This window comes from Diadema setosum, chromosome 7 (assembly GCF_964275005.1).
Source record: "Diadema setosum chromosome 7, eeDiaSeto1, whole genome shotgun sequence".
NCBI lineage: Eukaryota > Metazoa > Echinodermata > Echinoidea > Diadematoida > Diadematidae > Diadema > Diadema setosum.
Genome location: NC_092691.1, coordinates 42,400,024 through 42,544,202, shown reverse-complemented (window position 1 = coordinate 42,544,202; position 144,179 = coordinate 42,400,024). Strand labels below are relative to the sequence as shown.

The window sequence follows — 144,179 nt, the reverse complement described above, 5'->3', positions numbered from 1 at the left end:
AAGGAATTAAAGGGACATTCCAGACGATTTTCATAATTTCACATCATGTAGTATATAAATCGACAACTCCATGTATAGATTTGTGGAATTTATTGTGGTTCTTGAGCAGAGAAACAATACCTTGAAAAACCTCAAACAAATTACACTGAACAAGGATGATGACATAGGAGGTTCACATATTTCAGAAATGTAGCAGTGTAATTCCACTGCAATACCGCTTGCTTGCGAGTTTACCTGTGTATAATCTATGCATGCCTTCTTCTTTTGTTCTGCTTCCTTGAGCCCCAACTCATGCATTATGGTGACTCTGCCATGTCATCATCCTTGTTCAGTGCAATTTGTTCTAAATTTTGAAAATATTCTTATTCTTCATCCCAGTTATCACAAATTCTGAAACTCTGTCCTCAGCATAAATGATTTATAGTTCTTCAAATGTAAAAATCTGAAAATCATCCGGAGGTCTCCTTTAACATCAGGTGCGAGTTTCGTCACTTTGTCTTCCTCTACAAATTAAATTTGTTAAGATCGCAACTGCTGATCAGCAGTTGCGATCTCAACAAATTTAAATTTGTAGAGGGAGACAAAGTGAAGAAACTCGCACCTTCACCTTCACCCCTCTGAATAATATCTTTCTTTCTTTCAAGGAGTTAACATTATGACAAATAATTTTTATTAATTTAAAAAAAAATCTCAAAATGTATATGAGTGAACTTTTAAATGACGTATAGTCACATCTTTACGGGGGGGGGGAGATACCTTTCAGATCACCGACTCCATCGCCGTTTGAGTCCATGAAAGATCTAGGGTAGATCTGGTAAATGATCGTGTCTTTCCACCACTCATTCCAACCGAATGTGCGAGCCTCAACTAGACTCACTTTCCCCGGTGTGAGATCGAGTCCACCAAACAAGAGGAGACAAAGAATAGCCAGGCTTGTTTCTTTTACACATAGAGCCATACTTAATCTCTTTCAGAGTCCGTCTGTAAGAAATGAATGGAGCAGCATCGGCTGAGAAGATGTGAAGGTCTATCTATATTGAAGGACACGGGTAACACTAAATGATTCCTGCTACTGGCAGCCGTTCAAACCATTACATCCCGACGATATTACAGCAAGGCAAATGAATACCCTGGGAGACGTATTTAGATAGAAGGAGCTGTGTCTGGGTCACGTACGGTGTGTTTGCTTGTTTCTGCTTTTTCCCCAAGTTTATTGCGTATGAGTAAATGTTTGACGGTCGACAGGTCCAAAGTATACCCATGATGTTTGCAGGCGAGCTGATCGTTCATTGCATTTCATATCTACCAAGAATAAAATTGATACCGGTAAAACGCGGACTGGAAGACCGATAAGATATAATATAACACGTTTATATCATAGATTTCCACCTTTTCTCTGATCCTGTAGACCATATTTAGTATTTGATTATATATATGTAATATTTACAAATTTAGTTTGTCTAGCGCGTGGACTGTATAGCTCCTGGGCATATAGTTCACTTAAAGGGGATGGCTAGTGACTGATCAGTGGGAATCAATGGGAATGCTGTGGGATGATTGTTCCAATCCTTGTGGGATTCATTTAAGAGTACATTATATATCTATTGTTGTGTGGAAATTATTTGCTTTATTGTGTCTTCAAGTTTTACCTTCAGGTGACGTCTTATTAGTAATCAATGCTATTTGCACCGACATTCACGGCAACTAAATCTCTATTTAAAAAAAAAAAAAATCAATGTTTATACTGTTGGAAATGATCATTTCTATAATTAAATGCTTACACAAGTATCAAATTGGACGATAAATCAAATATCAAAGTATGCCCTTTACCCTTTCAAATCAATGATATGATTGAATAAAGGTCTAGTGTTCTTTATTGTACGATAGAAGAAGTGGATAATCTGCATACAAAGGTTGCAAATATTTGTGAAATGGAATCCTGGGATCAGTCTGCCAGCTAATGTAGTGTTTAAGACGTGTAAGAGTATATTATGGTAACAATGTGAGGAAAAAAGAGGTGTATATGCCAACAATCAATTAATGAACCTTGTAGCGAGGACCGATAGTCTCGGTCTCTAAAGAAACGGAAGGGTGCTGAATGCGTGAAAACTGACCGGAGAGAGAATCTATCAAATAATCTATACCACAACTGGAACGGTATTTGAACTTTCAGCAACAAAGGACACGTTGCTGAAGACATGATCGAAATACGGGTGGCCTCTCATACGATATCCTGGCCTATCGAGAAATAAAGCATAAGGATCACCTTATAAGCAATGTGTATGTAAAATTGGAGCACAAAACGTGCATCTGAAAGACTGTGCTCACTACTTTCATAAATCAAAATTCAAAACACATACAACGAGGCACAGTAGATGGATGTAATATACTGACAGTCATGAATTTCGCATCATTTATTAATTTTGTGACGGTGCATCACAAAACCAACAACAAGTCGTACCATTTTATTTTTATGTGAGGACTAAAAAAAAGGTAAAGTGGGTTAACGAAGTAAATTTTAAGTTGTAGTTTTTTTTTTCTGAAAAAAACACTGTTCTTTCTCTACATAACTTTTAATTTTGGGATCATTAAAAGGGGGAAAAGTGTGTTTTCAGCAGTTTTTCTACAACCTTCTTTGTAGAATACAGTGTGATTAGGTATGTCTTAAAATCCTTTACACTCTCTCATTTTCAACTGTAATAACTTTTGAAAGGATAATGCTACTGCTTTAAAAATTTGCATAAATCATAGTCAGCATGTATTGATAGAGTATGCTTAATATCAGCCTTATGTTATAATCTTTTCATTGTTGTTGGTATGGTGGTCCACATCCTGTTTTTGTCCCATTCACTGCACAGCTACCGATGGCTACAACAGCTTGGGAAAGATTAAGCGCTTGATATGATGGACTCTATACTTCAGAGCCTCTTTTCTCTGTTCACACTTTTTCAGAGTGTGTGCTTTCTTTCTAATATCTAGACAGGTCAGGAGAGTCCATTTGAATTGAGTTATTAGGCCTACTTTATCTTAAAGCTTAGAGTCTACTTTTTCAGAATCTGCCCTTAAGACCTTGACTAAAAATCCATGTCTGGCGACTTTTGTTGGTTTTGTGATGCAGTGTCACATTTGACTTATAGTTATACAGCTCCAAAAGAGAGTGAAACCATAATTCACGTACAAACAAAACAAACAAACAAAACACAAAACAGCCATTGAGTGGGTGGGAGGTGTCTGTCATTATTTTCTGCAGTTTAGATAGTACACGCTTGGCATACAAGGATTGCGTAGATTGGAGCTCTGATAGCCTATCACCCTCTGTGCCACTTTCCGTGTTCGATCAATTTTGCCCCTTTGTTCATTTGTCAGATTAACGAAAATATAAAATAATGATGCCAAAGGTGACCACACTTTCAATGACAGATTGATAGAACAGGGTTAAGATGGTCCTGTCAACTTGCAACTTCTTAAGAAGTTTCCGGAGAAAAAACATCCTCTGATTTGATCTCTTTTGAATAGGCAAACAATTTTGTCTCCAGCAGAGTTTGTCGTCAACAACTGTTCCTAAATACCTATACTCGTGAACTTGTTCAATGACATCCCTATGAATCCGTAGAGGTTCGTGTCGTGCACTGTCTTTCTTGAAATCGATGATCATTTCTTTGGTCTTCTTTGAATTTAGAGAGAGGTGATGATCTTCACACCAACTGACAAAATCATTAACCTGGGATACATAGTCATCGGGTTCATTGAACAAGTACCCCGTTATCACGGGGTCATCAGCATATATCAGAATACTGCATGATGGTTTTGTGGCCGTACATTTTGTATTGTATAGTGAGAACAGAACGGGTGATAGAACACAACCCTGGGGTGCTCCTATGTTGGTTACAATCGTTTGAGACCGATGGCTTCCAGCTGTAACGGATTGAAACCTAAAGCTGAGAAAATTCTTGATACAAAGAATGAGTCTAGGATTTACGGTCATGTCTATCAGCGTGTGAACTAAACAATTCGGCGCAAACGTGTTGAATGCACTCGAGAAGTTTATAAAAACAGACCGAATGTACGACTTGCCGCGATCAAGATGTGCGTATATCTTATGGAGACAAACGAGGGTATCATCTTCGACGATTCTGTTTGAACGATATGCGAACTGATAAGGGTCTATGCATCCATGTGTCTCCTTTAACAACTCAGCGAGAAGATACCTTTCCAGACATTTCATAGTATTGGATGTTAGTGCAATAGGGCGGAAATCATTGAGCTCTTGTGCTTTATTGCCCTTAGGAATGGGAATAACAATGGATGTTTTCCATAGTTTGAGGATATTGCCAAACAGTATCCAAACAGATCTGAAATATATTACTCAGTAATAGAGCATGCTGTTGATTATAGACCTTTAACACTCTGTTGCTTATTCTGTCTGGACCAGAGGCCTTGTTTACTTTAACCCTTCCTACAATTTTTCTAACATCTTCTTCACTTACACACACCCTCATACTCTCATCAGACTGCGTGATTAATTGTTGTAGATGATGTTGCAAGTCATCATTCTCTTTCTGAATGTTATGCACTTCAAATCTACCAGAGAAGTTATTAAGTTCATCAACGAATTCCGCAGAAAAATCAAATGTTTTGTTCTTGCATTTGTATCCCATAATCATTTCCATGGCCCGCCATGCTGCACGAGTGTTGTGTTGAGAAAAGTGACATTCAAGTTTACGCTTGTAAGCCAATTAATCTCTCGGTCAATCCGTTTTTGTACTTATTCATTAAACCCCGGTCGCCAGCTGCAAATGATTGCCTCTTGAGGGTGCTGCTCTAGCGACCGCCATTGGCATTTTCTCTCCGAGTTTGACGCTTATTTTGAATCTTTTACCACAATTTCGTGTGCGTCAATATTTGTAAGTCTGTCATCATGTCTGGCTAAACTTGTGTATTCCGTGTCTTCTCGGTAGTATTCGTTTTGTGTCTTATGTCCTGTCATTTCGTGGAAAATGTTGCAAGTCCCATACTAACGGACTCAACGTGTACAACCGGTTGGAACTACTGGAACTCCGCCCGCAAGTACCGATACCACGACCCAATGGATATGAAAACTTTCCCAGTGAGATCAAACCACGAAAGCGCGGGAAACGAGGAGGGATTCGAAACCGCGTAAGGAGTCGTAAGGCAAAACCACCACTTCCTTCAATTCTTCTGGGAAATGTTCGGTCTATATGTAATAAAATGGATGAACTTCGCACCGGTGCTCGTTACCTCTATGAATACCGAGAATCGTGTCTGTTATGTTTTTAAGAAACTTGGTTAAATCAAACTATCCTGATGGCGAGGTAGACTTACCGAATTTTCATCTGACAAGATGTTTGTTTGTTTGTTTGTTTGTTTGTTTGCTTGTTTGTTTTTGTAGGCCGGCCAACACCTGTTTATACATTGGACCCACCCCGGGCCCTTAACAAGACGACATATCTGAACATACTTAAATAGATTAGAAGGAATTAGGCTTCTAGAACAACTGAACTCTGGACGATACACTCCGAACTTTATTATAGAGCCTATTATTTCCGGGATAATTTGATATCTCTACAAATATTCTTCTCCTGTTTCCTCTGTCTCACCAAAGAATTAACATGCAAGAAAATGAAAATTTTCCCAGCTAATAATCAAGTAACATGTGGGTCATCTGGAAAGCTACACAGACAAGAGAGCCTGACCTTACTTTGGGGTCAAGTGTGATCAAGCATAAACACGAGGTTTAAGATTGAATCCACCTTGATTTAGCACATTTTTTTTTTTGGAAAAAAAAGAAAGAAATAGATTTAGCGCGTCCTGCGTGGAATGAAGTTTTTTATCCATAAGCTGATTTCTTAATTTTCCCACGAGAATTTCAACACTTTGGTGAGTTTAGTACAATTATGAGACTTTTAACTATGGATAACTTCCTGTCAAAAACTTCAGTTTGATGAAAAAGAAAAGCATTTAGCAGCTTTTTGAAAGAAATTCTTCATTTATCAGTACAAGAGCTTGGGTCTAGAGAAAGTGTTTCGACACAAGCGATATTCGATTTCTGGTGGAGTCAAAGTTTTTTTCGACTCACGCGATTTTCGACTTGTTTTCGTCGCAAGTATCGATACGTGTGAATTGGCATTTCTAATAGTCCGTCCTGCTGGACTAGCATGCAGGACTAGTTTTATAAGCTAGTCCACCATATTGTGACAGACTAGCTAAAGTTTTTAGTAGTCTTGCAGATAATGTTTAAGACACGATTTGGATCTTTTTTATACTTATATATGTAACCTAACATACAAGTATATTTACAAAGAGTGGTTGGCGTAATCACAGGTAACGCGCGATGTTAACAAAAAACAAACAGACAAACAAAAGAACAAACAAAAACGAAATGTAACAATTAATAATCAAGTACACATGCAAGAATATTATAGCTACGCAGAATGCTTTAGTAATCAATATTGATATCTTAAAATGGTTCTGGATGCAGCCAACTGTAATGACGTAATCAGAATATGTGACAACTTTGATTATATAAGCAAATGAGAGGAAATTCAAAAGGTGTAAGAATATCAGGCAAGTTTCGACACCTATTGAAGCATGCTTCACTATTTACAGCAGCCAAAATGGAGTAACTTGACATCTCTCCAGCCATATTTGGCGGCATTTGTACTTCTATTTTGGCAAAATGAAATTTTCATTGATATCTTGTTTTCGAAAGATTTAGTATAAAGTTCATATCAAGCTTTGCAATACGCGTATACAGTGTATAAACTCACCATGAGGCCATTTTTTATACCATTGTGTTTTGGGTGATATGGCCTACTAGCTCAACTGACTAAATAAAGATATGAATTATTGCTTTCCGGCCTGGGGTTAATTCCCTGTTTCACTTTAGATCACAATATTTCACCATTTAAAAAAAAATGTAAAAGAATTTGTGTTGATAAAGAATACATGTGAATATCTTAAAACTTTCAAAGATGCAAGAGTTGCATCAACCAGGTTTGGCTTTAGCACCCTTGAAATAGAATAAGACAATCAATTCATTTCCAATTCTTCGTCATTTTGTAAGGAAATGTTCAGATTGGAATTTCAATTTTTGTACTTGTAATTTGTGTTTTGTACTTGGCTACCAAAAAAAAAACACAAAAAAACACGAAAATGACTCAAAACCCTAAAGAATGCAAAATTTGCATCAGGCAGTTTCGGCTTCACCTCTCTCGAAATATAGGTTAAAAGCACCAAATAAGAAGAAGGTGCGTACCCACGTTTTTCGTGTGTGTGTTTTTGTTTTGTTTTTTTGTTTGTTTTTTTTTTTTCGTTTTTTTTTCGTTTTTTGGGGGTTTTTTTTTTTCTTTTCCTGTTTTTGTTGATTAATGAATTAATCTCCGGAATTACGCTCTTTTTCCATCCTTTTCTAATTGACGAACCTTCGAAATATAAACGACCTCATTTCATTTTCGGGTTAGCAATTTTTTTAAAATAAAGCACTTGTTTCACTTTTTTATCAAAAAAAAAAAAAACACCTTCGAAATAGCGAGCTCGTTTCATTTTCGGATTACAAAACTGTGAACGTTCCTTCAAGACAGACAATTTTAGCAACCTTTTAAAATTTTCCAGTAGCTGTTATAATCTGTTTCCATTTGATAAGAAAAATAAATTTCCTGAAAACAAGAGAAACCAAATCATCCATAATCACACGTAACTCTCTTTGTTTTGTTTATGGATTACTTGACAGAGCAGCGCTTTGACCTAGAATACAGTGAAGAAATCAATTATGGTCAATAATGTTTTGTTTCGTTTATGTTTCATCAATATAACGTATATTGTTTGCATTTATTATATCATGAACAGTGTTCTTCTTTCTCATTTTGCTGTAGACAGCTGGACCCTTCGGTTTAGCAGAGAGGAGGAGCAGTCATATTTGGTAATACCAGTATTTCTTCCCTGCAGTTTACAAATCTACAGATCAGGTAAGCTCTTGTAATGTGACAACGTTCATATCACGGTAATGAATAATTTTTGGATCTTGTCTCAATGAAAATATTAAAGAAGGAAGATATAAAACACTAGGATCTTTTTTTCAAATGAGAGCAATATTTCTCCCAAGCCGTTAATGAATTTTCCACAGCAGTTTGGTTTCCTTTAAAAAAAATAGCCTCAATGGATTGTCAGAAATCACTGCGTATTAATCCCTGCAATAATGTTTCTAGTTTATAAAACAAGTTAACAAGAATTAAAAACAAACAGTTATCTCGAAAATGGGTAGGTACGGAAGCTTTAAAGTGCCATTCGACTTGGAGACTTGGCGAGATAATTTATCTTGTCAAGTCAAAATAATAGCTCTATCATGTCGACTTATCAACTTTATAAGTTGACATGGAGACAAAAATTATCATGTCAAGTCGACATCTAAAAAGTTACATGTCGTTATGGTGACATAATGTATCTTGCTAAGTCGACATCTAAAAAGTTACATGTCATCATGGTGCATAAGGTATCTTGCCAAGTCGACATCTGAAAAAGTTACATGTCGTCATGCCTACATAACGTATCTTGCCAAGTCGACATCTGGAAAGTTACATGTCATCATGGCGACATAAGTTATCTATCCAAGCTGATATCTAAAATACGGAAGCTTTGATACGGAAGCTTTAAAGTGCCATTCGACTTGGAGACTTGGCGAGATAATCTATCTTGTCAAGTCAACATAATAGCTCTATCATGTCGACTTATCAACTTTATAAGTTGACATAGAGACAAAAATTATCATGTCAAGTCGACATCTAAAAATTTACATGTCGTCATGGTGAGATAAGGTATTTTGCCAAGTCAACATCTGCAAAAGTTACATGTCGTCATAGTGACATAATGTATCTTGCCAAGTCGATATCTAAAAAGTTACATGTCATCATGGTGCATAAGGTATCTTGCCAAGTCGACATCTCAAAAAGTTACATGTCGTCATGCCTACATAACGTATCTTGCCAAGTCGACATCTGAAATGTTACATGTCATCATGGCGACATAAGTTATCTATCCAAGCTGATATCTAAAAAGTTACATGTCCTCATGGTGCATAAGGTATCTTGCCAAGTCGACATCTCAAAAAGTTACATGTCGTCATGCCTACATAACGTATCTTGCCAAGTCGACGTCTGAAATGTTACATGTCATCATGGCGACATAAGTTATCTATCCAAGCTGATATCTAAAAAGTTACATGTCGTCATGATGACATAAGGTATCTTGCCAAGTCGACATCTAAAAACTTACATGTCGTCATGGTGACATAAGGTATCTTGCCAAGTTGACTTACAAAAAATTACATGTCGTCATAGTGCATGGGTCATCAAGTCTCCATTGCATTCTCTGAACATAAGAATTTCCCATTTTCTAAATTTTCTTGAAAGCTACATTTTTTCTACCCTATACTCTAAGGAGTTGTTTGACAAAGAGTGACAACTGTTCTGAATATACTCAGAGTTTAAGATGTGAAAATACATACTCTGGAAAATGAGAAATTTTGTGTAAAATGTGAATGGAGAACTACTCCTAAAAATACTGTGATTTCATCAGCGTTGCCATTTTGCATAACTGACAATGAAGTAATAGATAATGTTAATGATTGTAGTTTCCTTATTCACTCATGATTGGATCAATTATGCTTTTTTACTTCATCGTCTTCCATACAGTGTGTTCCTAAAAAGGAAAGGCAACTTCAAAAGTCAACTGAACAATACACAGTTGTTTTTTTCTTGTAATTTGTATAATGGAATAAAAAGTAGCTCTCAAGCTTTAATTTGACACCTTGCTTGCGTCAATGTTGACATGAGTTAGAGAGTTAGGGTTCTTTGAAACTTGGAAAAAAGTAGATGTTGTATCATTTTCCTTCAAAGAAACCTTACTCGATCTGTACCAAAACCCATGGCAATGTTGACGCAAGCAAGGTGTCAAATTCAACTTAATGAGCTACTTTTTAATCCAACACACAAATTACAAAAAAAAAAAAAAAAAATATGCATTTGTGATATGATTTACCTTTGAGGTTTGGTTTCCCTTTTTTAGGAACACACTGTAGAAACACTGGACTGACTTGGGTGGAATTCCCATTTTATCGAGGACTGCCACATAGGCATGAATTGGGAGATCATTATGCATTAATGCACCCTTTCAGACACAAAACAAGGGTCTAAGGTAGCTAACAATACAAACTGAGAACAGAATGTATTTTCTGCTTGCAAAACGGGCAATCTCTTCCTTCATTCTCTTCAAAGAATGTGCTGCATGGAAGGCAGAGTGTGTGCCCACATGGAATGAAAAAGCTGTCTTTCTTTCTATCACAGCATATCCCACACAATCCTTGTGATTCTTGCTTGATCAGGACCTATAAAGAGGGTGAGAGAAGATGAGGAGGAAGATGATCAAAATTAATACCATGGTATATATTTTACCAAAAAATGAAATCAAAACCATCAAATATAACAAGTGTCCAAAGCAGGTCGACTTTCCGAGTTTCAACAACTCGTTATCATATCTTCTTGGCACAAACAAGTCGACTTGCCGAGTTTCAACAACTTGTCATCTTGACTTCTTGTCCCAAACGTACGGAAGCTTTAAAGTGCCATTCGACTTGGAGACTTGGCGAGATAATTTATCTTGTCAAGTCAACATAATAGCTCTATCATGTCGACTTATCAACTTTATAAGTTGACATGGAGACAAAAATTATCATGTCAAGTCGATTTCTAAAAATTTAAGTGTCGTCATGGCAACATAACATATCTTGCCAAGGCACATCTAAAAAGTTACATGTCGTCATGGTGAGATAAGGTATCTTGCCAAGTCGACATCTAAAAAGTTACATGTCATCATGGTGACATAATGTATCTTGCCAGGTCGACATCTAAAAAGTTACATGTCGTCATGGTGAGATAAGGTATCTTGCCAAGTCAACATCGAAAAAAGTTACATGTCGTCATGGTGACATAATGTATCTTGCCAAGTCGACATCTAAAAAGTTACATGTCGTCATGCCTACATAACGTATCTTGCCAAGTCGACATCTGAAAAGTTACATGTCATCATGGTGACATAAGTTATCTATCCAAGCTGAATAAATTTGCATGAATTTGCATAATTAATGAATTTCACTATTTCGTGTAGAAGTTTGCAAGCCCTCACCAAGCCCTATCAGATAAAACAATCAAAATCAAAATCAGCCATGAAATGACGGAGAAGTAGCATTTTCTTACATTTTTTTAGCACACACGGACAGACGCACGGACGCATGGACGGACACACACACACACGCATTCGCTTGTTATATTTGATGGTTTTGATTTCATTTTTGGGTAAAATATATACCATGGTATTAATTTTGATCATCTTCCTCCTCATCTTCTCTCACCCTTGATATAGGTCCTGATCAAGCAAGAATCACAAGGACTGTGTGGGATATGCTGTGATAGAAAGAAAGACAGCTTTTTCATTCCATGTGGGCACACACTCTGTCTTCCATGCAGCACATTCTTTGAAGATTATGAAGGAAGAAATTGCCCGTTTTGCAAGCAGAAAATACAGTCTGTTCTCAGTTTGTATTATTAGCTACCTTAGACCCTTAGTTTGTGTCTGAAAGGGGTGCATTAATGCATAATGATCTCCCAATTCATGCCTATGTGGCAGTCCTCGATAAAAGGGGAATTCCACCCAAATCAGTCCAGTGTTTCTACAGTGTGTTCCTAAAAAAAGGAAACCAAACCTAAAAGGTAAATTATATCACAAATGCATAGGGTTTTTTTTTTGTAATTTGTGTGTTGGATTAAAAAGTAGCTCATTAAGTTATTAAATTTGACACTTTGCTTGCGTCAACATTGCCATTGGTTTTGTTACAGATCGAGTAAGGTTTCTTTGAAGGAAAATGATACAACATCTACTTTTTCCAAGTTTCAAAGAACCCTAACTCTCTAACTCATGTCAACGTTGACGCAAGCAAGGTGTCAAATTAAAGCTGGAGAGCTACTTTTTATTCCATTATACAAATTACAAGAAAAAAACTATGTATTGTTCAGTTGACTTTTGAAGTTGCCTTTCCTTTTTAGGAACACACTGTATGGAAGACGATGAATTAAAAAAAGATAATTGATCCAATCATGAGTGAATAAGGAAACTACAATCATTAACATTATTTATTACTTCATTGTCAGTTATGCAAAATGGCAATGCTGATGAAATCACAGTATTTTTTAGGAGTAGCTCTCCATTCACATTTTACACAAAATTTCTCATTTTCCAGAGTATGTATTTTCACATCTTAAACTCTGAGTATATTCAGAACAGTTGTCAGTCTTTGTCAAACAACTCCTTAGAGTATAGGGTAGAAAAAATGTAGCTTTCAAGAAAATTTAGAAAATGGGAAATTCTTATGTTCAGAGAATGCAATGGAGACTTGATGACCCATGCACCATGACGACATGTAATTTTTTGTAAGTCAACTTGGCAAGATACCTTATGTCACCATGACGACATGTAACTTTTTAGATGTCGACTTGGCAAGATACCTTATGTCATCATGACGACATGTAACTTTTTAGATATCAGCTTGGATAGATAACTTATGTCGCCATGATGACATGTAACTTTTCAGATGTCGACTTGGCAAGATACGTTATGTAGGCATGACGACATGTAACTTTTTCAGATGTCGACTTGGCAAGATACCTTATGCACCATTATGACATTTAACTTTTTAGATGTCGACTTGGCAAGATACATCATGTCACTATGACGACATGTAACTTTTTTCGATGTTGACTTGGCAAAATACCTTATCTCACCACGACGACATGTAACTTTTTAGATGTCGACTTGACATGATAATTTTTGTCTCTATGTCAACTTATAAAGTTGATAAGTCGACATGATAGAGCTATCATGTTGACTTGACAAGATAAATTATCTCGCCAAGTCTCCAAGTCGAATGGCACTTTAAAGCTTCCGTACTTTGAATTGCCATTCGACTTGGAGACTTGGCGAGATAATTTATCTTGTCAAGTCAACATAATAGCTCTGTCATGTCGACTTATCAACTTATAAGTTGACATGGAGACAAAAATTATCATGTCAAGTCGATTTCCAAAAATTTAAGTGTCGTCATGGCAACATAACATTTCTTGCCAAGTCGACATCTAAAAAGTTACATGTCGTCATGGTGTGATAATGTATCTTGCCAAGTCGACATCAAAAAAGTTACATGTCATCATGGTGACATAATGTATCTTGCCAAGTCGACATCTAAAAAGTTACATGTCGTCATGGTGTGATAATGTATCTTGCCAAGTCGACATCTAAAAAGTTACATGTCGTCATGGTGAGATAAGGTATCTTGCCAAGTCAACATCGAAAAAAATTACATGTCGTCATGCCTACATAACGTATCTTGCCAAGTCGACATCTGGAAAGTTACATGTCATCATGGTGACATAAGTTATCTATCCAAGCTGATATCTAAAAAATTACTTCACTTTTAGGTTGTCTTGCCTCTCTACAAACAAACCTTGTCGCCGCCCCTGCTAGATGGGCACATGAAGTAATAGTAAATGGTATCGAAAAGAAAGAGATAACGGACTGTAATGTCTTTTTTTTTAAAAGTAAAATGACGAAAAATACAAGGCAATCAATACCATACAGTATAGGCCTATAGGCCTATCAGCACAATGAACAAACATTTTTTGCATAATATCCTACTAAATTGTAATATTAAATTATATAGGCCTATATATAAAAAAATAGGAAGAACAGCCTCGATTTTACTCGAGGAAATTTTTGCTTCAGCTGGACTTGGTCTATTTATAAAGCTTACGGCACATCATCCCAGACAGGGGCGGCGCCAGGGTATTTTCATGGGGGGGGGGGGGGGGCAAAACGAACTATAGATGGCCTTAATTTTTTTTTTCAGTTGAATAAGAGGGGTAATAGATGATGATGTTGATGATGATGATAATGATAATAATAATAATGATAATCATAATCATAATAATAAGTAATAACAATGATAATAATCATAGTCATAATCATAATCATAATCATAATCATAATCATAATAGTAATAATAATAATAATAATAATCCGGATTTATAAAGTGTCTTTCCAGCGCTGAATCATTTTTGCCCCAGCTTAGCATGAACTTCTGTTTTCAGGCATGGGTCGAGCGCAGCACAATGTACAGTATATAATATTCTTTCTTCCTCCTCACTTTTCTTCCTCTTTTTTTTTTCTCTCTCTCTCTCTTTTCTCCTCTTTTTTTTTTCTTTGCTATTCGTAAAATCATAAGGGCACTGCCCCTCACCCCGGAACCCGTATGGTTTGTAAAGTTCTGTCTGTTGTCTGTTTTCGTACAGAGCACTTCTTACGAACATGGACAAAACGTCTGATTTTACAATCTGCAAGGGCCCGGAGTGATTTGTAACCAGTGCTTGAGGATGGTTAGTCAACTCAGCAAGGGATCGAACAATCTTACCGCCCCCGAAAAATGATATTTTAGGGATTTTATTCGATGAAATGTAAATTTCGTCAGTCCATAGAGTTTCGACGGTGCAAATGAACCGGGAAAATGATCGGACACATTTACCAACAGAATTTTGGTCATTTACCACCAGAATTGAGAAAATGACATTTCTGACTTATGTAGGAACATTGTCATTTCCTCGGTTCGCACCCTGAGAGAGGGGGATAGGAAATTATCAAGAGAAGTAAGAATGGTTCAGATTTTTTCTCGTTTTTTACCTAGTCGCCCCCATGCAAATTCGCCTAAAGCTAAATGAATGAATGAATGGCCACTCTAATGCAACTAAAATGTTAAATCAACATTTAAAATGGTTGAGGAGTGACCACACTTTCAAAATGTTTGATTAAGACTTTGAACATGCTAAAGTCAACATAAACTAATCCAACATTTTGAAAGTATGGTCACTCCTCGGCATGGGCGGCGGAACGAGAGGACAACACAATGTTGTTTGTTTGTTTGTTTGTTTGTTTTTTGTTTGTTTGTCTGTTTGTTTGTTTGTTTGGGTTTGGTTTTTTTTTTTTTTTTTTGGGGGGGGGGGGACAAAGCAATGTCTGAACACAATGCTTTGCATTGTGTTCGGATTTGCAATGGGGAGCATCCGTACTTAGGAAGTTCACTGCAATACACCCGCTTTACTTCTTCAATATCATAATCAGAAAATTGCAGTGGAAAGTTATAGTCCCTTGATCCATACGCTTTCTGTAAGTCAACTTGGCAAGATACCTTATGTCACCATGACGACATGTAACTTTTAGATGTCGACTTGGCAAGATACCTTATGTCAACATGACGACATGTAACTTTTTAGATATCAGCTTGGATAGATAACTTATGATGACATGTAACTTTTCAGATGTCGACTTGGCAAGATACATTATGTCGGCATGACGACATGTAACTTTTTCAGATGTCGACTTGGCAAGATACCTTATGCACCATGATGACATGTAACTTTTTAGATGTCGACTTAGCAAGATACATTATGTCACCATAACGACATGTAACTTTTTTCGATGTTGACTTGGCAAGATACCTTATCTCACCATGACGACATGTAACTTTTTAGATGTCGACTTGACATGATAATTTTTGTCTCCATGTCAACTTATAAAGTTGATAAGTCGACATGATAGAGCTATTATGTTGACTTGACAAGATAAATTATCTCGCCAAGTCTCCAAGTCGAATGGCACTTTAAAGCTTCCGTACTAAAAAAGTTACATGTCGTCATGATGACATAAGGTATCTTGCCAAGTCGACATCTAAAAAGTTACATGTCGTCATGGTGACATAAGGTATCTTGTCAAGTTGACTTACAAAAAAATTACAAGTCTCCGTTGCATTCTCTGTACATAAGAATGTCCCATTTTCTAAATTTTCTTGAAAGCTACATTTTTTCTACCCTAACCTCTAAGGAGTTGTTTGACAAAGAGTGACAACTGTTCTAAATATACTCAGAGTTTAAGATGTGAAAATACATACTCTAAAAAATGAGAAATTTTGTGTAAAATGTGAATGGAGAGCTACTCCTAAAAATACTGTGATTTCATTAGCATTGCCATTTTGCATAACTGACAATGAAGTACTAGATAATGTTAATGAGTGTAGTTTCCTTATTCACTCATAATGGGATCAATTATTTTTTTTTTAATTCATCGTCTTCCATACAGTGTGTTCCTAAAAAGGAAAGGCAAGTTCAAAAGTCAACTGAACAATACATAGTTTTTTCTTGTAATTTGTATAATGGAATAAAAAGTAGCTCTCCAGCTTTAATTTGACACCTTGCTTGCGTCAACGTTGACATGAGTTAGAGAGTTAGGGTTCTTTGAAACTTGGAAAAAGTAGATGTTGTATCATTTTCCTTCAAAGAAACCTTACTCGATCTGTAACAAAACCCATGGCAATGTTGACGCAAGCAAGGTGTCAAATTTAACTAATGAGCTACTTTTTTAATGCAGCACACAAATTACAAAAAAAACAACTATGCATTTGTGATATAATTTATCCATTAAGAACAAGTCCCATATGATTTCGGACTTGGTGATTTCACACAATATTGACATACTGGCTATAACAGAGACTTGGCTAACTGGTGACGCCCGTGATGACCGGTCTTTGGCAGATATAGGGGCAACTCTCCCTTCTTATCAATTTCTTCATTCCCCACGAACTGACAGACATGGTGGTGGTATTGGTATCTGCCTGCATAGGAGCTTTAACGTACGGGAAGAAAAGTGTGAAACTCCAGAATCATTTGAATACATGAATCTTCTCCTCACTGGGAAGAAACTGCTGAAGCCACTTCGTCTGGTTGTTGTTTACCGTCCGCAGAGGAAAAGAGATGGAAGGATCACTGCTCCAATATTTTTTCAAGAGTTTTCCACCCTTCTTGAAAGATTGATGACTGAACAAAATTTTCTTGTCATAGGCAGGTGATTTCAATTTTCATTTTGAAGATGAGAATGATCCGGAGGCATCTACGTTCTTGGACATAACTGCCGGAGCAAATCTTAAACAGCTCATTGATTTTCCAACCCATGTGAAAGGGCACACACTTGACTTGGTCTTGACCCGAACTTCCGAAGACATAGTCTGTCAGACATCATGCACTAATTATCTACCGTCTGACCATTCAGCCATCATTTGCTCTCTTTCAGTGGGCAAACCCGAACCTATAAAAACCAGAATTCGGTTTCGGAAATTGAAGGGCATAGATATTGTTTTATTTCGTGAAGACATTCTGCAGTCCAAACTGCATACTTGTCCCCCAGATGATGTAGATGAACTTATCAATGAATATGAGTCGGTACTTGAGAACCTTCTTGATAAGCATGCTCCTGTGATTGATAGAACAATTACATCTCGACCGGGTCACCATGGTTCAACACTGACTGTCGTGAGGCTAAAAACACCTTAGGAAGTTGGAGAGACGCTGGCGTAGTACTGGCTGGAAATCGATCATGAAATCTTTGTTCATGCAGCTGCAAAATATAATAAAACTCTTCTTCAGGCCGGGAGGAAATACTATTCGTTGGAACTCGAGGACTGTGGTCCTCGGGAGTTTTTTCCGGAAAGTTGATAGATTGTGTCAGGCCAAATCTACTAGAATTTTACCTAAGGATGATAATTCAAGTCCATCCTTAGCTGACCGTTTTTGCATATTCTTTGCAAATAAAACTGAGAAAATAGTAACTTCCCTTCGAGAAACCTCCTATCGAGAGATAGCTGATATCGCGTTTCAGATGACTGAACAAAGATTTGAGGAGTTCCATGCTGTCAGGACGATCAAGTTCTCAGGGTACTGTCTGCTTCAAAGTCAACAACCTGCGGCTCGATCCTATTCCAAGTGATCTTCTGAAAAAGTGCTCCATGGAACTGATTCCATTTTTCACCAAGATTGTCAACATATCCCTGACTAATGGCTATTTTCCGGACACGTTAAAGTTTGCTCACGTCACTCCTCTGTTGAAATCAGACAAGCTTGATCCAGAAGTCCTGAAAAAGTTACCGTCCCATTGCTCACTTGAAGTTCCTTGGGAAGCTGCTTGAACGGTTAATGGTCTCCCAAATGCAGAATTATTTGATGAATAACGATTTGTTTGCTAGTGCTCAATCTGCATACAGACCTTACCATAGCTGTGAAACTGCTATTGTTAGAGTTGTAAATGATATTTTGTTAGCTCTTGATAGGGGACATGAGGCAATCTTACTCCTTCTTGACTACACAGGTGCATTTGATACCATTAGCCAACAAATGTTAGTATCGCGCCTAGAAGAAAGATATGGATTTACTGGAAATGCACTGAAGCTAATCACATCTTACCTTGAAGGCAGAAGTCATTGTGTAGTTATTGGGGACTCAAAATCCCAGGTTTATTCATCTACCCATGGTGTCCCACAAGGGTCGGTAATTGGCCCTTTAGCATTTACATTGTACTCTGCTCCATACAGGACATCATTTCACATCACAATTTGAACTGTATGATGTATGCTGACGATACTCAAGTTTATGTATTTATTGAAGGTGGTAGGCAAAATGATGCCATTCAGAAGCTACAGGCTTGCATTTCAGATATCAGGCATTGGTCTATTCACAATTGTCTCAAACTTAATGCAGATAAAACTGAGGTTCTTCATTTTACCAGTAGATTTAGACAACGTAATCAACTTGAATCTGTTACACTGGATGAAGGAGTTGTTAATACAATTGCCGACTCTGCTAGAAATCTAGGTGTCAGACTCGACAAACATCTTATGCTGAATTCTTACATAAATGATATTTGTAAAGCTGCATCCTTCGCACTCCATAAAATTGGGACAATACGACAGTACTTAACCGGAAATCAGTAGAGAGACTTGTTCACGCTCATGTGATGTCACGTATTGATTTTTGTAATAGTATTCTGTATGGTCTTCCTGACATGCAAATAAACAAGCTTCAGAGGATACAAAACTCTGCTGCGAGATTGGTGACACATGCTCAAAAGCATGACCACATCACTCCAATACGACAGTACTTAAACCGGAAATCAGTAGAGAGACTTGTTCACGCTCATGTGATGTCACGTATTGATTTTTGTAATAGTATTCTGTATGGTCTTCCTGACATGCAAATAAACAAGCTTCAGAGGATACAAAACTCTGCTGCGAGATTGGTGACACATGCTCAAAAGCATGACCACATCACTCCTATTTTACATGAATTGCATTGGCTACCAATAAAGGTCCGTGTGCAATACAAAATACTGTCGCTGACTTTCCTATGCTTACAGGGTCTGGGTCCCACATATCTCCAAGACCTCATCCAAAGGTATCATCCGACTAGAAATCTTCGCTCAAAATCCAAGTCTCTTTTAGTTTGTCCCCAGACTGTCACCAAATTTTATGGAGCACGAACATTTGCTGTGGCGTCAGCAGAATTATGGAATAGTCTACCTGATAAAATCAAAGATGCTGAAACAATTGATTCATTTAGAAGAATGTTGAAAACATATTTATTTCTGCAATGATAAGGCTCATGGCCATCAGTGTTTCTCAGTGTCAGCTTAATCTTAATTTTCTATTGTTTACTTACCTGTCCCATTTTCACCTTACTTCCTTTACTTGTATTGTTTCATTCTTAAAGTGCATAGAGACTTCTCCCTGAATGTGATATGCGCTATACAAGCACAGTTTATTATTATTATTATTATTATTATTATTATTATTATTATTAATTACCTTTTAGGTTTGGTTTCCCTTTTTTAGGAACACACTGTAGAAACACGGACTGACTTGGGTGGAATTCCCCTTTTGTCGAGGACTGCCACATAGGCATGAATTGGGAGATCATTATGCATTAATGCACCCCTTTCAGACACAAACTAAGGGTCTAAGGTAGCTAATAATACAAACTGCGAACAGACTGTATTTTCTGCTTGCAAAATGGGCAATCTCTTCCTTCATTCTTCAAGGAATGTGCTGCATGGAAGGCAGAGTGTGTGCTCACATGGAATAAAAAAGCTGTCTTTCTTTCTATCACAGCATATCCCACACAATCTCCGTGATTCTTGCCTGATCAGGACCTATAAAAAGGGTGAGAGAAGATGAGGAGGAAGATGATCAAAATTACTACCATGGTATATATTTACCAAAAAATGAATTCAAAACCATCAAATATAACAAGTGAATGCGTGTGGTGTGTGTGTCCGTCCATGCGTCCGTGCGTCTGTTCGTGTGTGCTCAAATGTTAGAAAATGCTATACTTCTCCGTCATTTCATGGCCGATTTTGATTTTGATTGTTTTATCTGATAGGGCTTGGTAGGGGCTTCCATACTTCTACACGAAATAGTGAAATTCATTAATCATGCAAATTCATGCAAATTTATCCAGCTTGGATAGATAACTTATGTCACCATGATGACATGTAACTTTTCAGATGTCGACTTGGCAAGATACGTTATGTAGGCATGACGACATGTAACTTTTTCAGATGTCGACTTGGCAAGATACCTTATGCACCATGATGATATGTAACTTTTTAGATGTCGACTTGGCAAGATACATTATGTCACCATGACGACATGTAACTTTTTTCGATGTTGACTTGGCAAGATACCTTATCTCACCATGACGATATGTAACTTTTTAGATGTCGATTTGGCAAGATACATTATATCACCATGATGACATGTAACATTTTAGATGTCGACTTGGCAAGATACCTTATCTCACCATGACGACATGCTGACATGTAACTTTTTAGATGTGACTTGGCAAGATATGTTATGTTCCCATGACGACATTTAAATTTTTAGAAATCGACTTGACATGATAATTTTTGTCTCCATGTCAACTTATAAGGTTGATAAGTCGACATGATAGAGCTTTTATGTTGACTTGACAAGATAAATTATCTCACCAAGTCTCCAAGTCGAATGGCACTTTAAAGCTCCGTAGGTAGGCTTACTCTAGTCTAATTGTGACTGACGCAGTACCTCAAGACAGTCTTGAAGAGTAATCTGATATATCAATTCAAATCTATAATGACGTATCCTCCTACACTGTTCGGCAGCATGAATCAAGATAGTAACACCACTACTCTATGTAGCCTTGTTGTAAAAAAGGATGAATGATAATAGTTTATGCTGTTCAGGCCTAGAAGGAAACATTAATATTACATTTTTATCTCTGATCAAACTTCTGTTTTCACTGGTGTGAATGAACATTTAGACTGATCTGGTAAGATTAGGGTTATATTGCATAATTAGCAATAGCAATAAGAGACTGATTGAGTCTAATTCAATTAGATATTTACAGATTGAGGCAAATTCATGTTATTCTTAAGGCCGTGTCACACCTTTCCGGGTAAGCCTTCCATGCGACTTAGGAAGAACAATTTTTACTACCCGGAGGTCACGTACCTATCACGTATCTCACCCGTAGTCGCCCGAAGGTGCGCACGCAAATAATCATTTTACCCGCAACCATGTCACACCTTTCCGGGCAAGCTACGCGGGCTTGTTGCGTGTGTGAATTTTCCAGCATACCGGACAATTTCTGAGGGTGGACAAGGATTTGGGCGAGTCAGTGCATGTGTCTTACTTGCTGGACGCGTTCTGCCTAAGTTCTATTTGCGGGTATACTGTGTGACCTGTGTGCCAGGCGCTTGGGGGCTGACAACTCAGTGGAGGAATTCCGCTGACGGAATGGCAGAAGTCCCACAGAATGTCATTATCTTTCAATTCAATTCAATTCAATATAGGTTTATTGACAATAAAAAGAACATGCAGCTCAATAGCTGAAATTGTTCATTTTACAGTCAAAACACATATACGACATTGTCAAAAAAAATATATATATATATATATTATATATATATATATATATATATATATATATATATATATATATATCTTGGCTGCATACGGGGACTGCGAAGTACCTGCGTGGGAGTTGCCTGCGAGGTGCTGCCGTTAAGGGCCTCCTACTGGCTCTCTGCGTGGACCTCTTGCGGGCAATCCCCGCGACTCTCCCGGAAAAAGTTTTGGTCATGCTCAAAACTTGGCTGCGGGTAGATCGGCTTGTAAGGGGGAGATATGCGCTAAGTACTGTCAGGTGCGGACCAACTGCGGAGAGCTCCGGGAAGCAAATTATGTTTCCCGGCAAGTCAACCCCTCAAAACTTCCCCAGATACGGTATGACAAGGTCTTGAGCATGCTCAGAACTTGTTCCGAGTGAGTCGTGGGGTTAACTCGCTCGCAGAGCTACACGCAGAACACCAGTAGGAGACTCTTACCGGCAGCACTTCGCAAGTAACTCCAAAGCAGGTACTTCGCAGTACCCGTAAGTCGCTCGTAACAGAAAACGGATCGGTTTCAAAGCTCTCACGCAGGTCACACGGAATACACGCAAGTAAAAGGGTAAGTAGCACACATCTAGCAGGTAAGACACAAGTGCGAAACTCGCAAACATTCTTGTCCGCCTGCGGAAATTTCTCCTGCGTGCTGGAAAACCCCTACTCGCAACAAGCCCGCGTAGCTTGCCCGGTAAGGTGTGACACGGCCTTTAAGAAGGTAATGGACGGGACACGGGCCTGTTAGACGTTACAAGAGTGTTACCTCGACAAAAATTATACATTAGCTGCGGTCCCATCTAACAAAAAAAAAAAAAAAAATGGGGTGGGGTGGGGGGCGGGGGGCTTTAAAAATCCCGGTTCTGCCAGCCCAAATGTAGGTCATATTTTACAGCTGCTAAATGCAATCATCGATTATCATGAAGAACAATCGGAAAGATCAATTGACACTCATATTACACCTCACTAGGCTGTTTATTTGACACATTCAACTGATGCAAGGTCACATTTTTGTTTTGAAGAACAGCTGTCATTGAAAAGAGGAGAAAAAAAAAATGAACGCAACCGTTGTCAAAAGCTCCAACTCTACAGTCATGTAGCAGACCCTCGGGCGAAATTCGCCCCAAGGTCAATCAGTATTGTTCTCATTCAACACGCAATGTCCACTGAACTTCAAACGCGTTAATTCAACAGAGTTGGGAGATCATGTCTAATTCTTTTCATCTTGCGGCCTTCAGTGTATGAAAAGAATTTGAGTTCAAAAGCCCAAGGTTTGTTGGAATAAATAATACAAGCAAGGACGTAGGTAATCGCAACCTGTGATTGATTGATTGCAGTTCTCCATCTTAATTTCAATCATAACTTTTTTATAAGATGGATTTGCATTCAATCGTAAAGTTGTGATTGAATTGAATCAATCACAAGTCTTTATAAGACGGGGCCCAGATCTTGCGGGTAGTCGTGTCAACCGCCAAATGACCGCGTTGATCATGGCATGGACCTGCAATATCTATGGACTGTGCATAGAGTTCTTTCTTTGATCCAATCATCACCGCCGTCTTCTTATCATAACATATGCCCATCATAATGAGTAAAGTCAGATGTTTCTTTGATACCACTCAGTTACAGTTTGCCAATATCTTTTTAACTGTGTTTTGTTTTATCATGGAAAATTGATCTACATCAATTTCGCTTGAATATGCAAACGTCACATTCTGCTCTATCTTTTTTAATTTTGTATATGCAAATGTCACATAGTATTGAATACTTTGTCGGAAATGAAATGTTTGGACAACGATGATTGTGTAATCGTACATCGTCACTGTTCAGTGTACAGGCATTATTTATTCCAACAAACCTTGTTGAAAACTGTGTATTGTTTTATTATGGAAAATTGATCTACAGCAATTTCGCTTGAATGTGCAAACGTCACATTCTGCTCTATCTTTTTTTTTTATTTTGTATATGCAAATGTCACATAGTATTGAATACTTTGTCGGAAATGAAATGTTTGGACAACGATGATTGTGTAATCGTACATCGTCACTGTTCAGTGTATAGGCATTATTTATTCCAACAAACCTTGTTGAAAACTGTGTATTGTTTTATTATGGAAAATTGATCTACATCAATTTCGCTTGAATGTGCAAACTTCACATTCTGCTCTATCTTTTTTAATTTGTATATGCAAATGTCACATAGTATTGAATACTTTGTCGGAATTGAAATGTTTGGACAACGACGATTGTGTAATCGTACATCGTCACTGTTCAGTGTATAGGCATTATTTATTCCAACAAACCTTGTTGAAAACTGTGTATTGTTTTATTATGGAAAATTGATCTACATCAATTCCGCTTGAATGTGCAAACTTCACATTCTGCTCTATCTTTTTTAATTTGTATATGCAAATGTCACATAGTATTGAATACTTTGTCGGAAATGAAATGTTTGGACAACGACGATTGTGTAATCGTACATCGTCACTGTTCAGTGTATAGGCATTATTTATTCCAACAAACCTTGTTGAAAACTGTGTATTGTTTTATTATGGAAAATTGATCTACATCAATTTCGCTTGAATGTGCAAACTTCACATTCTGCTCTATCTTTTTTAATTTGTATATGCAAATGTCACATAGTATTGAATACTTTGTCGGAAATGAAATGTTTGGACAACGACGATTGTGTAATCGTACATCGTCACTGTTCAGTGTATAGGCATTATTTATTCCAACAAACCTTGTTGAAAACTGTGTATTGTTTTATTATGGAAAATTGATCTACATCAATTTCGCTTGAATGTGCAAACTTCACATTCTGCTCTATCTTTTTTAATTTGTATATGCAAATGTCACATAGTATTGAATACTTTGTCGGAAATGAAATGTTTGGACAACGACGATTGTGTAATCGTACATCGTCATTGTTCAGTGTACAGGCATTCTCCTTCTTTCTTTCCTTTTTTCCATTTATTCTGTTTTGACTCATTCTTTTCAATGGTATACTCTCAGTCAAGACATGTCAAGTTGTTGTGTTTCTTCTATTTTGTTCCGTCATGTCTTAACTTATCTTCGTGTAGTAAGTATTTTCATAGGGATCTTTTGAGTGGTGCACAATATACAAGCATTCTCTCAATTCTTCTTTTCTCTAAACATAACTTTGCATTTTGGCCGTATGCATGTATAGGCCTGTCTTTATTTGTTAATCATCCATCCTTTTCCTTAATTTAATCTACACTGTGTGCATTCACAGTCTGAGATTTGGTTCATACGTGCCTAGGTTGTGGACAGTTTTAGCGCATTTTTAAAGGCATTCCTTTAGTATCATAATCGATAGATATTCCTAAGAGTTCAAAGTTAACAAAATTTCCTCGATCAGCTATTGCGCGACAGCTGTGCGGGAACCTCGCGTCCGTAACTGAGAGCAAAACTACACAGAAAGGAACAAGGTTTGCTAATTACATGTAATTTTTTTTATAGGTGATAATATGATAATGATCGCAATGGTAAAGGGAGATGCGCTCTTTGTTAATTAAGTTGTTGCTCATTTTAAACAATCACACACATACTGTAGGTCTGTCCATTTCCTTGTTATGTATCCTCAGACCAAGGCCTGTCTATTCTAGTAAAAAGGTCTCTGTGTCCTTTCAAAAGTTTGGTGAAATTGCCATGATGGCCTGAGAGGACAAGATTTGTGTCAGTTTAAAATGTGTACACGATCTTAAACCTCGTAGATGTCTAGGTCTATTTTGTGATGGGAAGTATCCATCTTACAATGTCTCAGCTTGCTCAAATATTCTAGACCGACACTATCACCTTCAATATGCACTGGTCGTTCATGGTTGGATCAGGACAATAGCTCCTCCACCCTCTTGGACGGCACAATCGTTAAGTCGCGGGCTTACTTTTGTTTTTATTTCTATCATTTTTTTCCGGAGGCAGAAGTATGTGCACGCGTGTGTGTGTGTGTGTGTGTGTGCGTGTGTGGATGGGTAGGAGACAGGTGCTCCCTAATTTAATGGTAAACTTTATGTAAGGACTCGTCTATCTCGTTATGACAAACACAATTATGATACGTAATGATCGACTGTGCCGTCATCAAAAAGAAGCGTCCACTTAAGATGGCGGTCTCCTACATTTGCTTGTGATATTATGATTTGATTTTAAGATTTTTTTTTTTGATTACTCATGTATTATTACAATTTACGTATCTACTTTAGGTTTGGCAGAAGTATTTTTTTTTTTTGGGGGGGGGTGTAATGTATAATCATTTCTGGCGGATATTTTGATGAAGTTATATTTTGATTTTCTAATTTTCAAAGTTTTGAGATTTAATCTTTATAATGACTATACACAAAAATGCTGTAGTTACACTTTATTTTCAAAAACTCACCACAGAAGGAGTAAAAGTTGGCAGCCACTCGAACTCAGGTATGCAGAAGATTAAAGTTAAAGACAACTATACCTCATACTCATATAAATATCCTTTGTAAATTCTGAAAAAGTTCGAATTCGCAAGAATTTAGACTTTGAATATCGGAACGGAGCTATTGAAGATATCAATAAAACTTGCGGTTATTCGTATATCATACTTTTGCAATTTGGTGAGAAACAATGTCCTTTTTGTGTTATTTTTCACGTATTTTTACAATTGTCTATACATTTCTATGAGGAGGCAATTATTGCACACAAGGTATAGAAGGATGTATCACATCTATATTCAACATTCTAAAGCCACATTTTGATTTTGTTTCGTAGATTCAACAGATTCCTTCCAGCTAGCTTTACTGTGGAGAAAACACCATGAGTTTTCTTACCTGCGGGTTACTTCTTGTGCTTGTCAGCCTAATCCACAGTGAGGCTGCGGTTGCCCAGGTTACAGATTCCGTTGGAAACTCTCCAGCCACAAATTCTGTTCCAAAGCTCACTACCACTACAGAGACACCAAGCTCTACCACTACAGAGACACCTAGCACTATCACCACTGAGAGGTAAGTGGAGATATGAGATCATAAATGACAACCATTTAATACAATAAACAACACTGACTTAACATAATGCGAACCGGAAAAGAAAAGGTAATCCAACATTAGAGGCTATTTTTTCTTTTTCGATTATAGCTGTCAATTATGGAGAGCGCGATGTTGATTGTGAGGAAAGGAGAACTATTCTTCTTTCCATTTGTACCTAATTGCGTTGACAACATGGGCGTAAATCTCGGAGGTGGGGGGGGGGGTGGGGGATATATTCCCCCCCCCCCCTGAAATGGAGGAGGGGGATGGCCTGTACAATCATCCCCCCCCCCCCTGAAATTTGAGGAAAAATGGAGGAAGCAGAAATGTGATTGTATCAATTTTGGCATATTGCATGACGTTCGTACGCCCGCCTTCAGACAGGTAGCAGAGCTGAACAGTATTCTATCTTGTAGGATAATGTATACATAATTTTCTCAGGCGCTCGATCGCTTCGATCGCTCGCGAAGAAAGTAATATCGACATAACGTATGGTCCAGACGTTGACAACGTCAAATAGCATAGGCTTACATGTAAACATGCTATGAAGCGAGCAACTCGGGACCATCTGCAAATTATGTACGAAAACAAACAAACAATAACAAAAACTCTACCACCATAAAATTGAACCCCCCCCCCCTAATTTCCTGAATCATTCCTGAAACGATGATGACTCTGATAAATCTATGGGCATACCCAGGGATGATCAGGGGCGTCGAATCTATCTCGGGGGGGGGGGGGGGGGGCAAAGGGGCATTTGCCCCGCCCCTACGGAAATGTTGGGGGCAGACAAATCATTAGTCCCCCAAGCAGTTATTCCCGAGATGAGGACAAATCTAGAACTTTCTTTATGGAAAATTGTACAACTACCGCCAGAATTATGCACCGGATCACTGACTTGCAATCATAAATATGCAAAAGCTCCGCTACTGGGTCCCTTTCGATAGCCTTTGTACACTTTTGAGATTGACGTTTTATTTCCTTATCAAAGAGTGTGCAGCACATCTTTCACTTACAAAAGCTCCCTCATATGCAGAGGCGTCGATGGAGGGGGAGGGGGATGGTTCCCCCGTAAAAGTATTGGGGACAAACAGATCATTTTGCTCCTCCTCGTAACTCCCGAGATGTGGAAATGTTCTTACTTTTTTGATAGACATGATAGAAAACTGTCTAAAAATTTCACCCAAAGATGGCTGAATTTCAATTCTGAAATCTCCCTCGCGTAAGAGGGGGATAGGCCTAACCCCTCCTATACCCTCCCCGTTCAGTCATTTCTACTTAATACACTTTAGATTGACAGATTTAAAAATGTTTCATCTAAAGTGTGCACCAGGTCTGTTACTTCAGTTTAAAGAAATGCAAATGTTCCCTGGGTGGGAGGAGATATCTGGATACTTTGAATTAACGGAGGGTCCCCCCCCCCCTAAAAAAAAATAGTATACACTTCTGGGATTGAAATTTCCCCAGATTACATCTTAAATGTGTTTACGAGATATTTTCATCTGAATTCTAAAAAATGCAAAAGCACCCTCGTATGCAGGGGAATGCATTGGCGTAATTACGGGGGGGGGGACATGTACCTCCCCCTCCCCATCTGCTGGTAAAAAAAAAAGGACTTACCAAAATGGTAATTCAAAGGTTAACTAAACTGCTTTTCAAATCGACATGAAAGGTTGATCAAGAAATAAGATATTTTCTGAGATTTCTTTTAACCATAATTAAAGAGGTTTATACTGTGAAACATTGTTCAAAAAGCCCGGAGCCGACAAAAGATTGTGATTCAGCGTGATTCCTGGTTGGCATTCGGAAGCAGGATGTGCGCAGTGTACTCAGAACATCCGAACGCCAAAAAAAGAGTCGCTGAAAGGTTTCGCAGTGTGATGTAGAATGTAAACCTTTGTACCTTTCGCTTTGTTGCATCAAAGCTAGATCATTGATTTTGCAGTGTTGCTTTACATACTCTTGTCTATATCAAAATACCTTGCATTGTCAATAATAAGACTTGACCTGGGCTATTTCCTAACTTTTCCATGCATATAAAACACACACACACACACACACACACAAACACAAACAATAAGGGTATGCTCTGAAGTGCAGATTTTCGACATCCTTCCCCCGCTTGGTCACTTCGACGCCACCTCGCTGGTCATACCACCCCCAATCATGAACATAAACTGACACCCTTGACTACCAGTGGCAGATCCAGGGGAAGGGGGGCGGGGGAGCGCACCACGACGGGCTCCCCCCTTAATTTCCAAAGCGAAAAATGTTGCTACAAACGGCAGTTTAGGGTAAAATTTTCAAGCTAGCTCGCTCTTCTGATGTTGCTGCCAGTAATTGCCAGCAATTGCGTCCGGTGCGCCCCATCCCTTAATTTCCAAAGCGAAAAAAATATAGCTACAAACGGCAGTTTTGGGACTGTAAAATGTCAAAATTTATGATCGCGTTCATGATTTTCAGTGTAAGATTATTAATACAAGAAGTTTATCTAAATGATTATAGGCAAAATTGTTCAATAATAATCTAAATGAAATGTACTGCTCCCTTAAACATGTTGGACTGTTTCAAGTCGATAAAACACGCAAAAGATGCATCAAATTGCACCATTTACATCATCAATATGCAAAAAGTTCCCCCTCCCACACCCTCCCCCCTCGCTCGCATCGCTCCCTCGCATCTAACCGCTCCCCCTAAATAATCCTGGCTACGCCGGTGATAGGCCCCACTATTTTGTATATAGGCCTTCACAGTGATGTCGCACAGGCGGAGCAAGAGCTGAAATACCACGATGTAGTCATTCAATTATCTATGATTATTACCTATACGAGGTAGTTTTGCGAGGCAATTACAGTTGTTATTTTGCAGGGTCGGGAGTTCAGCGGGCGATATTAGAGCATATTACGAGCATCCGGGGTTTTACATACAGTGGGCTCTCGTTATAACGAAATCCTCGGGACCGGCAGTTATTCTTTCGTCATATCGGAGTTTTGTTATAACCGAACAAATAAACGATAGAAATACATAGAGTGGATGACATTGCAGCCCAAATTTTTACTTCGTTATAACCAGAATTTTGTTATAACCGCGTGTTCGTTATAACGGGAGTGCACTGTAAAACAGGGAGGTGGGAAGAGAGATTCCACTCCTTCTCTTCCCAACTCATGTAGACATTCCGATCGACCACGAAGAGAAAACATTCAAGGACGTCGCTGCGTGTCGATTACACGCACCGCAGAAGAATGCCGATAAATCAACTCATACAAGGTCGACCACTTCCACTAGTTCCAGCAGCACGACGCGTCAAACAAATGACTAACTACACAGTGACCATCAGTTATTACAACTCTCCAAATTGAAACGAAGCAAAAATAAAGTGTAAAAGCGTTCAGATGTTTGAAGTTCGCCTGTTACAACTATTATGTATCTTTGAAGTTGGAGTTGAATGATATACATTGATGAACAATTTTTCAATTATTCGACATGTTGGTGATGATCTACAGAGAGTCAAATGTGGCTTGATCTATATCATAGTGTATACCTGTATTCACATATTTTCTTGATTTACCTAGGGGATAGGTAATAATTATGATATTGACTGGCCTTGAGGGAGATACCAGATAAATATTGCCCGCACTGAAGGAATATTGCCCTCGTCTTCGACTCGGGCAATATTCTTTCAGTTTGGGCAATATTTTCTGGTATCTCCCTCGAGGCCAGTCAATATTATATGAATATTTCTTTTTCTTCCTTGTTTTTTTTTTCTTCTTTTGATAGGAAAATTTCAAAAAAGTGTGCACCAGATCGCTGAATTTCAGGTCTGAAAATGCCAAATTTTCCTCGTGTGGGAGGGGGATACCCCCCCCCCCCCTCCCCCCGCTAGGCCGCTCCGCTCCCTCGCACAGATATTCAAACTCCCTCCAAGTCCTTCCCCATCCCATCATGAACACGGAACGATGCCCCTGGGATGATTGCTTTATTGACTTAAATCAAGAAAATTGAAGAATGCAATTAATAGCCACAGGAAAATATCTACTACGTTATTACGTACAAAGAAAGGGATATCCATATTAGCATTTTATTGAATTTATTTGGCCATTATTCAGGACTGCGCTACGTTTTTGGAAAGGGGGGGGGTGTCAAAATCGCCTGTCAGTCAAGAAGAAAGAACATCAAAAGACAAGAGAATCAACAAAAAAACCTTCATACTTTTAAAGTCTGATTTTCCGCCGAAAGTCGGATGACAACCAAAAAACAAACAAACAAACAAACAAAACCAAGAACAAAAAGGTCTTCCTATTTTTGCTGCCACTTCCCTCCCACTTTGCATGGAAAAGAGTGTGATATTTGATCCCTGTAAAGTGTGTGTGTGTGTGGGGGGGGGGGCAAGCTTCTCCCCCCCCCCCCTCCCCCCCCCCCCCCCGGGCTGCGCCGGTCCGGTTATGGGCTTGTAATCGTGGTGATGGTGACCGTCGCCGATCATCCCCCACTCCTCAGTACGGATTTCTTCTTTCCTCACAACTAACATAATACTTTCCGTAGTTGACAGGTATAATATGGAATAATAACCCTCCAAAGTTGGATTACCTTCTTCTTTTTTTTTTTTTTTTTGATGCATACTGTATAGTAAATTCTCTGAACAATCTGCATTGCCTCCAGGATTTAGAACTGTAATGCTTTTGTTCCCGAAAAAAAAGAAGTGAATTAACCATTCAGTCTGCGTGTATGTACGTTATAAAATAACGTCAAATTAACACTTCCATTTTATTTTTTTTTTTAAGATATGGGCTTTACTTTTAACAAATATCAGATTACAAGATTTTATAAATGTCGAAATTCTATTTGGTGAACCCCCATGGTTAGAAAATAACGTTAAATTAACACTTTCATTTTATTAAACAAAAAAAAAAGATATGGGCTTTACTTTTAACAAATATCCGATTACAAGATTTTATAAATGTCGAAATTCTATTTGATGAACCCCTAGATGACGATAGAATATATCTATATATTTATAAACAGACCCCTTTTATTTTTTTTCCTTTCGAACAGGTGCCTTTGCAGGTCTTATATCAACCCCCCCCCCCCCCCGCCAGAATTCCAACGCAAGCTTTTTTATACACGTGGACTTGTGGCAACACCATAACCTTACTGTTTCGTCCTCTTTCGCACTCTCCATCCCTCCTTCTCCCTCTTTGGATACTTTGAGGACAATCCTTCAAATAAATACTCGATAGTCCTGTATCTATTTCATCCGATCATGAATGTGTATTAGACAATAATGCATTTTTATTGCATCTCCCTAAGATCCGATGTGGTACGAGAACGTCTATTCAACGAGAAGTTCTCCTATCTCCTCGCGATTCCTAAGCTCGTTTATGTGGGTAGTAGTGAGAAGCTCTGTCTTCTGCTGAAGAAACGATCAGGAATCTTGGAATTCAGGGTCAGCCTTCTCTTTTCTAACGGCTCGGATTATTGGCAGTCTGGGGTCAGACAACTGGATGGAACCAAGGATTGTTTTCTTATGAAGGTAGATGATGGATAATCGTATCACTACTTTAAATGTGTAACGTGAATTCATACGTACACTTTTTATACGTTTTTTTTTTAATATTCATACTCAATTTTGAAACGTCTTGCGAAGTACCAGTTACACGAGTTCAATTTTATGACCTTTATGTAATAAAAGATTGCTGGGTAACAGCCATTATAATGGAACCAGCTCGCAATATCGATTGTATCATAGCTGAGGTCGTTTGCTTTCATATCATACTGACATGTATATAAGATCAAAAGATGCCATTTTGCTATAACTAAATCATCTCAAATTCTATATAAAACGATATTTAAAGTATCACCATGGACATAACTACTGACATCTATTGTTGTGTATAACATGCAGAATCAATCAATTCTCGGACAGCTTATTGCCTGTATAGTATAATGTATAAAGGTGTGTTGAAAATGTAACGAAAACTATAATTTCGCAAACTTCTTTTCATCCCATGAAAGGTGTGAAGTGATACGAGGTATGTTTCATTTCATAACAGTAAATTATCCCTCAGACTTTGTCTAACTTGAATTCTCTTTGGTAAGCATGGTGGTATTTTTTTTTATAATGTACATAAATCAATCTGACGTGCATTTTCTTTTCTTTTTTTTTACAAAATGTATTTGTCATGAAACAACAAGTATGTAAACAGAATATGTGACTTACTACCTGAAATTACCGGTATACACAAGAGGGTTTAACGTTACTGAACCATACATTATAAAGGTAAAGTTGCGTAATAATCAGTTACTACAAAAAGATGAGGGAAGGGAGGCGCAGTGCAACACCCTGCTAAATGAATAGTGAAATGATTTCTAAACGCAAAAAGATCCCGCGATGACCCGTCACATATTTTGTCCAATATGTACATCCCCGGCAGGATTGTGGTGACAGATTAAAATCTCAGGTGACATGTCACTAAAATCTCGCTTATGTTCTGTACATTTGAATACCAAATGCATATGAAGAGTTTGTTTGCAAAAACCGATAAGTCCATTTTTGAAGATTTTGAAGTACGGTCTCTGTCATAAAGTACAAAATAATACCTTGTAAATGATACATTGGTCACTACATATAAAGGTATATTTTTGAAGTTATGGTCAAAAGAAGCAACAATTTTCTTATTATTCTCTCTATTTTTCTTGACCTTTAATCGGAAATATCTCCATTTGACAAATATGGACTTATCGGTTTTTGCAAACAAACTCTTCATATAGGTCATTATATATAACTAACTAACTTTCGAAAGCTGTTAAATGGTTTCCAATAGATTGTGATATAATATAACGAAAATACATTTCAATAAAACAAACATTAGAATAAAAGGTATAACTTGAAAGTAAAGGAAAGCAAATCAAAGTAAAATTCAGATGGCAGTATATAAAAAATTGCAGGTGCGTTCAAAGCTTATTTGATTAAAATCAGGAGATATTATAAGGAGGAAAATGTCTTGGAAGAGGGCTAATTATCTATTTATTATATTCTTAAGTATTTGGGCGTTTGTCACACACTGGTATGTGGAGGTAATCGACTATAATTGTCTGGACTAGAATATTTGTGACCCGCTACAACAAAAAGGTCCTAAAGTCGCGCCAGGTCAAAGCCGTGAAAATCGAGTTTGAAGTCAGAGCATTAAAATTTGTCAAAACTTACGATTTTCTGATTTTGATGTATTATTGGAGTCTAAACATGTCGTCTATCATCTGTCGAAATTTCGAAGCAAAATGATCAAAGGAAAGACCAAAAAATAGCGTTTTTCTGAGCCATGTTTTTTGGCGTTTCAACGAAGCAGAAACTGGTTCGAAAATTTGGATTGAGCGCCACAGATAGGTTCCGCCCCTAACAACGACCAGAGTGATCTCATTGGTCAGTTTGCTGCTTGCTGCTAACCGAAGCATGAAGCTCGCACACTGCCCAGTCGACTGGTGCGTGCGGGCGGGATGCGCTATGCTCAGCCGCTTCTCACATCCTGGTCACTGATTGGTTGGTGAGGAGACCGCCGACACTGATGTGCTTGACTGAACTCTTCGGGGGTTGCTAGGGCTTACCTTCTATTGTCCAGAGGTGAAAACTGACTTGCGTGTCCCTTGTCGCGATTGCGTCGAAAGGAAGACTTTTAGGGCGCTTTTCTCGAAACAGTGATTTTCCAGACGTCTCGACATGCTCTCTTTTAAACATCGATATCTCCGCAGCCGATTATTTTTATAAAATGTGTTATATATCAATTTAAAGCAGAAAGATTAGGGGATTATATCATGCAATTTTCAAATAATCAACCTCGCCCGACTTTAGGATCATTTTGTTGTAGCGGGTCACATTTGAAAGTAGGGACACTAGACATTGAACTACTTTTCCGTTTTATTTCTTTACAGCTTCCTGACTCAGAGCTAGACAATCGTCAGGTACTGGTGACAGTCAGGATACAGCTTCGCCGCCACGGACACCAGGACTTAAACGAAGACGGTTATGAAGTTACCAAGTCTAAACTTGTATCACTCCAAGCCCAAAAAGTGCGACAAACATTCATCCAAACTGACAAGCCAATTTATAAACCAGGCCAAATAGGTAAGAAAGATACAATAAATTGCACGTAAAGTTTTTCGTCATGAATATGGTGTGTGTTTCATTGATTTGTAACCTTGGCATTTGTTTTTCTCTATTAATCTCGGTGTCCTAATCTCTAATAGCAAGCAATGGTGACCTTGTGGTGGAATGGGTGGATAGTTATAATTGGGTACAGCTGAATTTGAAATAGTGGAAGCAAAATTGCTGCAATATACGGTTGGCACCATTCCGATCTAGCGGAAGAATACGTCTGCATTAAAACACATTTTTGCAAACTCGGCGAACACCACTTCTAAATACACTTTCATATACAGACCGAATTTCGCCGCCCTAGGATTTTCCGTATACTGATAAACCTTTTGCATGGTACGTTCCTTTCATACTCGGATTTATTTTCTAAATAACTGAATAGCTGCATAAACAATGACTTTTGATACCCATTACTTTAGGCACCAGTTTATTTGTCGGTGGGTTTTTCATTTTCATGCTCGAAGGAATGACAATGAAAAGAAAACGTGCAGTTAGCAGGGGAGACCTTGTTCAATCAAAGAAAGCAATAGTCAAACATAATGTTTTCATTCAGAAAGCAAGATATCGTTCCCTTCTTCTTTTTAACAGGACGCCCTATACTATAAAGTCTCATGTGTTTATAATCATCGCCCACGCCCGGTAGCTTTTGATCTCGACAACTTCTTTTCTCACTTTAAGGTTGCCACTGAAATCTTCAGCCTCAACCTTTATGTCTCTCACATAATATCATGATGGTAGCATGTAGCTCCAAGTGTATTGTCAACAATGACCGTTTTGTTTCTTCTAATTTCCATTTTATTCATTTAGGTATTACAACGTCATTTTGTTTTTAGAGTTAAATCTTTAATTTCATTCTCCTATTTTTTCATATTCGATAACTTTTTTTGTGAATGAAATCGGTCAGCAAGTCAATAAACTCTAAATCATCATATTTCCCAATATTCTCTTTGTAAATAAGAAAAAATGAAATCAAAACTTTAAATGATTACAAGATACGTCTGTAGCCTTTAACACAAGTAATTAAATGTTCCTTGGGTTTGGATTTCAGTGAGATTCCGTGCCTTAACCTTGAATGATGAACTCAAGACGGTGAATCAAGCAGTGAGTGCCTTTTCTTTTCTTTTCTTTCTTTTTCTTTGTTTTCTTTGTTTGTGTTTCCTTTGTTTGTGTTTGTCACCCTTAGCCGATCAATTACAGTATAATGTACTACAGTCGTGTGTTACGGCACAAATTGTCGCCCAGGGGTCGGGACGACAATTTCTGCAGGAGTTGATGGCACAAACTGTCTCTCGTGCATAATTTGTCGCCTGGCGACAAACTGTGCTGCTTGTGCAGTTCGCAAATTTTGACCTCGATGGCGACAATTTTTGCAGGCAAAATGAAACATAGCTGCACAAATTGTCGTCGGCCATGCACTATGAATTATGAGATTGGGGTGGTTGCTCCACCGGTGTTATGCTTGGGTGGGGTGGGTATGACTGGTAAATTATGCGTATGTTTGTGTGTATGGGGGGGGGGGGGCTGCATGACATCTGTTGTGTATGATTTGTAGGTGTGGACCCTAAACGAACATTCTAATTAAATATTAATCAAACTAAAAAGAAAGTCTTGCCTCATAGATCTTCAGCAGCAGGCAGGAGCAAAAGTCTACCGTGGCAATGAAAATGCCTTCGACGTGTATGAGCACGTGTTTAGAGTTCACAGCGGTGTTGATTTCACAATAGTATAGGTGTGTCAATTTTAGCGGTGAGGCAGGCTAGGTCCTGGAGAGAGAGACCGAGAGAAAAGGCATACGAGTGAGGTACCCTCCGTAAATGTTATCTGTCTTTGTTCATTTTTTTTCTTCACTGCATTCATTTTCTTCCATCAGTCTTAACTTCAACTTCCATGTTACTATTCTTTGTCCCAGAATAAGTTTGGCATGCTTTATGCGTGAGAGAATAATTTCGACACGCCGTAAGTGATTTTTCAATCGTTAGTTGATTTTAGCACAAACGAACTGCCATATGCACACCCCAAATACATACGTATTTATAAACAAGAACCAACAAACACCCGAACAAATCCTCATAATGCATATAAATTACCTCAGCACACATTATTCCATAATTATGCAATAACACACACGCGCACGCACACACACACACACATACACACACGAACGGACACTCAATTATCATGTGTGCGCGCACATACACACTTCCTTGAAACCTCACCGTGACTTTTTACATGGCTTGTTTGCATCGATGTAGCCATGTAAGTTATGCGTTGGTATTTCAATGACTATTTCAAGAATGATATTACCCCCCCCCCCAAAAAAAAAAAAAAAAAAAAATGTGCTTCGAGGGCGGGCGACAATTTGTGCAGAGGGCTGACGGTACAAATTGTGTATTAATTAGTCCAAGAGCATTAGGTCAATATAGGCTCAAACCTGGTAACAAACCTTGGTAACAAGCTGATTTTTTTTTCAGGATAGGTCCAGAAATATGTCTAGAATAACATACTAAAAGTCCTCATAAATCCTCCTTGAGCGTTTTCTGCAATCCAAGATGGCGTCCAAAATGGCCGCCATTTCCTGAAATTCTTATAACTTTTCAACCACCGAACGCAAATCCAAAGTTTCAATGTCGAAATATATGTTTTGAAGCATGAAGAACTCAATAAAATACATATTAAGAGATGATGATGCACACAAGTACCGTAATCCAAGATGGCGTCCAAAATGACCGCCTTGTAACTTTTCAACTAGGTACCCTACATACAAAATTACTTTAATGTCTAAATATATGTTTTTAAGGATGAAGAACTCAATAAAATACATATTAAGAGATGCTGACGCACACAAGTGCCGTAAATCCAAGATGGCGTCCAAAATGGCATTCATAACCTGAAATTCTTATAACTTTTCAAACAGGTAACCCAAATTAAAGAAATAAATTAATAGATATCTAATGGAGATTGTCTTTAATGAGTTTGAGGTGACAAAAAATGATGTCAAGTATCAAAACTCAATGCGATCGTAAAGGTCGCTTTGTGTTTGCTCTGTGTTGTGGGCTGCTCAGGTACAGCCCTGTCGCGATTTATACAACAATTGAGCTGTGTATAGTTAGTGTACAATGTATAGTTAGTGTACAGTCATTTACATGTGTATACACAGCCCTGTCACATCCTCACAGCAAGTTATGATTGTTACTCTTTGTGGTCTCAGTCTGGTGGCCCCTGGCCGTGGGCCCCTGGCCTCCTAGGCCTGGCTTTGGGCCCCTGGGCCTCGACCCATCCTTGGGGCCCCCTTGGGCTTTGGGCCCCTGGCCACGGGCTTACGTCCCTGGCCTTGGGTCCGGCATTGGGCCCAGCCTTTGGCCCGGCCTTTGGCCCCAAGCCCTACTGTACATTGTCTATGTGTAGCCAAACTTGTCTGCACCTGTACCTTGTCAAGTTAGACAAATAATTAATACCGGGTCCTCTAAATGCTCATTACAGACTACTAATACTGCACATATGAATATGAGATATTATATATTATGGTGTATGTTATATGAGAAATATAAGTACTCGTACGCTATACAGTACTACACGCACGCGTGTCGGGGATTCGGATCATGAGTATCGAGCGAGTAGCGCGAAACGGTAAATTCGCGATTTTTGTAAGCGTCAAGCAATATTTATGGCATTTCTGCCGAATTTGGTTCGCAGTTGCATTGCTGAGGAGTTGAATCATGTCACAATTCATTTCTGTAACCTAAAATATCTAAGTGTAATTTTCAGGACAAAACACTGCGGTGCCCCAAATCCTGGATTGCCGATGTCTTTTCCGCTTTGTTTGCTGGTAGCACTTAGCTTTCTATTCATTACAAAAAAAAAAAATAGTCGCCATTCAACGAGGGACGCCTCGAGACGCATCGGGAGGGTAGATTACGAAGGAGCTTATTTTGGGAACGTAGCGCGACGGCCACCAGGTAAGCGCCTTTTCGTACATGCAGTCACGCAGTCTAAACTAGTGATTGTACACCATCACTAACCGTCGCTGGGTGTCCTTTGACATCTGATATTGAAAGAAATTTGCGGAAGCGTCGCACCGCGTCGCTCTCCGCCTCTACTTTACCAGGGGCGCCTAACATTTAAAGGGAAGGTAAACCCAAAGAGCAATGTGGATTGAGTGAAAGCAGCAACATTAGTAGAACACATCAGTGAAAGTTTGAGAAAAATCGGACAATCGATGCAAAAGTTATGAATTTTTAAAGTTTTGGTGTTGGAACCGCTGGATGAGGAGACTACTAGAGGATATGACGTATGAGTGGACAACAATACAAAGAAAATATAAAGGATATTCAACAAAAATTCACTTTTCTAGAATTATGAAAGAGCAGTGGACCAACCGCTTTCAGAAAGCAGGGGGAATAATTGCTACCCTTAACATATGTCAATATCAAGTTGATGGAATTTGTAATTTTCATGAAAAATGGATTTTTGTAGTATTTTCTTTATATTTTCTTGATATTGTAGTCCACTCATACGTCATAACCTCTAGTAGTCTCCTCATCCAGCGGTTCCAACACCAAAACTTTAAAAATTCATAACTTTTGCATCGATTGTCCGATTTTCTTCAAACTTTCACTGATGTGTTCTACTAATGTTGCTGCTTTCACTCAATCCACATTGTTCTTGGGGTTTATCTTCCCTTTAAGGACGAAGAACTCAATAAAATACATATCAAGCGATATTGACGCCACAAGTACCGTAATCCAAGATGGCATCCAAAATGGCCACCATTTCCCGAAATTATTATAACTTTTCAACCAGGTAACCCAAATAAAAAAAAAATAACATTAATGTCTAAATAACTCAATAAAATACATTTTAAAAGAGACGCACATAAGTACCGATTGAACCGCTTAAGCTCTTCCCAAAATACAAAATGGCATGCAAATTGGCAGGCAGTTACAATTTTTTATGTCACAATTATGTAAATAAATATCAGTGTAGTGTATAAGAAACTTTTTATAAAAACAGTTCCTGTGTGTAAAGTATACAAGTAAAAATATTTGAATGTTAAAATCAAGGAGTATGTCCTTGTTACGAGAGAAATATTTCACCATTACATTTGTTGCTAAACAGACAGCCAACTAAAATGCAATATATTTTTTTACCACATGGTTTATTTTTGTCACCTCAAGCACATGAGATGAAAATTTAGTGCTAGCCTTTTTTTTATTACCAACGCATCTGATGTCTACCATGAGATGAGTTCCATTTGAAACTGTCAGTTATCACTTAGGAAGTAACAACAATTCTTTTAGGTGTCTGTGTTACATACATATTCAAAATTAGTGTCTACATATGCTGCAAAATAACGTGTAATTTATCACATGACAGTGAATTTCTTCGGTACAGTATATGACTCCACTTAAAAAAAAAAAAAATAGTGTCTAAATTATCTTATTCAATTCATCTAGATTAGACAAAATTATATAATAGATAGAAATCAGAGAAAATGACACTTGTATAGTTATTGGTACATCAGTACACGGAGGAGGGATATTCCCCTCCCACACGGGGGATTTTTTTTTACTTGAAAGTAAAACATATCGTGCAAACGTTTGATAAGATATTGAATTGTGTCCATCAAAGAGTAAGAAAAATATGAAGGAGTACAGTATTAAGGGAAACAGGCAACGGGAGGGTGTGGAAGAGGGATTCTCCCACCCCCAACATGAGGGAGATTTTGCATTTTCAGACTTGATATCCAGATATCTGATGCCCTATTAGCGAAATATTAGATTTTTGTTTCCATCAACAACAAAAAAGGGAAAAAATATAATATTCATGGAAGTGTGCAGTTATAGGGTTGCCCGCTCCCATACGAGGGAAATTTTTGTATTTTCCGATCTGTTGCACCCATTTGGTGATATATCCAATTTTTGTTTTCTATTCATTAAACGTTAAGAAAAACATATATTACGGAAAGTGTCAGGGAGGGGGAGTGTGGGAGGAGAATACTCCTTCCCATACGATGGAGATTTTGGCATTTCCAATCTGAAATTCAGAGATTTAGGGCACTCTTTTGGTGAAACATTTGTTATTTCTTTTTGTCATGTCAGAAAATATATATTCATGGAAATATGAGGGGGAGTTGCCTGAGGTGAAGCACTCTCCCACAAAAGGGAGATTTTTTTAGACCTAATAATCTCGGGGTTTATGCTGCGCACTGTTGATGAAATAGTAGATTTTTGTTTCTATTAAACGTGTAAGAATAAAGACTAGTACATTCAAGGCAATGAGCGAGTGGAGGATGGGGAAGGGACTGGAGGGAGTTCTTGCATTTCTATGATAATCATTAAACAGTGCACCCTTTGTGTCATATTGAGAAAATTGTCCATCCTCAAAGAGTAGATAATTCATAGCCTCAGTATCCCCACCCCTCCAAAACGTGGGAGCTCTTACGCTTGAATTGAAATGAAAATAATTATAATTATCATTTTGCACAAAGTTGATGTAATAATTAATTATAGGAATTGTTAATCAAAGAGGTATTTGATTTATATCGGGGAAGTGACCGGCAAATCACCCTCCAATATGAGGGAACTAACTTTTGCATTTTGGCACACTTTTTAATGACATACTGGGAAATTTGTCATTCTCAAAAGTGTACAAAGTCTATGGAAACGGGCTGAGCGAGGGATGATTTGCATTTTTATGATTGCAATTCAATGACAAAGTGTATATACTTCAGGTTGAATATTTGGAAGATAATGATTGTATAGGCCATCCCCCCCCCCCTTCCCCAAGGCGGGTGGGGGATGCATCCCACCCAACTTGTAGGCCGACCCATAGAAATATTCCACTGGACCTTCTGAGTTGTTGAATCTCTAACGTTATATTGAATTTCTTTGTCTCTTGAAACAGGCTAAAAACAGCAATGTTTTGATAAAACAAATTGGTGGCCATTTTGGGCAGCATTTGGTTTTCGGGAAGAGCTTGCGTGGTTTTATTGGTACTTATATAGTTGCAGGGTTATGAGAAAAACAGGAAATGACGGCCATTTGGACACCATTTTTTTTATTTCTGAAAGTGTTTTAATTTATGTGTGTTTCAAAATCTCTGAATAAGTATTATATATGGTTCCTTGTCACTCAATTCATATATTTTGACAATTCATATATTTTGACCAAGTGTGTGCAGGTGAAATCTATTTTGCAAAATCAAGAGAAAAAAATCAGGAAATGGCAGCCATTTTGGACGCCATCTTGGATTACGGTACTTGTATGCATCAATATCTCTTGAAATGTATTTTGTTGAGTTCTTCATGCTTCAAAACAAATAAGACATTTGAATTTTGTATTTGGGTTCTGTGGTTGGAAAGTTATAAGAATTTCAGAAAATTGCGGCCATTTTGGACGCCATCTTGGATTGCGGAAAATACTCAAGGAGGATTTATGAGGACTTTTAGTATATTATTCTAAACATTTTTCTGGACCTATCCTGAAAAAAATCAGCTTGTTACCAAAAAAGTCCAGGTTAAAGCTAATACTCTTGGGCTATATGCTGAGTTGAAAAAGGAGTGTGAGAGGAGGGGGTGGAGATCAGAGGTGCATACTGTGGAGGTGGGGTGCAGGGGATTTGCTGGACGATCAGTGAGGAGGTGGGTCAGAGCGACGGGGGGGGGGGGTAGGTGGTAGGGAGGGGGAAGGTGGATTTAGAGGATTTGTGGAGCAGCGGAGACAGGATTTGCATGGATTGTTGGGAAGGCGTCGGGATGGTGAGAATAGGGGGTGTAGAGTGCTCGTTGGCAATTTAGGATTGAAGAGAGGTTATTGATGCCGATTGTTTTGAGATGCCAAGGGGTGCTGTCTAGGCATTCCCCGGCCAGCCAGTGGGAGTTGTCCATTACTTGATTGGCCGAAACACTGGCGATCGCTGGTGTGTTACTGACGACCAATTGGCACTGGTGGAATTAACACCTTTACGTTATTTATCCTGGACACTCGATAATGGAATAATGACAGTGTCGGAGTTCTAAAACAGGCAAAGTGATTGGTCACTGTTCACATGAACCATGGAGCTTAGTAGCTCCATGCATGAACCACTGCTAGCCTTTTTCAGGACGAGGTTATTTGAAGCAGTTAATCCTTAGCAGTAGTGATCAGTTTTGCTCTGTTACATACTATGAGTGCACGACAGTTTAATACCGGGATTTTACTTCGACACAATTATACTATTGATTTCAGTTTGACCTGGTTGTAATTGAATCGGTGTCCCGTCAACGCATTAATGAATGGAAAAACGTCGCTACCCAAGATGGTTTGATCGATCTTGAACACGAGCTGCCGGACGAGCCACAGCTTGGTGTCTACACCATCAAGGCTTGGAGGGGCAACGAATTAGCCCAACAGACGTTTAGGGTGGACGAATTCGGTAATATCAAGCAGGGTTAAAAAGAACATGATATGATCTATGTCTATATAGGACTGAGTACAAACGTCCTGCTCTTGCTAGATTTTCTCTTCTTCTTTTTTTTTTTTTTTTTTTTTTTGCATTTTATTTATAGGGTATTTTCGAAAATGTTTTATAACAAAGATAACTGGTCCACGATATTATGATAATAAACTCGTTTATACTGGTCGAAAGCACGAGGACGAACACGGGACCCCTGGAGCCTGTACGTATGAAGGCTCCAGCACTGTCAAAGTGGTTCCAACATAAATATGTCTTGTCGATCCAAACAATATTGATTAAAGATGGTTATACTTTCGGAAAGCGAATTTTGTAGAAACGAAACTCATTATAGATCTTTTGTCGATATTGTTTTATGTTAATTGAAAATTGCCCAGCTCTATTTATGTTATAATAGCCTCTCTAAGCATTTTATTCAAATTAATGACCTCGTATAGTTACATTGAATAATAGTGATACCACGCAGCGAGACTGCAAGGTATGTCTATTCAGAGATCACTGTACTGGCATATCTATCTTTACACATCGCTCAGTAACGTCAACCGTTGTACGAATCTCTTAATTTTTTTCACCATTAAAAAAAAAAGAATCATGGTAAAAAGAGAAACTGTTGTATAAGTATTCCACAATTGCATTTGTATTGTATATATATATATATATATATTAATAACAGTAATAATAATGATATAATAATAATGAAATTTAAAATGATACATAAAGGTCGCGCCACTGTCATGATAGTGGCTTTGAGACTGGCACGTCCACACTGACATCATATGATCATGTATACATAAACTGTACCTCAAAGGTCCAGTCCCTGTATGATGGCGATATGAAATGTCACCAAGTAGCTACGCCTACTCGCGCAAGATATTCAGCAGCTGGGAGGAGCAATGGGTAGGCCTAAACGTGGAGTATTAAGGAACAAACTTACAGAGAAGACCCATGACTCCTGTCACGATGTGATAGCAAATGTTCAAATGTTGTTTTTATATTCATATTAATAACACTTTTTCTGATGATTTATGAAATTGTGTAAACTGCATTACTATGTACTTCCAAAGAGATATTTTTTTCAACTCTGAGGAAAAGTTTATTTGCGATAATAACTACTTATACTATACAGTATTTGAAATCCCATTGTCGAAGAAATGTTTGCGTATCAGACTTTTAAAGGATTTTTAGAAGGTATCCAAAATAAATAAGCTCGATGCTGTATTGGATTTGCGCGTCAAGCGTCTAACTGTCCATTCTTTGCACACGGTTTCTAACTGTCCATTCCCTGGCACACGCGTTTCCAGTTCTTCCTAGGTTCGAAGTAAGCATCAACGGACCCTCATACCTTCTTATTTCTGACACGGAGATTAATGTCAGCATTTGCGGAAGGTAAGACCAATCCTTTTAATGTGACTATTTTCTTTACACAGACCGTATCACCTGTTGTAAATTTGAATCATGCTAAACCTGGTATTGAGTCTGTGTGAACAGTTTGCATAAAGAAAGGGATATCTATTTGATTTCATTTCATTTCATTTTGCAAAACATATTTATTCAGGATGGCTTGAACAGCATGAGCTGTTTTTCATCACCGTCCTGAGATAAAACACAAGAATACGAACAAAAGATCCCATTATAAAAAAAAAAAGTTATCATCAGACAAAGCCAGGTTGGCTGCGGTAACAAAAAGAACAAATAAAAGAGATAAGATCTTCAACAGAATAAAAATCATGTCTGCAGATTTTTGCAACACTGTGATTGAAAAAACTGCAAAGAAAAGGAAGGAAAGAAACTTAACCTAACATCAGAATACATATTCGCACGAATATAGACATACATATAGCACTTTGGCAGTATACCTATACGCAATTGTTTTCAGCACATATCGTGTCCAGTCATTAGCACAAACACACACAAACACTTGCGAACATATTTCCGTGCATCATCAGCGACATTTTGCATGAGTTACAAGCACCAGAAAGCGTAGAACTGTTTTGTTTTTATCCCAAGTTTTATCCCAAACATAAATGTCATGATGCATTTTATTTCATTTGTTTCATTTACTTATTTGTGGTGTTCCACATCAACATTAAAGCAACAGACAGTAATCAAATGTCACCTGAACATAATATCATACGAATGCTACAATATCACCAACAATATAAAAGCAAGCAAAAATAAGAGACATTGGGTATGAAAATGGAGCAAACCTAACCTAACCTAGCCTAATTGGGGAAATGCTTTCCCATCCGAGTATGCATGCTTATTTATTTTTTTTTTCAGTTCGTGAGAGAACATTTTTCTCCAAAAAGAAGTCAAGAAGAATATTGTCACAATCTTTTGATATAAATGGAATCACCTTTGCTATCTTCGTTTAAAGGACAAGTTCACCTTCATTAACATGTGGATTGAGAGAAGTCAACAATATTAGTAGAACACATCAGTGAAAGTTTGAGTAAAATTGGACAATCCGTTCAAAACTTATGAATTGTTGAAATTTCATTTCCGTGATCGCTGGATATGAAGACAACTACAACCTGTGATGTCATCTGTGTACAACGATATAAAGAAAGTATATAGAAATATCAACGTATTTTCACTTTTCTCGCAAAATAAAACCGCACATGACTTGCCTCTTTCAAAAGGCAGGGGTAATAATATTACACTTAACATTATATATCAGTTATAAGTTGAATGAATGTGTACTTTTTTCAAAAAACTAAATTTTGTGGAACTCTCTTTGTATTTTTCTTATATCGTTCTACGCATGTGACATTATCAACTATCGTGGTCTTCTCATCCAGCAGTGACTGCACAGAAACTTTAAACACATCAGAACTTCTGAAAGGATTATCCACTTTTCCTCAAACTTTCACTTATGTGTTCTACTTATATTGCTGCATCATCTCAATTCACATGTATATGAAGGTGAACTTGTCCTTAAAATGGGGATGATGCCATATTCAAAATTTTAGGTTATTTAATCATAATGAATTAGAATTGTGTGTAAGTGGGGATGCATTTTCTGTTAGGACATTTATTTTCATGTGAAAGATGTGACTCCGTCGTAGAATGAACTCCTATACTTCATTATTCACGCCAATTCTTTCAAAGCTTCTAGGCTTCTTAAGGCAAAATCAAAATTTACATTTCGGAAATGTTTTGAGCCTAATTATATCAAACACCGACAAAATAAGCTGTTCTCCAAAATCATCGGAGGCATTTATTGGGTTATCCTTTTGCGTGGATTATGGAGTGACCACTTTTAAAGTGCAATGAAGCAAACTTTACGTAAAAAGAAAATAATTCAAACCGGTTGATTGATTTGCATGTCACAAAATATTCATTCTGAAAATGAATGCTTCATTGTCAAACCGTTTCAGTTACACGCACGGCCAGCCTGTTCTTGGAAACCTTCAAGCTAATGTCACCGCAAAGAACAGATTTTACTACTGGAGAAGGCCGATACAAAAAGAGCTGGATCCATCTGAGTTGACCTTTTCCTTATCGGTACGTAGAATAGATATCATTCATCGTTAAGTGGCTTTGTGGTAACTTCGGGATTAACCATTTATATCCCAAATTCACGACTTTTCAAAAATCCAGTCTCTATAATTATGACTGTTGTTTCCTTGTTGGCTTTGTTTGCGTGCTTAGTTAAATAAAAAAAAAAATGTGCTGATTGCTAAAAGAAAGTTAACTTCCATGCATGTTGACCCACGTTTTCCGTCCTATGAGTATCATTGTACGATGTATTTTGTGTAGGCCTATCAGCTTTGGTTTCATAAAGTTTATTGTATTATGACCTTAACTTTCTGGTTTGTTATAGAATGTCGATGGTTGTGGAGTAATCAAAGTCAACCTCACGACTTTGACTCTGGATTACTCACAGTTTTCTCGCCTGGAAGTCAATGCGATATTCACAGAAATTGCCACTGGTGAGTTGATTGCGTCGTAACTGTTATTGCTGCGTTGTAATATAGAAGACACAATTTCTCTAGATAATGTTTGTGGGCCCTATATCATACTTCGGTATATTTCTGATTGTAGTATATGATTTGTCGTGCGTGCTTGGGAGGGATATGCTTTTTTGTTTGAGGTGAAGAAAAAAAAGCTCGAGATGCATGAGGGATGCACATATCCAACCCTCCCCCCCCCCACACACACACACACACATTTGATAAAAAAAAAAAACCATGAAGACTATGAATAGGGTATACCAAATCACAAGGGCGTTGTTTCGGCTCATCAAACATACTATTGTGTTATTAGTGCGTATTTCTTGTCTTTACGATACTCACAAAGGATTCAGGGGTGTGCTATACAGTATAAAACATCGAGTTTGTTCTTCTTCGTACTAGCATATTGTTGATTTTTTTTTAAATAATAGAAAGCGTTCACAGTAAAAAAGCTTTAAGGTATTTCTGACTCTTTGTTCCGTTCGTGATTATAAGGTTGGTGTTGAGCAAGTAAGTGAATGACAGTTGGCAGTAATTCTGTCTTCGGCCAAGATTCGTAGTTTGCAATCCGTACATGACTTTGATTTCATTGGATCTTTGATGTAGGAGAAACAATCAGGAAGCAAGAGACATTTGGCCAGCTAGCAAGATCACCGCTGAACCTTTCATTCTTCACTGACAGATATTACAAGCCGGGTCTTCCATTCTTCGGAAGGGTGGGTTCGCAGTATTTCAACTTCACCAGTTGCGCTGTATTTGATTTAACACTACGGCACTCTCTGTAGGCTGAGTTCATGAGGCTCCACGTTTGTATTACTTTGGGCATTTGATGGTAGGATACAATTAGTACGTATCATTTGATTTTTATTAGTTATAATGTTTTTTTTTTTTTTGGTTTCTTTTTTGGTTTTTCTTTTTTTTTTTAAAGGAGACACTTTCCGAGATACCATGAGGAAAAACGTCGAAATCAATGTAGGGGAAGGGTCATATTATAGTGCACGTGTCATTCTTTGCGCTGTTTAATTTCATTTTGCTTTTGCAATATGTTTTTCAACCATTACAACGTAACCTCAAAATAGTGAACATGAATCCACGGCGATATCTTCATGCCTTCATGGTTATTTAGAAATCATATTTTACTTCGACGTTCTCCTATTTTCTATCGCATTTAGGCTTACTGTTTTTACTACTCGTCCACACAGAATAATGTTAATCATCAAGATCTGTCTAAAATCAGTTACTTAACTGAATGAATGATTACATTTCAGATTTCAGTAACAGCCCCGGACCAATCTCCACGGGAAGGAGAAAATGTGGAAATATCTTGTGTTAGCCTCAACGTCACAATCAAAGTCACAAGTGGCTCAGACGGGTTTGCCAAGTTTGTCATTCCGGCGGAGAAGATTCCAGCAACGTTCAGCCAGAGCGCGAGTTTAAGTTGTACGGTAAGTATATCAACTAAAGTGAATGTTCCTGTGATTTCCAACATTAATTCCCGAGAAGATACAGACATTACACTCGCCATGGTGATAGTAATGCATATAGTGAATTAAATTTTTGACACATCCATTGCCTTCTAGAAAAAGAGTGTCTTTAAATCACTTTACTAGATGTCTGTCATTAGAATACATGATGCATTCTAATTGTTTCTCCAATGGGTGATATCATCGTGCATGATAGCAGGCGGTCACCTCTCACATTGTCTGCGATAGGCTGACCTGGCAAAGAAGAACAAGAACAAGAAGAACAAAGACAATACCGTCATAAGAAGGAAGAAGAAAAGGACGAGAGAGAGAGAGAGAGAGAGACGGAATAAGAAAAAGGCAAGAAACAAAAACGGAAATGAAGAAAAGCACAGAGGAAGGAAATAAGAGGAATGCTGCTTTTGATAGCAGTTGAAGGTCTTGCCGCAGGACATTGACATGTGCCCTGAGTTGATACTGATGATGAGTGAGCTTTTCTCAAAAAATTAATACAAATCAAAAGGGACTTTTATTTCTTGTTTAATGATGACAGAGTTTTTCTTTATAAAAAAAATAGATACAAATGCAAAGAGACTTTTATTCCTTGTTCAAATAAGATATTTAAACATTCACAACACATGCTGGTCTCGGTAGATCTAACGGCTATTTCAGTGGAATAAATTTCATGAAGTTAATGATATCCGATTCTTTTTATAGTGTTTTAACACAACGGACGATAATTACACGAAACATATAGTACATGTACTTACTTTAACGACTTATTTGGCCTACTTTGTCGTCACAACAGGCTATTTCTCTGCGATATCAGCCCAACCCGTCTAATACAGGATACCAATTGATTCAGCCAAGGGCCTACATGTATGCCCAGCCACTCTACTCCCCATCAAACCAGTACCTCAGTCTTGAGCTACTAACATCTGACTCCCAAGCAGGGAAACCGGTCGTGTTTAGAGCACACTCTACTTCTGAGTTAAGCGGGAATCTACACATTATGGTAGGTTGTTAGAGTTATTGGTACATTTCCCAGTTAAACCAGATTGCAGAATTAAGTTATTGGTTAAGTAACAAGCATAGTGTTAAATAGACACTTTTTTCTTTTATAATATTCAAATTAATGATATACTTGGATCAAGAAGTTTCTGTTGCCACATACAGATTAACAAATTGCCCTACATCGATGTTATTAACGTAAGCTCCAAATTAATCAGTGTAAAGTAGTAGCCATGATAATAATAATAATCACAGGCATACGTATTCAGGCGGGGTTCAAACTTGCGACCTCCTATTCACTGGACAGGCGTCTTTTGGATCCACTCAACCATCGAGCATCCGCCCAACCGTCGGTGTTGGTTCTAATCCTTGTAGCATGCGGCGGGTACTATGTTTTGTTTTGATTTTTGTTTTGTCTTTGTTTTGTTGTTGTTTTTGTTAATGAAATTCTTGTGTCGAGATGCTTTTATTGTAATTGATTGCCAAATTTCCCTACATCTATACGTAAATAAGCACCGAACTAATCCGTTTAGTAGTAGCCAGGCTACACTATAGCTTATGCCATGCCACTGGCTACTACATAACACTAATTAAGTCGGTGCTTGATGGCGTTAATGTAGTGCAATTTGCTAATTAGTTGCAAACATTTTTCTTTTCTTGAAAAATTATAGAAAGGTCACTCATTTTGCTAGTAAATTACGAAAGGATGCAGTTTCAATGGTTTGAGAACAGTTACTATACGATAGCGATATGTGCGTTTTATGCGGTGGTCATTCATATTGTATCTATACAGCTCGGCCTCAGAGTCAAGTCGTGTTCAAATAAATTGCTCGTTTCAAGACATGTTACAGTTGAAATGTTCATTGGTGCTTGTAACATAGAACCATAAGAGAAAAATCCTTGCTTGGTTCAGTCAAATATTAAATGTCCTTTGCTCAAAGGCCGTCTCGCGTGGTAACATCATCCACGATCTCGATGCCACAATCACTCCGAGGAAAGACACCAAAAAGGTCGTCGACATCAGCTTCGTTCTTTTGCCTGCAATGACTCCTGAATTAGACCTTTTGGCCTACACCATTTTCAATGAGACTGAAATGGTTGCCGACAGCATTGAAATCATCAGCAAACCTACTTTTGAAAACAAGGTCGGTCTGCTAATTACACATATTGAAACGAATGTTGAATTCTTTGATTCCTATTTCATTTAAAGAAAACATTGTGTTGACATCATAATCATCCTGATCATAACTCAATGTTGCCGGATTTTTTTTTTTTCAGTGTTGAGGCGCTGGGAATCATCTGCTGTTTCATTGATTGATAGAAAAAAAAATGCGCCTCTTAAAGTGCAGGATGGAGTCGAAGTACTAGTAGTCATTTGCTTGTTTATGACGAAAACAAGAGAGTATAATGAGAGAGTAATAATAATGAGAGTTCTAATGATAGTAATGATAATGGTAAGTTGTCTTCTTTATTCAGGGTACAAATGTAGCTTCCTCATTGTTGCCACTGCTCTCACACCCTAGAGGGACAATGATAATGATAGCGATGTCAATGATAGCAACATTTATACGTATTTTCTTCAATGAACAAGTCAAAGGAATTTCGGCGGATGCATTCTCTTATCTTTATAAAGACGTAATGACACATCTTATGCCAGATATTTCATTTTTAATGACCTCTACCCCCCCCCCCCCCCGACACTTGGTGAAAGAATAGGTCGGCATTGCTTTCAAAGATGGCCAGAGATCTGAAAATCGACCTGGCGAGAACACCAGCTTGGAAATGTTTGCCACGCCCGGATCTCTGTGTGCTATAAGTGTTGTAGACAGGAGTGTTCACCTTCTGGCCGGAAACAACCAACTTCAGTCTAGCTCCGTGAGTTATTTCCATACAATTGGTGTGTTAAGGTTAGGGACTAACTAAGCTTTTTTGTCTAGAAACATGTTGAGCAAAGCAACCATCAACCTTTGGGGCTGATGCACCAGCTCCAAAAACAACGGATGACACTCACCTTTGAAACTGTTAATGCTCGACCCTAAACCCCTTGTTCAATATGTTACCTTACACTTCGAACCAATTCAAGTAATACAATGATACTATCATACTTTCATCTTGGGGTTCATTGCATCAGACTTGGCTGGTTCTAGTATAGATGAGCGACGTTTCTGTGACCCAAATTGTGAAATGCTTTCATTCGTAAAAGTTATACAATAATATCATCATTTCAACTGATTGACAAATTGCCCTACATCGACGTAATTAAGCACTGAATTGATCAGTGTTTTTTTTAGTAGTAGCCATGATAAAAAATCATGGGCGTACATACTCGAGCAGGATTCGAACCTACGACCTCCTGATCACCGGACAGGCGTCATCTCTACTAGACCACCGAGCTTTCGCCCGACAGCAAGTGTTGGTTCTAATCCTTATAGCATGCAGCGGGTACTGCTTTGTTATTCAAATTTATGAATTTCTTCCGTCGAGATGTTTTCATTGCAACTGATTGACAAATTGCCCTACATCGACGTAATTAAGCACTGAATTGATCAGTGTTTTTTTTTAGTAGTAGCCATGATAAAAAATCATGGGCGTACATACTCGAGCAGGATTCGAACCTACGACCTCCTGATCACCGGACAGGCGTCATCTCTACTAGACCACCGAGCTTTCGCCCGACAGCAAGTGTTGGTTCTAATCCTTATAGCATGCAGCGGGTACTGCTTTGTTATTCAAATTTATGAATTTCTTCCGTCGAGATGTTTTCATTGCAACTGATTGACAAATTGCCCTACATCGACGTAGACGGTGGTCTAGTAGAGATGACGCCTGTCCGGTGATCAGGAGGTCGTAGGTTCGAATCCTGCTCGAGTATGTACGCCCATGATTTTTTATCATGGCTACTACTAAAAAAAACACTGATCAATTCAGTGCTTAATTACGTCGATGTAGGGCAATTTGTCAATCAGTTGCAATGAAAACATCTCGACGGAAGAAATTCATAAATTTGAATAACAAAGCAGTACCCGCTGCATGCTATAAGGATTAGAACCAACACTTGCTGTCGGGCGAAAGCTCGGTGGTCTAGTAGAGATGACGCCTGTCCGGTGATCAGGAGGTCGTAGGTTCGAATCCTGCTCGAGTATGTACGCCCATGATTTTTTATCATGGCTACTACTAAAAAAAAACACTGATCAATTCAGTGCTTAATTACGTCGATGTAGGGCAATTTGTCAATCAGTTGCAATGAAAACATCTCGACGGAAGAAATTCATAAATTTGAATAACAAAGCAGTACCCGCTGCCATAGGCGCCGGAAGTGGGGGGCAGGGGGGGCGGCCGCCCCCCCAATCCAAAAAGTGGGGGGGCAAAACGCATTTTTGCCCCCCCAAAAAGCCCCCTCAAAAAAAGAAATTAATGATAATAAAAATAAATGAATAAACAAAGAAAATAGAATAGATACGTATATATATGAATAAAAGAAAAAATATGGCTACAAACGGCAGCTTTTGGACTGTAAAATGTCAAAATTTTCAAGCTCGCTCGCTTCGCTCGCTCGCATCCAGCAGTTGAGCCCGGTGCGCCTCCCCCTTAATTTCTAAAGCGAAAAACATAGCTACGACGGCAGTTGTTGGACTCTAGAATGTCAAAATTTTCAAGCTCGCTCGCATTGAATTGTTATGCCATTCTCCTGATGTTGCTGACAGTAATTGCCAGTAGTTGCGCCCGATGCCCCCACCCCTTAATTTCCAAAGCGAAAGATAAATATAACTACAGACGGGAGTTTTGGGACTGTAAATTGTCAAAATTTTCAAGCTCACTCGCTTCGCTCGCTCGCATTGAATTGTTATGCCACTCTCCTAATGTTGCTGCCAGTAATTGCCAGCAGTTGCGTCCGATGCCCCCCCCCTTAATTTTCAAAGCGAAAGATATAGCTACAAACGGGAGTTTTTGGACTGTAAAATGTCAAAATTCTCAAGCTCGCTCGCTTTGCTCTCTCGCATTGAATCGTTATGCCATTCTCCTAATGTTGCTGCCAGTAATTGCCAGCAGTTGCGCCCGATGCGCCGCCCCATTAATTTCCAAAGTGAAAGATAAAGCTACAAACCCCAGTTTTGGGACTGTAGAATGTCAAAATTTTTAAGCTTGCTCGCTTCGCTCGCTCGCATTGAATCGTTATACCATTCTCCTAATGTTGCTGCCAATAATTGCCAGCAGTTGCGCCCGATGCGCCCCCATTTATTTCAAAGCGAAATATGTTGCTACAATTAAAACTCCAGTTTTGGAACTGTAGAATATCAAAATTTTTAAGCTCGCTCGCTTCGCTCGCTCGCATTTTATTGTTATGCCATTCACCTTATGTTGCTGACAGTATATAATTTGTCGATCGTTTCAGACCGTCATTCCATAATCCATGTAAGGAAAACTTACAATGTTCCTCAATGACTGCGTTGTTGAATGTATCACATTCCGTAATGTATTGTACATGTAGTCCCATTATTGCTCACGCACACACGCACAAGCATACAGACCGTCAAAATTACTTTATGGTTCCCCCCATGTTTCGACCCACCGTACGCCACTTTACATATGTATATATATATATATATATATATATATATATATATATATATATATATATATAATAGATGTGTGTGCGTGTGTGTGTGTGTGTGTGTATGTGTATATTGTGTAACATATGCATGGTCTAATCTTGAGCCCCCTCCAATGTTTGCCCCCCCAATCCAAAACTGCTTCCGGCGCGCCTGCCCGCTGCATGCTATAAGGATTAGAACCAACACTTGCTGTCGGGCGAAAGCTCGGTGGTCTAGTAGAGATGACGCCTGTCCGGTGATCAGGAGGTCGTAGGTTCGAATCCTGCTCGAGTATGTACGCCCATGATTTTTTATCATGGCTACTACTAAAAAAAACACTGATCAATTCAGTGCTTAATTACGTCGATGTAGGGCAATTTGTCAATCAGTTGCAATGAAAACATCTCGACGGAAGAAATTCATAAATTTGAATAACAAAGCAGTACCCGCTGCATGCTATAAGGATTAGAACCAACACTTGCTGTCGGGCGAAAGCTCGGTGGTCTAGTAGAGATGACGCCTGTCCGGTGATCAGGAGGTCGTAGGTTCGAATCCTGCTCGAGTATGTACGCCCATGATTTTTTATCATGGCTACTACTAAAAAAAACACTGATCAATTCAGTGCTTAATTACGTCGATGTAGGGCAATTTGTCAATCAGTTGCAATGAAAACATCTCGACGGAAGAAATTCATAAATTTGAATATCATCATTCTTGGACCATTCCTAGAATGCTGTTAGAGTAGCGATTCCGGGTCTCATGTTTCATGCGGTGCTGCTAACCGTTTAAGTATAATTATTTTTAGTATTGCCTTCAACTCAGCACTTAGTTATCCTAAGCAGACGCATTTCATGCTCTTCACTTTTCATCGCTAACCATGTCCAACTCCATCATTCACATTCCCTCTGGCCCCCATGCAGTAGCACAGAGAATGCTTCACAAAAATACACAAATATACGTTGTACGAGCAACGGATACTTACCGTCAAAGAAGGTTGCTTTTATTCACCGTGGTAGCAAAGCGGTATCAATGAGTAAACAAGAGATCCAATATCACAAGATATCAGCCTGTCAGCCTGATCCCTCATTCCACAGTGTACAGAGCTGTACTGATATTATTGCTGCAAGAGCAAATGTCATGGAACCAAAAATAGGGTCTGTTCTTTCATAATCTACCTTTAACTAAAAATCCATGTCTGCCCGACTTTTTGTTTTGTGAAGTAAGTTTCACAAAGGGATCAGCATAATTAAGTGCGTTGATATGCAACTTATGTAATATTGCATTTGACGAAATTATAGATCAAATATAATCATAATGATATATATATATATATATATATATATATATATATATATATATATATATATATACACATATAAGATTATCATGTAAATGTTGTTGTTGGTTTACAGGTTGAGGGGTTCGTGAACCGGTTTCAACTTAGCAACGGCTATGATCCTAATCGTCCTTGCCAAAATCAGTCTCCAGACAAAAATCCTGGTCCATTTCCCATCGAAGAGCCACTTATTGCTCGACCTGTCCTGCTGGCTAGACGGAAAAAGCGCCAGTTTAACTTCTTTCCCATTTATTCCGGTCTCGTGCCTAAGTACAGTGATGTCACAAAGGAACTCCAAGTAAGTCAAGTCAGTCAGTGACTGTCATTGCTAATAGTTGTTTGTTTGTTTTTTGTTTTGTTTTTTTCTTCACCGGGCCAAAGTCTACCTCTTCTTGCATCAAATAATGTCGTATAAACTATACAGCTACGGACTGTCAATGATTTCTACCTGGAATACAATCACGACAATGGACATAAAAACATAGTGAGAGTCATATGATAATACCTCTCGGCGCATTCCACTTTAAATCAAAGCTGCTACTTTTCCTGTATTAACAGACAAAAATGGGTTATCTGTATAACCACAATTTATTGTCTTTTTATGTATGCATATTTTTGGTACAATGCCATTCTCCTTAACATGAAATAAGCCAATTTGGTATATGCAGTGATTACCAACCAATATACCAATCACAGTTTCTCGGCACTTTATTCAAGTTAATTATTTGTGCGTTTTTTTTTTTTTTCATACAGCAACTTGGTCTTGTGTATCTGACGAATCTGGAAATAGAAACCAGCCCATGCCATCAGCCATACTGTAAGCTACTACGAGCTGTCCTTGTTTTTTTTTTTTGTTTGTTTTTTGTTTTTGTTTTTGTTTTTGTTTTTTTTTTGGGGGGGGAGGGGTTTATCTATGCCGGTTTTTTTTTTTTTTTTTCTCGATTTGATAGATAATCATGTTCCTCAACAAACGAGAGATACCATCCAGTATTCCTTTCCAGAAGTCATGCTAATATTCTACTCTAATTTGTAATAATAGCATTAGAAAATAATTCTTAGTCATTCTGCAGGCGACATGCTCTCTTTAGCTTGAATATTGTTGAGCATCAACACTATGTAACAAACAGACGAACAGCCTCTAAATTAAGTAACGCATAGAGCATTACCACTCTAGCTGTCGTTTGAATCGAATGATGTAGTAAGAATTTCCGTAAACGCAAAAGGTGCGTAGAGCATTGATCAAGAAGTGTGCTTCAATATTGAAAGATGATTACCTACCTGAAGTTGATTATTAAAATATTAGCTGCATAGTGTTTTGAAGATTTTGTGACACCACGCTAGTTTTTGGAACAGCTTAATATCGACTTGCTGTGATTTTGGAAGTGAAATATCAAGTCATCGGACTATTGGTCAGGAAAAAAAAAAAAACAGTTGATGATGAGAAGGGCATTTTTCAACGATTTTTAGAATACAAACAATTCATATGCCGGTCAACTTTTAAAAACAAAACAAGGCAAAATTGTGTAACAACCTTTTTTCCTCTCTTCAAAAGTTCCGACTCTCCAGTTAAGCAACTGTTTGTTTTCTATGAAATTTAAATTTCCAGTCTTCAGATCTGCCTTTGCGTCAGCTGCAGTAGCTGAAGATGTACAGTTTGCTAGATCTGCCGTAGCTGCTGGCGGAGCTGACGGATCCGTGATCCGGACATATTTTCCCGAAACGTGGCTCTGGAGTCTCCATCGAATTAGGTTTATTTTACTTTGTTTGTTTGCTTGCTTGCTTGCTAGCTTGCTTGCTTACTTGTTTGCTGGTTACTCTTCTTGTTTTCTTTCAAGTTCTATATTCATCTTCATACAGGACATAGTGTACAAGCGCAAATCAGATGTTCCTTTTGTTATATGATTTATATGCGTTTTCCGCAAGATATTCTTTTTTAGAAACATTTTTGTATTTAACGGGTTCTCGGCAGGTAGATTTGATGACACAGTTTTCGAACAATGCCAATAATAGTGTTATTATTAATTAGTGTGAAGTCGTTTATCATGTACTACGGGAAAGTAAGATTCTCTAAAAGCCATAAAGGGTGTTTAAGCATTCAAAACGCAACTAGAGCAATCAACTTAATTGGCTTATCAGAATGTCAGTGGTACGAATTTATCATATCTTGCTAGACAGTGACGATTTATGTCCTTTTCTTGACATGTGTCAATAAGTCTGGTCATGTATGTATATGAACCTTGACTTTGACAGACCAGTGGACGGTCTGCCTCCAGATCCAAAGGGCCCGGGTTTGATTCCCGAGTATCACTGAGCACTTTTGTGTGTATTTCTACCGTCCCCTCTAGCAGGAGCCGAAACACTATGTCCATCCGATAGGATATGAAATGGAAGTCCCGCGTGTGAGAGAGTCACAACTTATGCAGGTAAATAAAGATCCCGCTTCATTCAATCATCGGAAAGAACAGGGAGCATGAACCCGATGAAATATTCCCGCCTCACATCCTACTGGACCTAATGGAAGACCATCTAGTGCAGCTGGATATGAGCTATCCAGACATCTCCTCAGATAGGAACGAAACAAGCAAGTAGCATATCCTTCTGAAAGGTGTCTTCGGAATGACAATCAAGGATTTATTGTCATTATATCCGTTAGGCATATGCAATGTTAGTTGTATCTATCTCTAAGATTCATTTGTTGTTTGAAACTCTGTTATAGCGAGGAGAGCGGAACCGCAGACCTGAGTGTAACGGTACCCGATACTATCACTACTTGGGAGGGCAGCGGCTTCTGTGTGTCTACACGAACTGGCTTTGGCATCTCCGAACCCTTTTCCCTCAAAGCTACAAAACCTTTCTTCGCCGAATACATCCTTCCTTACTCCGTCATCAGATATGAGATAGTTGAGCTGAAAATAAACGTCTTTTACTATCATGAAACCGAGACTTCGAAGTGCCTGCCTGTGAGTGCCAGAATGTTCAATTCGGTTATACAATCTAACCATTTATTAATTCTTAACCTAGCCACCACACAACTGATGCTTTTTGTCTGATGCATAAAGTGTGAAATGCATTATATTTGTTGCTCTGTATTTCAATGGCGAATCACGGAAAATACATTACGTTCCAGATGATAGTTTGGAAGCACGAATTCGAACATTCACATAAAATGACATATTGTCTCTTAGAGAAGGGGAGGATATGATATCAAAACTTAAAAATGACATAATTTTATTGGCTTATTATGTATAAATTCAATATAATAAAAATGAATGTCGGCTAAAAAAAAAAAAGAAAGAAAAAAAAATCAGCGAAGACGATGGCCAGTATAAAACTTGACTGTTGACGATGGTCACACAACGGCAGAGACTTGCCACGCCTCATCCTTTTTAGACCTCTTCTATCTAAACCTCCCCCTTTAATCCACTATAGACTGTCCATTTCACTCCTTTATGCTAGTAATCCCTTCATCCCGAGCTTCTTTCCTTTCACCAACGTACGTCCCACTCTAACCCTAACCCTAACCCTAACCCAATCATATTTGGCGTAAATAGTCTTCCCAGAATGATGTAGGGCCTATACCTATCAGACCTTCAAACTACCTCTCTCCACCATCCTAGATCCTCAACCTACCCCTCTCCACCATCCTAGACCTTAAACCTACCCCTCTCCACCAGCCTAGACCTTCAACCTATCCCTCTCCACCATCCTAGACCTTCAACCTACCCTTCTCCGCCAGCCTAGACCTTTAACCTATCCCTCTCTACCATCCTAGACCTTCAACCTACCCTTCTCCACTAGCCTAGACCTTCAACCTACCCCTCTCCACCAGCCTAGACCTTCAACATATCCCTCTCCACCAGCCTAGACCTTCAACATACCCCTCTCCACAAGCATAGACCGTCAACCTACCCCTCTCCACCAGCCTAGACCTTCAACCGACCTTCTCCACCATTCTAGACCCTCAACCTTACCCTCTCCACCAGCCTAGATCTTAAACATATCCCTCTCCACCAGCCTAGACCTTCAACCTACCCTTCTCCACCAGCCTAGACCTTCAACCTACCCTTCTCCACCAGCCTAGACCTTCAACCTACCCCTCTCCACCAGCCTAGACCTTCAACCTACCCCTCTCCACCAGCCTAGACCTTCAACCTACCCTTTTCCACCAGCCTAGACCTTCAACCTACCCCTCTCCACCATCCTAGACCTTCAACATACCCCTCTCCACCCGCCTAGACCTTCAACATATCCCTTTCCACCAGCCTAGACCTTCAACATACCCCTCTCCACCAGCCTTGACCTTCAACCTACCCCTTTCCACCAGCCTAGACCTTCAACCTACCCCTCTCCACCATCCTAGACCTTCAACCTACCCCTCTCCACTAGCCTAGACCTTCAACCCACCTCCCAGACCTTTAAATTACCTCTATCCCCCAGCCCCGACCTTCACCTTACCTCTCTCCATCAGCCTAGACTTTCAACCTTATTCTTCCCCAAGCCTATGTTCTGTATTTCAATTCACAAGCCCTCTCATTTATTCTTTCATCTTATCTCCAACCCAAGTCTATATCCCGTCCCCGAGACTCCTCAAATCACTTGATTGCTCATTGCACAAAATGTTCCCCACTATTCGTAAGATACCTATCAACTCATTTCACTCCTTAAATTTACCCCTTCACCCATAATACATATATTCTGCCCTTACTTTGCCTCCCGTAGACTCCAGGTATATCCCCCATCCCTCTCCCTTCAATCTACTGGTATTCCACCCTTTGCCTTGGAAACTTTTACCATTCAATCATCTAATGATCTTCATTTCTTACTGTGCCTATCGTATATGTCCACTTTGTTTTCATCATTCCCTCTCCGTGTGCATGCACACTGTTCACTATCGCACCTCATCCCCTTCAATTCTTGGAAACTAAAAGGTTTTGATTAAGTTTCTTGAGTTTTAGTTTAAGAATTGAATGACTTCTACCCTCTATGTTCATTATGTATAAGGAGGACATTTATTGATCCTCCCTTCTTACATTTCGTGGCTTTTGATTCAACTTTCCATGTTCCACATTCTCAACCGCTTACCAACTACGTTTTCTCTCGCTTTGTTCCGTGACACTTTGTTCAGAATTTCACATCTTCATCATTAATTTTGTCCCTTTTCTCCATGATTTTCTAACCTTCTTCTTCCCCCTCTTCTCCCTTCTTTCTACTTTATCCAAGCATCCCGACCTCCGAACCTCATTTTCACTCTCTTTTTCCTTACAACCGTCCTTGTCTCCTATTCTACAGTTTCTACTAGTACAACTTCAACTTTCAGCTCACTGCAACTCTTCGATTGTCAATATTTGACTTCCTCACACCGTCCCTATGTCGCTTACCTTCTTCACTTTCCTCTTTTCCTATGAATTCATTCTTTCGTCAAACAACAGTTCCTTCAGGGACTACATACACATCGTGTTACCATCAGCTTCGCTTTCTTATTTACATCACCATGAAAACGTTTATACACGTTGTTGTTGTTGTTGTTGTTGTTGTTGTTGTTGTTGTTGCTTTTTTGAAGACAGAGTTATTGTTGTAGCTTTGGCTGCATTTCTTGAATTATTGTCATTACAGTCTAAATATGTGTTCTATAAGTACAGGCCCTATGTCGTTTCATTTGTTTGTATTGTAATAAGGCCAACGTAAGTAAGTACGGTAGACACTTAAATAAGTCTGATCCTGGTATAATCGAACAATATTATCTGTCTGGAGATGAGAATGAATAATAATGGAATGAGACTTGACGCAATCAAGCGTCTTTACATATGCTAACCCAGTCGCAAAACCTCTTGAGAGACATAAGCAGAAAAATCGGAAGTACTACAAGTGCACGATATAATCACAAGGGACTCGTAGCTACGCGGTGTCAGCATTTCAGATTTTGTGTTTCTAGATCAAAGTTGCCCTGGTCACCACGGATAAATTCAACTTAACAGAAGGAGACAGCGTCCAACGCGCATGCGTATGTGGAAATTCAGAGCCGGCGCAGGTGATCTACGATATCCAGCCCCTCACCATAGGAGAGATCGACATTGAAAGTGAGCTTAACTTGGAACAATTTGAATGCAGAGTATCACCTTGAAGTATCAAAATGTTAACAGATAGTTTCTTTTACTGTACGTCATTTCTGAAAACTCTACATACTCACTGAATTAATGGTTCACATAAATGTTGTGGGTTATCGACATCAACTAAATTCTGCACTTTCAGGTTAAGGTGTTTTAGTTTTCCCCTTTTCGATGTAGTTCAGGAAAGGGTCGTGTAGGTTATTATTACTGAAAGCCGTTCCTTAGGAGACAAACATTCGGTGAAGAGGCGCGGGGAATTCAATTCATTATTCCAACTTCTAACAGCAACAATGTAGATGTCACTACCAGTATAATTCAACAATTCTTTCTATAAAAGAGGACTTCGAAAGTAAAGAATGATTATCATGTAAGTAAGGGCCCATAAGCTTTGACTGATGAAGTTCACTATGATTATAATAGATCACTTCTTACTTGATGTTATGCAGCCACTGTAGAAGTAATTGAAGGAGCGAGTGGTGTCTGTGGACAGCAACCAGTAAATGATGACATTACATTCCGTGACGGATTGCGAAAGACACTGCTAGTTGAGGTGTGTTCTCAATACTTCTTTTCAAATAGCATTCATTGTATCTTTCTTTTCTACTCTTGTCCTTCACCTTGCTTCCTCGCTATTGATTCGTTTATTCACCTGTACATATACATCCATCCATCTCTAAAATCTTGCTTGCTATCTCATACTTCCCGTAGCATTAAAACAAATTATTACGTTATTTCACCTTGTCTTTTTTTTTTCAGTGGAATCAAGATGTCAAGCCATGTAAACATGGTAAAGAAGCTTGGAATGAATTGTAAAGTGTGTAGGATTACCTATTAAGTAGTTCTGAAGACCAAAAAATGGTGCTCAGGAAAGATGATTTTAATAATATTATCATTATCTTTCTAGCTTACCTGACCCACAATTACACTTGTTTATTATTAGTGCTGCTCATCCTCCGACGCGTCGACTTTTGAGTAGCCTGTGTGTGTGTGTGTGTGTGTGTGTGTGTGTGGGTTTTTTCCATTTTCTTTTCATTTTCCTTTCTATCTCATGCGTAGAAACATCTTGATATTAATGTTTGGGCGATCTAACTGTTCGATTTTGCGTGCTCTGTGTTGAACATTCATGAAAGTAATAAAGTATACTTTCCTGTTCAATTTTATATTTTGCTATCGATATAATCCATCGTTATTTCAAATCATGATATAGAAATTAACCATTGATGATTTTATGAGTTGTAAATTACATGATAATATAGTGGATAGAACTGATTCATTCCAATGAATAGTCAATGTCAATAGAACAATCCCTCTTCATAAAAACTAGTTTATGGAAGGTACAGTTAATGATGGTATACACATTTAAATAGGGCAGTGATCGAGATGTTATGGGTCGCTTTCATGATCTAAGTTCCATAAATATGGGAAGGGAAAGATAGGAGGTTGGGGTCAATAAGAAGGAGATATATCTATCGGAGTAGGGTCTGTCTTTATCTTTTCTTTTCTTTTTGTTTATTTCTGTCTGTCCATATATTGACAGAGATTATCTTTGATTTTGTTGTTGTGATATGAGTAAGTGTGATTAACTCTCATCTCCAGGCGGAAGGGGAAGAGATACAGGACACATTCAGTGCATATTTCTGTCCAAGCGGTAAGTATAATTATTAAACATATCTTCTTCATTTTTTCGCTGACTGACTTTTCTTGTCTGTTCCCACGGTTTTGGCAAATTTGTTTACTTATGTATTTCATTGTATTATACTTTTTTTTTCATTTACATAACGTTATTGCCTTGTGGATAGCGCGTAACACTAACTCTCATCCCTTTCATTTCTCCCTTTCTTGCCTCAGACTTTTCTGTACAAGACAATGAAATTCTGAATGTATAATTATAATCATGATTACAAGAAAAAAAAATGTCTTGGTTAAGCACATTACTGTTTTTACATGCATTTTTCCTTTCCCTACGACCGCTGTAAGAAATGGAGGCAAAATGTTGTGATGTTCAAGAATAGTGCTTATCTTTGATTACTCATGTACGATTCAGATTCCTTCGCCCCATTATTTTATCATCACGACGAGGGGTCCGTGCGATTTTTCTTCTAACGTTTTGATGTTGTGATTGGTATTATCTTCTTCTTCTTCTTCTTTTGCTTGTTTTTCTTTTTTCTTTGAGGCTAGCAGTCTGTGTCTGACCTTGGTACTTCTGTCATTTTTGTGTAAATCATGCATAGTATGGTTATTTATATAATGTTAACACTTTGTACTTTGAATGCATGACTTCAGAGAATGACAACTGCGTCTATGAGCATGATCTGTCGGTGAAAGTACCACGGAATTATGTGGCGGACTCGGGACGTGTCATCATACACCTATCTGGTAGGTCAATTGCGAGCTTACTGAAACCTTACATCTACCACATTTAATCTTAATCTTGTTAATACATAGAAACATAGTCAGAAAAGAAAGAAATAGGTTATTTAAATCAACACAAATAAGCAAATTATTTTTTATTTATTTTGTTATTCTTATCTACTCTGCCATCACTAAATAATTAGTCCTGTCCGATTTAAGATGTCTAGACAAAATACAAACGCAGTTACATACCCAAACACACAAACACACACACGCACACACACACACACACACACACACATACGCATACACAAAGCATTTCTCTTTCGATTCTTTGAGCAGCAATTTCATCTGTATGCTTTCTTGGTATAAGTAATTACAATTGACACAATATGTAGTCTGAGTGACAGCGGCTCAACCTTGATCTATTGTCCGCCTGATGCTTTTTGATGCTTTCACCACGGTGGCACCTCCCTGGTTTCATCCTATTCGAGGGTGCTGAATCCAAATCCGGATGATGCAACTCTTGCATCCTTTAGGCACTTAGGATTTTGAGATATTCAAGATAGCCGCCAAAAAAATGAAATTCCCATATATTTCCAATTAAATGGAGACAAATGAAAAGATTGGATGGCTTTACCTTTTTTCGAGGGTGCTGAATCCAAATCTCGTTGGGGCAGCTTTTGCATCCTTGGGGGTTTTGAGATATTTATAATGGCCACCAAAATGACCACCCAAAATTCTTGAATGTATCAAAACACTCAGGAACAACCGGATATGGATTTAGCATTTTTCGAAAGAGAATAAGCCATTTAATTATTTTTTTTTTTTACCACTTTATGAGGAAATATAACTTCATTGGAATTTCAATTTTTGGCGACCATTTCTGGATACCTGTAAACCCTCAACGCTTAAAGATGCAAAAGTTGCATCATGCAGATATGGATTCAGCACCCTCGAAAGACGTCAAAAGCGTATTATTTCTTTCTTATTTTCTTCATTTATAACAGACAGTATAAGTTATTATAATGGGACCTGCATATTTTGGTGCTATGGGCATATTGGCGGCATTCATGAATATCTCCAAACCCTCAAGGTTGCAAGAGTTGCAACGTCCAGATTCGAATTTAACATATTCAAGATAGAATAAAACCACCAAAAAGCATTGGAAGAACGGTGAAACAAGGTTAGGCCAAAAATCTGACTTTGGTACCCAGACTATAAGCACTTTTCCTGGGTACCTCAGTTTAGATATTATCATTTTCATTATTATTTACTTGGCATTTCAACACAAAATACACACAGAAAATCACATTACATGACACAAAGATTGTAGTGATTTTAGGTGCATACCGCTGGTTGCCAGGGGAGGAAAAGGCAAACTTTAATAATCACCGAGGCTCCAGGCCTTCCTCCCCGACCAGTGCATGCATCCAGAATAAGCTATATCATATCATCGTAACTACATTTTTTACATCATATATCGTAACATATAAGAATCAGCTATATCGTAACATCGTAACATAATGATAATAAAAAAGTTACCATGGGAACACATTGTTCAATGGTGATGAAGAATGTGCTTTCCTCATTTGGAATTTATTACATTTGCAAAAATGTCAATTCAGATGCTCAAAGACTAATAAAATCAGCAAAGTCCATTGATAATTTATCTTACACATTTTTCTTTTAAGAATACAGTTACCGAGGCCGCACATCCTTTGACATTGACAAGAAAAAATGAAGTTTGCACATTCACAGAACAAAGCAGTTACATGTATCAACTTTCAAATCAGATGCTGAAAACAGAGGGAGTTGCTCAATCCACAAATATCCGATGTAGAAAAACTGTGGTCACCATGGCGACGCATTGCTCAACGCTGAAAAGTGATAGAATTTACACATCTATGTGCTATTCCGGTCTTATATACCAAACCTCAAATCGAATGCCTAAAACCTGAGCTAACTCATTCCACAACATACATTCCATTCAAACAACTGTTTATAATTTACATTTAAAGAAAACACACTGTCTTCATGGCACACGTTGTTCAGAATTGCTGAAAAAACGTGTTTGACACACCTGACATTTATATTGGTGCAATGTGCCAAACCTTATGTCAAATATTAAAAAAAAAAAACTGAAGCAATGAGCAAAATCTCCTAATAATTTGCATAATTCTTATAAAACAAAATGTTGTCGTTGCCATTGCGACACATTGTCCAACAACCAAAGAAATATATGGTCTGCACATTTGCATCCCATGGCAGTCCAATGTGCAAAATTTCGATTAAATATTTTTTAAAAAAGATAACAGATTGAGCCACATTTACACTACTTTTATATAACATAGTAAAGAAATGTTATTACCATGGCAACACGTTGTTCAACAAGACAAAAGATGAAATCTGCACATCTACATACTATCTGTAGCGGCCTAATGTGTGAAATTTCATGTCAAACGCTCTAAGATTGGGGAGCCAGGTCAATTCACACATTTTTATATGATTTGTATAAGAGCAGGTGACTGCTGTTGCCATGGCAGCGCATTATGCGATCCTGACAAAAAGGCGTTGTGTACAGCTACCTATGATAGCAGCCACACATGCCAAACCTGGGGTCAGGTATACTCAAAAACCGAGGGAGCTAGGTCAATCCACATATTTTGAAAGGATATGCATAAAGATTGCGTATGAAAATACATATGCGTAAATACAGAAACTCTCGTATAGCATGAGACCATGAGAAGTGGATAATTGAAATAAAGTACACCGAAAATGTTGCGTATTGAAGTGAATAGCGTTGAAACCAACTAATCATCCTATAGGCACAAGATATGCAGTTGCTGCCTATAACCGGACTGAATGGGCTTTATCATCTTTTTTTTTGAAGATATATGATATATATGTATATGTATGTATATATGTATGTATATATATATATATATATATATATATATGTATATTGTTCCTATATATTGCACCAAGTGTCAAGTGAGTCAAACACATTTTTTCAGCATTTCTGAACAACGTGTGCCATGAAGACAGTATGTTTTCTTTAAATGTAAATTATGAACAGTTGTATGAATGGAATGTATGTTGTGGAATGAGTTCGCTCAGGTTTATTGTAAGAAAGTGAAAGTGAGAGAAAGAGAGTTATGGAGAGTTCACACACCAATATCAAAGCGACCCACCAACCCTTCCCCTTCTAGTACAAGAGATATTCATTATATAGTGTACCACGATGAGGCTCGTTCAACTTTGTCTGTCTACTGTCCACTCAGGGGACCTGATGAGTGCTAGTCTAAGCAACATTGACCAACTCCTTAGGATGCCGTATGGGTGTGGCGAGCAAAATATGATTGGTTTCGTCCCGAATATCTTCGCCTTGCAGTACCTCGAGTCCTCTGGCCAGGCCACACCTGCCCACTACATCAAGGGCAGGAGGAACATGAGGGTATTCAACATTAGCATTATACACGTAACAATGCCAACATGGCAAAGGCTGGATAATCTGGCACCTTGTAAATCGCAGAGACATCTAGTTACGAATGTTCTTGTTTACTGTTTCAACTTTAATTGTTAATTGCTCAAAGAAAATGCAGTCTGTAAGTAAATAGGGGCAATATTTTATAATAATCACATGCACGCTGTACAACAGCAACAACAACAAAATAACTCAAAGATTCAAAATTGTTCCTATTTCATATCAAGACATAAGATACTTATGTGACACACATGTCACTTGCACATGTTTTCATAGAGCAAACTATTGTGGTAAACTAAATTAGTCTGTGGCTTTGTTGTCTACAATATTCACTTCATTTAACTTTGAAGCCGATTTTTCCATGTGTAGCGTTCATGCCTTTTAAATTCTTGTTTATTTTTCCAGATAAACTTGAGCAAATTGTACATATGTAATTGATAACTTATGCCCTTTTGACCGAAAGAGAAAGAAAAGTAACCAAACAACACAGAGAATTGATGTTTGATGATTTCATTGCGCTTTTCTAGAAGCACAGGAAATAATTATGCACAATCATGACAATGTACGTGTGTTCGCACAACTTACAATACTGAGTGTCCATGTGTATGTACGCAAGTATGTATCATGCATTTCTTTGCGGGTTTCTGTCATGTGGTCTTTCAGAAAGGTTATCAGTCTCAGTTGAAGTACAGGCTGACAATCAAAGGTTACCTCGGTTCCTACTCAGCGTTCGGCAACAGCGACAAGAAGGGGAGCGCTTGGTTGACAGCATACGTTGTGCGCTCGTTTGCTCAGGCCAGTAGGTTTATCACCGTCGACAAAGCGGACCTCGATATTAGCATCGCCTGGTTGAAAACTTTGCAGGATAGAAGCGGCTGTTTCCGGACATCCGGGCGTGTCATCCACAAGGAAATGCAGGTCCTGCCAGTACTTCGTTGATACATTATATGGATGATGACTGGCGGGGGAGGGAACATACCGAATGTTCCACCCGAAGGGTTTGAAATGCTATTGAGGGAGGTTATAAGTCCCGAGACGAAGTCGAGGGACTTATAGCCTCCCGAAATAGCATTTCAAAACCCTGAGGGTGGAACGTTTGGTACATGTTCCCGACAACAAAAGTCATCATCTGTTATATTATATGGGCTGGTCAAATACGTCAAATACGTCAACGTCAACCACCAGCACAACGCACTCGATCGCTCGCTCGCGCAGCAGAGCCAAATTCACTGTGCACGCGCGGTCCTAGGCCTTCTGTCATTTGTTACGTGAAAATGTTTTCCCATGGGAGAACATTGCAAGAATGTTCGCCCATGGGCGAACATAACGAATGTACCTCCATCACATGACTGTGTTTAGCCAATCACTAACCGGTATTTGACAAACCCATTTAATATAATTTTATGTTGTTCTGACCCTTCTGACGTGACATTAACAAAGATGGCACTGGTTTATTGCACTGTTGCCTTATATCATGACATGTGAATATATATTTTCAAATCTCTGATGAAGGATTGTCAGTTGGAAAGATCTAAACCAGGTGAAAACGATTTTCATGACCTTCGAAAAATTATTAGGATTAATGAATTTTGATGACTCGTTCGACCCCCTCTCGGGGTATGAGAGTACAAACAAAGAATATAAATAACAATAATATGACAAACCAGTGAATACAATTCTTGTAGATTACACATAACGACACAAAAGATACAAGATAAGCCTGGCGTCATGAGAATACAAACATGAGTATAAAAATGAAAGATACACAGACAATGTACATGTAAATAGCAGAATATTAAGAATTTAACAAAGATACTATTTGCTTCACTAACCTACCGCTACGTGTCCGTGTAGGACCAACTTTTTTTGTACCATCTATTGTGCTTGAGCGATTATCTTTTTTAGAGTTTTTAGAAAATTGGGACATGATAAGACGCGTAAATCTTGCCAAGTTTTTCAACTGAAAGGTACTTCTGGTATCAAAAAGCTCTGTCATGTGCAAAGCACTTGGAAATCTTTGGAAATAAGTACAAACAAAAATATAATGAAACTCATCACCTATGTGAGATGACAAGCAGAGTGTGCACTGCATGTCACAAATGGGTGATGAAATAATTTTCAAAGACATGGTTGCTTTTAAATATTCTATAATTTGTGCAAACACGGTTCGACCATACTACGTCTCCTTTCCTGACAAAAAAAAAAAAAATAAAATATATATATATATATATATATATATATATGAGATTAAAACCTAAAATGGCATTAAAGGTTTTAATCTCATATATATCTATATCTATATATATAGATATATATATATATATATATATATATATATATATATATATATATATCATTCAGTCTTAGTTTTAGCAAGTTAACGTTTAAACACAATCTAATATTTTCGTTTCGGCCTAATCAAACATTTGATAGACCAGCTTGATTAAGTGTGTCAGCAATGAATCTTAACCATGAGGAGTTAAAGTCCAATTTTTCATCTTTATGAATGACGGATATGAATTTCAGTAGAATATATGAATATTTATGCACTTTAACTCTCAATATTGCTAGCCAGAAATCAATAAATCTACACTTCACATGGTTTAAAATCAATCCTCGACCAGTTTTTCCATAAACCATACAGTCTAGGGTACATGAACCTACTGATAATAAAGTTCTAAAGAATTCCCTATGGAAAACTTCAATTTGCTTTACATTTTCATATCCCCAGACTTCACTACCATACAATAAGATAAGTGACATTGAGTATCATCTGACAGCTGCATTTGTGTATTCATCTTTTACTTTGGCTTCTGTGAGATTTCACCATCCTTTATGAATATGTCAACAATTGTTATCATGAAACGGTCATCATAGAAGAGCCGTACTAAAAAAAAAAAATTACATAGGCAATTTGTTGTTGTTTTAGTTTTTGGTTTTTTTTTTTTTTTTATCTGGACATGTTAATGACATGGATACATGATAGGAATAAAGAGTGATATAAATTTTTGAATCATTATGAATCACCTCCTTAGAATAGTGACATGGAATTGGCAACTAATAATATGCCTGTTGAACAGAAGGGGGTTCAGTAATAATCCTAAGAGATATATAGCTTGATAAACATTCAGTTCAGAGGTCATTCTTAAGCTGGATCCTGTTCTATTTTTCTTTTCTATCAGGGTGGTGTGAATGACGGGAAATCTCTGACTGCCTTTATTCTTGTTAGCTTCCTTGAGGCCGGTGTCGATGTACAGGTATGAAGTCAGGTTTCTGGTTCTTCTCTTCATTAACAATGAACTGGTGAACTGGCTTGATAATGATATGTTGCTTGTCAAGTCATATGCTTTGATATTGTCCTAGATCTGATTGAAGTTTTGTAAAAAAAAAAAAAAATGTCGGATATCAGTGTCGTTGAATGAGGTACTTGGTTGACATTATCATCTTCCTTCTCACTAAATGGAGAAGTTTTAGAATCCCTCACACGTAACTGGCTGACCACTTGAAAAGGACAAGGTTAGATGTGGAATTCTAATAGATTCCACACCTAACTGGCTGACTAATATTAAAGTGAAAGAGAAGCGCTAAAATACCACATTGAGTGGCTGACCAGTGAATGAAAAAGAAACGTTAGAATCCCACAGATAAGTAAGAAATGTAACAACCCCACAACTAACTCCATGAATAACCTCTTTATAAAGGACTCCTCGATCCAAGGTGCACTAAGATGTGTGGCTGGTGATATCTCGTCCATCACTGACACTTACGCTGCTGCTCTCATTGCCTATGGCCTGAGTGTGGCCAACGACTCGCGGACTGCTGTGGTTCTCCAATTGCTTGAGAGCAGGGCCAAGAACGAAGGTATCCATCCCATCTCATCATCATCAGAAAATATTATGCGTGTTTATTGCATTGATATCAGGACTCGATATCAGAGGTCTCTTAAAAATTGATGTCGGGCCACCAAACTTCCAAAAAAGTTATCTTCTGTTGGACAGATTGCATGCAACTAAGATTCGAAATGATTTTTGTGTTTCTTTTTATTTCGGGCCACTACATTTCTTTATTGGGCTACCAACATTTCAAATGCTACGATATAAATGACCCGGGCGGGCCGTCTGGGCGAATAGTTATATCGATGTTGATGAGGATACAAAGTAAAAACAGAGACAGACATAAAGGTAACATAACGTAACATTGATATTGACATAGATCTTATACAATGATTATTATCATAATAAAATTATTGTTGTCATGAGTTACATTTCTTAGTAACTAATTCATATTGTTAACCAGACATCAAACGTTAGAAGTAGGTGATCCGATGTATCCGGAAATTTAAAGTTTTGAGCCCAAATTCGATTCACGTGACTCTAATATCGTATCGCTGTAATCTCAAAACGTCGTAATTAGGATATATAAATACATTATGTGGATTATTGGGATGTCAGTCCCCGAAACAATGATTTCCTTCAGATGAAGTTTATTATGTGCATTTCAGGAGGTGTGAAATGGTGGGAGAGTAACAGGGTGACGAAACCCTCTAACTCCTATCGACATGTCGCAAGGGCGGCTGCGCTAAACGTGGAGATGACATCCTACATACTGCTAACCTACGTCAATCAGTACAAGAGTGAGGCTGTGGCTCGAGGCGCTCCATTGGCCAAATGGCTGACAAGTCAACAAAACGCGAGAGGTGGATTTTACTCCAGTCAGGTCATTATGCATGTTTAATTTGTTTTATTTCCTTCTTCTTTACAAAGCATACACGAATACATAATAACATGAGATCCTCGCAAGTTCAAACGAATTTGAATATGAAATCCTGTGGGCAGTCTATTTCCAGACAATCAATAACATAATGGATGTGCAGTAATACTCTCGATACTTAAATTCTCTCTCGTATCATTATAGTTTGTTGGTACCGAAATTTCTAGAATATAATCATAAGATGTTTCTACCCCCATCTCACTAGACGGCGATTCCACTACGATCATCAAAAATCGACGAAGCGCAGCGGATCGTGGTTTGATCGCTTTAAATCTTCTCCTTTGTATCTTGAGCGGATCAGAAGCGCGGAGGGTCGCCATAAGCGCCATTGTCGGCGACCTCGCTACGGAAGTTTTGAACATCTCCAAAACTTACGCAGCGAGGTCGCCGTAGTTTTAGAACGTATCGCTATCGCATCACGAGCGCATTAAAAGCGCCGCATTCGTAACTCTGACGGGGTAGCAACGCATCGAAAGCGGCCCCCATTGCCCATGAAAATTTCCACTTTTACAGTATTACCAAACAGGAACCAACCATGAACAAAAAGAAAGTGATGCACAGACCAGGAAGGTGGACATCGAGAAAAGCGTATAAAATTCATTTTTCCCCGTACACTCAGTACGAATCTACTCTGTTTATCATGGGCGTAAATCCCGGGGGGGGGGGGGATGGGGGGGGGATATATTCCCCCCCCCCCCCCCTGAAATGGAGGAGGGGGGGGGATGGCCTGTACAATCATCCCCCCCCCCCCCTGAATTTTTAGGGAAAAAATGGAGGAAGCAGAAATGTGATATGTATCAATTTTGGCATATTGCATGACGTTTGTACGCCGGCCTTCAGACAGGTAACAGAGCTGAACAATATATGCTATCTTGTAGGAAAATGTATACACAATTTTCTCAGGCGCTCGCTCGCTTCTCTCGCTCGCGAAGAAAGTAAAATCGACATACACTGCGAGGTATGGCTCAGACGTTGACAACGTCAAATAGTATAGGCCTACATGTAAACATCCTATGACGCGAGTAACTGGGGACCATCTGCAAAATATGTACGAAAACAAACAAACAAACAATAACAAAAAATATATCGCCATAATTGAACCCCCTCCATTTCCTGAATCATTATTGAGAAACGACAGTGACTGATGACTCAGTCAGGATGGGCATACCCAGGGAAGATCAGGGGCGTCGAATCTATGGGGGGGGGGGGGGGCAAAGGGGCATTTGCCCCGCCCCTATACGGATGTGTTTAGGCAGACAAATCATTTATCCCCCAAGCAATTCCCGAGATGAGGACAAATCTCGAACTTTCTTAATGGAAAATATTGTCCAAATATCGCCAGAATTATGCACCAGATCGTTGTATTGCAATCATAAACATGCAAATGCTCTGCTATACAGGATCCCTTTCGATAAACTTTGTACACTTTTGATATTGACGTATATTTCCCTAATTTATCAAAGAGTGTGGAGCAGATCTTATATCATGAAGAGGCGTCGATGGGGGGGGGTGGTTCCCCCATAAAAGTGGGACAAACGAAAGCGAAAAATATAGCTACAAACGGCAGCTTTTGGAGTGTAAAATGTCAAAATCTTAAAGCTCGCTCGCTCCGCTCGCTCGCATTTAACCGCTATGCCATTCTCCTGATGTTGCTGCCAGTGACTGACAGCAGTTTTTTTATGAAGAGGCGTAGATGGGGGGGGGGTGGTTCCCCCATAAAAGTGGGACAAACAAAAGCGAAAAATGTAGCTACAAACGGCAGTTTTTGGAGTGTAAAATGTCAAAATTTTAAAGCTCGCTCTCTCCGCTCGCTCGCATTTAACCGCTATGCCATTCTCCTGATGTTGCTGCCAGTGACTGACAGCAGTTGCGCCCGGTGCGCCCCCTTAATTGCCAAAGCAAAAAATATACCTACAAACGGCAGTTTTGGGACTGTAAGATGTCAAAATTTTGAAGCTCTCTCGCTTCGCTCGCTCGCATAATCATTATTCCATTCTCCTTGTGTTGCTGCCAGTTATTGCCAGCAGTTTTCGCCCGGTGCGCCCCCCCCCCCCTTAATTTCCAAAGCGAAAAATATAACTACAGGCGGCTGTTTTGGGACTACAAAATGTCAAAATTTTGAAGCTCGATCGCTTCGCTCGCTCGCATTTAACCATTATGCCATCCTCCTGATGCTGCTGCCAGTAATTGCCAGTAGTTTTCGCCCGGTGCGCCCCCTTAATTTCCAAAGCGAAAAAATACAGCCACAAACGACAGTTTTTTAGACTGTAAAATGTCAAAATCCTCAAGCTTACTCGCTTCGCTCCCTCGCATTTAATCATTATGCCATTCTCATGATGTTGCTGCCAGTAATTGCCAGCAGTTTACGCCCGGTGCGCCCCCCTTAATTTCCACAGCAAAAAAATACAGCCATAAAGGACAGTTTTTTATACTGTAAAATATCAAAATTTTCAAGCTCACTCGCTTCGCTCGCTCGCATTTAATCGTTATGCCATTTTCCTGATGTTGCTGCCAATAATTGCCAGGAGTTGCACCCGGTGTGCCCCCCCCCCTTAATTTCCAAAGCGAAAAAATACAGCCACAAACGGCAGTCTTTGGACTGTAAAATGTCAAAAAAAATTCAAGCTCGCTCGCTCCGCTCGCTCGCATTTAACCACTATGTCATTCTCCTGATGTTGCTGCCAGTGATTGACAGCAGTTGCGCCCGGTGCGGCCCCCCTTAATTTCCACAGCGAAAAATACAGCCACAAACGGCAGTTTTTAGACTGTAAAATGTCAAAAATTTCAAGCTCGCTCGCATTTAATTGCTATGCCATTCTCCTGATGTTGCTGCCAGTGATAGACAGCAGTTGCGCCCGGTGCGGCCCTCCTTAGTTTCCAAAGCGAACAATATAGCTACAAACGGCAGTTTTGGGACTGCAAAATGTCTAAATTATTAATGTAAAAAGATTTCATCGTGGGAGGGGAAACCTCCCTACCATACCCTCCCCCCCCCCCCTCGCTTGCTTCGCTCCCTCCGCGGCACATAACCGCTCCTCCTAAGATCAAATCCTGTCTACGCCGGTGATAGGCCCCATTATTTAGTAGGCCTTCACAGTGATGTCGCACAGGCGGAGCAAGAGCTGAAATACCACGATTTAGTCATTCAATAATATATTGTGAATATTTCATTTTCTTATTGTTTTTTAAAGAAAAGAAAACAAAATTTCACCAAAAGTGTGCACCAGATCGCTGAATTTCAGGTCTGAAAATGCAAAATCTTCCTCGTGTGGGAGAGGGATACACACCCTCCCCCCGTTCGGTCGTTCCGCTCCCTCTCACAGATATTTCAAAAACAAAAAGAAAAATGTTTTCATACTTTTAAGGTCTCATATTCCGCCGAAAGTCATCTGACAAGCAAAAAAAAAAAAGCAACAAGAACAAAACGTCTTCATATTTTTGCTGCCACTTTCCTCCCACTATAACTTATTCCATGCAAAAGAGTGGGACATCCGATCCCTGTAAAGTGTGTGTGTGTGTGGGGGGGGGGGGGGTTCACCAAGCTTCCCTTCCCCCCCCCCCCCCCCCCCCAAGGCTGCGCCGGTCCGGTTATGGGCTTGTAATCGTGGTGATGGTGACCATCCCCCCCCCCCCACTCCTCAGTACGGATTTGCGCCGTTGTTGTTTATCAAATTTTTTATTTGTCATATACCAATAATATGTATATAATAAGTCATATACATATAATAAGTCAATGACAGTAAATTAAGTTGTAACTTTTTCAAATATATTTTCATAAAATTGTCCCATTGTAGGATACAATTTGCAGTTTGCTCTAAGCCGGTTCTTTAATATTTTATACACATTTTACCCTTTTAATTGAATGCATGACTTAACTAATAGTGCAATTTCACATCAGGTTGCAATTGGTGTGTTCTAGAATGCTAAGATGTAAGGGTAAAACCATATTCTGCATATCCATGTTGGTTTGACATGACATCTGCCTGAAGAAATCCAATCATGAAACCCATTTTATACCCCGATCGCTTGAGATCGTAACATGAGCCCGGCGTAAACGTATCACTGTGGCTCCGATCGTATCACTGTTGTAGCGAGGTCTTGATAAGCGTACGAATATCGCAACACAGTCGGTTCGATCGCAGAAGCAGCATGTCTCGTCGGCGTGGCAATGCATGCGGCAACAACGTGTCAGAGTCGTATTATCACCGGGCGCTATCGCGTACAGCGCAGGTTGAGCGTGGAGAAACAGTAGTGTAGTCGCCTCGGAGGCCAAAAATGGAGACGAACGGCGATCGTGCCACGATTTGTAATTTTTTCACAGATCGCCATGGTCGCCATGGTCGCCTTCCTAGTGAGATGGGGACCTGTTCGGAGCAACGCCGCTTCAATTTTTGTCAGAAAAAAAATCCATATTTATTATGCAAACCCTGACTGCATGTCGGGAGACAATTGGTATAATCAGCATGGTCAAATCGTTGATTCATGGATACGAATGACAAATTTATTAAGAGCCCCATATAGGCAGGTGCACAAAACAATTTGCATTATCATAACCAATAACGGTCGACAAAAATTTAAGTAGCACAATATGTAAGCTACGAGCTTAGGAATGCGGTGAGAGAGTGAGCAACATTCTGAATCTCGCCAAATAAAGGATGCTTTGCTTCATTCACCAAGTTCTGACTTCTGCGGGAATTACATAACCATCGCATAAGTCATCATTGGATTCGCACTTGTACATTTACATTGCATACCTCATATTCGATGGATCTGGTTGAATTTATTAAATCTTTGATATCAAACAAATAAAAAATTCACCCAATTTGAGACCGAAACAACAATGTATAATATTCGGATATGTGGTGCGGATTTCTAAATCAGTCATAAAATCTACTTATGTTTAGTTGTGTACTTTTCGAGATAAACGATTAATGCATGGGCGGATCCAAGAAATCCGTAAAGAGGGGCGCATTTTCTTTTTATTTCTTTTGTTTTAGCAAAAAAAGGATCGAAGGGGGACGAGCGCCCGGTGCGCCCCCTCCTGGATCCGCCACTGTGAGTTGATGTGATACTAACTAGTACATGTTTCTTATTCTTAATACAAATTAGGATACTGTGGTGGCCATTCATGCTCTTGCTACCTACGCAACGCTGATCTTTGGAAAGGGGTCTAGCGTTGCCATGTCTATCCATACCAACCCAGGTCAAATTTTCCAGACTTTGATGACGGTTACGGAAGAAAACCGGCTCGTACAACAGAGAAGAGATCTTGCTGACTACCCTCAGGCTATCAAGTTCAGGGCCGTAGGGGGAGGCTGTGCTCTTCTTTCGGTAAAATAATTGGGGTTTTCGAAGCCACATTTTGAGACAATCTGTTTTCTTAAGTAGTTTTCTTAAGAATGTATCATGTCAGGTTCCATGTCATTTGCTCCTGCGGCAATTTCTCCCATGAGATATCTGCACGCTGAGCCAAACATAAAACCTACCCACAAAAATTACCCTAACCTTAATCCTAATCTGATGATAAAACAAAATTATAGCCTTAAGACGATCATCATTTACTATTGACGACACTGTTTCCAGATTGAGGCTGGTCCCATGGTTATGACGACAGAAAGCTGCTAGTTTGACCACCATAGACTTGCTGATGTCTTGCTGTGCTCGTGCTATGTTCCCTTAGGTTTGAAAAGAAAGAAAGAAAGAAAGGAAAGTAAAACTCTTCAAATACAATTCTCAGAGGACCAAGGTTAAGTTTGAAGTGAGCTGGTAGTATGTAGGGAAGAAGGCAAGTGCTACTAAACTTCAACGGTTAACACTGATTAGTTTCGTTTGGTCTTTCAAGTTTCAAGTTTCAAGTTTTTATTAAACCAATTCATTAAACATTTGACATTTTACAAAAGGATACAGCATTAAGAATAATTTGGAGTCGGTTACTTGTCAATATTTCCACTTCATTACAGGTTTTTAAAAAATGGTAAGATATATGCAGTGCACCACATCAAACCCAAGATATCCATCAAGAAAGCCAGTGATCATGATTATAATGATTATGCAATCTGGCATTATTTGGGGGACAGAATGGATTCCTTGGTGATCAGGGAAAAACTGTAAAGAAAGCTGTAAACATTGAGAACGGCTGGAAACATTTGTGCAAAGTTGGTCTATTTTTCAGTAAATGTCTGTGAATCACTCTCATAAAGAATTTCCGAACTTGACACACGATTTCTTGGCAGGCATGCGAGACCTTATAAATCAAGCTATAGCGAAACAAGGTATAGCCTATGTCATTGCTTTATACCACACTTAACTTATCTGAGTTGGGCGTCGTGGATCGAGCTATACGTGCAATTTTCCTAGACTTGTAGGGATGCTACCAGAACCTGATCCAAACTTCGTGCTGTATTTGATGCAACTGCATCCAACCCTATCCTAGTGTCCAGTAAGATTATCCGTGAGACATTTCGAGTGTGAAATTTAAGAGGAATTAAAACTGGAGGTGTGTCGATTTGGTTCTTTGATAGGCCTATATTCACATTGCCAATATTGTCAAGAATTTACGTTGAACTTTGTTTCATTCAGTCAGTCATTCATTCATCATTTTGCAAAACAGAAAACAATGATTTGAAAAAGAAATGGGGAAAAAAAAACAAGAGTGCGGAAAAAACAAGAGTGCGGATTGAGGACATATGCCTATGTTTAATATCGATCGTACTTTGGCAGTTCGAAGAGCAATCGTTTATGTGTATGACTACCGTGTGTGCGCGAGCGAGTGTGGGTGTGTATGTATGTATGTATCTGCATGTGAGTGTGTGTCTATGTGTCCGTGTATCCTATAAGCTGTCAAAGCAAGAAATGCTTTATGACATTATGATAATTGTGAGGGGTTTTGTTTTTATTCATACGTCTTTTCAAGACGCTTGATGACATGTTTTGATTTGATTTTTTAATGGTTTATTAGAACAAACATGCAAAGTAGTAGCCCGAAGGCTAAATTATAATACATCACATTGAAAAACATATAAATTACATCAAACAACATACATTATATGAACATTTTAACAATACAAATACCAATTACATTAACATAACAAATACACAGCATCATATAAAACTGAAATTTCCCTGTAATTAATTCAATACACTATAAAATTCAATGAATATATTATGCATATCTTCAATAAAAAATCTCATTAACCATTAACACTTTAATGCTCAGATAACTGTGTCTGCATACACTTTTAAATGAACTTAACACCGATTTCCCAAATTTTATTACTCATATCAGTTATTGCATGGAGGCACAAAACAAAAGATACTTTACGATATAAATACACAGACTGATGAGTTATTTCTTATTTCGCAAACGCCATATAATATAAATTCATGCTCTTCCTCTATCTAGCTGCAAGCACGTCTAGGCCGCTGCTCCCGAGTCACAAAGCTTTTCTTCTTTCCTTGTCCAGGTGACAATGCGGTATAACATTCACCCAAGTCCTCCAGAGACCGCTCCCTTTGCACTACGGTACCACGTCACAGGGGATGGTGGGCCGGGTTCGTGCACAAACGTTTTCACGATTCACATATGCGTCAGGTAAGAATTAACTTACATCAATTTCTTGAAGCAACCGAAATATTTTACTAAATTTAAAGCTCTGGTTTACAGACCTGCCCGCAACGTCGGGACAAGACGTCGCCACGTTCGGAGAACAAAATTCGTCGCCTCGGGCAATAGAACCTCAAGAGAGAGCAAGGGGTACCGTTTTAATAGACACGCACCGAAAACCTTCCTCGGGTAGGTTTCCAGAACAACCTACCCGTTCATGCGTTACAAATACAATCCATGCACTTAAAGGGGAAATCCAGTCCAAATATAAGTCTGATAAGAAAGAGTAAAATATTACAAGTTCAACGGTATAAATTTGATCGAAATCTGATGAATACTAGTAGTAAGGAAGTTATGACATTTTGAAGTTTCGCTATTTTAGGGGGGAACAGTTCTTGAACAGTCAATATGAATATGCATATGGCAAAGTGGCATGTCATTCCCTCACAACTTACCATATAGTTTGTATATAAAATTGCAAAATTTCCAGTTTTCATTCAAACGCAATTATGCCCGAGGCTCAAATGCTCATATATCTAACTGATCACTATTCTAAAGTTATTCAACCAGGAATAACGTCATGTTTCAGACTTCAATGACACAAACATTGAATTTTCGTCATTTTTTTTTTGTACACGATCAGTGGAAAATTGTGAGGGTATGACATGGTTAGCTCACTCGTTTGCATATTCATACCCACTGTACAAGAACTGTTATGGAGAAATTATCAAAACTTCACAATTTCATAATTCCTTATTTTTGATCAGATTTTAGTCAAATTCTTACCGCTGACCTCGTAAAATTTTACTCTTTTTTATCAGACTAACTTATATTTGGACTTGATTTCCTCAATCCGCGAGCATTGTGTCGTTCTGTTTGGTCTGTTGCGCCTGCGTGTCAAAGGAATGTTACCAGGAGAGTGCTTTATTAAAAGGCTGTCGGGGTAATGTCGGGGTAATTACTTTACCTGGATCAGGTAGAATTTGGCGGGGGGGGGGGGAAACCATTATAACGCGTGCGAGAACATTTTCCAGCTAAAACTTATCTAGTATAAATCCACGTATAACAGTATTATTTTGATGCCAGTAAATAAAAGTTCATTTCAGGTCATATTGCATAATGCACTTTGACCGATTATTATCAGTTACCTTGGAGACGACAAGGAGTCCAACATGGCCCTGGTAGAGTTGAAGATGATATCTGGGTTTGCCCCAAAGGCCAAGGCTGGGGGTTCGCCCGTCAAAGGCATCAGTGGGGAGACCATCAAGAGGATCGAAGAAGGAGAAAATAAACAGGTCATCTACTACGAGAAGGTAACCAGTCAGCCACATTCTCCTAGCTTGCAGTTTGCATGCAGAACGGGACACAGCTAGCTGTTATCAGTTTATCATTGTGTTCTGAAAGATTTCCTTGCTTTTTTTTTATCTTAAAGTGTCCAAATATTTCATCGAAAGTGTGCACCAGATAAGTATATCAAATTGTGAAACAGATATGAGGGGAATACCACTCCCACACAAACATATCACCCCCTTATGTTTTGTTATAGAAAATTGTCCAAATATTCCATCCAATTTGCACACCAGATCGCTTAGATTCTATTACGTAATACTCGTATAAGTCGAAGAGGTTAGCATTTCCCAGGTGTTTAAGGCAGTGAAGTCACATAATGAAATTCAAAGTAGGTAAAAATTCCAGGCCGTCCCAGTTGGCTATAAATACCCGTGTCAGTGAGCAGTAAGCATCTTTTTCAAGTGTGACGGCAGTGAATTATACCAGCGAGGTGAGACACCTCCCTGATTATACATCTCAAACTCCAATGTCTAGTGATCAGGAAGACGACGCTACCTCTCAGCCCCCATCCCCGCGGGGAAATCAGGGCATGGAAGGCCGCCTTGAAGCTCAACTAGAGAGACCGAGATACTCTCCCGCTTCATGGATAGGGCGGCGCCACACCGTGGTAATGACAAACGGCATGCGAGCCATGCCAGCTGGTGCAGGAGAGCTTCTCCTCCCGGCGATTAGTCCGGACATGCGAGCCATGTCCGCGGGGACAGGAGCGCTGCCCCGCCCATCGAAGACTTCAGCGAGCTAGCCATCCCCATCGGCAGCTCAACAGACGACAATATTCACATGTCAGCCTCCTTCCTGGCAAAACTGATTGCGTTGCCCTGTATGGGTGGCCTTGACTCTGCCCTTGTGGTTATGGTCATTTTGACAACCGAATTGATCCGGATGCCATGTCCTTACAGCCAAACTCTTTCAAAGCCTGGTACCAAATTTGATTTTAACTTAAATTCTGATCTCATTTGGGCCAAATTTAAAAATTGGCTGATATGCTAATGAAGGCAGTCACACTGCCCATATCAGAAGGTAAGTGCTCTATAAAATCGCGAAGCAAATGCTCAATTGCCATCGAATGCCCAAGCAGTTCTCACACCAAAAATTGAGAGCAAAATTTGGGCGATCCTCCTTCACGAGGCCTTGGGTCTTGTGAGCTCCCAACTTCTACAACAAAATGTAGTGAAAGGACTTCTACCACATAGATAAATCCTTTCTGAAATCCACAGATCATGCACGGATAATCATCCATGCAATTGACACAACGAGAATTTTAACAACTCATGTCACCATCGATGGCCTAACACTCCCGGGCTTGCTTATCGTATGATCTGAGCATGCACCATCGAGGTATCTTGAAACCCCTTCTCAACCCTTCTCAACAACACTTGCGCAGCAAGTCGATTCCACTTGGTAGAAAGTTGTTCAGAAAGACATCTGAGAAAAATTGACAAGTGTCACATAAGCATACATCGTGTGTCATGAATGTCTCTACGTAAGCCAGCAACAACAAAAAATAAATGTAAAAAAAAAAGGATGAGTACTGTCCAAAAACGTTCAGTGCTGGAAATCTCAAGCTTTCCAAAGATGACTGGTCAAAATAATTCCCGAGCCTTGGATATTGGCCACAATATTTGGCTATGAAGCCAATAATTTCATTTAACCCCATACCAATAAATTTTTCCTCTACAAAGTGTACATTCTACCGAGGAGGAAAAGGCAACCCATGAAGAATTGTCTCCGAACATTCTCGCAAAGCAAGCTATTAGAGAGATTCCTCACATGGAGTATCAATTCTATTCTAGCGCTACCAAAGACTGGCGGCCTAAGTCCAATCATAAATTTGAAAAACTTGAACAAATTTGTAAGATACGAACACTTCAGAGTGGAACAGTTTCGCTTTATTACGGCCTTAATTTTGCCCCTCCAAAGGGTGCATATTTATCCGTATCCGTTCACCTTGTTCATCAAGCTTTCAAATGGAAATACTAAGTGGTATTTTCACTGCATTCCTTCAGTGCCTTTCATCTGGCCTTAATTCGACCCCACAGAATTTCCTTAAAGTTATGAAACCTGTCTTTGCCTCGGTGAGTAGTGGCATTAGAACAATCACCTATTTCGATGATATCCATATTCTTTCTCACACCAGAGAAGAGTGTCTTGACAAAGCCAATGATCAACTTGTCACCCTTAAAGAGTTTCAGTAAGGATTTCGACAAATCCAGTTTCAACCCAAAGCACGTCGAGACCTTCCTTGGTTCTCATATTAATTCCCAGCAAATGATTTTCAGTTTTTTCCTCAGAACAAGATTGACAAGGTTACTGCCCTTGGAAATTCAATCTTGTATGGCAACGAAACCAAATTTCGGGATTTTAATGCCTTCCACAAAGAAATTTACATTCTCGTCACTTGGGACTAGAAAAAAATAAATCAACTAATGCTCTGCGTAAAGCAGAAGATGACATCGACACGAAGTTTGGTGTCGTTATCTAGTCATGCGATACAAAACATTCTTTGGTGGTGGCTGTCTCGCAAGACAAAGAATTATTTTCCACCTTCATTAGCATGATAATTTCAAGCGATGCTTGCATCTCAGTATGGGAGTAGTTAATTCTGAACAATGACAATTCCTTTGCCCAGAGAGTCTGGAGTGCCAAACAGAATTCCCCGCATAGCAATGTGTGTGAACCTCTTGCAATTCAGAACGGTCTTGAAGCCCTGTGTGGCTCGTGTATAAAAAAAAAAAATGTGCTTATTCATAATTCGGTCAGACATTTCTACAGCTAGTAGCATACCTGACCCGAACGAATTCACGGCCAACATTGGCATTGGTGTCTAGCAATTGGATATCAGCTTCACATTCAACAGATGTAGATAATTCTGAAGTTTTCTGCTTGTCTCGCAGAGACATGAACAACTAATTACTATTTTACATGTTTTTCACCACACAACCCACAAACTCTACATATGGATTAGCAACACTCCTCATGTCAATGGAAGCCAAGTTTTATTGCCCTGAATTTTGATGCCTTTTTCCTTACCCTAGAACGTTTTCAGTCCTCCACAAGCTTCAACTGAACAAGGTGACCTGAGCAATCCTCACTGCCCCAATGGTGGCGGCAGCCATGGGTCTCATTATCGCTCAAAATGCGAATAGCCCCACCTCTATTACTCCAAGAGAAAATTCTTGCCCCACACCCTCACCCAACGACGAGCCTCCAGCTCACACTAGCCGCCTGCATGGGTGCTCTCTGCTAGCGATGACAAGTGGCAGACACATCGCAGCACATTGCAAAGCTCCTTTCATCATCATGGCGAGACAATACCAATAAACAAAACGAATGAGGGTGCTTGAAGACAGTAGCAATGTCTGTATTCTGAACAATCTTGTGATCCTTTTTAACCCGTCTACAGAACACGTTGTCAACATCTAAGCCTATAGCATAGCTTTCAACAAAGCCCACTCCACGATTTTTGCTTACTCATAGACCTGCTCGGTCTTCCATACTACCTGAAACCGAGAGCTATGACATAGGCAAACAGCCCCTATAGTCAGACTTATGAAGGGCGTATCTAACTCCGACCCTCGCAAGCCTAAATACAACAACACTTGGGATGTTTCAATTGTTTTGAATCACTTTTTATCGTTTCAAGATACCTATGAACTACAGATTCCTTCAGTGCCTTGAGCCAAAAACAATTTTCCTAGCTCGTTTCGGCAAAACGTACACAAATGCTGAGACATCTAGTTCTTATGACATTACCGGAAGATGATGCCACGTTTGCACATTAGAGATATGGAAGGTATATCTCTAACCAGGTAATTAAAGTGCCTTCTTTTACCTCCAACCCTAAACTCTGTGTTCCGATCAACTCTTCATGAGTATATTAAATGCACAGAACATCTCCAACGAGCAAGTTCAGAAAGCAAACTCATAATTTCTCCGAAACATCCCAACAAATCGGTGACGACAAGCACCTTGGAGCGGAGGCTGAAAGCCAGTCCCTCGCAGCTGCTTGTATAAACACTTAAAATATAACTAATATACTGTCAATAGCTGTACGTATACATCCCTGTACACTGTACTGACTGCTGCATACAATTAGGTATGAATGTTTTGTTGCTATGGGAACATGTACCGAGTTTGTTCTGTCTTCGAGATCAGTATGATAGGGTACCACAGGACGTACCTCGTGTTCATATACATAAGGATTTGGGAGCACAGTCATCCCGCGTTCATCCCAGACTCTGGTCTGGTAAGACATCCACGGATGCTAATATGAAAGTTGTATCACATTCTCAGCTCATAGCTACAGAAGCGCCGCAACTTCTAAACTTTCGCGCATGAAGTATAAAGGTCATAATGAAATCTTGTCCACAACTGACTGGACGAACGCTGGTACATTTTGAACCTTCTACCTTCTAACAATCGATTCCACATTAGTTCAACAATTCTCAGTTCTGCTGAGTTAGAAAGATACATGTAAATTGTGTTAGTATGTGTATACCTGTATATTAATATCTCAGTTAAGAACAATGTCATAATACGAGTCAGATAAGACACAAGACCATAAATCACGTTACGTTGTGCATTGGAAAATGGCGACACATTATTCGGCCACTCGTTTACTCGTTTAGGAGATTCGGTCCACCAAACTGATGAATTTAAACTCTAATATCAACCCAAAATGCAATGGACTTGCCTCTAATTATTGCTGCAATATTACTATGCCGAGTATGAACTGGTTAATGTCTAATTCTTCCTTCAAATGTACATGAATATTAAGGAACATGATTAGGATTATGTCTTGATTGGAAAATCGGTACAAGAGGCCCATTGTATTTGATTAATTTGTCTGTGCGCTATCATGCTTAATCCTGCTCCAGTTAAAGCACGCAAGGTATCAAAATGATATCATACTCAAAACCTATGCCTTGCACCTTATACTAGTAGGTTCTCAAGCAAACTTTGCTCGAGTTCTTCTCTTGTTTGCGACAATGTGTGTCACCATCGATAGACATTCTCTATGCATGAGGAGTCATGACCAAAGTTTCAACCTTGTTGTGAAAACTGTCCATCATCCTTCTTGTCCTCTTGCCCTCACTCATGCCACTAGACTGACTTCTGTACGGAACTTTGAACATGCTAACCTCTGAAGACTTATACGAGTATTACGTAATAGAATTCCTAAATTAGGCCTATACAAGGAATAATAAGTATAATTAGAATTCTATTAGTAATAATGAAGTATAAGTCGAAGAGGTTCCCACCCAGCATCTCATTTGATCGATACTCTTCAGTTCTGAACCCTCCCTTTACAACACTGTACAGAAGTCAAAACTGGTGGGCCCTTATACTGTATGCTGATGTTCTGCTTAATTGCTTGACTTAAGATGTCCATACGTATAAGAATGCTCCGTGCCTTTGGAACAGCAATGATTGTGCTTTATTTATTGCTTGTCTGTATGATGAGAAGGACCAGTGAGCTAATTGTCTGCATTGCACCCAATACTGCATGGTGTTGCTGGTCTGTCTATTTAAAGCCGTATTCCCTTTGAAAAGATGCTTACTGCTCACTGACACGGGTATTTATAGCCAACTGGGACTGCCTGGAGTTTTTACCTACTTTGAATTTCATTATGTGACTTCACTGCCTTAAACACCTGGGAAATGCTAACCTCTTCGACTTATACTTCATTATTACTAATAGAATTCTAATTATACTTCTTATTACTTGTATAATTTAGGAATTCTGAAAATGCAAAATATAACCTATGTAAAAGTGGTATACCCCTCCGACACCATATCCCCTGTTTGGTCCCTTTCCATAGACTTAGTAGGGCCTATGTTTTTGATATTAACAATTACACTAGTATTTCATCAGAGGTGTCAACCAGATCTATCATTTCTGTAATGTTGGATAGGGATATCCCCTTCCAATCAATTTACCCTCCCCCCCCCCCCAAAAAAAAAAAAAAAAACACCCTCGTGTGGAAGCCGGGATACCCCCTCCCACATCCTACCCCTGCTCGGCGGCTCTACTCCTTTACTAAGTTCTTTCAATGTTTGCCCCCACCCCATCCCCCTGCCCCCCCCCCCCCACACACACACACACACAAACACTATTATGAAAATGGATTGACACCCCTGGCAGTAGATAACAACTGAGATGACAATTTTGACTTGAGCTTAGTTTGATAAAGGAAAAAAAAATGAAATAAAATCTTAGTATGCCTTTACTCTGAATATTCTGCACAGCTGACATCAAAGGAGACTTGCTTCGACGTGGACATCTACAAAGCATTCAAGGTCACAAGAACACAGCCTGGTCTGATTACGGTCTATGACTACTACGACACTGGTAGGTAACCACAGAGGTTGTTTGAATATTATTGGTTACTAAGACTTAGACAGTGATAAGTTAGTACCCACAATGCTTGTTTGAATATTATCGGTTACTAAGACAGTGGTACAGTTAATAGCCACGAAGTGGTTGAATATTACTGGTTACTGTGACACAAGAAGTTGTTTGAATTTTAGGACTGTATAGCCACATAGGTTGTTTGAATGATACTGACACAGTGTTACGATACCACAGATTTTGACATCTCATCGACAGATACTGAATCCATTTGATCACCTTCTCGGATTACTATATCGTATGAACTGTTACTTGGATTTATTACAATACTTTTGATTTTATACCCCTAGATCCTATATTCTATTGCACTCAAACTGTTCACAAGTGACATAGACCTAGTGCATTAATTGAAAGCTTGTGTGCAAATTTATTACATTGAAGGGAGAATTTGCTAATGCAATGGTGTGAACGGCTGGAATGTTATTATCATCTTTCTGTCACTTGGTGGTAACTTTATATGAACTTTCGTCAATGTTGTCCATTGCATTCCATGACACAGGTCTATCGGAGGCCCAGGAATATACCCTGGAAAACTGTACCACTCTCGAGTCACTTGCCCAGCCTCCCCTGCTGGAAGAGGCTCCATCTCCTGCTGGAGTGCAGCTGCTGCCTCTTAACGTCAATTAAGAAAATATTGCCAACAGCTTCTGCTGACACTCAATTGAATTGCGTGGAACAGCCCTAGTTTTAGTTGATTGACATTTTACAAGTCGCGAAGAACTATTTTCCATTATTGCCTGTTTTACCTCCATGTAGCTAGGTCATTTGGCCTCTGCTTTGTTCGGCCGTTTAGCGGGAAAAAAAAAAAAAAAAAAAAAAAACATCTCACAAGTTCAATCAACAAAACTTGCCATAAAGTTTAGCGAGTACAGGTCCGTAACTGGGGAGGAAGGGGTGTTCAGGGGTTCCACAAAACCCACACCCCCAACCCGTTTGCCAGCAGCAAAAAAAAAAAAAAATAATTAAATAAAAAATAAATTTCGAAATAAAAAGGTAAAAATTAAGTCACAGAAATATTTCTTTGGGCCCCCAATGTGTAAAATAACGGAACTGACCATAAACTTGAACTTAAAGGTCCACTTTTCTACTTCTGAACCTTCCCATAAAAATCCTAGTTTTGGGCCTGCACTAAAACAAACACACCAATGTCTAAAATTAAAGTCCACCATCTGCCCAAGTTAACTGCAATCCACTCTTCTTATTCCATTTATAATGTGGACTTTGGTCAAGCCCAAAAAATCCAAGACTTCAAATCCTAATCTCAGACAACTTAGGTAACATCACTGTTTAAGTCAAGCTGCTTTATGAGGTCCACTCTGAATCTCCTACTGGTTGTCATGAAATTAGCCCTTCTATGCCAACTTGACCCTCGAGCCCTGGCTCATCTAACACGTCTTCCAGTCAAAGCAAATATTTTGAACAATTAGTGGAACCTAACTAAACAAACCTTGACGTGTCAGGTAATGACAAGGTCACATGTAACTGTACTTGTTCCTCTCGTTCTTACAAAATCTATATGGGTGCAGCTTTGTGCTTAATTTAGATATTGTTATTGCATTTCATTTCATCAAAGCCACTACTTGTATCAAGGATAGCTTATGACTCATGGTTCATGTCTGTTTATGCCCAAGATATATTCATGCTTCATTATCTATTTCGATGCTCCGTCCTGTCATTTCGCTCTATCATTGTTGCAAAATGGAAAAAATATATATATATATATGTGTACTGACTATAAGAGAGCATCTTCCTGTAGATGCAACGCTTTGTGTAAAAATCCTGCAACCTGTAGACTGTCAATGAAAGAAGAGGCTGGAATCTGAAAATAGAATAAAGTGACATTCAAGCTGTGACTTTTGTTTTTGTCTTTTTGATTTTTTAAAGCAATGTGTGTGTTTAATGTACATAAGAGTTGAGAACTAATCAGCTAGATCATATCAATAATAGTCTCAATGGGTACCTCGGCATATACGTATACACTCCTCAGAACAGAGACCATCCTCTGCCAGGCTCAATCATTAAACTAAAAACTACATGTCAAAATGTGATTTCAGTGTAGTTTTACATAGGGACGAACAAAAAAAAACAAAAAAAAAACAAAAAAAAAAAAAACAGGAAAATTTCCTAAGTAATTTCATCAAACATGGGGGGGGGGGGGGGAATTGATAATCGCCTGTAAACAATGTGATGAGGTTGTAGAAACTATTATGAGGTTGTAGAAACTATTATGACCAAACCGAGAGCTTTATAGAATACTGGTACTGGTAGTACTTGTAATACCGGTAATTTATTTTTTTTTTTCTCATGCAATGCTTCTTCTTTGATATCGTGAACTGAATCTCAAATCATGAACAAAATTGACAAAGTGGTAGAGGGGTCTAGTATAGGATCTATTGAATCAATGTTAGGCTTAGCGCAAAATTCACATATGATACACAGGGCTGCAATTAAAGTGAGATGCAATTTACCAAATTTTAACAGGCTTCCTATGATGAAAAAGTTCTCGCGCTGAACCCGAAAAACAAGAGTGCATGTAAAACAAGAAATGCCCCCAAAGCACTGATAATCCGAACTTTCAATATGCCTTAGACCAAACGTTTAAGATTTTCCTAGGCGCACTATCTCTATGCATGTGTTGAAATCTTTACTTAAGTATGCATCAGAGTGCAACATTTAAAATTTAAAATTGTCACAGTTCCTGCCAGTGGAGTATGTATGTGTGTGTGTGTGTGTGGGGGGGGGGGCACTCCCTTTCAACACCATCTCCAACAACTTCCCTCCCCCCCCCCTCCCCCACCATCATCGTCGCTTTGATGGATTGAGTAAATTGGTCACTCGCTCCCTCACAGTGTCTCAGTGTCTCACTCCAAACTCTCACTCGAGGTTGGCAGCCCTGCCATACACTGTATGCAAAATGCAACTGAAACTCAATATTTTGTGGATGTCAAGTTCATCACTTTTCTCCAAGTCCATGAGATTATAATGAAGTCTCAATTCATGTCAATTTTCTTGGCTTTCAATGTTAGCTTGCAGCAGTTCTTGAAGTCACATGTATTCTTCCTTCACTCTTCTACAATTTTGTAGATAAAAAAAAAAGAAAGATATGTTTAGGGATTCAACTACTAGTAAAATATCATGATATAGAATCTGAAGTCTTCAAAATATCTTATTATGGGAGTAATGACATATTTTGAAGACTTATAAATTCTTCTTAGCATCAGAGTAATGAGATATTTTGAAGCCTTGGAAGAATTCTTCCGGGCGTCGTGACCGATATCTACTTTACATCAGCTACATTTTGTTTTTATTTAGCAAACCTCTTTCATCAGTGTACGTGTACATGTTTATGAAACACTGACAAGATGAACATTCTGCGTATACATGTAACAAGAGACCCAAGAGGTCTACTGCTCCCAAGGAATAATGCAGTATCTGCAATATAATCACATGGCAGACACTGTGTTTTTCCTTGGTGCAGTTTAATGCTCACATGAGCATCGCAAGTTCACCTTCCACACATTTTTGCAGACTATTACACCCAAGAAGAACATACCATAGCAAACATGGTGAGCTTGGGGACATCCAGAGGCCTAGGACATGGTATCCGTTTGAATGCGTGACCACCTGGATCAAAGAGCACATAAATTAGGCCTAAACCTAATGATTTGTCATTTCTCAAGATATGTAGAGCAAGCTGTAAGCTTTAAAACAAGAACTTGTTGAGATTTGACCATTCTAACCCATTAAAAAAAGTGATTAAAATAAGAATTCGGAGGTAAAAGAGAACAAAGATTAGGGTCACTCAGGCGTGCTTTGTAGGAAGTATCAACGGAGAATATATATACATATATATATATATATATATATATATATATATACATTATGATTAAAAAAAAAAAAGTTCATACGTCGACTTCAGATTTGTTTTAAGTTTTGCACAAAACTAAACCCTGAACATGTCTCTATGCCTATTGAAGAAAGGAAGGTAGATATAGAAACAAAGTAAAAAAAAGTGTTCATATGATTGCTTTACAAGTCCAGTTTAGTCAATATTTATTCACAGACCATATTAAATGAGCAAGAGGTTTTATTCATGAATATTGCCATTGCATTCCACAGTACAAAGAAATGGTCAAAGGGCTGCAATGTCTCCTAGGGAAGCTCTGCCAACATGCTGAGCAATCTTGTGTGGACTAATTCAGCTGTTCACTCACAGGGATAATCTACAAAGCAGAGTTGAAACTTGTATGTGCAGTCACTAACATCTGTTTTAACTGTACTAGTTTAAAACAGGAAAGTTCTAAACTTCATGATTACCACTAGAAAATATAAGCCAAACTGCACAAACATCTTAATAAATAGCAAAATTGTTACACTTCCACTTTCCCGTGCAATCACTATAATCTGCCATGTATGGACTATCACTTACAAGCTGTTAACTCCATCAATCTTGCAACTGATATCAAGAATTAACCTTTAATTCTCTTTCAACAAATGAAATACAGTCAACTCTCAACAAGTCAATGAGGCATTATTATGTTGATGATTCAGCTAAGTCAATGAAAATTATACGATCCAATTTAAAGGGAAACTGACTAGAAAAGTATAGATAGTTCATAAATGAGTTGTTCCTGCTTAAATGCAAAACTTGGAATATCACCAAAGTTGATGCAGTTTCACCAGTCCCGTCAAAATCAACTTGCACAGACTTGACTGTATATCCCACTCATATCTATACATGCTGTACATGGTCACAAGACTTTCCTACCTAAAGTCACAGCTAGAAAATGGCAGTCTTTAGTTCAACTTTGGTGACCTTTCATGTCAACTACTTTTATTCATTTCCATCATTCTTGCCACATTCATTCACCATATGACATTCACAGACAATGATATAACACGAAAATAAGTTTTAAATAAAGTAAGTGATCTCTGGCCTTATTGAACACTATCATTTCAGGCATATCGACATCAATTCACTATACATTCATAAGTTCCATTCACCTTCACAACAGGAAGATGACTGACTCACCGTCATTCAAAGGTGAAGGGAGAATAAAATGTCTTCACTCAAATTTATCGCACACCAGTTTTCAATACACTGTAAACTCCATATTCTGATACATGTGCAGCATTCAAACAAAATTTGGCAGAAATTACAAAGACAGAGCAGAGGAAAAGATAATTGATCTAGTGAATATTTCTATTATACCATGGGAACATTTTGTCCTATATCTACACGGAAGTAATACAAATCAGCCTACAACAGAACATATCGTCTGTTGAGAATGAGAAGGGCATTAAGTGGTCGTGAACATTATGGGTTTAGTGGCAACTTAACGCCCTTATCATTCTCAACCGACGATATACAATATGCATACAGTGGACTCGCATCATATTGAAATCCTTGGGACCAGCAATTTACTTTGTTATAACCATGCTTTTATAAATGTGCGCTTTTGCGGTTTTGTGCAATAATTGTGCAACGTGAGATAACTTTGTCATGAGGTTTTTCGACATTTTTCTTTCAAGTCTCGTGCAACTTTTAGGACCAGATTAGCAACGTCCGCATGTACTGTTATGAAGCCACGCCCATTTTTACAATGGCACGTCACCCCAAAATGGGCACAATTTTGCGATTTTGTGTACATTTCCTATAGAGAACAGTGCTCTGTCATGAAACTCATAAAAACTGACTGTTTTTACTATTCATATTCATCACTTTGATTGATTTATTTCATGCTAATTGTGGAAGAAAAGAGGTCAGTGACAATTTCTGATTTAAAAAAAAATAGAGAAAAACAAAAGTCCAAAAACAGAGAAATACATAAGAAATTCCAAAAACAATAAAATTGTACATAAGAATTGAAATGACTTTTGGAAGTTTTTATGACAAACGGGCTAAAATAAGATGTTGGGTTTAATTTGCATAATCAATTAAGATTACTGATGATTGAAAATTGACAATCTAAGGAAAAAAAAAAAAAGACATCTTGTCAATTTTGATGTGGGTGTCGCGCATGCTGAATTTTGTCGCAATCGTGCCACTGATGGCCAAAATTTCAGAGGATCCCCCCTACCACTCCCCTCCCCCACCCCCAGATTTAGCATAGCCAAAAAAGCCCAGCCTGTTCAGGGTTAATAGAGCATGATCAATTTCAGCTTTATCTGATAATACCTTCATTTTTTATGCTGCAGACTTTCACTTCCTTTTTTTTTTTTTTCTTTGGCCCATTGATTACACAGCTACCATGGCTTGGTACGAGTAAGTGCATGAATAGACCCTATTCTTTGGAGCCTCTTTTCTCAGTAAACACTTTTCCACGGTATGTTTTCTTTTCAATATTTAGCTGGGTTAGGAGAGTCCATCTGAATTGAGTTATACATCATATTAAAGCTTAAAGTTTGCTCTTTCAGAATCTGTCCTAACCTAAAAATCCATGCCCGGCAACTTTCTGCTGGTTTGTGGTGCATGGTCACACACACACATATATATACATATATATATATATATATATATATATATATATGACAACAAAGTAAACTGTAAACCGCATCTCATATTAAAACTTCTGCCATCATCACTTGTGGACTGCAATTTGCAATTTTATGTTTTTAACAATGTGAATTCTACTTTTGCACTGTAGGAGTTAGTCTAACGGTCTTCAGATCTAAATTGCTTCAATATATCGTTGCTTTCTGCACATGACATTGAAAACAAGTTGCAGTTATCTTCATTTTGTTTAGCACACATAACAGGTCTACCACATGATATATCTGGCTTCTTTATTGTCTCCATAGAGACATCCACCTTGCTGCTCTGACCATCTTTTGATAGCAACACATTTCACTGACACAATCCCATTGGCACACTTATAATGTAACATGTAATATCAATACAATGTTTGCAGCTTGACATCCAGCCAGATCATTTCTGACCCTTTTCTCTATTCCTCCCGTTACACATCCACTGTGTTGAGTTTTTTTTTTTTGTTAACAAACAAAGCATGTGTAGCACAAGTGTAGCACATCAAGTTAAGCACTAATGTCTGCAGTTACTTTAACCTGTTGAGGATGGACTGATTTTGCTACAGCACGCATTTTCCACAGACACCTGCCCGAGTATACTCAGGACTCATCCTCAACGGGTTAGGATGTTAGGTCATTTGCATACCAGGGATGTGATTGGTATCATCCTCATGCCTACTTGCACAATGTCTTAAAAATACTACAGAAGACTGCCAAATAAGAATGCCTTGTTTGAAGTTCTTTCAGCAATCAAACAGCCTTGATGTCATACAGCTGATTGTCCTGGTGGCCAATAGCTTGTATCTCCGAGTTCATCTTGAGAACTTGGTCAAAAGAGGCACTGAGACCAGACATGTGCTGAAAGAATGCTTCCTTCTCCACCTGGACAGTCAGGTTAGCTACACCTTGCTCCTTGTACACGGCTGTTACCTGCCAGAGAGAGAGAAAAAAAAAATAGTCAATAGAAGATGAGAACTAAACATATATCACTAAATTGGTGATCCCTCACATTTATCCCCAAATTGATTTACAAATGTACGTGTACATCCTTTGGGTTCATGTCAGGTCAATGTGAGTGTCACACACACACAAACCACATAATGCATTTAACATGATCTCATACATATTTACAGTGTATCTGCATGCAATGTATTGTTATGCTTTATTCGAGTTAACATAGCAGAGCATTAAATAACATTGCGAAGCACTTTTGTTGTCATATCTTTTGTTTTTGTTGAAGCAAAAATATATGTTTATAAATGCATGGCACTTGGTATACAAAATGTACCTTCTTCACTTTGGAGCATTAATCTAAGTGTCAATACAGGCAATTTATTTACTGGAAATTGCAAATTTAATAATATAACGATAAATAACACTTATACACCGCTTAATACTGACGTTTCTAAGTGGATCTTTCACAGTAGCTTCACAAATACCATTTTAGAGTAACATACGTAAGAAACTTTTAGAAATTAATTCATTGACATATTCATTGGGTCAATCTACACAATTTTATGGCTGAAACAATGTCAGCTTAAGCAGAGGCCATTGTGCTTCCAAATGTAACTTTCTATTTTTGTAGTGTGTATGGAGTTCTTTATGAACATATGAACAACCTCACATTGTAAAGCACCACAAAAAGGAAAACAAAATGATACATGTATCTTTTGCTGCATGCCTGCAGGATAGTACTGGCCAACCTCAAGACTTCTCAACAGAACAAACATATCATGTACATGTATATCTATTACATAGTTTTCCTTTGTTACATGGAAGGGTAGGCTGCAGACAGACAAACCTGCTGAATGATCTTTTGTTCATTGGCTCCTTGCTCAACTTGTATGTGTAGTGTCCCTGTGATAAGATCTCCAGCATGACGCCAAAAATGTGGATTTCTGTATGACAGTACACCCTGTATTGACCGCACCTACAGGCATTAGTACATCATAAAAAGGAAATGATCAGCACCAGACATTATGACATCTTCACAAAAGTTGGCTAAACATTTTAACACTCCTCAACATTAACAGAGACAGACACCTATCCATGCCTATTCCTTTTTAGACATGAAAGATGTAACATTATTCTATCTTCAGCCAACATTGCATGCCTGAAAACTTTAAACTCAGTGGTTGTTGAGGTAATGAAAGTGCACCACATCTATTAAACTCACAATGTGAGGATATAGTGTTCATCAAGTATTGAAAAATAAGTCTTTTAACACTTTACCACAAGCTACTAAAGTTCTAGCAATTCACATATGTGACCCTGCACCACAAAGCCAACAAAAAGTCGCCAGACATGGATTTTTAGTTAAGGGCAGATCCTGAAAGAGCAGACTCTAAGCTTTAAAATGATGTATAACTCGACGTTCCACACGATGTATCGCCATCGCAAAAAGCTATCACCGCGATGTTTCATGACTTTTTTCTTTCGAGTCTCCGAGTCTCTCGATGTTCCGCACGATGTATCACCATCGCAAAGAGCTATCGCCACAATGTTTCATGACTTTTTTCTTTCAAGTCTCCGAGGTTTCGATGTTACGCATAAATATGTACATTGATGTCAGACCAAAAATTGCTCAAAAACGTGAATTCATGTACAGTTTCAATGCAAACTGTGCGTACAGGCAAATTTCATAAAAGCATGATTATTTGGGGGCTTTATTGATTAAAATCAATTGATAACATATTTTCAAGTTCGGGACAATGTCGCGGACAAATTTTATTGAAAAAAGAAAGAAAAACATAAAGTCGAAAAAACAAAGAAAGACATAAGAAATCAAAAACAATGAAGTACCTAAAAAATTTTTCTGATGGCACAATTCTTTTTGTCTTATACTTGCTAAGGACACTAAAAAGAATATTTACACGCAAAAAAAAAATGTGCTTGTTTTGAGCTTTATTTAGTGATATATATCCACAGTCTGATTTCATGCATCATTATGCATAAATTAGCATAATTTAGCATAAATGATAATTTTTTGATAAGTCAACTTCTGTATTTCAGATTACATCACAGGCAATGTGTGTGCCAAGTTTCGTCGCGATCGCACGGTCAACGGCCGAGATCTGGAGGGAGGCCTTGGATTTCTGCAAATGTGTGCTGCATGGATTTTACATGTAGTACCATCGAAATCAAGAGACTGTATGGATTCCTCTTGTTTATGCATACCTTAAATAAACACTCATTCAATCCTGATTCAAGTTCTGGTGGTATTCTCTGGAGCAAGATGGCTGCTGTATCCCTTAGCAATGGACCCACACTGATGAGGATCATGATAGAGATGAAGATGGAGCAGATAGGATCAGCGACGAGGAGGCCAAAGTTTTCTACCAGGAAGGCAGATATGATGACACCTACACTGCCCATAGTGTCTGCTAGAACATGCAGGAACACACCTTAGAAATGAAAATAAAATAGAGGGGAAAAAAATTGAAAACAGAGAAATGTTAAAAGAGATCTCTCATCAATGTTAAATCATTTGACTGTATTCTATATTGAAAAAGCTGTTATTACCTCCACCAAGGGGATTTTAGGTATGTCTGTCTGTTTGTCTGTCTGCAAAATAACTAAAAGAGTTGTACAAAGATTTGGAGCAAACTTACAGAAAAAAGTTGATAAGGGTACAAGAAATGGATGACTAAATTTCGGTAATGATCTAGATCACTGTCTGGATCCAGAATACAGTCAAACCTGTCTATAGCAGCCACCCAAGGGAAACAAAAAGAGTGGCCGTTATAGACAGGTGGCCCGCTATAGACAGGTAATCCATCTTTGTGTGAATGTGCCAACATGTACATGAATCATCGTTGTTTACATCTGTAAAGTACATCTACATGTATGTGTATACATATGCACACGTGTGTTTCATGCATTGGACAATGCCGGTGTTTATCACCGGTTGCACAGTAGGTGTACGGTCGTGAAGAAAGCTTAACACTACTGCATTATTATGACTGAATGAGTGATGAATGCAGCGGTGGCGATTACTGAATATTTCCCATGAATGACTGGCACGGCTACAAAGCAGAAAACACGCTGAATTATCGGCTTGGCTGCGGCTCCATCGGGCCTGTGGCCACTATAAACAGGTTGAAATGTACCGCGGGAAACAAATTTGTGGCCGCTGGCCATGTTGTAGACAGGTGGCCGCTATACACAGGGTCTTTAACGGGGCTTTTCTCTCGGGGAATTTTTCAGTGACCGCTATAGACAGGCGGGCGCTAAGGCAGGTTTGACTGTATATATTTCCAAGGATTATATTTGGCAAATAGAGCCAACAAACAAGGAGAGTTAATTGTGGGCATATTTGAGGTTTACATAATAATATGCAAGTACATGTATGTGCACTGAACACACACTAGGGGGGCAGCATGCAGAAAACTGATGACAGAGACACTAAAAAGGCTTCTTTATCATTGGGATACACTGGTAGGGTCATTTTCAGCCTGGGAGTATATGGGAAAATGAGCTACATTCTACTTGGCGGAGGTCTGTGCTCTCAAAGTGCTTTTCCCGTTTTCATGACGGTTTAATTTCTGCAAATGTAACAACACACCTGATCTTGATTGCATACAGTGCTGAAGTGAATGAACAGACAATTTTTATGCTGCACAAAAGGCTGTCAGATCCAAACTAGAAATGTCGCTACAGCGACTGGTTATACCCCCGCCAAACAACATTTCATAAGCTTTGGTCAAAACAACATTTGATAAGCTTTGGTCAAAAAACTGAGGAAGTAGTTAAATCCGCAAGATCTTTCCTTGATCTTCTGCCATTAATATGCCGTTACCATGGCAACATACTTTCGGGTACTGTCGAAAAATGCGTCTTGCACATCTACAACCAAGGCACACATCTGTACCAAGTTTCATGGAAATTGGGCAAAAACTGAGGAAGTAGTTTGCAACACAAAATTTTCCATCATTTTGGCTCATAATATGTGAGCTGTTACCATGGCAACATACTTTTTGTCACTGTCAAGAAATGTGTCATGCTGACCTATATCCTAAGACAAACATTCAATATGAATTCCATGAGAATTGGAAGAACACTGATGAAGCAGTTTTGCTATGAAGCATTTTGCCCTATATTTTACCAATAACATGCCGTTACCATGGCAACGCACTTTTTGCCACTGCGGAAATATGTGTCTTGCACATTAACATATTCAGATGAACATCTGTACCTAATTTCATAAAAATTGATCAAAAACTGTGGGAGGAGTTCGCGACGCAAGATTTGTACCCATTTTGCCCATAATTTGCCGTTACCATGGCAACGTACTTTTGGATACTGTCAAAAAATATGTCTTGCACATCTACAACCCAAGGCACACATCTGTGCCAAGTTTTATGGGAATCGGTTGAAAACTGAGGAAGTAGTTCGCGACGCAAGATTTGTACCCATTTTTGCCCATAATATGCCGTTACCATGGCAACGTACCTTTGGGTACTGTCAAAAAATACGTCTTCAACATCTACAACCCAAGGCACACATCTGTGCCAAGTTTTATGGGAATCGGTTGAAAACTGAGGAAGTAGTTCGCGACGCAAGATTTGCAACGGACCGACCGCCCGACCGCCCGACCGCCCGACCGCCCGACCGACCGTCCGCTGATTCCTATATACCCCTTCAAACTTCGTTTGGCAGGGGTATACTGTACGAGCTGAAATTTTCGCGGTGGTTTTATTTTCGCGAATTTCGCGAATCGCCTTTGAACCGCGAAATAACAACACGCGAATATAACAACGCGCAAATAGCTACGTTCAGTTAGACCGTCGCAACCGCGAAATTAACAACACGCGCAAATGTCCTCCCAGTAGCAATTCACAAAAATATCTGTACGCGAAAATTTCAGCTCGTACAGTAATTATGCTGTGAATGTTTTGTGTTTACAGTACACTCTCTAAAGGAACACTAGTGTGTCAGAAAATATGGTTGAAGTAAGAAGTACAATTGGTATGAAGAGCAAAACGGCTTACATGAATAGCATGACATGTTTTGATGATTACTACAGATGAGGCATCACATCTTAAACCATGCTGTAGGCTTATCTATAACATTCAGCAGTGGAAGAAGCTGTGTATGCTGAATCTAAGGCAGCAAACACACTGACTGTGTTTAATGGGACAAGGAATACTACATTATGTATTGCGAAGGTTGGCTCGACTTGAATATATTCGGAATCCACGAAACGTATTGAGTGCAGCTTTACGCGTATATGCAGCACATGCAGCCAATGAATCTCAATGCAAATTGACTGTTACTACAAGTGAACATGCAGTTAACATATTTGATGATAGGCAATTCTACTCTAGCAGGACTGTGCAAACATAACTTTTTCTGACTAAGGTATTATTTCCAGACTCTAAACGAAACGACCAGTACATGAAGCTGAACAGGAAGTACTGTAAAAGCAGAAACATTCATGGCATGAAACTTTGGCAACTGGAACTGACAGCCTTGTTCATGGCAGGAAACTTTTGTGAATTGCCACTTGCATTCAATGCATAATGTAGAAAAGCCTTTTTTGTGGGCACTTTCCTACCGAGAATCTTGACTCCTTATAAGATTCACAAAAAATTTCATGCCAACAAAATTTTCTGGATTTACGATATTGGTTGTATCAATACTGCTTTGCAAAGGAGTGCAATGAAGGCAATGTACCTTGCATGTTAGTGTTCTTAGCCTGGCAAGGCTGGAGTACTTCTTCTCCTCTAGTCCATGATGATGCGAGTCTTGTGAAGCAGACACACCGTGATGGTGATGGGAGTGACCATGACTTGATTGGCTCCCACTGTGGGAGTGGCCATGGTGACTTGAGGAGGAGCTATGAGAGTGGCCATGGTGACTTGAGGAGGAGGAGCTATGGGAGTGGCCATGGCTGGAGCTTGTTCCACCCCCATGACTGTGAGTGTGGGCGTGGCTAAAGGCCATGATACCAATAAGATTGACAATAAGCCCTGCCACAGACACCGTCTAGAAGATAAAAGATAACATAATACTCACAGAATAGATAAGATTTATTGTCATCAAAACATGCAAATGGGTGAAAAATCTGAAGACTTATAATTCCCGTTTGCAAAATGCTTCAATACATAAAAATGAAGTTATCTTATACAATGCACAGTATACAGCAAACATCATACAGTTAGGCAGATACATATGTGTATAATCACATGTGAGCCTGAGGAAAAATGTGCATCCACTAACACATTATGCAAACAAATTCCTCTCCTTTATCCTATCTTTCATTTGACATAAACAGAACACATTTTTCTTCTTTCCTTCTTCCTTACCTATTCTGTAAACCAACCCTCTAATACATAGAGACTATGAACATCAGCTTAATATAATTTGTGACACTGTCAAAAGAGTTGTAAGCAAATCAAGCCTCACTCATGATGTAACACTTATGTATGTTGTATATTAATTTATCACTTCATTTGTTTCACATTGTGTTTGTATGCGCATTATATTTCAATCTATATTTTGATGTGAAGAGTATGGGTCGTGAGGACATAGAAACCAATACATCACATCAAATCATATCAAATTTTAGAATGGACATGGAACCACACTAGACTGTTTGATTGATTGGTAATACAGTTTTAGGTTGCAGTCTTCAATGCTCACCATGAGTTTATCTGTGTTGATATCAGGAGGATCCAAAAGCCGACCTATTGCTGCTGTAAAACAAAGCAGCCAATCACGACGAGGAAGAGTCCATTCACAAAGCCTGATAGAACCTCCACTCTACCAAACCTGCATTTCAAAAACATGGGAGCAAATCATTCTCAAGTTTGTGTTAAAATCCTTCCTTGTCACATTCATAAATTGCTGTCAACTTGTGTTAAATACTTTAGTATCAGAATCTTAAATCCTTTTCAACTTTGCAGTAATCCTTTTAACATTGTATACGCCTTCACTATCAGAATCTTAAGTCATTTTTTAATAAGTATCAAACCATTTCTATCAGATTCTAAAATCATTTTAAACTTACTGTTAAATCCTTCCCAATCAGATTAATCAATCATGTTCATCTTTGTGTTAATCCCTTCCCTATTAGATTCTTAAATCTTCAGCTTTGTCTTTATCATTCTTAAATTCTCATCTTTGTGTAATAAGTTCCTTTTGAAATTCCTATATCCTCACATTATATCTATTATCTTTCTCCTGTGATATTACCATTGGACATTCCTAGCTAAAATTATGATTGGACAAGCCTAGCAAACATTATAGATGGAAAATGGTATTTTCATGCAAGTATCGTGAGCTTTCACCCTGACCTTTTACCTGTAAACATGTATTATGTATGCAAGTAATTTCTGCCCTTCCAATTGATCTTTCAGTCATACCATGGAACATTCTAGCTAAAGATGTAGCTCAGAATGCTTTTTTTTGGGGGGGGGGGGATGGTGGGAAAGACTTTAGTGTATGTTCACAATTTCATATCAATCAATTATATCTCATCCTTCAAAAGTGTATCACAATTGAACATTGCTATAAACTGAAGTTACAGCTGAAAATTGGCATTTTAGTCAAATTCAGTGACTAGTTTTCATATATTGGACCTCGAAGAATTTTTGCCCAATCAACCCTCATGTAAGGATATTGATATGTCAAATGTAATGCAGTAACTGTACTCTCTGCTTTTGTACAGAGTTTTTATTCAAATGCAAGCACATTTCAAGGAAATATAAAATGAAATCTATTATTTATTCATTTGGCATGTAATCTCACCATAATGTCGAGCATTATGTTTTTTTTTTTTTATTAATTATGTATTAAGAATTTATTAAACTCTACCAAAATCTCTTCTCTTATGTTGTTGATTTGGCAGGGCATTGGAGTTAAGACATCATAGCTAGTTCAAGCTTGTGAATACTCTCACCCAAAAGAGTAAATCCTGGTGGCTTTCCAGTGAGACATGACAGCAGCACACAGTCCTAAAACCAGGGCTGTGCAGTCAAATAACATGTGAAAACCATCTGAGATTAGCCCAAGGCTGTTGGTCCATACTCCATACAACAGTTCCACAAAGGTAAACACCTGTGAAAATTATAGCCACATGTTAATCATCATCATTTAATGACATCTTAAGCACAAACTAAGAAAAAATGACACACAAGGAGACATTAGCAATGCTTTTACAACAGACACAAATTGGGTGAGAAAGTCTAAAACTAAATTCATATAGTAATAGCTGACATAACATAATAATGATTCCAAAAAAAAAAAAAAAAAAGTTTGAAAGGCAAGCAAATGCTTCTATGCCAGACTCACAAGGTTGATGCAAAGGTAGTAGAAGATCTGTCTGGAGTCATAAGATTCCAAAATCTGACGTAAGAAATTCTTGGCCAATGAGATGAGAGACTGAGATGTCCTTTGAAGAGAGTCTCCAGTGAACGTATAGAGAGGAAGACCACCGGCTGTGTAGCCAACCAGGCTACCTTTGGAAGATGCCTTGGGGATGGGATAGCCAAGAATTCTAGTGGCTGTCAAATAATCAGAAAAAAAAAAATAGTAGCAGTATTGAAAGAAAGTAGTGGCAAAACTTAAGAGAGAGCAGTAGTAAATACTAGGAATAGTAATGACACTGATAATTATAAGATGATACTACTACTACTTCTATTACTACCAATAAAGTAAATAATGATAGTAAAGAATGGTACGAAGGGCAAAGAATAAGAATAATGTAATGTAAGGAATGTGATGAAACATGACTCTTTAACGATGGAAATCATTTGAAGGGATTGTACAGTATTGGTGGAGATGAGAATTGGGCTTTTAACTTTTTGCAAGATACCCAGAAAATACTTATGATATAGTACAGAGCATACCATTTTAAGAGGGATTTAAGTTTATTTGATGAAAATCGGGTTTGGAATGACTGAAACATCCAAAAACAAAGTAAAACAAAGCGATCGTAATAAAGTGTGGGTCCCACACTTTATTAGAATCGCTCTATTTTGGATATCTCAGCCATTTCAAATCCAATTTTCATCAAATAAACGTTGAATTCCTCAAAGAATTACATGCTCTTTCATATTTCAGAAGAGGTTTCTCATTATCTCACCAAAAAATGTTAGAAACCTGAAATTAGGTCTCAACCAAAACTATACGACCCTTTTAAGTTGTGCTATGTAAAACTTACACAGTATCATAATTACATATTGCTCTTCATAATGCATTGATCTGCTATCTATCTTTTCCTCGTATTATGCATGACAGATTTACTTGTAGTGTATGTATAATTACTTGCCTCTAGTCTCAGAGTCCTTTTGCACCAATTCTCATAATTTGAATTTGTTACAAATGCAACAAAAGATATGATAATATACTCATCTTCACCTAATTCTTCTTCTGTTTCTTCTTTTTTTTTCTCTTGGCATTTTTTTCTTTGCTATTTCATCTGCTAGCAACATCCACAGTATTCATTTTGTGTCCCATTCTATAAAAAAATAGAGAAAAAAAAAAGAAGTCCTGACTTCTGACATGAAAATATCAATGTGCCGCTGAATAAAACTCTGCTGCTTCTCAAGCAAAAGAACTGACCACGTAGTTAATTGAAAAAAAAAAAAAGTAACAAAGACAAAGTGAGAACCTGAAACTCCCAGTGTTCAGGATGAAGTCATAAAAAAAAGGACACTCCCCCCCCCCCCCCCAACCCTAACCCTAACCCCCCGTGGTGTTACGGTTTAAGGGTTTGTTCAGAACATCTGCCATAAAAAAGGAAAGCGAAAAAAAAAAAAAATGTACCTAAAATAAAGAGCAGTGCACTGAAGACCACGCCTCCTGACAAGGCATGTTCCATCATCTTGTCTTGCACCACCCTCCCTACAATGGAACCTCCTGAACTGTAAGACGAAGCCCAGTAGTAGCTGAGGACAAGCCCACTGACAAAGAGGGCATAACCACTAAAGCGTGCTGTACGGAATGTCTCTAGATGGTTGACACAAATAGACTCCACATAGTAGTCAGGATGCGAGAACCAGAATGAGGGCTGTAAAGGGCAGGAGAAGGGAGCTCCATGACTCCGGTCCATTCTGTAAGAAAACATTTTGACAAGGTCAAAATTCCTATAACTGTGCCATGTCAACACCCTTGACTAAAGGATAGTATAATGTGTATGAATGAAGCTGGGGGGGGGGGGGGACAATCAATTTTTGTTTAGCAGCACAGGCTGATTCTATACCATCATCATGACTGCTATGTTCCCTCTAATAGGCAAGGCACTTTATCCTTAATGTCAGGTCTGGATCTGGATCTGGGTGAATACGCTGAAAAACTCTGGATAGAGTATCACTCAGCACTGTGGTGTGATGTGCAGCTAATCACAACAGGGGTGAACGCTTCTTTCTTTTTGGAACGCTTCTTTAAATGTATCAAATTTATGAATCTGCTTTATATTACTCGGCAGATTATTCCAATCCTTTGCTGTTCTATGGAAGAAGGAGTTGGCGAGAGCAGTTGAAGAACCATGTGAAGTAGAATAATTATCAGGATGATAACTTCGGGTTCTCATACCTCTCAGTGCTTGTCTGCTAAGACAACTCCTCGGTATTTGTGACTGGACACTGATTCTAACTGGTGACCGGATAAGGTACTGGTGACCGGATAAGGTGTACATATGATGAATGGGTCGAGACTCCCTTGTGAAGCGCATAACGTTGCATTTGTCTGGCAGATCTCTTCAGAAGAAACTCAAATCTGTTAAACCCATGGTTGTCAATTGACATGTACAGTACAAGCATTCATTTCTTCATAAGAAGCCTATTGTAACTGTAAATCATGTTTCAATTTCATCACACTGCACTGTGATTGGATATTTGGAATCGAAGCTATAGTGAAGATATATAAAAGTACAATGTACTTCTGTTTAAAGGTAAAATGACAGTTTTAATTCAAAAAATGACTTAATCATTTGTGTCAGACTTAATTGACAGTTTCACTACCATTTTTGCAACACTGCCATTGTTGTTTTGACAGACATAACGGCAAGCTATTAAAAAGTTTTTTATATTTATGAAAATATGAGGCATCATGCGTTACCCCGGGGTACTGTAGTACCCCGGGTTACCGCGTTGTGTAGCGCCACATCACGTCCACCCGAGGACAGCCGCAGAGAAATGCATGCACTGTGTGTGCGTGTACATAGTCACTCCCATGCCACTGCATGTTATATGATGCATGCATGGCACGCTGTGCTAGCAATAGCGTGTGCTTCAGTGCACTGCAGTGTAGTGGCTAGCGCCACTAGCTCCAGCACCAAAATAATTTCCACTTTTTTGGCAACCCAGGGTACAACCTTTTTAAAAAAATAAATATTCCAACAAAATGGCTGATTTTCATTTGGTACCCTGGGATACCATTTATGTCATCATATGAAGCCTTCTCACACCAATTCCTTGTATTTTCTTAGGTTATGTACATGTACAGCTGTAGGTATTGCATAAACTCTACATGTATTTCATAAGTGAACTAGAAATGTCGCTATGGCGAATGGTATGCCTCCGCCATAATGCATGATTCTCCTAATAGGTCTAGATAGTACATGTGGACAATGTGTGATTACATTTTCACAATATTGGCAAAATATTAAAATGACAAGTTGTAACAAATGTGTTGAATGTTCACCTTCCTCGACCTAGGTTTAATTGGATGAATAGGAGAGCATGAATTTGGGGATTTAAGGACTTTAACTTGACTTTGACCCATTCATACGTTTATGCATTGAGTAATTTTCAAGGTATGGAGAAAAGTGCAATTTCTGTATTGAATAGTAAATTGTTACCATTTTCATCTGGCCTGTGACTCTAAAATTCATAAGATAATCACTGTCAGGCAGAACATGCATAAATATGTAATAAGTTTCAAGATAACTTGAGCCACTTCTGAGATATGGAAGAAAAAGTTAGTTCAGCACTTTCACTTGATCTTTGACCTTTTGACCTTTGAGGCAAAATAAGAAGGAAAAAAAAAACTTCCAGAGAATCTCTATTAGGTTATGCATGCATACACCAAAAAAAAAAATAAATAATCCTGCTGGCATTGCATTAACATGAGGGAAATAGTAAAATTTTGAAGTGTTGCCCTTGACTTTTGACCCCTGACCTTTGACCCCATGAACCCTAAATTGTCTAGATAATCACTGCCAGTCAGTACATGTATATATACTATGTTCCATGAAGATACAGTGTACCTTGAACAATTTCCAAGGTACGGAGAAAAAAGTAAAGTTTTAATATTTTTACTTGACCTTTTGACCCTTGACCTTTGACCTCATGACCCCAAACTTTCACCAGAGAATCTTGATTGAGTAGTACATGTATACACTAAGTTTCAAGAAAATATCTGCAGGCATTGCATAGATACAGTATGGTGGAAATAGTGAAATTGTATGTACTTGACCTTGACCTTTTGACCTTTGACCTTGAGCATGTGCACCCAAAAGTTGATAGGCACAACTTCACCCCCTAATACACATACCTGCCAAGTTTCATTAGGATACCTCAAAGGTTTTTTAGTTACGCTGTCCACAAAATTCATTACGGATGGACGGAAGGACGGACAGACGGAAGGATGAACGGACAGACGGACGGAAGGATGGACAGACAACCCGAAAACATAATGCCTCCGGCACCACTTCGTGGCGGAGGCATAAAAACGGAGAGAGGAAAAAATGCAACAGAAAATGGAATCCTACTTGATGAACAAAGAGGTGGATGAGGGTCCAAGGCAGCAACACAACAGCAGAGACCATAGTAGACAAGGCATGAAGACGCTTGGTACCTCCAACATCTACTGACAGCTTCCTTGACATGTTCTTGAACGCTACTTTGACAAACAATAAGGCAACCAACAGAATGACTCCACCCTGGAAAAAAAAAACAGAAGAAAACAAAACATAACATGCAGAAAATTCCATCTAAAATCTGCTAAAAGCTGACTCACAGAGCTGCAAAGAATTGTTGCAAAATGTGGAAAATAAAAGATCTGTTTTGATTGAAATCTGAAAGAAAAAGATAAATCAAATAAATGAAATTACAGCAGTTAGCTTTTCACATCTGTCTTACCATTAATTTCCTCTCTTTGAAAAAGCAAATCGCTCCTTAAATAGAAAAGAACCTACATATTTAAACAGTAATTCAGATTTTAAAGTGCAAAGTACTTCACTGTCATGTAAAAATATACAGGACATTTGTGCAGAGGGCATAAGTGTTACAAATAGTATAGTAATCATTCAGTATACAAAACATGCAAAATGTACACAATGACATTCAATACATAATACATAAGCAACAGAAATCACAACTTTTATTGTATTCATCAACAAGAGAGCTTGAAAGACAAGCTAAGCTTTACATGTAACAATAACATTAAATACAGTTCATGAGAATTCTTGTCATCAAGAGAAAGCTGTACATTTTACAGACTTCTCTACATCTGTCAGAAGTAGTTATCTAGGATACAAAATGTACATTTAAATGTCTGGTCACAATACAAAACTGTACATCATATTCCAAACTTTGAATCTCTCATTAGCCCCAGTGAGGAAAGCAGCATTACAGTTGCGCATTGAAATGTACATGAGCACATGACTAAGCATGAGAGTTACGTTGTAAGATGTTCTACATGTAACGTACCTTATGGTCCGACACACCAAGCCATGATATTGCCCTGTAGAAGATGTGTGTGATGGCACTTCTGTGTGGACCCTCAGCTACACAGGGTAATATTAAGGATAAACATTTGTCATATTCAGTCTTCTTTCTAGCAGTACCACCAACATCCTGATTTTTTTTATGAGCTCCAGTTCGACCCAACATGTATCAGTGTCTTTTATCATACACTGTATACACACCATGTATGTTCATAGATATTTCTCCAATTTCCTGTAACTCTCTCTCTCTCAATTCACTGCAAAAATACCTTTTGTGAACCTTCACCTACAAGGTCTGCAAATCTTTGCTCAGATAATATTCCTTCTTACTCGAAAGCAGTCAGGATCTGGTTTGTTGCTGACGTTGTTGGTCAGATTCTTTGAATTTTCTAATAAAAAGATATTGTTAGTCCAGTCTCTAACTTCATTTTGAAGTATAATTCATTCAAAAACCACTTTACATCCAAAAATATTTCAAATCAAATGTGGCAAATATGACAATTTTGTGACAACAAATTGAAAATATGGAGAAATCGCTTTTAAAGTTTGCTCTTGTTTTGTTTTTGTTTTTTTCTGAGATTGTCGGCCATACCGGACTGAAAAACATGTATTGCGCAGTATCACATAAACTTACATCCCGTACTTACCAACGTCAAGTTTCGTCGAACCATTACTTATGAAAATTCACAGTAGGTGTCAATATACATGTGACTTCATACTCATAAGTTTCAGAAAGATTGAAGCAGAATTTCTGTCTTAATTAGCATTAGAAAAGGGGGAATTCTCGAGCAGCTTACAGCACATGTTATTTTGCTTGCAAGTACGTGACTCGGTCTCCAGTGCACCGGTACAACAAGGGATACACCAGAGGCTGCGTACAGTTGAAAAGCACAATAGAAACAATAGCGCTCCGCGTTTACGATCGATGGTGCTCTGTATCTTGCACATGAGCACGTAACGACTTCCGTAAATTTTGTCATCACCAGCCAATCTGCTTCAAGCAGTTGCTAAGGGGGCAGAACTTATGAAATTGCAGCGCAAAGCCCTTGTGCAAGCTGTGCAGCAAAAATTTGACAAGCCAAAAAAATGCCTACAAATAATCAAATATTTATCACTTTTCTGTATGCTTGACGCCTTGACATTTGAGCTAGTGGTAGATAAAACCCTATAATTTCCAATCAGCCAAAAATCTAAATCTTCTATTTTTTTATCATCATCTCAAATAAAAACTTATTTTCTTGGTTGTTGTGCTGGCGACTTGTAGCTGCTTTTGAAGTAATGGGTCACATTAATCACAAATAATATGAGAGGTAATGATATCAAAAGGACTTAAAGGATACGGTGCTCTTCTTGAGTCTGCTGGAGATCCACATCAAAGAGAAGTAGCAAAGGATGGCTAGAAGAAACATGAAGCCTCCTCTTGTCTGTGGTAGTCAACACAAGATAGATACATCATTTCATGTTCAGTTATGGGATCATACATGCATATGGTCTCACAAAGATGCACACAAAGTCCCTTACCTTTACTAACTTTATACAGAACCTCAAAGACACCTGTTAAATTATTAGTTTATATCATGGAATCCCTGATGACCTCTTACAAATTTTTCCCCCCTGGGTTTATGTAATCAATCACTATGTAACGCAAGATTTACAGTAACCCTAATTACCATTCCTTCATATTTGATTTTGTTATGTTTTCCATTGTTTTACATGTATGGTGTACACGTAGCTATTAAACAATGTCATTTCACTTCTCTTCTGCAGGGAAATACACTGACAAGACCTCTGGTCTTTGTAGTTTCCATGTTTCATTTATTATCATCATCATGTACAGTATTGCATGCTTGTATGTGATAATAAATATTCTGTGCTCTTCATGTTAAGTACAGTATGTTATGTTTTTTAAACTACACAATAAGTTCAAAGATCAAGAGATTGTACGCTTACCCTGCTTGGGCCACCTCCTCGACTTGTGAACAAAGCAGCAACAAACCACTCACTACAATATCACTGTGTTCAAACAGAAGGATTGTTCTAAAAAGGAATAAGACAGAAAGGGATCTTGATACCACAACAAACTTTACAGGAGAATTAAAAAGGGTTCAAAAGGACTGCAGTACAGTACTCTCCGCATAATCGAGTAGGCTCAGGCAGAGCGTTTCTTACCGATTAAGCGGAGTACCCGATTAACAGAAGAACACGTCTCCTTCACAATTGACACACACAATGTGTATGTACATGCATTGTACACTGCACCAAACACCTACACTGTATGCTTAACGGGCGTGCTTGCACGGCACATTATACTTACATTACACTTCCTCAGTCACGAACAATAATTACACTCTTTTTATGGACAAATATGTCTTCAGAAAACTTTGTTGTTTGACTATAGACTCTAGCTCGCTAACATGAAGGCGTTTTCCGAAATGAACATGTCTCTTTGCGTGCACTAGTCACGTAGAACGTCGGATTACTTTTCGAGAAGTGACTGGGAAAACAAAATTATGGAACTGTTGCATGGCCTGATTTTCTTTGCAAATATTTCGTATTGTGAATGTTGTTGCGGAGCAAGGGAGGAGCACAAGTGTGTTCAACTCCTGTCTGTCTATATATGTCTAGAGTGCCAGCTACATGTGTAATGCTCGTTTACGTGTGGCAAATCGGTACTGGTACATGTGTTTTCATGTTTGATCACTCCCCAAATGATCGGTCTTCTTTGCAAATTAGGCAGAGAATGCGATTAGCCATGGAAAATTTGACATTCATGATTTCTCAAAATGTTATATCTGTGATAAAATGTGGGTAGAAATTAGATTAGAAGAAAATTATTTACCCATTTATGCGGAGAGGCCACCCGATTATCAGGTAATTTTAATGTGCATTGGAACTGATTTTGACATTACTACCCAATTAAACGGAGTACCCATTTAAGCGATACCCGATTACGCGGAGAGTACTGTACAACCATGCATGGATGAATAACCTTTTCATACAATGTATACTGCAGAATCTTTACGTCCAAATTCATATTAGGAAAGAGAACTCTTTTGTTATTTTACCGATGATGAAGGCAACAACAAACGAATGGACAGCTACAACGTCTTAACACCTATGTGAATACAAAATCAATGGCATGGTACACAAGTGTAGGTTATTATAATGTGTGCTACGGGACTAAAAAAGAAATAATCATTTAAATTGGTATCTCTATAATATAGAGTTTACACAATTATGTGTAAACTACAGACATGGAGAAACTAGAAACTAGAAGTTGATAGGCACAACTTCCCCCACTCATGCATATGCATGTCAAGTTTCATTAGGATGCATGACCCCAAAATTCTGAAGAGATCACTGTCAGGCAGTACATGCATGTATTGAGTTCCATGAAGAAACCTTGGACCATTTCCGAGATATGGGGAAAAAAGTGAAATCTTAGCACTTTTAACTTGACCTTTGACTTTGATCTCATAGCCTGAAATTTTCTCTAGAGAATCTTAATCGGGTAATACAAGTATGCGATAAATATCAAGAAGATACCTTCAGGCATAATGATATGTGGAAATAGTGAAATTTTGAGCATTTGATCTTGATCTTTGACCTTGAGCATGTGCACCGAAAGTGAAAGGCACAATTTCCTCCACTCATGCATATATGCATGTCAAGTTTAATACATCATACAGGTTTTTGTGTTTTTAGTTACACTGTCCACAAAATTGATTACAGACAGAACAACAGACGGATGGACAACCCGAAAACATAATGCCTCCAGTGACACATCATGGTGGAGGCATAAAAATCCTATCTGTAGGAATGGGTTATTCTCCTTGATCTAGGCTACATTATGAAGGTTTATCAGCAAGCCTGCAGAATCATATGTCTACAAATAGCAATACAAATGTGACCGTGCACCACAAAACAAACAAAAATTCGCACCCCTTGATTTTAAGTGAGGACTCAAAACAGGTGAAATGGGTCAACTTGGTCAATCTTGAGTTTTTCATATTTTCTGAAAGAGCTATCTTTCTTCTACGTTACTCTATAATTTGGGATCATAACACAAATGGGAAAGTTTGTTTTCAGCAATTTTTCTACAACTCCTTTTTCTGGGGAGAGTAGAATGATCAGGTATGAATTAGAGGCCCCTTAAAATCCTTTGAACACTCTTCACTTTCAAGTCTAATAACTTTTGAAAGGATAATGCTACTATTTTGTAAGTTGGCATTAATTATGGAGAGAATGTGTTTATAGCGTATCCAGGCACTTACCCCCTGGGCAACCACCCTCCGGATAACTACCACCCGGATAATTACCCACCAGGTCTATTCCCCCTTAGGGCAACTACCCCCCGGACAACTACCCTCCTAGGGCAATCACCCTCCAGGGCCATTACCCCCTAGGACAACTACCACCCGGTCATCTACCCTCCTAGGGCAACTACCCCCAATGGCAATTACCCCTAGGACATCTACCCCCCAGATAATTACCCCCTTGGTAACTACCCCCTGGATGACTACCCCCCGGATAACTACCCCCCAGATAACTACCACCCGGATAGCTACCCTCTGGATAACTACCCCCCCCCCCCCCCCCGGATAACTACCCCCTGGATAACTACCCCCCGGATAACTACCCCCTGGGTAACTACCCCCCGGATAACTACCCCCTGGATAACTACCACCCGGATAACAACTCGTCGGATAACTACCCCCCGGATAACTACCCCCCGGATAACTACCACCCGGATAATTACTCCCCGGATAACTACCCCCAGGATAACTACCACCCGGATTACTACCCCCCCCCCTTAACCATACCCCGAACCCCCGAAAGTTACCACCCGTTGTAATTTTTCCATAAGTTCATAACACCATATCAGAAGATGCACCTTTCTCTTACACTGTCATCATTTACTCTTTTGGCTTACCATTTTCTACCGTTATATCACATTAGACGATAAACATAGCAAAAGGAGAGTTGATTGCACTGCAATTCATATTCCCTTAACATTAGCGAGGGACCCTTCGATTAAAGCCATAATTTCTGATAGGATCCGGGCACGGTTTTATAAAAGTTATCAGTCCTGATAAGCTGTCAGTTCCACACAATTACCAATCGTTGTAGGTCGATCAAAGCAGGTCCATGGTAACAAGTCAGTGACTCGAGCTTATCAATCAAGCAGAACCCATGGTTTTATTGAAATTATTAGAGACTAACAAGATGTCATAACTGGCAACTTTTATCAAATGGTGCCCTAATCTGTCATAAGAGTAAAATTACAGCTTGTTTTACATACAAGTAGAATTGTGCTAGTTTTCAAATTAAATGTTCTCGACACTGAAATCAAGTTCAAATATAAGTTAGTCTGATTAGAAAGAGTAAAACATTACGATTTAACGGTATTTCTTTTTTTTCTTTTCTTTTTTTTTTCTTTTTTTTTTTTTTTTTTTTAACAAAACACCCCTAGTTGTTAACGAAGTCTTTTGTCCTGCACCCTCTTTTTGAATAGATCTATAGAGAGTTGTAGTTGACAGAATCCTTTTTGCATTATAGGGCTGCTCTGTTTTATCCCGGCCATTTCAAGAGTATTTTTTTTTTCACAAAAATTTGAAACCTTCTTGGAATAACATGCTCTTTAATATTTCGTAAGGGGTTTCTAATTATCTCACCCAAAAGATGTTTAAAACCTGAAGTTAGGTCTCGACTAAAACCAGACGATATGAAAAAATGGTGTTGTTTTTTTTTCCAATTCAAATAGCAAACGTTGTTCGAAAATAACAATGAGAGACGTAATTTTCTGGGGGAGAGCTACTGTAAGAGGGGTGATTGGTTGGAGCCTAATTTTGATAAGGAGTAATTGTCAAGGGAGGTAATGCTCCGCGGTGATCATACCAAGGAGGTGACAATCTCTTCCCACATCCTTGATAAGTACTATTTGTTAATGCCCAATGATGCAGTAGGGCAATTCTGAAATGAGTGTTAACGGTATAACAGTAAAATAGTTACAAAATTGATGAAACAATGCAAAGAAAGCAAATTAAGACAGAGACGAAGTACACAAATAAAGATACAGTGAACTCCCGTTACAACGAACACGGTTATAACGAAATTTCGTTATAACGAAGCAAAACTTCTGGTCCCAAAATTATCGCCATTAAAGTCTATGGTACAAAATTCGCTTATAACGAAGACGGTTATAACAAAATTTTCGTTACCACGCAGTCTTTTCTGAGCGCCACTGACAAAGAAAAACAAAAGAAATGTGCTCATTTACAACGAAATGCGGATCGCATTCGAAAATGCGTAGCGGAACAAGCATTTTTAAAGCGTCTCTGCATGCATGAGCGAACGCTTCACATCATTGTATGTTCACTCCGTGTATCACGCACAGTTTCCGAGGGGAACTTGCGTTATTGTAATACAATAATCTGAATTCAGATCAGGTTTGTTTCATTGTTCCGAAGTCCTTTGATACAAAACACACAGATTTTGATACAACTAAATGTCCGTAATAGTTCGGAAATGAAATATTAAGCACATTTTGGCGTTATTCCAAAGGTTCGTTAATCCCATGATAAAATATGGTTCTTATTCTTATACGGTTCGTTAGTCCGAAAATGATAGGAATTCAAAACGTTCGTTAATCGGAACATTACAAAAAGAATCGTTAATCCATGGTGGAAAAAGGTGAGTACACTAACAAAACTTAAGAATTGCAATCCTTATAATCGTCTTAAGATAAATCTTCGAAATAACTAACCTGTCTAATTTTTTTTTTCATTAACAAACTTTCTTCGGAATAACGAACCTTATTTCATTTCGGATGAAAAAGCCTTTGGAACAACGAACTTTCTGAATAGTGAACCTTTCTATATTATTTTTTTTTTTTGATTTATAGTTAACCTTCAGAATGACGAACCTCATTTAATTTTCAGATCAACGAACCTTCGGAAAATGAACAATATATTATTTTAACTTAAATTATGAACTTTCGGAATAATGATTCTTCGGAAATGCGAACCTTCAGATAAACAAACCATCGGAATCCCGGGAATGGCAAAACTTCGGAATAAGGAGCCTTCGGAGTAACGTAGTTAAGTAAAAAAAAAAAAAAAAAAAAAAAAAAAAAAAAAAAAAAAAAAATAACCTTTGGAATATCGAACTGTAACCAAATCCTACACCGTCATTTTCTACACATGTGTGACAACACAAACAACTTTATGCTCTTTTTAAAATGCAATATTTAAATGAAATTAAAAAGGTACTCTCCCATTTCACATAGCTTTCCAGCGTATGATGAGGATTCAACAAACAGACATTTATTTTTATGCGTGGTTTCCTTCTTTTCGTTATACATTGCACATTATTATAACGATATTTCGCTAAAACGAAAAAAACAAACAAACAAACAAACAACTGTCGGTCCTGGGCATTTCGTCCTAACGGGAGTGCACTGCACATGAACACACACGAGATAAATCCATTGTAATGAGAGAAAGAGGAAAGGTGAGTAATGAATGACAGGAATAGACTACCTTCACGGTACATGGACAGAGAAAAGCGAGAGGGAAGAGGAAGATGATGGGTCAAAACCAGGGCACGTGAGGCATGAGATATAAGCTCCTCAAAATAAAGAAGTGTTACATGGAGTTGTGGTAAACGATAGACGATTGTGGTTAAAAAAAAAAATGCTAAAAGTGAAGTGTAACATTTCTTCAAAATGTCTTTAGTTCAATGGTAAAGGCATTCAAACTCAAAACTTCTTTTATACTACTATCAAGAGAAATCCGAAATTTCGGAACAGTAAAAGAAAATACAGATTTAGCGAAAATAGTTTTGGTTAAAAGGCATTGACATTTACTGGATTACCGGGTAGGATATGCAGGGACAGTTTCGTTTTTGATGAACATAGAGTCAAAATACAGAAGGGAGGAATTAAGCTTGTACATAAATCGTCCTAAATGCAAACGATACATATCGTAAATCCTTAAGATGTTGTTTTCATAAGATGAAGTATCAGTATGGCATCTCCATGATTCCTGGCAAATGATACAAAGAACTTCGTTTCCTGTATTATAGTAATAATATTCTTTTTATTAAAAGTAAAAGTTGGGGGGGGGGGGGGGGGCAATGACCCGGGAGGTAGTTATCCAGGGGGTAATTGATTGGTGCACTGTCCTGGGGGTAATTTTCCTTTTGATAGTTATATAGGGGAGGGGGAGTTATAGGCCTACTTATCCGGGGTAATCATTCACGGGAAGTTATTGGAGGGGTAGTTATCGGGTGGAAGTTATGGGGTCTAGTTATCGGAGGAAGGGGTAGTTAACCTGGGGATAATTATACTGGTGGTAATCATCTGGGGGGTAGTTATCCGGAGGGTAATTATCCGGGGGGTAATTATCCGGGGGGTAATTATCCGGGGGGTAGTTATCCGGGGGGGGGGTGGGGGGGGGGGTAGTTATCCAGGGGGTAGTTATCCGGGGGGTAGTTACCCAGGGGTAGTTCTCCGGGGGGTAGTTACCCAGGGGGTAGTACTCCGGGGGGTAGTTATCCAGAGGGTAGTTCTCCGAGGGGTAGTTACCCAGGGGGTAGTTCTCCGGGGGGTAGTTATCCAGGGGGTAGTTATCCGAGGGGGTAGTTATCCAGGGGTAGTTATCCGAGGGGTAGTTATCCAGGGGGTAGTTTTCCTAAGGGGGAATAGCCCTGGGGGGTGATTGCCCTAGGAGGGTAGTTGTCCAGGGGGTAGTTGTCCTAGGGGGTAATTACCCTGGAGGGTAATTGCCCTTGGAGGGTAGCTGTCCGGGGGTTGTTGCCCTAGGGGGGAATTTTCCTGGGGGGTAATTATCCGGGTGGTAGTTATCCGGAGGGTGGTTTTCCAGGGGGTACTGTTCCTAGAACCGTTTATAGAACATGCTCAATCTCAGCTAATCTGATAATCTCTTCATTGTGTTGCTCCGGTGGTTGACATCCTGTGTTTTGTTTCTTTTATCGCACAGCAAGTGCGGCTTGGTGAAAGATTAAGCGCTTGAATAGACCCTGTACTTCAGAGCCTCTTTTCTCAGTTCACACTTTTCCAGAGTGTGTGCTTTCTTTTCTAGTATTTCATTTTAGGTAGGTTATTGGAGTCCATTTGAATTGAGTTATACATCATTTTAAAGCTTAGAGTCTGCTTTTTCAGAATCTGCCCATAACTAAAAATCCTTATCTGGCGACTTTTTGTTGGTTTTGTGATGCAGGGTCACAAATTATCAAATTGATTTTCTCTTACGTACCTTAGTGGGCCACAGAGAGTGAGACCAAATATCCAGAGGACAGAAAATACAGGTCTGAAATATGGCATGCCTTGTAACTCTGATCCACTGTGGAGATAATATGACATAAACAGTGTTGTGAAAGATACATGTGGAATGTTTTATCATCAGTGGAAAGGACACCAACAAGTACATGAGGATCAGCAAATATCTATAGGGTTTACAATAAACCTTAACCCCTTTTACCAGATGATTCAAAGTCTTGGGACTGGAAAGAGTGTCCACATGAGTGTATACAAATTGGTACATTGTATGTGTATCTGGGTGTCATGGTCCGTGTGTTGTAAGAACAGATCACTGCTGTTTTGCTCAGTTCTCATACACAACCAGTAATCATTCGAGTAATCTAGACTTGGTTGTTTTCTGATCAAAATGAGAAAATTGTGCATGAAGAAACCACAGAAAAAAAAAATCACATACACATGTACATGTACATGTATTGTTACAACGAAGATTAATTTATCCTTGAACATAACTCATTTACATCAGGCAACCTAACATAATCACAATGAACACAAAGCTGGCTTGTGATGGTGCCAACTGGTTACACTGCAAATGACAGCAGTAATGCAGTGTACATGTCTGCAGAAAATGCTGATCTAAGGGTGGATATCTTACATTCACCCAAATTGCAAATTATAACTGAAAAGAACAAACAGAAAAAACAACCTTTATTTTCTTTTAAACAACAGCTGCACAGTTTGGAGAAATTGCTCAATAAAAATACAAGATGTACAAGTACATACAACATACTGTATAACATGACAGAGACAATCTCACACAGGATAGCGATCATCTACAATGTGTATATATATACAGCAAACTAGAACCATGGCTATGACAATATGGCAATGTTGTACACAATGAGGTTGCTAAAAGAACCAAGAGGTAGCACAGGTGCTACAGTAGTACACTGTAGGTGTTGGTCCTTTTAAAGGACAAGTTCACCTTCATAAACATAAGGATTGAGAGAATGCAGCAATATTAGTATAACACATCAGAGAAAGTTTGAGGAAAATTGGACAATCGATGCAAAAGTTATGAATTTTAAAAATTTTTGAGTTGGAACCGCTGGATGAGGAGACTACTAAGGCTCCTGATGTCATATGAGTACAACAGTATAAAGAAAATGTAAAGAAAATTCAACATATTTTCACTTTTTTTGCATAATAAAAGAGCACTTGACTTGCCTCTTTCTAAAGGCAATGGGAATGATATTACCCATAACATATGTCAGTAACGAGTCAAGGGAATGTGTACTTTTTTCAAAAGATGAAATTTTGTGAAATTCTCTTTATATTTTCCTTACATTGTTGTACACATGTGACATCATACACTGCAGTAGTCTTCTCATCCAGCGGTGACTGCGCAAAAACTTTAAAAATTCATAACTTTTGAACGGATTGTCCGATTTTCCTCAAACTTTCAATGATGTGTTCTACTAATATTGCTACATTCTCTCAATCCTTATGTTAATGAAGGTGAACTTTTTAAACACATATTACATAATGAACTAATAAGATTTGTATAGATATACGATCCAAACTGTATTATAATCTACATAACAAAAATCAAATTGAAATTGAAAGAATATGATCAGTATACAACTTGTACTCAAATGAAAGAAGAGTGAATGAGCAAACCTGATGCTTTGTCAGTCTCCGTCCACTGGAAAGTGGTCTTTGTAGTACACAGAGTACTGCTCCTGATCTACAAGTTAGTCACAGAAAAGCAAATTAATTACTTGTGTTCCGTCTTCTGTCAGAGAAACCTGAGATATCTCTTTACAGTCAACTACTAATTCATTCAGGAAATATTTCACAATGTACAGAATACACAAAACAGAGTGTTTTGACTACTTTGAATGCTTTTAATTAGAATGTCTGTGTCTGATGCAAAGTAAGTACAGTAAATGGGTAGTATTACAATGTATTTAAACTTTTATTTCATTTTAACATGTAAATGATTGGAAATTGAATGTTTTCTGACCAGGGGGCAATAAAAAGAATGTTGTTGCATGTTTTCGTAATCAAGTATTGTAAGATGTTTCTTGGAATAGATGCACATGTGGAGGTACATGATATGACCATTTTTTATGAAGTTCAATTTCATTGTGCAACATTGTATCCCTGATATTTTTTTGTTCATTGTATCTTTTATTTTTTCTTCATATTTCTACATTCTCACATTTACTCATTTAATGTAAAATGTCTGTAATTCAGCCTTCAGGCTGCTATAGATGTTACCACATAAAAAATACTTTTTCATTCATAAAAAGAAGAAAAGGGGCAAAGACAACTTTATAACAGTAATTGGAAAGTGGGAATTAGACTATAAACTGGTTAGTACACAAGCAGACAAGCAGACAAAATCATGAATTTGAATCAGACAAGATAGGTTAAGATAAAGTGGTTCGGGACCATCTGGGTTATAGACAAGGAGGATGGAATTAGGCAAATCAGATGGTTAAAATACTGGTCCCTTACAGTATATTACACTGTACAACAGCATTACATGTATACACATGTGGGCAACAGGAGGGTATTGTGTGCATCTCAAAGTAAGAGTGTGTTTCATCAACTCTTACCCAGCTTTGATGATGAATACAAATATGACAAGGTGAACCAACTTGAGGACATCATAGGAGATGAAGATACCAAGGGCTTGAAGACATTTTGTGACCAAGAGAAGAATGATGTATGGTGCCAACCTGACAGGAAGCAAATCAAAATTGAATCCAGCTTTGTGTTGTGCAGTACAAGTAGATTATCACGCTGCACTGAGTACATCATGTCATAAATAAAGGTGGCAAACTGCATGGGTTTTGTGTGATTTAAAATATTTATTAAAAAAACAAACAAACAAACATTGCATGAGCTCAATATGTAATACAGTACCTTCCACCCATATCTGGATTAAAAAGACATCCCTACAAATCTGAGAGTACAACACTATATGATATACAAATGTACGTGTACAATGCAAAGACATGACAATACAAGACACAAGGCTTGACATTAGTGGTGGCCCACTGACCCAGGGGCACAAGTAATGGATGTTGGGCTACCATCACTTTATAGAAATAATATGTTGAAAATTTGTGTGTATATCATTTTTCTTAATGTTTTTCTCAAACAGGATAGAGAAGAATAACGCACAGCTTAGTGAATGCATGCATTTCATGTTCAGCTGTAAATGCCATGGCAGGGGTTGTCAGATTGCTACAAGTCTTTATGGCTAAACAGACTACTCTGTTCTCACATTTAAATTTCATGACCTAATTTTACTAACTGTTACCTATACTGCATATCTAAAATGGAAGTAAGTATACATGTACAGGCCTGTATTGTGGGATATAATCGTTTCATTAATATGAGGCTTCATTATAAAAAAAAATAACAGATAGAAATATACTGTATGTACTGTATAATACTATTTGCCTCTGCCTCTGTCTGCCTCAATTCGTATTTTGATATCTTAGACTTGTCAGAAACATGGTAAACTTAGTCACAGTACATTGTAGGTGGTATTTGAAGCCCTGTCTTGTCAATTTTAACACAATTATCATGGTTTACAAAATTGGTGTAACATTTGTGTGACATCAAATTCTTTCATTTCGTACTGTAACCTTCCTGGATGTCCTTGCCTCATGTGTACATATGACTTGATGTACATTACTGCACATGATTGATTACTGAGACCAATACAGTACAGTCTATCAGGCTGAGGTCTCCTGCCACAACATTTCAATTGCTTCTCATTAGATTCCAATACCACGATGAAAAAAAACAAAAAGTAGCATAAAAAATGAAGAGTCAAACAGAGTGATATTTCACCAACATATAAAAATACAACCCTACCTGCCTATGATGTCTGATAAAGTGGTATTTATGGCACAAACATAAAGGTATTATCTTTATGATAACCTTTCAGCAAGAAACCAGATACAGTGTAAGTGCTCACCTTTCATGCTGAACTCTGCCCAGACTACTCTGTGAACCAAGCATGGTTGCAGGCTGCTGACTCTTGGACGTAGCAAATCTCAAATTGCCAACACGCTTTATTCCTATCATATGAAATGCAAGACAAAGTTAAAAAGCTTGATCTAATTTGCAAAGGCCTGTACACAAACAAAAAACAGCAAATTACAGATTAATCATGTTCCTTAACTAATAGACTTGTTACACAATTAGTCCATGGGCCAAGAGCCGAAAAATGGGTTGTTGGTACAATGTACCACCCGAGGTGGCAAAACCTTTTTGGTGTCATTTTGTTTGTCGGACATAGATACGCTTATCAAGCTATAATAGCATTTCCAAATGAGTAGCTTAGTCATAATAAATGAATTTTTAACCAATTTGGTCTCGTTTTTATATCCCTATACTTCTGAATCGAAACTAATGTTCCGCTATACAAATACGAGCACTGCCTTCTGTATGTCCACAGGTGTTCTGTTGTAAATGCGGTGCGCTTAGTCTTTATTCAAGGCAGCGAAGGGAATATCCAAAGGGTTATGATGTCCACAGCTGTCACGCGGTGCGCTTAGTCTTTATCTAGAACAACGTACCGTTATCATATCTAAAGTTCCTAATAAAAGGGATTATCTATACTGTTTTTATATCACCCTCTCAACAAATACATCAGTTTAAACAAAAATCACTTTGTTCATTTACAACATTATTGATTATAATGTATTGTAGTGTACCGGTACATTGTTTTTGCATAATCTTTCATTGTTGGATGGAAATAACGCGACATTGGCGTGGTATTAGCATTTTCAACGTAGCGTTTTCACCGGAAAATGATAAATAATTGAAAAAGACGCTAAAATTCACGAGAAATTGCTTTTTTTTTTTTTTTGTTTTTAGATAAAGGGATATACACTGTATCATAAGCTTTGGATATTCCCTTCGCCGTCTTGAATATTAGACTAAGCGCTGTGGACATCATAACCCTTGGATATTCCCTTCGCTGCCTTGAATAAAGACTAAGCGCACCGCGTTTACAACAGAACACCTGTGAACATACAGAAGACAGTGCTCTTCTTTGTATAGCGGTTGGTCTAGATTCAGAAGTACAGGGATATAACAACGAAACCAAATTGGTTTAAAATTCATTTACTATGACTAAGCTACTCATTTGGAAATGCTATCATAGCTTGATAAGCATATCTATGCCCGACAAACAAAATGACACTAAAAAGGTATTGCCACCTCAGATGGTACCAATATCTGGCCTGGCCCATGGACTAAATTGATGTACTGTATATTTACAAATGTATGGTGCTATACACCATGTATTGTACAACCAGAAATTTCAGAAACAAAATAAAGGAAAACAAAAAGACAGATCCCCAGCCCAGCTTAGTGCAGCAATGCACCCCCCCCCCCCAAAAAAAAAAAAAAGTCATGATCATTCCCCATTGTATGACATTCAATGTTATTGCTATGCACTCCATTTCAAAACTCAGAAGTCTACTCAAAACACAAACACATACGGTCAAACCTGCCCAAGCGGCCACCTGTCTATAGTGGCCACTGAAAAATCCCCAGAGAGAAAAGCCCTTTTAAAGACCCTGTGTATAGCGGCCACCTGTCTAACGTGGCCAGCGGCCACAAATTTTGTTTCCTACAACTTGTACGGTAGAATTAACCTGTCTATAGTGGCTATACATCGTAGACCCAATGGAGCCGTAACCTATCCAGTAATGAAGCATGTTTTTCTGCTTTGTAGCCGTGCCAGTCATTCCTTGGCAACGTGGAGTGATCGCCACAGCTGAATTCATCACTCATTCAGTCATAATACTGCACTAGTGTTAAGCTTTCTTCACAACTGAACACATGCTACTGTGCAGCAATTCATAAACACCAGCATTGTTCAGTGCATGAAACACACATCAGGCGCGGTGGAGCACCCCAATTATCTCGCAGAAATCCATCGGCAGCCGAGCCTCATTTGCATAAAGTAAACAACATGTACTCGCGTAGTTGAGAAAAAGTAAACAACTTCTCAAGCTAATAACAATTTAAGGAAACCTATTTTCGGATTAAAATTGAGTTAGTTTGAATTTGAAAACATGTCCGAATATGCACATATAACACATGAAAGGATTTGACAATGATAAAATGTGAAATTTTAGCGAAAACCTGGCGAGCAAAATTACCAAAAATATGCCTCGAAAATCATCCTAAAATTCACAAAGTATGATTGCGGAACCAAAGCGCCATTCGAACAAAGTACACCGAAATTTATTTATTTGCTTGCATTTTAAATGTCATACCGTGATATTCCCGGCCATTCCCGGAAAAAAACAGAAGGTGATGTCAAAAATGACACGAACGCAAAGCGTACAGGTCGGTCCCATATATATAATCGCGTGACTGTAGCGTTGCATGTCACAGCACACACAACGCTTTGCTGCATGCAGCGTGCGCGGCAGCAGCTCAGCAGTCACCGCCGTGCGACACTCAGCAAAATTGACTGCGTCACATGCAAACCAACAATGAGCACGAAATCCTGAATCTCACGTATCACGCACACGGGAAAAGAAATGACGTCATTTTCAATTGTTTCGCTTACTACAATTTTCTATTCCAAACCCTGTAGAAACATGTTGATTTCTCAAAAAGTACAGGTGGAACCAAGCGAAAACTTTCACCATATATGGATTGAGGCCTGACAAACTTATGTTGCCAATTTCGGACACATTGGAGCCCGGCCATAGTCCAGTCGAAAAAAAACAGAGAGCATGTTTTGCGAGAGGTCATTTTCAAAACGCTTTATTATCTCAAGTTCTAGTGCAGCAAATTTCATATTTTTTTCATCAAAAGGAAGGTTTTTAAAAACTTAGATAGTGTGGGAAGTTTGAGTTTACTAGCGGCACGCATAGCGGCACAAGGAGAAGGTAAAAATTTGACTTTTTCATGCACACAGTTTCGGGCAGCCGTGGATGCCCGTTGGAAATTCAAATAGAACGGGGCGATAATGAGATGCAAAGTGGGGTGCTCCACCGCGCCTGACATGTGCATACGTACACACATACAGTGTACATGCATGTACATGAAATACTACAGCAATGTAGATGCATACGATGATCTTACAGTCCGTACTGTACATGTACATGTAGGCAATGCACACAAAGTTGGATAACCTGTCTATAGTGGCCACCTGTCTATAACGGCCACTTTTTTCGTCTCCCTTGGGTGGCCGCTATAGAAAGGTTTGACTGTATTTAATGAAGACAAATCATAAACTGCCCAAATCTACCAAATCAAGTAGGCCTAGGTTCTTTAAACTGCATCGGTGGCCCTTACCGCACCGACAAGTTCCTGGTTACAACGCTCAGGGTTACAGCGGTTTCATACAGCCAGTGCAGTATATCCCAAGATGCCCAACAACATCAAAATCAGCAAGTGGACATTTTTTTTTATTGGAAAATTGCCGCTTAGCACAGGTACCTGGTACATGTACTACACACACAGCGACACAGTACAAGATAAGATTGTCATCCGAATCCCATATCGACTTTGGATGATTCCAACAGAAAAATTGGCGTAAAAATGGTGCTAAAGTGTCATCAAAACAATCTTTTGATTTTCACATCAAAAATGAAGACAAGTTACATTGTATGGCGCGAGTGGAATCATTTGAAAACACGATGTACACAATGAATTTTGTAACATGTTCAGAGGGTACCCCTACAGCAAGTTGTACAAAATTGTATGATGTCAAAGCTCAAAGGTCTAGCAGGACATTTCCCAAAATGGCGACCTCTGCGCAATGGAGATATTTTAATACCAAAGTGGAGGATTTTTCAAAGTTTCTTTTCACTTTCAGCTTTTACGAACTAATTTCATCAAAACGGATTTGAGACTTGAAAACCTAAACTCCTTAGCTGCCTGAGGATGAATTTAGAAGGTAAAAGATTGAAGAAATGTGGATGTTACAATAAAATTTGTCATTATCAAGTTTTCACACATTAGTCAGATACTCATCTGACTACAATGTAGGGAAGTGTTTGTCCTACCGTATAAGGCCCTTGTTAGGTCGCTCTTGGAATATTGCTCTTGTGTATGGAACAAACTTACAAAGAGTGATACAAAAAAAAAGCTTGAATCGGTTCAGAGGAGAGCAACAAAGCTGGTATCTGAAATTAAATCATCAATTGTCATATTCTGAGGGACTCAAATATTTGGGGATTCCATTTCTAGAGTATCAAAGTGAACGTTCAGATATGATTCAAGTGTTCAAGATTTTGCAAGAAATGGAAGAATTTGATCCAGCTGTTCTCTTTGTCATCAATGATCAAGTTACACATGGTCATAAGTTCAAGTTGTATAAAGGAAGGTGTCAAACTACGTAGTAAAAGGTTAAACTCTTTGAGTCAGAGAGTAGAAATACTTGAAATAGCCTTTGTGCAAAAGCTGTCAAGGCAACATCAGTTAATGGCTTTGAACCTTGGAGTATTAATCCCTTTCAGCAGCTCCTTCGAACTATCGCGGGATCCCCCTTTGAGTCTTAAAGCTCAATGATCAGTGCCAGTGGAAACAGTTCCCATAACAAATTTAATCCAGATTGCATAAACTGACCATTCCGTGAATAAATTACATCACATGCCATGGAACTCCTCAGACTCAGGATTGAATCCTTCAAATGGCCCTCTACAAGTCTCAACTTAAACGTACTGGCATCATCATACTACAATGTACAGGTAATTCAGATACATGTACATGAGTGTTGTACGTGTACGATTGTGTGAAATGGCAATACGTCGAACTCTTTTACTGTACACACTAACTATACACAGCCCAGTCGCTGCATAAATAGCGACAGGGCTGTACCGGAGCAGCCCACAACACAAAGCAAGCTCAGCGATCGCTTTATGATCACTTCGAGTTCCGATACTTGACATCATTTTTTGTCACCTCAAACTCATTAAATGTAATCTTCTTCATATTAATGACACTACATAGTATGTTATCGATATTGACATACACATTTCACAACTTCAATACCGAAAATGAAGATTATATGCAGCATGTGCGAACTGTACATCTGATAATTGGGAGTTCACACGATCTGAATGCACTTTAAAGGTCACGCTGTCGACTGTGCTGCTACTAAAGAGCGCACACTGCGCAACAGATTGCTGCACTTCCAGCCATGCACGCGTGTGCATAATTTGCAGAGTGGTCAACGCGCCATTTTGAATTCTGCAACAATGAACCCCAACTGTCAGGGATTCCGCTAGAAAGTGCCATTTCTTTTGTTCCATGGACTTATCACGAGGGCTCTCTTTGCATATGGACTTGTGTAACTTCTGTAATATAAGCATACACTTTACGTGAGTAACGTATAAATGTCTATATAGTAACGTATAAATTGTTATAAGTTTTGTAGTTGTGTTGTGGTTCCCCGATGTGATGGCAAGGCCCCATCTCTCTGGTCGGGCTATACCAGCTACAGCCTGTATGTACACATTGTCATTAGCCCATGTAGACGTGTAAACTACTAGTACAAGTGTAGGGACTAACTGCGACCAGCAGCCCCAAACGCATTACATAGCGTATACGGTAATGGGGCTGCGGACTGTAGCATTCAGGATCATGACATGGGTAGTATCGCGGATAAATATCAATTTGAAGACTTACAATTTTGGTACAGGTGAAGTTGAATTGTTGACAACAGGTAGCGTGCAACATTGGTTCTGCCAATAGTCACTTTCTGTTTGAATTGATGACTTGTAATGTGACTCAGTCGAGAGGAACCTGGGAGAGCTATACATGTGTACACTGAATTGACGGCCAGCACATGCGCAGACATCACATGCGCACAAATTTCAAATCCATTGACCGGATAAGATGTCTGTGTGCGCATGCGCTGGCCTAACTATACACAGCCCAGTCGCCCTACGTAGATACGTAGCGACAGGGCTGTACAGGCAGGATCACCAACCATGAAGAAATTTCAACGATCGCATTGCCATCGCTTTGAATTTTGGTACTTTAGATCATTTTTGTCACCTCAAACTCATCTAATACAATCTTCAATAATAAGACTCTATATCTACGCTAACTGCGACCAGTAGCCCCAGCGTACAACGTACAGTGTTGGGGCTGCGCCGTTTTGGCATTGAGATTTTAATGTTGTACCAAACGGGTGCCGTTCCGGCGCTGTATTTCCTTAATTTTTCAACAAAAACTACTAGGAATACTTACATGGGTCGATTAAACCTAAATAATTCACATCGGCGACTGTTTGATGCATTTCATTGCTTATGATGCAGAAAATGCTGTCTTATAAGGCAAATATCTTCAGCTCACCGATGCTCACTAAAACTCACAATCACTTGCACATGCGCACAGCATGCATTCAGTCAGTCCATTGACAGCTGTATCGCTCGCTACAGGATGCATATTCATTTCACCTTATATGCACCGTGCGATGATGCATTATTCATATCCTTGAGCATCCGCAACGGTGACGTCACTGTTCACGCATGCGTAGATGCGTACAAATGGATATACACATTCAAAATAGCAGCAAAGCTCTCCACTAGGGCAGGCCGCTTACTCCTAAAAAAAGTGGAAAATTTTGCAGTTTCCAGATAAATTGGTGAGAAGAAACAAGGCAATGGGGTAGTGTATATTTCATTTTTTATTGTCACTGTGTTTATGATAGAAATTTAGCCATGGTTTATTTGTGAAGTTGCCGTATATGTGGCAATAGGGAGTTGTTCGTGATTCTCACTTGAACGAAACTGCGAGGTAGCCGCCAGGACCCCGCCGCAGAGCGGCGGGTCTCCGGGGCTATATCTACGCTATCAATATTCAAATTTACATTATGCAACTTACCGAAATTGATGATTACATCCAGCATGTCCAAACGGTACATCATCTTTCACGCCAGGCCAATTTTAATATCGGGAGGTCACGTGATGTGAATGCCCTTTCAAAAGGTCGCGCTGTCAACCGTGCTGCTACACTCAAGCAGCGCAAGCACACATAAGATCTCTCCGCAGCAGACGACGTTGGGCAGTACGCCATACGATATACACAATATAGGTTCTGTAATACGTTCTCAACGCACACGCCACGCTCGCTGAAGTCGCCATTTTGAATTCTGCAATGAACCCCGACGGTCAAGAATTGCGCCAGAAATTGTCATTTTTTTGTTCCACAGACTTATCGCAAGGGCTCTCTATGGAACTGGTGTGGCGAACAATGCTTCTGTAATACAAGCATGCATTTAACGTGAGTAACATATTCTGTTTTTAGAAGAAAAGTATAAATTTTCATAAGTTTTGTAGTTGTGTTGAGGTTCCCCACTTTGAAGCTGCATGCCTCGCCTGTCAGACGCTGTATTCGCACAGCGTAGTAACAGCGTCTGGTCAGGCTATAGTGCTGGCCATCAATTCAGCATGTTCAGTGTAGCTCTCCCAGGTTTCTCTCGACCGAGTCACATTAAGTCATCAATTCAAACAGAAAGGGACTATTGCCAGAACCAAACGTTGCACACTACCTGTTGTCAACACTTCAACTTCACCTGTAAATTTAAGTCTTCAAATTGAAGAAATTGTTCGATTTTAAGTTCATATTTATCCGCGATACTACCCATGTCATGATCCTGAATGCTACAGTCCACAACCCCATTACGCTATGTAACGCGTTTGGGGCTACTACCACTGTACCAGTAGTTTTTTACTAATCTACAGTCAGTGTAGGCCTACATGTACTGTAGACCTGGTCCTGACTCTACTGCAAAGCTTTTTGGATAGATGGCTTCATCAGGTTTGTAGTGGTGACCGGCCAAGTCCGACAGTCGTCGAGTCGGTCCGAGTAAGTCCGAGTCAGTCCGAAGTCACTCCCCACTACCGACTACAGGTTGAATACTCAAGTACTACCTAAAGTAACACACATGAAGACGCTACAACCCATATCTTTCAATGGGTTTATACAATTGTGAATTTGTTGACACTATATTTCTACTACATCCTGGTTTCACCACATTTCCTCTTAATTAGATCTGACGCTTACCGGTCAAAACGTCCCCACGTCAAAACGTCCCCGAGCCAAAACGTCCTCGGGTACGACCAAAACGTCCTCGGGTACGACCAAAACGTCCCCGGACCCAGCTGGCACCAAAACGTCGTCGGGTCAAAATGTTCTATGTCATAAATTTTTTATAAAATCTAAGTATCACTTATCAATTCATAACGGTAAATGTGAAGACATTTTGTTATTTAGAGCAGCATTTAGGTAGGTTAGGTCGCTGCTAGCTACAGCGTAGCTGTGCTGCCGTGCGCGGTGTCTGCTCCTATGCAACGCGAATTCGATGCAACGCAGTGATCACCGAGCGAGTAGTTGCGATCAAGATTATTCCCATAAGTAGATAAGTGACAAGAAAAAAAAAATGGTGAAAATTCCATTTCTACTGGACTCGAATCTCACTCAGATGCAAGTATTTAGGTTACTGGATAACTAGGGTGAGTTTGTGCATATTTGGAGGTCATTCGACAAACAGGTGCGAAAGTACACTAGCGTCGCGCGCGGACAAAAGCGGGGACGTTCTGGTACTTGACCCGGGGACGTTTTGGTTGGAACACGGCGGGGACGTTTTGACGTGGGGACGTTTTGACCGGATTCGGATCTGACAGGACATCCGGACACCAACTCCGGCAGGTGGGACTACGTAGAGTTGAAGTTGTGCAGGACAGCAGGCTAGGCGTTCTCACAATCAAAATTTGCCGAGTAATTATCACTTACCAAAAGACATACATAGTTGAACTTACCATTATTCTGCCTAGATTCGGGTATGCCCTTGATCAAGTCGGAGTGTGTTCGGATTATGGGAATAATCTACGGTTTCAAAATTTTCCATGACCCGCTGTAGGAACCTACATGACAATGTTATGTCTCGCGCTCGCGCACTCTAGCTAGCTAGAGCTAGCTCGCTATACTATACGTGTACTACTGTATCGATACATTGTAGCTCAGCAGAGCAAACACGGGCTCGGAACTTCCGGTTCCACGTAGTAGCCTGCCGCCTCAGGCTGCCTCTCTTCATCCCACTCTGCTCTCACATAATTAATTATGATAACTCCTGCTGGATCTTGAGTCACCGGTGTGTAAATCATAGGTGTTGGCATTTTATAAAGTTGGGGAAAAATAACAGTTACCATGTAGCCGGGAAAGCAAATTGGGGGGGATGAATGAACATTTTTCTCTATTTTCTTTTTTTTTTTTTTACTACAAGAAGATCGCATTTGTGTGAAAAAAAAAAGGTCTATCCATCGTGTACTGTGCTTGCCCAGTTCTACACAATTATGTCATGCCCAAGGTAGCAAGGTTTTCTTCGTTTTGTCCTATTCTACACCACTACATATATCACCAAAGATCCTAGGATCTTTGCTATCACACAAGCAAACCTAGATAAGCAATAATTATATAGTAGGCCTATACTAACGCCTTTCTACACCCTCTAATTGGATATAATATTAGACTTTTATCCCTATCTCAGAGACTCCAACTCTCCCGTTTTCGACGCGGGAGATCTCCCGCCGAAAGCCCATTTTTGCAAAATCTCCCGTTCTCCCTGTTGAGTTATGGGGTAGGACTTTGTGGCAGTTTCATAACACAAAAGTAAAGACAGACGCAGAAATAAGGTTTGATTCGGAGACAGAACTAGAGGTACATCTTGCTGGCTTGAAGCTTTATTGGCACGGAACACACGGCCCTGGTTACGTTGGTGTACATGCGCGTACAATATAGTGCCGTTGCCAAGGGCATAGTATAACTGGTTACATTATACAACATCCCCCTCTCCTTAAAGAAAGTTACAGAGTGTACCTTTTATCACACCAAGTTTGTTTTCTATGCCAGTACCAATACTTTTGAAATTCGCTCTCAAACGAACTAATAAACTGCAACGCTTTTGTCATTTTCATATAATAGCTAAAACAGTATAGTGTATGCATGTTTTTTTTTCAAAACATTCCGTTAGGTTGCACACTTATGATATTTACATAATACACCTTTCAACTAACTTCATTCATACAGTGAGTAATAGTTGTACGCATTGGTGTGTATGCAACCGAATGATACAAAGGTACCTCATTTGCTTGCTAGTTAACTTTTAACAATTCAGAGTTGATACTGAATTACACGACTCTATTGACCAGAGTTTGTTGTATAGTTAACAAATAGAGCTGTTCTGCAGTTAACATAAATCAACACAATTTGATAACTTGGGTGTCTGAAGACTGAAGTGGATACTGTTTAACACATTGTGTTATCACAATTTCAAACTCTTGTATTATCATGTATACGAGTGTTCGTTAATCACTTCTCACATAAAAAGTAGGACATTATAATATAATCCATCAGTGTTCTTTATAACAGTACAACCTGATATATCATAATGTAACAATGTTCAGGAGTCTACCCAGTTTTGGGGCTATGCAATCATGTTGCATGACTCATTTTCAAAATTTAGAACTTATATACATCATCTCCTCCCCCATTACGCATTTGAAGATATCTCATCTATGCGTGTATGCACACTATGTGTCTCGATAACGCAATGGCTTTCTGACCACTCTACCAGACCTAGTAACTGTCAACTGTGGTACCTGGCTCCAACTGCTTGTAACCAGTCCTTCGAGTTTTTAGGATTGGTTTGGGAGGGAGTTGTGTTGGAGTGTTCTGTGGTTCTGTTACATCTCCATCAGCGAAGCTCACACGTCTACGTACTGGAAGCATAGCTTCTGTGCTTTGTGGAGGGGTTTTGACGGAAGGAACCTCGCGAAGGTGGGAACCGTTCCTCCTGAGCCGTGTTCCATTGGGTGTCTCCACCTCATAGGAGTGTGGTTCCTTGCAGACTTTTGTCACCCGGGCAGGGATCCACGTTTGGTCCTGGGCATCTCGGAGTCTAACTCTCTGTCCCACGTGTAGTGCCGGAAGACTGGGTCCCGCCATCTTGTCATGGTCCTCCTTCATTCGCTGCTGTCGTTTCACCAGATTGTCATAGATCTCATCTGAGTTACGATGACTGGAGACGTGGTGACTTGGAAGGGTAGTGCGTATCTGTCTTCCAAGCAGGAGCTCAGCTGGGGAGGGAAGATTGGATCCCAGTGGGGTTGCACGGTAGTGTAGAAGTGCAATCTGGATATCTTGACCAGTTTCATTGCATTTCTTCATGAGGGATTTGATGGTCCTCACATTCCTTTCAGCCATCCCATTCGACCGGGGGTACCTCGGCGATGAGGTTGTGTGCTTGATTCCCCACTTCTTGCACATGGTTTTGAACGGTTGACCAGCATATTGGGGTCCATTGTCTAAACAATCTGTGCTGGTACTCCAAAGAGACTGAATGTTGCACTGACTATATTTGCAACTGTCCTACTACTCGTGTTTGGGAGTTTTTGGACAGGGGATACTTTGAGTAGTAGTCTGTTATCAGCAGATAGTCTTCTCCTTCCAGGGTGAACAGATCAGTGGCTAGTTTGGTCCACGGGGAAGGTGGGATCTCGTGTGGTTGAAGTGGTTCCTTCTGGTTCCTAGCTTGGTGGGCTTGGCATGCCTCACATGCTTTCACAAGTTTCTCAATGTCACTGTCTATTCCAGGCCAGTATACTGTCTCTCTTGCCAGCCTTCTCGTTCTCTCTATCCCCATGTGGCCTTGGTGCAACTGACTCTTGATGTCATCCCGTAGTGATTGAGGAATGAGAACTCGCTTCCCCTTGAATATCACACCGTTTGAGATGCCGATTTCATCTCTGAATGGCCAGAAGCTTCTGATAGAAGTAGGGAGTTCCTTGATTGTGTCATGCCATCCGGTGACAACTGTTTGCCAGAGTAATTTGAGGACTGGGTCTCTGGCTGTCTCATCCTGCAGTTGCTTCTGCTTTGGTTCCTCAAAGCTAGTTAGGTCAACTCCGTGAAAGTCCTCAATGTCCAAGTGTACTTCATCCACTTGCTGGTCAAGTGGAATGTCTTGTCTCTTGTGAGGATTTGGCAGTCTGCTCAGGGCATCTGAGAGTACCATGTTCTTGCCTGGCTTGTAGCGTACCTGGCAGTCATAACCTTGTATCTTGATCAGTAGGCGTTGGAGACGAGGTGGTGCACTTGAAAGTGGTTTCTTCCAGATCATCTCGAGGGGTTTATGATCTGTTTCCACCGTGAATGTCCTTCCAAACAGGTAAGTATGGAACCTTGTAATGCCAAATACTAGTCCAAGTGCTTCACGCTCGATGTTTGAGTAGTTTGCCTGTGCAGGTGATAGGCTTTTGGATGCGAATGCTACTGGAATTCCTCCTTGTAAAAGGCACGCCCCTAGGCCTTTCTGGGAGGCATCTACCTCAACAGTGAAGTCTCTTCCTGAGGATTGAAGTACTTCAGGCATGATTCAGGAGTGATTGCCTGCTTCAGATCATCAAAGGCATGTTGGTGGTCCTCCTGCCAGAGGAATGGTACGTCTTTCTTGAGTAGGTCCCGAAGTATGGATGAACGTTCCGCATAGTTGGGAATGTATGGTGCTAAGTACGTGAAGAATCCAAGACTCCTCTGCAGGTCATCCTTGTCCTGAGGTGTGGGCATTTGACGAACATCTTCCACTTTCTTGGGGTCGGGGCGTATGCCATCAGCTGTGTAGACAGAGCCAAAGAACTCTATGTGGTCTGTCTTGATGTGGCATTTGGTGCTATTGAAGACTAACCCTTCACGTCTGGCTGTCTCCATGAGCTGGAGGAGGTTGTGGTCATGTTCGGCTTCTGTCTGGCCGAAAACAGCAATGTCATCTGCAATTCCTACACAGCCAGGGACCTGTGCAATGATGTGGTCCATGCGTTCCTGGAATATATCCTGGCGTACCGACAGTCCAAACGGTAAGCGCTGGAAGCAGTAGCGACCAAAGGGTGTCCTGAAGGTGGTCAACTCTTGTGATTTCTTCTCCAAGTGTACAGACCAATAGCCCGATTTTGCATCAAGCTTCGAGAAGAACTTGGCACCGCTGAATGCTGGGTTCAGCTCCTCTAAAGTAGGTATCTTGTGAGGGCACCTTCGAAGAGCATTGTTCAGTCTTTTGGGGTCAAGACATACTCTTAGGCTTCCGTCCTTCTTGACAGTTGTCGTTAGGGAGCTACACCACTCTGTGTAGTGTTGAACTTTGCGGATAACACCTTCCTGCTCCATCTTGTCTAGTTCTGCCTTCAACTTATCACGGATGTGGACACTGCTCTTTCTAGGGGGGTCTATTGAAGGCGTTGCATCATCCTTGAGATAGAGGATGGCTTCCCCCTTGAAGTTTCCAATTGTGTCAAACTGATGGGGGTACATCTCTTGTAAGTCTTTGATAGACTTGATCGGATGGCTGTCCTGGAGGCTTCTTCCTGGGATGTTTCTGATTTCGTTGATGGTGACAACTCCCAACGTCTTACATCCAGGTAGTCCCAAGATTGCTGGGCCTGCAGCATCTGTGATGTAAAGGAGTTGTTGAGACCATGGAGATTGCTTGTACCTGCATCCGAGTGTGATGGATCCCAGGCATGTAATCTGAGTGCCATTGTATGCGCTAAGTTGTGCACTCGTAGGCGTGATCATCTGTCTCCACGTCTGTGGGTACATGTCTTTCAAGATACGCAACGGTAGAACATTACCACCTGCTCCTGTGTCCACTTTTAGGCTCAGGGTAGCTCTTCCTGTGCGTTTAGGACAGACGATTTCGACATCCACAAATGCCTCCTTTGTGTCTTTGGAGCCAATGGAATGAAAACTGACTTCAACGTTGTCTTCCTGCTCCTGCCATGGGCGTTCATGAGGGTTACTTTCAGTGACAGCATCAACCGATTTGTTCCAGTCCCGTTGGGACGGGCTCCGATCTCTGTCCTTCCCTCGATATGTGGATTGGTTTCTGAACCTTCGGTTCCTGGATCGATTGCGTCCCTTTTGTTGGGTGATTGATCCGCCCGTGTGTCTGGGTTGTATCTTGCTTTCATGCTTGGTTTTTCGACACATCTTTGCCCAATGACCGATGGTACCGCATGCCTTACAATAGTCTTTGTAAGCAGGACATCGCTTTGGGGGGTGGGACAGACCGCAGTTTCCACAGCGCTTCTTTGACGCAGGTGATATGGCACCGATGTTGGTGTCATTGTCCAGTGTTTGGAGGCATTGACGTCCGGCCATGATTGCCTCGTATTTGCGTCCGGTTTCGATCAGTTTGTCTGCATTGAAACCTTTTGGCTGATCAAGCAAATCCTTTTGAAATGCTTCTATTGGTGTGGATGCGATCACGAGCTCTACCAGTCGTTCACATAACTCATCGGCTTTGAAGTCACACTCTACTGCTTTACTTCGACATCTGTTAACGAACTCATCGATTGATTCACCTGGCTTCTGCCTGTATCTCATGAGTTCCAGACGGTGGATTCTGAAATTGACCTTGACCTTTAGTTGGTCTTCAAAGAGGTTCCACAGTTTTGCTGGATTGTTTTGGTCATCAGTAGAGAGGCCAGATGCATTAATCTTACGAAGGCCTTCATTGCCAACGGCAATCTTTATCTTTGTTGCCTGTTTGATAGGATCAACAATATTATGGTCCAAAAAGCAAAGCTCTGTTCTTTGTCGGAAAAGCTTAAACTCTTCTGCCACATTGCTAGCGCTCCAATTCATTTCAGGGAATTTAGCCATAATGTAACTGTGCTTAACTCGAGAATATCAGCACTAAACAAAAATTGACAGTACGATGCACTATAACAACATGGAATGAATACAATATTGCGTGTGACAGTATACGATTCAATATAAATATCCCACAATAAATTCAAAATCTAATAAAACATCCAAAATTTGAATATTTATATTCCAAACGGTTACACCTCTAGATAATTCAGATGGGGAATTATTTAAACCATAAATCCACAAAAATATCCTTTGTATACAGTCTATACTGGGTAAGTATAATTACTAAAATCTTTATCTTATTTATCAATTTATTTTTAGTTTAAGTCTGGGTTATAAAAATAATTTATAATAACAGTTAAATTATAACCAGCACAATATTAATAATTGGTGGTTGCAACCAATCCAAACTCATCAACCAATATTTTAATTATGTTTACTTAGAACATAAAAATATTTTCAATCCTTCACAAATCAATGTATATTGGAACAAATAGCGCCATGAGCATCATTATTGATGAACTTTCAGCGCTTTATAAGAGACCACTATTATTATTATCATTAGATATCACACGTACAGGAAAATATGTGACCTGTTACTTAGCTAGAGTAATACTGCAGTAGGTACTTCACAAGATCTAAAATAATATTGGCATAAATAATTATACTCACAGAATATGCGCTGGACCTTTTCCTTGGGTCTCGATACTCTCATTCACTCGCGTACTTTGATATAACAATACAATGGAATAACCCATATCTGTGTCCATTTATATCTAAAGCAGATGTTAACAGAGTCCAAATACCTGATTTTTTTTTTTTTAGATCAAAATTTATTTACTTTATTTTATTAGGACACTTAAAAATCAAATAACATACGTTGTATTATCTGAATAGCGTCTTTCACTCATAATCACAGTCGTAAGGCTAGGCGTCACGTAATCTAACTTGACATTAGATTCGACTGCAATGAAAATCTGTGGCAATATCCATCCGCGATGGGCTGACGTACACTATACGCTAGCTGGCTGTCGGGCTTGCTCCTTCGCAGGCTCAGGATGCGGCGGCTGTAGCGTTCGCGTTTGGCTCTCCGCTGGATGGGCTCGATGAGGTAGAATCCCGGGTCCTGTCCGTGACTCTCCTGTAGTCTGGTTGCTGTGGATGTGCCGATAATGTTCCACACTGCAAAGTGCATTTGCTTGCTGAACGATAAAATTGGCGACTGACGAGGTAATGTGTGCTGCAGAGCGTCCATTAGCTCACACATTACACTTAGATCTAGTGATAGATCTACCGAGAAGTGTGCTTCCAAGTCCAAATATCCATGCGGTACACGTATGATCACTGTGCCGGTAGATTTTGAAGCTACGCTGCGACATGTAACGTTAGACTATTTGTGCTCAGTCATGAATCAAATAGTACGAACACTGGAACAGATTTTGCAATCCATAGAATCATGGCACACTGTTTGCATTTGCAGCAAGATGTAAGGTAATCAAGCGTAATATAATGTTTCATTTCATAAATGCATCAGCAGAGCGTCCATAGACATGCATTGATGACCGTAACTAGATTCTTACCTTGCTTGATTGAAAACTTGGTCCGTGCGCTGGTGCCGTACCGCAACTATCGTAGCTATGCGTATGCTGTGTCAAAGCTACGCGCATACGATCCGCGTCGAATCAGACGATTGCTCGGTCAGTCCAGAAAAGTGTCATATCGTCACTTTGATTTCGCGTCTTTGGCTGGTCCACAAAAAATATCCCACCGCTGCCACCATGTTGAGTTATGGGGTAGGACTTTGTGGCAGTTTCATAACACAAAAGTAAAGACAGACGCAGAAATAAGGTTTGATTCGGAGACAGAACTAGAGGTACATCTTGCTGGCTTGAAGCTTTATTGGCACGGAACACACGGCCCTGGTTACGTTGGTGTACATGCGCGTACAATATAGTGCCGTTGCCAAGGGCATAGTATAATTGGTTACATTATACAACACTCCCGTTTGAGATTTGATTTCTCCCGCCCTGGCTCTGTGTCTGCCGGTGGAAAGGATTTCTTACTTATTTCTATTGTATGTTGGAAAAATAAGCCTTAGATAGCACCAGAGAACACCTAGAACCCAAGGAACTTCGCGCCTCGCACACATCAACTTAGAGTCTCCCGTTTGATATAGTAGAGCAGATAAGCCGAAGAATGTGCAAAATTTGACTAAAGCATGAAACTTTCACCATTGTTAATACATGCTATAAGAATTTTAAGATCGGGAGGTAAGTCTGAATTGACCTCTGATGACCTCTAGAGGTCAATGACCTCAAAATCTAAGAAAATTGATATATTGCGTCATTGGTTAATGATAAACACAGTAATGATGTACTAAAACTTAATATTTGTCACAGTGAAATTATCTTTATGTTCCACAGAGCCCTGACAGGTTTCTACCTTTGACCTCTGATGACCTCCAGAGGTCAATGACCTCAAAATGTCAGAAAATGGATATTTTGCATCATTGGTTAATGATAAACCACAGCCAATGTACTAAAACTTAATTTTTGTCATGGTGAAATTGTCTTTATATTCCACAGAGGCCTGACAGGTTTCTATCTTTGACCTCTGATGACCTTCAGAGGTCAATGACCTCAAAATGTCAGAAAATTGATATTTTAATGCGTCACTCATAACTGAAACACGATAATTATGTACTAAAAACTAATTTTTGTAAGAGGAATTGCCTCAATGTTCCACTGAGCCTTTCGAGTCAGATTTCTACCTTTGACCTCTGATGACCTCAGATGACCTATGATGAGGCCAATGACCTTAAAATGTCAGAACATTGATATTTGGTGCAATTGGTTGATGACAAACATGATTTAGATGTTATATTCATTTGTATTACAATTGAATTGTTTTCCTATTCCACAGAGCAAGAGAAATTACTCACGTGTCTCTACCTTTGACCTCTGAGGAAGGTGACAGGTCAATGACCTCAAAATATCAGAATATTGATATTCTTATGTATAGTCAATGGTCAACTTTGTAATACCCGATGTACAATCATTTATGCTATAATAGAAGAATCTTGTCATTCCATGGAACATTGGTCATTAGCCTGTGCATTATATCCAACTTTGACCTCTCAGGACAATGAGAGGTCACTGAGGTCACATGTGTAGGCTTACCTGTATTGATGTTTGGCTTCATTGGTGTAATCGTAAATGCTTAATCATGTACAAATCACGCATTGATGTTTTGATCAAAGTATGTATGCATATTCCACAGAGCATTGGTTTATAGTAACAGGTCTCTGAAATGTGAGAGGTCAATTACTTCAGAAATAAAGCTTAAGTTTCTTGAGTGATGGCAGTGACCTCAAATACAACTGTTATGTTTGGGTTAGTTATGTAGACTAGCAAATATGGCCATTATCTCGACACTCGAGGAAAACAAGGCCCACGAAACTGATATACAGAGTGTTTAATCTACTAGTATTCAGTGTAAGTCTCATAGATCTTTTCCCCCATTTGTCGGACTCATTATGGGACTGGTTTGCCTAAGTGTCAAGCTCATGGGCAATATTTGCATAGTTTCCAGCTGGTGGGCCTGTATTGGCCAGTGTAAAGCTGGTGGGTCGTTACAGTATGACTGCGATGAATGACTCATGATCCTGGAGTATACAGTCCACAGCTGCGACATCATGGACCATCTTGAAAACTTCGACATATACTGTGAGGCCCAACATGCATTCCACATGAAGCAATCCTGTGTATTGCAACTAGCTATTGCCATCCGAGACCTACCCAGGGAATAGATAAGCATTCATGGCAAACCATGGAGAAAGCGGATTGTGCAAAATATTTTGGAGTTCCAATAGTGGCTCAGCTGGAATCAAATCGCCACAGCAGCTTAAAAAGGTTATACTTCAACCAAAGACTCTCTCCAGACGAAGATACGAGTATCATAAAGTTCAGGTGTTTTGCTACTCCATGCCGCTCAGGACTGTCCTGGAATATGCATGCATCATCTGGGATCCATTCACCCAGGTGAAACATCATGAAGTTTGGAATGATCCAGAGAAGATATGCACTCTTTAGCTGCAATGACCATCATAATTATTATGCAAAACAAGCAGTGTTACAGCCACACTTGAAAAACAAAACAAAGCAAAACAAAACAAAACTACAATGGCAATCCCTGTAAGAAAGTACAGCTCAGGCAAATTCAGCGATGATGTTCTGCATCAAGAACCCCACAATATCCACTCCGCAGGAAGTAGTGCATGGCTCTATTGCTGCATTCTTCAAAAAGGGCAAATGACCAAAAATGTCAGGCATCATTTGCAAGAACACAAAGTAGGCCTACTCCCAAAAAAGGTGGCGGCTACTCTCGGCCACTGTCTCTTGTATCTCTTTGAAACACTTCAGTAGAGAGATACTCAATATTCAGCTCTGTTACTAAAGATAAATATGTCTCTCTTTTTGTTTTTGCATTTGTTTGTTGTTTTTTGCTTCTTGGTATAGCTCTTTGGATACCTTCTTTCACCAATTAAGAAAAGGCTCCATGGCAGAATATTACAAGATTACACAGTATAATGAAGAAGAAGAAGAAGAAGAAGAAGAAGAAGAAGGAGAAGAAGGAGAAAAGGAAACGAGATCTGCTGTCAATGATGCAGAGCCAATACCAATCAGTTCCATGGCAGATCTTAGTCGGCACTGCAAAGGTTTGGATGTCTCTCTCTGTTGACAAAGGATATTCTAAAGCTCCAAGTAAGTCCATGGGGTGGTTTACATTGTCTGGGCATAGAGGGTTGGGTTGGGTAAAATTATTATGAGGATATGATGCTTTGTTATAACAATTAGGTCTGAGATATCTATTTTTCTATGTTTGTTTTGACCATCCCGCATGGATCTCCAACGAAAAGGAATGATAATGTGTTTTTTCAATAGATTTTGATATTACAGTGTAGTTGAGAAAAAAGTAACCGCTCATTGTCCTAGATGGAAGTCAAAATTGAACTGTGTCAGAGGTAAACGGCACGGAAGGTTTTTTTTTCCCCTTTTCTCCTACCCTCTTGTTTACGGTGGGCTATTGTCTAGGTAGAAACAATTTTTAGGCCAGCAGCTGGCGAGATCGAGGTTGCAAGCTGCACCCTTCTCGCAGCGCGGGAAGAAATGCTTGGCTGGGTTTCCCGCGAATTTTGTTATGATTCATTCGGTTATCAATAAAGGCCGCACCCCGGTATTTGAATAAGGATAATGTAAGTGACAGTGAGTAGTCAAATTACAGGTTAATTATTATTGTATTGGTATGGGAGTGAAAGGTTAGAATTACGGGAATCGCACTGATTGGCGAGTGATATGCAGGGGTAAGACCGAGAGAGGGAGCGTGAGAGAAGATAAATAGCTGTGAAGGAGGAAAATGAGAAGAGAAGCTAATCCGACGCGAGAGTGGAAAGACCGTTTGTGCCCATTGGGAAGGGTCCAGGCTCGTCGAAATAGGAGGGAATCCAGGATAAGACTCCGCTGAGATCCGAGCTAAAAGGCTGTGAGGGAGAAAGCGAGAGAGAAATTGAACCTGTGATACTCCGAGGCTAAAGTATTCCTGCTGCTGAGCGGAATTGGCAGACGGGGTACTGGACGACAACTCCGAGGGCAGACGGCAACTCTCCGCGCGGTGCAGGGCAGAAATAACTCCGCATCCTTATATTGCTACGAGCTGAGGCAGCCGCATTGCTACGAGCTGAGACAGCCGCAGTGCTACGAGCCGAGGCAGCCGCATTGCTACGAGCTGAGACAGCCGCAGTGCTACGAGCTGAGACAGCCGCACCACTACGAGCTGAGACAGCCGCAGTGCTACGAGCTGAGACAGCCGCACCACCGCGAGCTGAGTCCGGGACCAGCCGCTGCTCGGTGACACAGTCACGGTCGTCAGCAGAGACGCTGTCATCACTGGCCGGGCCAGACTGGTCGACGTCGGCACCGACGCTGCACCCTAGCGATCTACAAGACGCACGGGGGCGCCCTCCAGCGACGTCATAGGACACAGAACTCGGCAAGATAACGCCTGACAGTTGATAGTTGCAGGAGCTCCGTAGGCAGTAATACAAGTGGAGTGTAATTGTAACAGGGAGTCTGATGAGGTTGATTTAATCTAATGAATTCAGTGGAATATTTGATTTAAGTATATAAGCAGATGATTTATTTATGTTGTGTTGCGTTATGATGACATCTGTCAGAAAACACAGAACCCGCAGCGGAATTAAAATTGTGTTTATTGCATTTTGAATCCAAAACAAAAATCTTCACGCTGTGTTATTTACGTGGTCTATACTAGAGTAGAGTAGCGCAGTAAGTTCCCCCTGACAAACTGTGTGTGGAATACTCTGCATACAATTTTGGACACACACACACACACACACACACACACACAAAATGCATTTTTTTTTAAATATAATTATTATTTCATAAGCAGCAGGCCATTACAAACCAACGAGACCAGACATCAATATTCTTACATTTTGATGCATATCTTTCAATATCCTCAGAGGTCAGAGGATCATCGCTAATGTTCGTGTGAAATGAGTACACGCCTTTTGAATTGCTCACTTTTATTGCTATAGAAATACACAATATGTACATCATGTCAATCATTAAATATTGTATCAGTTTCATTTTCAGTCTTGGATTATTTTTTCTATGTACAAATAAAATCGTGGCAAAGTAAACAACTTTCACATCAAAATATAAACGAGAATACTAAAAAAGAAATAGATGTAATAACGTGCAAGGCAAATACCAGGCCTACATAATCTTAAGGTATACAGGTGAAGGAAATCACCTTATTGATAAACAATTTACTTGACTGGGATAGCGACCACTGAACAATATTGTTTCTTAAAACTCTCTCTTCTTTTCAACAAGTGGAATAAAACACATGCACATACCGGGGCATTAGTTTGGAGGAGGGGTGGGGTGGTGGCAGGGATGTTGACCTCCACCCCATTAAATTCTGAGATGTGGACTAT

The 144,179-nt window shown here is 39.1% G+C and overlaps 3 protein-coding genes and 1 pseudogene across 4 annotated transcripts in view; 2 read left to right on the top strand and 2 right to left on the bottom strand.

The window, feature by feature from the left end:
* LOC140230835 (alpha-glucosidase-like) overlaps window positions 1-1,149 on the bottom strand; it is a 22,033-nt gene extending 20,884 nt beyond the window's left edge. Inside the window, exon 1 of one of the 2 annotated variants that reach the window (XM_072310977.1) lies at window positions 757-1,149. In XM_072310977.1, the coding sequence (XP_072167078.1) occupies window positions 757-958 (202 nt within the window). In that variant the 5' untranslated portion in view covers window positions 959-1,149. The remainder of the gene's footprint in view (window positions 1-756) is intronic. The other variant, XM_072310976.1, reaches the window with a different exon arrangement.
* Window positions 1,150-26,717: 25,568 nt separating this feature from the next.
* LOC140231256 (murinoglobulin-1-like) lies at window positions 26,718-49,602 on the top strand. The gene is made up of 11 exons (XM_072311404.1): window positions 26,718-26,905; window positions 32,234-32,456; window positions 34,850-35,042; window positions 36,121-36,173; window positions 43,298-43,484; window positions 44,825-44,909; window positions 46,904-47,030; window positions 47,350-47,458; window positions 48,086-48,195; window positions 48,748-48,924; window positions 49,597-49,602. Exons 1-11 carry the CDS (start codon window positions 26,718-26,720, stop codon window positions 49,600-49,602), a joined length of 1,458 nt encoding a protein of 485 aa, XP_072167505.1.
* LOC140230833 (pregnancy zone protein-like) lies at window positions 47,432-89,709 on the top strand. The gene is made up of 24 exons (XM_072310975.1): window positions 47,432-47,458; window positions 48,086-48,195; window positions 48,748-48,924; window positions 49,751-49,957; window positions 50,895-51,098; window positions 51,670-51,828; window positions 55,958-56,179; window positions 56,635-56,698; window positions 57,488-57,629; window positions 58,598-58,841; window positions 61,814-61,958; window positions 62,435-62,538; window positions 63,585-63,636; window positions 64,272-64,364; window positions 67,625-67,797; window positions 68,491-68,745; window positions 71,010-71,084; window positions 71,529-71,688; window positions 72,329-72,543; window positions 77,707-77,928; window positions 80,061-80,188; window positions 81,345-81,513; window positions 87,800-87,902; window positions 88,462-89,709. Exons 4-24 carry the CDS (start codon window positions 49,820-49,822, stop codon window positions 88,587-88,589), a joined length of 3,195 nt encoding a protein of 1,064 aa, XP_072167076.1. The 5' UTR covers window positions 47,432-47,458; window positions 48,086-48,195; window positions 48,748-48,924; window positions 49,751-49,819; the 3' UTR covers window positions 88,590-89,709.
* A 4,777-nt stretch (window positions 89,710-94,486) lies between these two features.
* LOC140230832 (proton-coupled zinc antiporter SLC30A5-like) lies at window positions 94,487-131,382 on the bottom strand (annotated as a pseudogene).
* Window positions 131,383-144,179: the final 12,797 nt, after the last annotated feature.

Coding starts and splice junctions, on each gene's coding strand:
- LOC140231256 (XM_072311404.1), top strand. CDS start 26,718: ATGAGTTTTCTTACCTGCGGGTTACTTCTTGTGCTTGTCAGCCTAATC. Junction 26,906..32,233: donor AGCACTATCACCACTGAGAG/GTAAGTGGAGAT, acceptor CATCTCCCTAAG/ATCCGATGTGGTACGAGAAC. Junction 43,485..44,824: donor GTTTAGGGTGGACGAATTCG/GTAATATCAAGC, acceptor ACGCGTTTCCAG/TTCTTCCTAGGTTCGAAGTA.
- LOC140230833 (XM_072310975.1), top strand. CDS start 49,820: ATGTATGCCCAGCCACTCTACTCCCCATCAAACCAGTACCTCAGTCTT. Junction 51,829..55,957: donor ACCAACTTCAGTCTAGCTCC/GTGAGTTATTTC, acceptor GTTGGTTTACAG/GTTGAGGGGTTCGTGAACCG. Junction 56,180..56,634: donor ATGTCACAAAGGAACTCCAA/GTAAGTCAAGTC, acceptor TTTTTCATACAG/CAACTTGGTCTTGTGTATCT.